This window comes from Apodemus sylvaticus, chromosome 1 (assembly GCF_947179515.1).
Source record: "Apodemus sylvaticus chromosome 1, mApoSyl1.1, whole genome shotgun sequence".
Taxonomy (NCBI): domain Eukaryota; kingdom Metazoa; phylum Chordata; class Mammalia; order Rodentia; family Muridae; genus Apodemus; species Apodemus sylvaticus.
The window spans coordinates 6,132,242-6,276,420 of NC_067472.1; the positions used below are offsets into that span (position 1 = coordinate 6,132,242).

General features: G+C 44.7%; 2 protein-coding genes across 5 annotated transcripts; one reads left to right on the forward strand and one right to left on the reverse strand.

Annotated features, from left to right (window-relative positions):
• Window positions 1-2,106: 2,106 nt before the first annotated feature.
• On the forward strand, window positions 2,107-72,377 carry Gpam (glycerol-3-phosphate acyltransferase, mitochondrial). Of its 4 annotated transcripts, none has more exons than XM_052183556.1 (21): window positions 2,107-2,288; window positions 42,707-42,837; window positions 44,063-44,185; window positions 45,968-46,041; window positions 48,613-48,726; window positions 50,843-50,989; window positions 51,845-51,941; window positions 52,536-52,672; window positions 56,923-57,022; window positions 57,306-57,518; window positions 59,688-59,801; window positions 59,928-60,013; window positions 60,895-61,010; window positions 62,010-62,080; window positions 62,676-62,940; window positions 63,292-63,434; window positions 64,997-65,074; window positions 65,660-65,800; window positions 66,549-66,738; window positions 68,314-68,372; window positions 69,040-72,377. In XM_052183556.1, the coding sequence occupies exons 2-21, from the start codon at window positions 42,736-42,738 to the stop codon at window positions 69,154-69,156; spliced, it is 2,487 nt and encodes an 828-aa protein (XP_052039516.1). In that variant the 5' UTR covers window positions 2,107-2,288; window positions 42,707-42,735; the 3' UTR covers window positions 69,157-72,377. The 4 variants fall into 4 exon arrangements, with proteins under 4 accessions (XP_052039516.1, XP_052039525.1, XP_052039507.1 ...); XM_052183565.1 differs by lacking the exon at window positions 2,107-2,288 and adding an exon at window positions 36,755-36,778; XM_052183547.1 differs by lacking the exon at window positions 2,107-2,288 and adding an exon at window positions 40,855-40,994.
• On the reverse strand, window positions 32,789-40,804 carry LOC127685895 (zinc finger protein 431-like). The gene is made up of 2 exons (XM_052183586.1): window positions 40,699-40,804; window positions 32,789-36,560 (listed from the first exon to the last, which is right to left on the reverse strand). Exon 2 carries the CDS (start codon window positions 35,805-35,807, stop codon window positions 35,412-35,414), a length of 396 nt encoding a protein of 131 aa, XP_052039546.1. The 5' UTR covers window positions 35,808-36,560; window positions 40,699-40,804; the 3' UTR covers window positions 32,789-35,411.
• Window positions 72,378-144,179: the final 71,802 nt, after the last annotated feature.

A 144,179-nucleotide genomic window follows, 5' to 3' on the forward strand; every position in this document is an offset into this window, starting at 1 on the left:
ACACACACACACACACACACACACACACACACACGCGTACACACATACCCTACACACATACACACATACCCATATACTCCCCACATATAGACACACACCCATACATATACACACACATACCCATATACACACACCCACACATGCATGCCCATACACATATACCCCCCACATATAGACATACATACCCATACACACACACCCATACCCACACCCATGCACACACACACACACACACACATAAACATCCATACCCCCCACATACACACACACATCATATACATACACACACCCATACACACACATACACACATATCCATGCACACAATACCCTCCACATATAGACACTCTCCCATACACCCATACCCCCCACATATACACACATCCATATACGCACACATACACATGCCCATATACACACATATACACACATCCATACACACACATACCATCACATGTAGACATATACACCTATACACACACCCATGCACACAGATATACACACACATAAATGCACATACCTCCACATATACACACACCATACACACACACATATACACATACCACATATACATAAAACCCGTACCTATATACACATACATACACACACACCCATATACACACATGCTCATATACACACATACACATTTCCATACACACAATACCTGCCACATATAGACATTCCCCCATATAGACATATACACACACACATACACACACTTACACCCCCACACATATACACACACACCATATACACACACATATACATACACACATACCCATGCATACAAACACCCACACACACATATACAACCATAAACACGCCTATACACACCCATACACACATATACACACACATGCACATACACATGTACACACGCATGCATACACACACATGACATAAATTTGATTTTAGTTTGTCTCCAGGTTTAATTCTTGTATGCAGTCCCCTGCTCTCCCCTCTGATCTCCCACGGATTTCCCATTACTCCTGTGGGATCCTTTGCTTTGCTCTCTTTAGACAAGGAAACCATCACAACAAGCCTGTCACTCGCCCTGACTTTGGCTCCCTTCCACTAAGGACCCCTTTAATGAAGTCATGTCTCCCATGATGTGCCATGTGTCGTGAGGGCAGAAAGAGCCACACCATTTCTGCCTCAGTTTTGGGCCTCCTGTGATGGCCATGCACACAGAAGACATACTCGGTGGATGAATGTCTATTGGCATGGCCAAATGTTCCTACTTGAGTTCCTTTCAATGCTCGGCTGTAACAGCAGCGTCAGCTAAAGGTTATCTTTCTATTGGGTTGGGGCAAGTTTCCCTGTATTTAGCATTTGCAGTCAGGTCACAGGGCTGGCATGATGCAAGGACATTATGCAACACCGGGCTAGCTGGTACTCCAGAACCCATCTTCTTTACCTTAAATCTCTTATCTTAAAAGATCAGCACTACCTTGGGAAAGAATTGTGGCTGAAAAGGCCGGGCAGATGGAGAGACCCCATCACTACAATCTGGAAACTTAGCACCAAGAAGAGATGGTGTGAGATCCATCTCAAAGGACTGAGTTCGCGTCACCGAGGCGTCCCTGACCCCATCAGCATCACCAGCAGGGAGCTGCATACCCAGGGTCAAACATGCTTGCTCTCTCTTGACCAATACATCGCTCAGCCCTACTCAAGTCTCCTTCCCAGCTCCTGAGCGGCAGTGAGAGTTACCTCTTGGCAGAGTAGACCCAGCCAGGCCACAAGCCGAGCGCTCCGCTCTGCTCCATGTGACCCCTGGGATGCTCAGCACAGCCACCCTCACAGAGAATAGGGCTATTGAGCTTATGGCCGCCCCCACCACACCCCACCTCGGTAGAAAATCCCCACCAGGCGAAGCCAAGAAGACACCCATCCCCCACTCACCCCGGCGCAGCATCATTAAATTATAACGAGCCCTAAAACTGGCTCCAGAGCCTGGGTCTGCCTCTTCTCATGCTCCGAAGCTTGCGATTGGCTGACCAAGCTCAGCCTAGCGGGCCTTATCTCGGGCTGGTTATTATTTGATGAAAGAGCCTTCCTCCTCCTCCGCTGTTGCAAAACCCATCCTGGACTGTTTGCTGCTGTCCGTGTCGCTTTTCTGGGGTTACTGCCGTGTACCCGAAGGCCTCCAGCTTCCAGCCACTCAAATAGGCCTCTGGAGGAGCTTCTAAATAACCCACGCCGAGGCTGTCTTCTTCTGAAGCTGTCTGGGACAGCTTTGCTACTCAACTGACTGGACATAATTCCAGAGACCACGTCAAGGATACAGGTACTTGAGCAACTGGGACACGGGGACCAGTGTCTCGGGGTATCATGGCTTTAGACGTGGGAGTGGGATGACACAGGAAAGATGCAAAGTGGGACCAAGGGCAGGTAGAGGAAGGTACAGGAAGCCTCCGAAGAAAGAGCTGAGAATCGCGGCCACCCTCTCTTGGGAAGAAGTGGTTAGCGGCTTGGGTGACGTGCGGGGGATGTCTGTAATGTAGCTGTTGCATGATACCGTTTGTGCTATAAGTTTGCTTGTACCCCAAGTCATTTTTCTTGAAGTCTACCCACTCCTTAGACATCTGCCATCTTTCACCGTGGCTCAGAGGAAACCCCAATGACTTTCACTTGAAACACCAGTAAATGTGATTTGCAGATGGGACACAACCTTCAAATGCTTTGCTGACTGCTAAGAATCCCCGATCCTTTCATCCACACTCAGGCAAAATAAAAGACCAGAGGACAGGTGCTGGGCTGAGCACTCCGTGTCCAAGTTAGTTTCCGAGTTTGCCTGTGCCCTGGCTGTTCCTATGCCATTGGATCCCCAACACAGTGGTGTTTTCTGAGCTAGGGTCTGGTAGGGGGTTCTGTGATTGACAGCTTCTACAGATGAGAGCTGGGCTCCAGGGTGGTGATTGTTAGCTCAGACCTGGAGGTGGCTGAGGAAGAGAAGACACAATGTTAAAACAAGAAAGCCATTTTGTTTTAGTGGGCGAACAGGAAAGTATTCTTCGGTGCTACTTTGTGGTTTTGTTTAAGACAGGGTCTTACTGTGCTTTCCTGACTGGCCTGGAACTCTTTATGTAGACCAGGCTGGCCTCACCAGACTCACAGAGAACCACTTGCCTCTGCCTCCCAAGTGCTGGGATTCAAAGCCTGTGCCACTATGTCTAGCTACTTTGAATGTCTTAAGTCCCCCTTTCCCAAGAACACCATAGGTGAAGGAATAGCCTTTCTCCATCACCATGTTATCCATAGGTGCACCTCTCCTGTTGTCGCAGATTATCTCTACTTTGATGTCTGTGGTAGAGTTGGCTCATTGCATGTGGCTCTACACAGATGGGGGTCTTTTCTTGCTCTCTACTCCATGGGCTCCCCAGGAACTTCTTTTGTGGGGCCCCACTGACCTTCCTGGGAGCAAAAGTCACAGGTCTGAGGAGCTCATCATAGTTTATCCTGCTCCTCTTCATCTGTAAGGGGTGTTGGAGGGCAAGGCACTGAAGAGCTTGTAGCCCCTTGCCTGACTCTTCTTGGCTGTTTGGGAACATTTCCTCCCTCCCCGTGGCCTGGCTGGACCGGGTTCTGCTTGCTCTGCTGGCCCCCTCCTTCACACCCTTTCTTCTCTGTCTTGCTGAGTGGATAGTACTTGAGCCCCATGGCCCTCCATACACATACCGCATCACATTTAATACTATCCGCTTACAAGCACCCCCACTCTGCCCCAATCCTGGCTTGGTCAAGTCGAATGGTTAGGTAAGTTAATCTCTGATGGGTGTATTGACTCTCTCTGTAAGCAAGTCCAGACTTATGAACTTCCTGGACTACTCCACGCTGTCTTGAGAATGTTTCTGATCCATTGCCAATGCCGGACTGATTGAGCCGTCAGGGCAGGGAACAGGTGTGGTGTGGCAGCCAGGCCCTGGGGCAACCCAATTTCTGATGTGCAGTATTCTTACTGTTCAATGTCTAAACTTTCTGCTACCTGCTGATACTCCTCCATGTGCCTTTCAATCACTGACTTTCGGACAAGCTTGGGAAGAAACGGGTCAACTCGGTTAGGGAAGGAGCAGATATAGTGGTGGGTTTAGCTACCCTGCCTTGTGCTCCCAGCGGGTTGCGTGTGAGTATCTGCCCAGGAGCTGTCTGAATTCATGAATGGAAGACAGACAGACAGACAGACAGACACATACACACACACACACACACACACACACACACAACCAGTTATCTTTTAAAATGCCTTGTCTAGCTCAAAGACTGGGCACTCCTAAACCTTCCCCTGCTACCCCAGGCTCAATTGGAGAAGTGGCCAGTGGCCACCCACCCAAATTCTCACATGGCTGGTTCTCTCCTGAAGCTCCTACATCCCACCCTTATCCCCCTACTCATGGCGATTTTCTGTCTCCTTTTTCCCAATTCCTAGCCCGAGCTTATCCAAAGGTCCTGTCCAGTCTCCCTAAGTCCAACCATTAGCCACCAGCATATTTATTGATCGATTAAAAGCCAATTGGGCATGAGGACCTTCAGCGTTTGGACAGGCAGATTCCCAATTAAATCAAAGCATTAGAACCAGTTCCCAACAAGCAGACTGTAAGTGGAGGGATAGTTATAAGAGAGTGCAGTAAATGGAGATTTCAGAGCCCCACAATTTCCCAGCATGGTGCTATGATGGAGCAGAGCGAGTCAAGAAACTGCACATGAATGGCGGCAGGCTAAGAGCAGGAGCATTGCCCTGTCTCTCAGGTTCTGTTACCCTTTCATGTCTGTGAGCTGTGAGCGCTGACTCTGTGCCAGCTTGTGAACTTGGCTGTGAGACCTCCAAGTGAGGTGCTTTGGGGTCTAAGCTCCACCCTCTGTCAAGGTCTTCCTTCCCCGTAGAGGACCTTACCCACCTCAGTCCCTGTACAGACAGAGGGAGATTTCACACCCAGCGTCGAAGTAAACTAGCGAGAATTGTGGAATGCTCAACCTCTCACATGCTGTGCTTCGCTCTGGTGGTTCTCATCGGTCTCCTGCACAGATTGACGGGTTAGCATCACTGTGTGCTCCAGAGGGCGGTCCTCACCGGTTACAGCTGGGGCTGGGACTACATACGCATCGGGCAGATCTAGCCTCAGCCTCGAGCTTTCTCACCAAACAGGCTTTGGGTCATTGCACCCTGCTGCCTGGCCCTTGGAATATTCCTGTCAGGCCGATAATCTTGCCCTCTCTGCCTCCTCTGTCACTGGAGGATCCTCCATGTTAAAGGCCATCAGCCTCCACTTTCCTCCTCAAATCCAGCATGTGCTTAAGCCACTAGTGTTTGTGCCCCCATACTATTACCTGGAGATGCCTACTCTAAGTTGTTCTCCATCTATTCCCAGAAAATAGTCCTGATATATGTGCTTCTACGCTAGGGGCCTCAAATTAAGGGACTGTGCTTGTCTGCTTAATCTTATTAGAATCACAGTAGGTCATGGAAGGAAAAGGGTTATTTATATCTGTAACTGAATCCTATCTTTCTCATTATTTAAACCTTGTTTTTTCTCCATCTGTAAAGTGGGCACAGCACTTCTTTTATGAATTGACTTTGAGAAAAGAGATCCTGTGGTGGACTTACTGTGCTTTCAGCACAGGGAACAGGGTGAACAGGGAGGCAGAGAAAACCAGTTGCCCTCGGACAAGCTAAGTATGAATGGTGCACCAGGCATTAAAAGCAGTACAGAAATAAATAGGCCATTTGCGTCTTTGGAGAGGACAAAGGACTTAGAAGGGAGTGGGATCCAGTCATGAAAGGGTTATTTGGTGAACTACAGTGTTTTAAAGCTCCACTTCAGCTGGCCTGCAGCAGTGGCCCTGCATGGGCCAAGGACCTGCTTACTTTGGGGCTCAGAATCTGTGAACAAGAGAAGAAAGCTGGACCAGGTGGTCCCTGAGACTGAGTTGTTCATGCTGACATCTAAGATGCTCTTGAACAATGTCCGAGCACATGGCTAGAGAGAGCCGTGTGACTTTCTTTCTGGTGCCTTTCTGTCCTATTTGCTATGGAGAGAGGCTGCTCCAGGAGGAGGCACCGGTCCACCTCATCTTTGAAGACCCTCACCAGCAATCACTCCCTATTTCCTCCTGCTGGCAGTGACAGCTATCTTCTCTTTTGCTTTGTCTTGGGAATTATTTCGCTCCTGCAGCCAGCATCCCGCATCCCCTCCCTTCAAACCCCACAGGTATAGCTTGGGTGATAAACCCATCCAGAATGCTGTTCTCTGCTGGGAAAGTTCTGAGAACAGGAGCCTTGGAGGCGAGCTGGGAACTGAAGCTTTGGAGATGGGTTCATGGTCTCTCATGGGTGTCCACTTGGCCTGCCCTGGGAGTACCAAGCGCCTTTGTCTACCATCTTTTATGAATTCTCAGGCCGGTTTCCCTGTCCAATTACATTAGTGCAGAGATGGTCTGTGATTGGACAGGGAAAAGGAGGCGGAGCTAGGAGTTGGATTGACAAGAGTGAGTCAGAGGAGCGGGGAGAAGATTCTTGGCTGCTTGTGGCTGGTAGATGCCACACAGGTATACCTTAGAAGCCATCTTTTTTCTTCTGCCCGCTCCTCTGACTCACTCTCTGTCTCCCCAATTCCTGGGCACAAGGGGTAAGGGACCTCGCAGGGGCCTGGATGTTTTAGCCAAAGAGTCTGGAAGGAAACAGTTACTGGCAGGATGGATCAGCACTGTGAATTCAGGGCCCAGAACACTCGGCGCTTGTATTCTGGATTTTAAACTCCTCGTTGGATGAGCACTCAGAGGATCAAATGTTGAGAAAGGAACAAAGATGCCGTGCAGAGGAAGGCTATGCCAGGAGATTTCCAAAGGCGGTTCAGATGGCCCATTATTTTCCAAGGCAACCGCACGCCCTCCTCTCCCTCCACTCCGGAGAAGAACTTGACAGTGCCATTGCAGGGGGGAGGGTTGGTCCACTGTCAACATTCAGTTCCCAGAACCCGATCCACCCCACTTCAGTGCCATCCAATTCTTCAGTTGCACTTCAGATGTGGACTGCGGTTCTGGGGTGTCTTGCTGGGTGTGATAACGGGAGCACTCAGTCCCTGTTCCGCCTTCCCTGTCTGGCTGTCTCACTACACTGACCTCACTTCAAAGCTTTGCTTTGTGTCTACCGGGAATGAGGGTGTGGCTGTGTTTTGGACTTCAAGTGTCCTGTCACAAACCAACTCCCCCACTCCCCAAAACAACAAACACAAATGTAAACCAAGCTAAACACCCCACCACCACCACCACCACCAATCACATAGGCTGCTCCACCGGAGGCCAGGACTTCCCTTTCCCGGTGAACCCCGGTGAACCCTTAAGCTAGCCTTCTCTGCCGAGGAGGGGTAGTTGCCAGGGGCTACTTGAACATTGCTGGTAACTCTATGTATTTTGAGTTGATTCCAAATAGCAACGTGGAAGAACAAGGGCCTGGGAAAATGAGAGCCAGGGGACCAGGCAGCAGCAGAAGGCTGGCTCCCTGTCCCCTAGAGCTGCTCCCAGAGGGACCTTCCCTGGACTTGCAAGAGATGCTGAGATTTTGTTCACAAGTCCCCAAGCACCTTGCAGCAGTCTTAATCCCAGCCAAGTCCCCATCGAATCACATGTTATTGTCTTGTTCACCGATGCTCAGGGTGAGCTTGGCGGACAGGTGGGATTCCCCACACCTGTTCACCGATGCTCAGGCTGAGCTTGGCGGACAGGTGGGATTCCCCACACCAGGCAGCATAGCCGGCTCCCTTACGTAACAGGCTGTGCATGGGTCTGTTGAGCATCTCTCTGGGTTATTAGTACTTTATTTCCCCAGCGCCCCTTTTGTAGGTCAGCATCCCCGATGCACCTCTAGTTACACCTGGGACTCAGCAACGAGGCAGAGTCAGCCCATTTAAGGAATTCACAGCCCAGAGGAGGGACAGGTCATGAACAGGAACTGCATGTGACGTTGCAGAGTGGAGCAGTACAGTGTGTCATGGGGCAATCCTGCCCCTACTTTGACCTTCACTCCCTTATCTGCCCTTGTCATGGTTATCTTCTTTCTTAGCTGAGCCTCAATGCTATGTCTCTGGCAATCTCTAGTGGCTCCTTAGCATAGACTCACATAGGCAATGCCTTTCCCAGGGAACTAAGGATAAATGTGTAAGGTGTGTGTGTGTGTGTGTGTTCACGTGTGTCCAGTGTATGTGCAAGAATGTGAATGTGTAGACTAAGGTCACATGTTCCTCCTCAGGCCATATTCACTTAGGTTTTGAGACGTAGTCTCTCACTCGAACCCAGGGCTAGCCAATTAGACAAGACTGGCCGGAGAGTGAACTCCGGGCTTCTGTTCATCTCTGCCAGTCCAGTGGCAGAATTACACATGTGCACCACCATGTTGTGGTAAATATTATTTGGGGGTTTCTACCCCACCTTAGATCATTTAGTTCCCCCAAAAGACACAAAAGCTCTATATTTATAATAAGCCTTAAAGAATTAGAGCTGAGCAGATTTCAACCCTCTATGCTATTTTGTCTATTTCTCGGCCAATAATCTCCGAGATATCACTTGCCATATTTTACCTGGGCTGCTCCTATAACAGGCCTCTGTGCTCACAATTCACCCACCCCATGTGCGGTGCTTTCTTTCTTCTTCTTCCTCTTCCTCTTCCTCTTCCTTTTCTTCTTCTTCGTCGTGGTCTCCTCCTCCTCCTCCTCCTCCTTCTTATCCTCCTCCTTCTTATCCTCCTTCTCCTCTTTCTCCTCCTTGGTCTCCTCTTCTTCCTCCTCCTTCGCTCCTTGTGGTCTTTGCCTCAGACCCCAAGCCTAGGACCAGATGCCCTGACTACCTCTCTTCTGTCCAGCTAAAGGCTGTAGTCATCTTCACTCAACCAGTAGTTGTAAATTTCAGAGCAGGGTTTGCATAACAAAAGCTGGCATACCTGAGAATTCACCCTCTCAGGCAACTAGACCTTGGGTTAGAGTTTAGCATTACAATACACAGCAGCAGAGCAAACCTCAACACCACCACATCCAGCATTTGACTTGGGTGCTGTGAATCAAACTCAGGTCCTCAGGAGGTGGCAGGTACTCTATTGACAGCTGCCTCCCACCCTATCCTGTGGGTTTTAAATGCAGCTCACAAGTCCTAACATTGTATAGGTATCTTTCTAAGAGTCTGTCTTTCATGCTCGTTGGGATGGAAAACATTCTTCTTTTTTTTTTTATTAGATATGCTCTTTATTTACATTTCAAATGTTATACCCTTTCTGGTTTCCCCTCAGAAAACACCCTATCCCATCCCCCTTTCCCCCTCTTTACCAACCCACCCACTCCAGCTTCCCTGTCCTGGTATTCACCTATGCTGGGGCATTCAGCCTACTCTTTCGTTGGTAGGAAAACATTCTTTTTATCAGGTAATGGTGTTTACACGATGACGATATATATATATGTAGTTTTTTTTTTTTTTGAGACAGGGATTCTCTGTATAGCCCTGACTGTCCTGGAACTCACTCTGTAGACCAGGCTGGCCTCAAACTCAGAAATCTAGTTGCCTCTGTCTCCCAAATGCTGGGATTAAAGGTGTGCACCACCACTGTCCAGCAATGGTTTGTACTAATACAGTGTCTGGTACAATAAAAAACCTACGTTACCTCAAAAGTCTTGTCCAGCAGCCTGCTTCCTCGTCACTGAGGCTAATACTCACGTCCGGGAATGCATTTCATAGCATCTGATTTCCCAGACTGGCCTAGAGACAGGGATATATTCAGTTTGTATCACTTCCTATGACACTCAGCTGGCTGTGTCAATCAAACCCTTAAATAGAATCTACTGTCTTCTTGGTGTCCAAGGCTCCTGTATGTTTAATGCCTTGAGTATCTACTTTCTGGGCCAAACTCATGAAATTCTAAAAGGGAATTATCCATTTCAGACAGCAGTGGAAATAAAAGCCATTGGTACCCTCTGTTATCGGGCTGCTTAATTTTTTATTGGTATTTCAAGATAAAAGGAGTTGTGCTAACCCAGATTGTCGGCCTCCTCTTAGGTGCTGCTTAGAGAGGACTGTAAAAGCCACCGGTACCCTGGCCTGGGGGGTGGTGGTGTCTGCTGCGGTTGGGGAGTCTTGGCGTCACTAGATCTGCTCTGGGCATGTGAGATACCAGAGGCATCTGGTTGTCTCACCACTTTCAGTGTGCTTCAGAGCGCTGCCACCCCCGACTCACCAGCGTATGAGGGAAAACCAGAAAATACACACAAGGCAACTGAGATTCCAACAAGCTAAGTGGCAGTGTCAGGGTAGTTGGGGTGTAGTTGTATCTTTCTGTTTAAAATAATCAGGTCTTACTCAAGCCTGCAAGATGGGTTCAGCCATGTTCACAAGGTTGTCTGTGCTGCAGCATCCGTACAGAAAAGCTCCCACTTGGATGGAGAGCTGCGAGCAGTCAGACTTGTGGACTTATCATACCGATAGGTGCTTTTCTCTCGTTGTTGGCCCACCTCTCTCCCTCGGGACTCAACACTTCTCTTGGCACCACATACCACAGTGGGCGGAGCTGGGGATAATTCGATACATTGAACTAATCTCTTTTAGAGGTAACTATTTTCTGCAACCTTCTACCTTAATCTATGTGACCCTTGGCTGCTACTATTTTTAACTTGCCTGCTTAGTTACTAGAAGCTTTCTTTGACTTCATTACCCGGGTTGATCAGCAACCATGAAGCAGCAGCAGCCTGCAGGTGAGTGCTTGATGTTGGCCTGCTGCTGGGCTTTGGGTTACTGTCTTCTGGAACCTTCCTCAAGTGCTTGTTTCAGAGCTGGTCTAGACTGGTGAGCACTGGGTGCTGCCTATTTGAACTGGTAGAGTGGTGACTGACTTCCTCACACTGGGGAAGAGTCGGGCTGCTTCCCCAGCACTGCTCCTCCCCCCTGCACCCATCTCTGAGGTCAGTAGCTGGAGGCTTCCCACCTAGAGCACAGAGGGAGGGAGTGGCATCGGTGGTGCTTTTACTCAGGTGTCCCCATTGACCAGGTATGTGCCTGAGCTAGTATCTTTTAATTTTGATTTCTTTTTAAGGAGCTGAAGGGGCTTGCAAACTCATAAGAAGAATAACAATATCAACCAACCAAAACCCCCAGAGCTCCCAGGGACTAAGCCATCAACCAAAGGGGTACACATGACTCCACCTGCATTTGTAGCAGAGGATTGCCTTGCCAGGCATCAATGGGAGGAGAGGTCCTTGGTCCTATGAAGGCTCGATAGATACCCCAGCATAGGGAAATGGAGGGAGGGTAGGTGGGAGTGGGTTGGGTGGAGGAATATCCTCATAGAACAGGGGATTGGGGGATGGGTTAGGAGTTTTCTGGGAGGGGGGAAAATTCTAGCATCTTGATTTTTGAAAAAGCCCCAGCATATACCATTTATCTTGATCCTTCTAACTCCTGCTCCCCTCAACACATCCATCTCCCTATCAACTGCCTTTCTCTCTCTCTCTTAAAATATGATACCTCACTGAGTGTGTTAGTGCTGCCCATATAGGAGTGGTTGTGGGGTCACCGGCTGGGACTATACCCAAAGAAAAGTGATTCAACCTCCCCCAGAGTCAGCAACCTCCAGTAGCTCCTCAATCATGATTGAGGCCTTGGGGGCTCCTCCTACCTTCGTGTTGGAACTTTCTTTTCTTCTTTTTTTCTCCCTCTTCCCCACTATCATTTGTTTTTGGAGGCGTGGTCTCACTCTGCATCTCTGGTTGGCTTGGAACTCATATTAGACCAGAATGGCCTGGAATTTACTCTGCCCCTCCCCCAGTGTTGGGATTAAAGGTATATTCACTCACACCTGGCTCATGCTGGAAGCTTTTGACTGGCTTGATCTTGTGCAAGTAACTGCAGCTGCACATGTGCTGCAGCAGCAGCAGTGTGCCGTGTCCAGAGGAGAGCATTTCCAGCAGTTCCCTCCATCTTCTTGCTCTTACAGCCCCTCTTCCTTGAGCCTCATGTGTGAAGAAGTGTATTACCAGATGGCTGATCTGGGCCTTCCTTGAGGGAGTTCTTTCTTTCTTTTGAAACATCGTCTCTGATACAGACTTGCAGAAGCTTACACTGCTGCTTATGCATGCAAGTGATGAGGGACCAAGGGCGAGGGGGGGACTCCTGTGGGTGCTTCCAGATTTCTTCTCCCGCAGCACCAACTGCTACGACATCCCTGGAATTCTAAGTGTAGGCAGGGCAGAGGCCATGCTTTGGACATCGTGGTGGCTGCTGTGTTGATTCTCCTGCAGAAAGTGCCCTGGTGTTTGGAACCCTGGCAAGGGAAGATGTGGTAGCCGAGTAAGAGGGACCTTGGGGTAAGGACATGTGAAATTGTGTTTTCCTCGGCACCGAGGGCTCCAGAGACCTCTGGAGGACACAGTTCTTGACAGAACAAGTTCTCACTCTAACTTCAGTCCTGCCAACTACCTAGTGAACTCCAATTTCTCTCCAGAATCTCTGCTGCCCATCAGAGCTGAGAAGCCATCCCATGGTAGGGTCCATCCCAGCTTAGGCAATTGTGGAAAATTAAATAATATTACATGTGGAGAGCTTATAGGTAATATCATGGTCCTATTGTAGAGAGCATATAGGTAATACCACGGCCCTGTTGGTACGAAGTACTGAGAGAAAATCCACTGTCAATAATCCATACTATTTTTGTTTGTTTTATTGAAGAAAATTTCATACAATAGATTCTGACTATGTTTTCCCCTCCCCCCAACTCCTCCCAGAAATTCCGGGTGTTAATGTGGTGCTTTAAATGAGAAGGGCCCCCTAGGCTTGGTCCCAGGTGGTGGAACTGTTTGGAGAAGGATTAGGAGGTGTGGTGTGCTCTTGTTGGAGGAGGTGTGTTACTGGGACCTCCTCAGGCTTTGAGTTTTAAAAGATCCTTTCAATTCTTGGTCCTTTCTTCTGCCTGTGGATGTGAGTCAAGATGTGGTCCTCGACTGTCCCTTTGCTCCATCATCATAGGCTCTAGGCCTTTGAAACCATAAGCCAAATCAAATACTCTCCTGTACAAGTGGCCTTGGCTTTGGTGTTTTATCACAGCAATAGAAAAGTAACTAAGACACTGAAGTGGCAACTCTCTGCAGTAATAAAGATATGGTAAACACACAGTTAAAAGCTCAGGACTTTGGTGGGTGAAAAGGTAAGAGGCTGACTCATTTCCTATAAGAAAGGGAGCCTGGAAAAAGGACAGTTAGGGAAGGGTCAACATGCCCTGCGTGCTGATTAACAACAGAGCTGGCACAGGTCACAGCTCTCTCAGACACTGGGTCCCCTGTCCTGAGCTGCTTTCTTGCTTAAACATTGGCGGTCCATGTCTGGAAAACTGTATGAAAGTTAAAGAAAGTGCAGCTAAGACCTATCTGTAGTGTGCACGGGAGCTTGCTTCTGAGCTGTTACTAGTAGGATAACTTCTTCAGGGTCAGGGAAATCATTGCTCTCTGTACTATGTCTCTAATTACATAGGACTACATTGGGAAGGGATCTAATTCTCCATCTGACCAGGAAGAAGAGAGTAAGTATTATATGTCACTGCTTACACACAAACTGACACACATGCAAACACACACAGGCATATATTCATACACACATATACACACATGTAAGTGTACACAGATACATATTCATACACATACATATGTACACACATACATACAGGAAATATACACCCCACATAAAAATCACACATACATGCCACACAGATATACCCCATACATACTCTATACATGCCATGCACATATATCGCACATGCATTACAGATACATATACCTCATATACATATAGACTACACATACCATGCACAAGTCACACCATGAACCCCACATACACACCACACATACACACCATATACACTACATTGTAGCCGCCAGCAGCTACATGTAAACTGGGTTACCTGTTGAGAGAATTTTGGGGTCATAGGGAAGAGAAGCGAAAAGAACGTACGGCTAAGTCAATGTTCACTGATCAAAGCCGTAAACTTTAATGGCGCCGGACCTTTTAACAGTTCGGGCAAACCCTCCCCCCAGACTCCAGGCTGAGTTCCGGTGGAAGTTGTCTAGCTTCTCTTGGAGGTCTTCGTCTTGACTGCTCCGGCAGCTGGGTGGGTCACCTGTTTAATTCAGGAATCCCTATACACGGAGGAACAATGAGCTTGACCTTTACTACGTGCACTCCACCCTAGGTGGAGCAGGATCCTGGCTAACTGGGAGAAGTTAACCTTGACCAAAGTCAAACTCTGACCAAGTGCAAGACTGCCCCAATATGGCTCTGTACATGTTCTCCCTTTTTTTATTAATTTGAACACGAGGAGGTAGAAAACAAGTGGATAAATATCCTTCATAAGAAGGCGGGCCTTAACCAGGAGGGGAAGCATTGACCGTAATTCCTCTTAAATATTGTATAACGTCTTTTTCAGAGGAGGGGTAATAGGCTCCCTTATTATTTTAAGGACAGCCTCTCGACGTTAACCCCTATGCAATTAGGTGTACTTCCTGGGGACTCAGAAGCAGAAATTCACCTCCCCATGCAGTGCTTTGCCTCGCACGTCTCGCTGGTACCCATGTTTGTTCAAAAACAAACACACATAGATCTGAGTTCTATGTGGCTCCCTCTTTGGAGATCCACTTGTGTAAGTTTTGAAGCCAGGGGGGTCTGCAAGTGTCTTTAACAGACATGTAATCTCTCCATCCAGGTGAGCCTGGGTGGAGACAGCCAGTCTGCTTAACAGACAAGGTCAAGAGTTAAAGGTGGAATAGGATTAACTTGTCCCAGAAGTATCCAATTCAGTTGTAAATTAACAACTTTAAGGATCCAAAGCTTGGCCTCTGAGGTGGGAGAGGTAGCCTTGTGAATCAAGAATTAAGCTGTTACTTCTCAGGAAAAGTGGAGACTATATGTTAAATTAACACAGCTGGCTGAAGATTGTTAGCCATCTTCAAAATTGGAGTCTTCAATATTGGAATTATTTCTAGACTAGTCTATGGTTAAGTCAGCTGAACACAATAAGGAGAAGAGTCATTTTAACTCTTCTTTAGATTAATTTTTCCTAAGCTAGCTTAACAGTCTCTATGTTCTGTCCCACAAAGTCTAAAAGCTTGAAGCTAGGCAATTTATCTAACCTGGGACATTTAACAATTGAGGTAAGTCAAGAACATATATCCAATATAACTCTTATGTTACCATGGTCTGGGCATTCAGCAAGCACAGTCAGCATATCTTCTGCAGCATTCTGTGGAAAAAACAGAGGACATGCCTTCTCCCCCAATATTAAATCAGGATCATGGCATATGTTAGTAAGTGAATTCCTTCATTTCACCTAGACATCAATATGTCTAATTACAAGATGTCATATACATTTAGCAAGGAGTTTCTTGGCATCCAAATTTTAAAATTTTTTTTTTTTTTTTTAAAAACATGTAAGCATAATTTAAATTATATGCACAGGGACACAATTTCCCCTCTCTTCTTTCTTCCAAGAAGATATTGTTTTATTAATTTAAGTTGGAACACAAAGTATAAACCATAACATAGGCAATAACTATGTAATTATATAAAATATAGTTGCTTTTTCTGTTAGAGCAGTTGCAACTAGACAGCCTAAAAATGAATCATTAGTCACATGTACATATTTTTTAATCTTCTAAATTAGAAATATGAATATCATTTATCTGTAATAACTAAGTCCTCTAGGATTAACACCATTACGTGGTAGAGGTAGAAATTGAGGACATCAAGAACAAATCTTTATAATTTGATGTGCACAAAATATAAAATTATTTCAAATACCTAAAGGACAGTCATTTAGAGAATATATCCTTTGTTCTTAGAAATTTGAATCACATTTGTATAAACTGTAAATATTAAGAATTAGCAGTATTAAAAATGGACCAATTTTAAGCAATTATAAACCATGAGCTATGTATATCTACTATTATTAAAAGCTTGACCTTTAACATCTTAAAAATAGCTGCTATAGCACCCAATTCAGGTATCTGTGTTGAAGCAGGGAGAAACTTAAAGGAATAAACATGTGATCTGATAGTACAAATTATCTTTTGGATAACAATTATTAATTTTGCCTAAAAATGCTTGCCATGTAATAGACCAACCATTAATAATAAATTTGATTGTTGCTTGAAGCAAGGAACAAACGTTTCCTACCTTGAAAACAGAGGTTTAAGACCTTCTGTGGCAAGCTTAAAATGAGGTAAATAAGATAAAGCCAATTAATATATCTTAACAACCTTTGAAAGCCATTTACCTAAAAATTCTAAAAGTCTATAGGAGCAAGGGCCTGTAACAAACATTCTATGATTATAGACTGAAAAATGTAAGATCCTAACTCTTGTATTGAAAGAGAGACAAACATTTTTTTCTCACAGGACATAAGGCTGTTAGCCATTCCTTGAGGCAAAAACTTTCTAATGAAATTGCTTTGTTGTTTCTTTAAAATTAGAAGCAAATGCTTTTATAATTATCAGAATGTAAAGTAAAAAACCAACCCTTTAAATTTACAATAATTTTGTAGGGAGTAGACAGGCCAAATGTTAATGCTTTTATAGCCTCCTTGACCTTTCATAGATTTGAACTGCATTTTAACCCACACCTGGATAAGTCAAAAACCTTTTTTTTTTTTTTTTTTTTTTTTAAAGCCAAACACTCCCTAGGTGGGGCCTGTAAGGCAGAAACAATTTCTCAAAACTTCCTCACTAGCTTCCCCTGAGGCAGCTCTAAGCTTTGCATTAACTCAAATGTAAATTTTTTTATCTGCCCTAGGATCCACCTTGAGTCCTTGGCAAGGACATTGTATGAGATTCCTCAAATGTAAATATCTTCTAATCTGAGCCTTTTATCTAAGACCAGACCCAAACTATCTGTCCTGCAAGGACATTTTGAGGATTAAACAAAAGAAACCTGTAATTTCATGGTCAAAGGAACCTACTTGATATCAAATACATTTTCACTGAGATCTCCTTTTTAATTTTGGAGACAGCAGTATCACTCTTAAAATTATCTTAATTACAAAATGTTAACAATTACGAGCCTGCAAACTGAAAACTGTAGCCAATGACACACTGATTTTTATTGTAACTCAATGTTTTCTTGCAATATTAGAGCACAATTGTAATTTTGGAAGCAAATCTCAATTTTAAACAATCTATTTTCTTTAAAATTAATGGCAAACACATATTTACAGCACAAGGTTTGTATGCCAGTTCTTATGTTCAAGTGTATAACAGTGTAACTTATTAAAGAGACAATATTTTAAATCTTAATCTTCATTAAGTCTAATCTCCAGGCCAAGATTCACATGAAACACCATGCCAATTTAGGAGCGTCCCAAAGGCCTGTATTTCCTGGATTGCGTCATGCCACGTGTTCAAAATGGCGACTACCCTAAACTACCAGCCTTAACCATCATGCCACGTGTTCAAAATGGCGACTACCCTAAACTACCAGCCTTAACCATCATGCCACGTGTTCAAAATGGCGACTACCCTAAACTACCAGCCTTAACCTAACTTTTGTTAATAACATTATACCTTTTAAATCATGTGCAGTGACTTAAGCCAATACTCTATAGTCAAGACATGCAAAATATACCTTTAAATCCAATTATAAACAAGAACAAAGCATGAGTGGCGTTAGGCCACGTGTAGTTAGTTAAGATAGCTCTAACACTGAATCACCAGTTTTTAAACTAACCTTTTCTTAATAACACTATACCTTTTACATAATAACCAATTAATTTATAACTCTTTAGTCAAGAAATGTAAAGCCTTATATCATTAAAACCAATTAGAAACATGTATAAAGCGACTACATGAATTTCACAAGCCAAACCAAGGTCTTCCCAAATCTCGAGGTTTCTGGGCTTTTAAGAGCGGCTTTTTCCCCAGCCATGTTTCTGTCTTGGGTGAGTGAGCTACGCTGCTGCAGCGTGGCTTTGAATCAATCCCCACACAAACTGTGGCTAGCTCAAGAGGTTACCAGCAGATGTAATCTTTACCAATTTTTTCTTTTTAACATGAAACAGTCATTCACACAAAGACACAGAGAGGACATAAACATACACATAGACAGTCGGTGCACCGGGACAAACACGGAAAGATACACAGAAAGTTAAGCGTGCTTGTTAAGCAATTGCATCCATTTTCCTCTTTAAACAGCTCTTAGAAGCTGTGGACATATGCCTATTTTTAAAAACCCCTTTCTTTTCGCCGAAATCAGCTCTTACGAGCTTTGGGCAAATGCCTACCAAATTCCTTCCCCATATTTCCCTATCTTATCAACCCAAGCAGTCCTGCGCTGGGTCCACGCAGTATGCTTGAAAAACTGTATCCATTCCTGCACTCACAACCATAGACACGAATTCACTAGCGCTAGTTTTGCCCTCTATGTTGCTTACCGTGCGGACACCATTAATTTTCACCTTTTCCACGAAGCTTCGCTGGATAGGGCTACCTCAAGAATTCTCTCGTGCCAGGTCTTCCCACGTTCAGGCGCCACTATGTAGCCGCCAGCAGCTACATGTAAACTGGGTTACCTGTTGAGAGAATTTTGGGGTCATAGGGAAGAGAAGCGAAAAGAACGTACGGCTAAGTCAATGTTCACTGATCAAAGCCGTAAACTTTAATGGCGCCGGACCTTTTAACAGTTCGGGCAAACCCTTCCCCCCAGACTCCAGGCTGAGTTCCGGTGGAAGTTGTCTAGCTTCTCTTGGAGGTCTTCGTCTTGACTGCTCCGGCAGCTGGGTGGGTCACCTGTTTAATTCAGGAATCCCTATACACGGAGGAACAATGAGCTTAACCTTTACTACGTGCACTCCACCCTAGGTGGAGCAGGATCCTGGCTAACTGGGAGAAGTTAACCTTGACCAAAGTCAAACTCTGACCAAGTGCAAGACTGCCCCAATATGGCTCTGTACATGTCCTCCCTTTTTTTATTAATTTGAACACGAGGAGGTAGAAAACAAGTGGATAAATATCCTTCATAAGAAGGCGGGCCTTAACCAGGAGGGGAAGCATTGACCGTAATTCCTCTTAAATATTGTATAACGTCTTTTTCAGAGGAGGGGTAATAGGCTCCCTTATTATTTTAAGGACAGCCTCTCGACGTTAACCCCTATGCAATTAGGTGTACTTCCTGGGGACTCAGAAGCAGAAATTCACCTCCCCATGCAGTGCTTTGCCTCGCACGTCTCGCTGGTACCCATGTTTGTTCAAAAACAAACACACATAGATCTGAGTTCTATGTGGCTCCCTCTTTGGAGATCCACTTGTGTAAGTTTTGAAGCCAGGGGGGTCTGCAAGTGTCTTTAACAGACATGTAATCTCTCCATCCAGGTGAGCCTGGGTGGAGACAGCCAGTCTGCTTAACAGACAAGGTCAAGAGTTAAAGGTGGAATAGGATTAACTTGTCCCAGAAGTATCCAATTCAGTTGTAAATTAACAACTTTAAGGATCCAAAGCTTGGCCTCTGAGGTGGGAGAGGTAGCCTTGTGAATCAAGAATTAAGCTGTTACTTCTCAGGAAAAGTGGAGACTATATGTTAAATTAACACAGCTGGCTGAAGATTGTTAGCCATCTTCAAAATTGGAGTCTTCAATATTGGAATTATTTCTAGACTAGTCTATGGTTAAGTCAGCTGAACACAATAAGGAGAAGAGTCATTTTAACTCTTCTTTAGATTAATTTTTCCTAAGCTAGCTTAACAGTCTCTATGTTCTGTCCCACAAAGTCTAAAAGCTTGAAGCTAGGCAATTTATCTAACCTGGGACATTTAACAATTGAGGTAAGTCAAGAACATATATCCAATATAACTCTTATGTTACCATGGTCTGGGCATTCAGCAAGCACAGTCAGCATATCTTCTGCAGCATTCTGTGGAAAAAACAGAGGACATGCCTTCTCCCCCAATATTAAATCAGGATCATGGCATATGTTAGTAAGTGAATTCCTTCATTTCACCTAGACATCAATATGTCTAATTACAAGATGTCATATACATTTAGCAAGGAGTTTCTTGGCATCCAAATTTTAAAATTTTTTTTTTTTTTTTTAAAAACATGTAAGCATAATTTAAATTATATGCACAGGGACACAATTTCCCCTCTCTTCTTTCTTCCAAGAAGATATTGTTTTATTAATTTAAGTTGGAACACAAAGTATAAACCATAACATAGGCAATAACTATGTAATTATATAAAATATAGTTGCTTTTTCTGTTAGAGCAGTTGCAACTAGACAGCCTAAAAATGAATCATTAGTCACATGTACATATTTTTTAATCTTCTAAATTAGAAATATGAATATCATTTATCTGTAATAACTAAGTCCTCTAGGATTAACACCATTACGTGGTAGAGGTAGAAATTGAGGACATCAAGAACAAATCTTTATAATTTGATGTGCACAAAATATAAAATTATTTCAAATACCTAAAGGACAGTCATTTAGAGAATATATCCTTTGTTCTTAGAAATTTGAATCACATTTGTATAAACTGTAAATATTAAGAATTAGCAGTATTAAAAATGGACCAATTTTAAGCAATTATAAACCATGAGCTATGTATATCTACTATTATTAAAAGCTTGACCTTTAACATCTTAAAAATAGCTGCTATAGCTGGCGTGGGAATGGCATATGTTAGTAAGTGAATTCCTTCATTTCACCTAGACATCAATATGTCTAATTACAAGATGTCATATACATTTAGCAAGGAGTTTCTTGGCATCCAAATTTTAAAATTTTTTTTTTTTTTTTAAAAACATGTAAGCATAATTTAAATTATATGCACAGGGACACAATTCTACATATATACCACACATGCATACCATTCATACACACCATATATACTACATGCACATCACACATACACACCATATTCACTCTATACACAACACACACATATACCACATACACCACATACATAACATGTGTGTATGAATATATGCCTGTGTGTGTTTGCATGTGTGTCAGTTTGTGTGTAAGCAGTGACATACAATACTTACTCTCTTCTTCCTGGTCAGATGGAGAATTAGATCCCTTCCCAATGTAGTCCTATGTAATTAGAGACATAGTACAGAGAGCAATGATCTCCCTGACCCTGAAGAAGTTATCCTACTAGTAACAGCTCAGAAGCAAGCTCCCGTGCACACTACAGATAGGTCTTAGCTGCACTTTCTTTAAATTTCATACAGTTTTCTAGACATGGACCGCCAATGTTTAAGCAAGAAAGCAGCCTCAGGACAGGGGACCCAGTGTCTGAGAGAGCTGTGACCTGTGCCAGCTCTGTTGTTAATCAGCACATATCACACATGTGTACCAAACATATATTACAGATGCATCTCATACATTTCACATACATATAGATCCCACACACACATTCCACACATGCCATACACATAACACACATATACCACACACCAGACACACAGACACATATATCACACAGATATACACATTCCTCCCCAGGACCACCCACTCCCTTTCTGCATGCCACATATACTCCATACATACATGTGCATGCACATGCTCAAACATCAGTTCACCGCCTCCCTGAGCAGAGTGCCCAAGGAAGATGAGCCCTTCAAGATGCAGCCCACAGTTGAGTTGCTGATGCACACCGTCACTACAGAAACACACTTTGTCCCTTGGGCTCTCTCTCCATCTAACAGTCCAGCCCAGGTCCAAGGGACTGGCGGACTGCTCTTTTGCTCCAACACTGATGCTCAGGGTACCACTCTGAAGTTCCAGGCTACTGCATACAAACTGCTCAGCATCTCGGTGAGATGGCAGGAGATTCCTCTGGGCTGCTTCAGAGCTATGGACCCCATTTTTCTCGTGACCTGTGATCTATCACTCCTCACTTTGCTTGCTTGGAAAAGTGTCCAGGCTCAGTGGCTGGGAGAGGCAGTAGTTAGCGTAACTGCTATGTGTTACTATGTGTTCTGTCCTCCAGTCGTGCTCCTGCTGAAGAGGCAGGTCTTTGAGGGTGTTGTGAGATCACGTCTAATTACAATATGAATGAAACCTTGGCCAAAGGAAGCAAATTGAGTTCATCTCCACTGTGATCCTAAAGGAAGCTTATACTAGACCATAGTACAGTCAGCTCAGCCCCGGTTCCTGTCAGAACCCTCACAGTTACCTCCCCAGCTGAACAGTTTACCTGCCTGCTGCCTTCATTATTTGAAGAGACTCACCTCGCACAGATCACGTGCCCAATGATTTTCTTATATTCTACATGCTCTGTGTGTGTACATCCGTGCATGTATTCTCTGTGTTCACATGTACGTACGTGTGTGAGCATGTGCAGTGTGTGGGAGCTAAATGCTGAGGTCAAGTGGTTTTCTCTACTGTTTTTACCTTGTTGTTTGAGACAAGACCCTTTGCTAGACTCTACGCTTACTAACTCAGCTAGGCCGGCTGCCTTGCACACCTGGGAGTCCTCGCGAAGGTGTGCGCTGCTGGGCCAAGCTTTTTATGTGAACACTGGGCTCGAACTTAGATGATCATGTTCCATGATGCTGAGGCGGCAGATTGCCGGCTGTGCCGTTGTCCAAGCTTCTTCCCCTTACCTCGCTTTCATTCTTCTCCAGTATAATATAGAGTAAGGGCTTCCACAGGGAATGGCGAGTTGCAGCCATGGGCCAGTCCCTGCCCACCACCTGCTTGGTAAATGAAGTCGGTGCCGGCACACCGCCCATTGTTTTCTTATATATTATCTGTGACCTCTTTCATACTGCAGATTTGGGCAGTTGTCACAGAGTTAGCAACGCCCAAAATATTGACTATCTGGCTCTGAATTCTGACAGTCAGCTCAGCCCTGGTTTCTGTCAGAACCCTCACAGTTACCTCCCCAGCTGAACAGTTTACCTGCCTGCTGCCTTTATTATTTGAAGAGACTCACCTCGCACAGATCACGTGCCCAGTGATTTTCTTATACTCTACATGCTCTCTCTGTGTGTGTACATCCGTGCATGTATTCTCTGTGTTCACATGTACGTACGTACATTTAGAATGCACCGATATTAGTATTGGAGCCAAGCCATTAATAAAGCTTGGGTTCAAATAAGGTTTTGCTTTCTTGTTAGCGGTAACACTGGGGAAGTTGCATAACCCCTCTATGAGACCACATCTACTCAATGTGGGTGATAAATGCCCACTTTGGAGGGCTTGGAAGGGAGATCAGTTGAGTGAGACTCTATTTATAGAAACCTACACCCTGGGCCCGGCACCATGCAAGTGGCTGGTTAACAGTGCCCATTCACGCCTACATCAAGCAAGCTCGAGTGTGGGTGAGCGCCCACCCTTCTGCAGAGCATACGCCTGTCAGCCGTCTGCCCTCGCTGAGCTTGCTTTCTCTGAGGAGCAGAGAGTGTGGTCAAGAATAGAAGACGAAGGGTTAATTTTAGATAGTGGTAAGTGCTGTAAACAAAACAGAACTGTACGGGATAAGAGGACGAGCTGGGCACAGAGAGTTGCAAATGGAGCTGAGAGCTAAAAATAAGGATGAATCAGGCACACAAATACTCGAGAAGGCATGTTCCTGGCGGGAGGAACCAGAAACGCAGAGGCCCTGAGCCAGAGCTGGGGTTAGACTGGCCCGGAAGCAAGAGGTGGCCTGGGGACTGTGGTACTGAGGGAGAGGGCGTGTTGCACGATGGATGAGGAACAGCAGAGAGGGGTGAGAGCAGTGAGAGCTAGCACCCTGGGGAAGGGGTGCAGCTCAGATGAGGGGGAAATCTGAGACAGAGATGGGCCACAAGTGAAAGCACTGTGGTCTCATTCTTCCTTCTCTGTAGGAAGCAGTGTTCCTCCTCGCTGCTGCCTGTTAGCCCCTGTTGGACTCAGGAATGAGCAGGGGCCTCGTAATCCCCGGCCTCTGTTGTGGAAATCTCACCAGAGTACCCTATTGAGCGACGCTGTCTCCTGGGGCTTTTCTTCACACACTGCCCCTAACTCACCTGACAAATCTTTAGGACAACACTGGTAACTCTTTGAAATCTCTATGAGAATCTCAGTGCTCTCCCCAGGCAGAGCACTTAAGGGGCATATCAGTTAATGTGATCTCAGAGACTCCGGTGTGTTTCCAGCCACAGAAGACCACCAGATAAGCGTTTCGTCCCTGAGGCTGCTCAGAATTCATGGCTCTGGTTCCCACAATTAGCATTTCTATTTTGTCTGAATCACCCAACACTGGTGAAGGGACTTCATGATAATATTTTACCTGTTTTGAGGCTTGAAAGAAACCATTAGATACCATCAGTTACCCAAACTGCCCCCACAGTTGCTAAGAATAGCTGCACAGTAGCCACAGTCACGGAGTGCCACTGTATGCGTAGCTTGGCAGTGAGAGCGGACGTTTAGATGCCCTCTGTATTACTTTCCTTATTGCCATGACAAAACACCTGGCAGAAGCAACTGAGGAGACAGGGGCTGGTCAGGCTCAGGATGGAGGTGCCACCCATCCTGGAGGAGAAGGTGGAGGGGCTCAGGCCAGCAGGGCAGGAGCTGGTGGTACAGGTCATTCACATCTCAGCAGATCAGAAAGCAGCATTCTCAGTGGTAGACTGACACTGGGCTAAAATCTGAAGGCTCTTCCAGGGGCTTACATCTAACAACAGGCCCCATGGGCCTTTGGTTCCAGAACATCTCCCAAAGTGCCACAAGCTAAGGATTAAGTGTTTAAACACACACAGCCCAGTGGGGGGAACAATTCACATTCAAACCACACTCAGCCGTTTTTGTTTTCTGATTTAGATGACTTCTCTCCTTTCTATCTTCCCTCTCCCTCTCCCTCACTTCCACCATCCTCAAAACAACCCTTTATAGAAGGCTGTATATATCAGCCTTTTGTCACTATACCAAAGTACCCAAGGCAGGCTAACTTTATAAAGAAAAGGAGTCTATATAGTTCAAAGGTCTGGAGGTTCAAGGTTCAGGGGCCACATGTGATGGCGTTCTTGCTGGCAGAGTCTGCTGTGTGTGTATCTGTAATCCAACCATGGGCCATCCTTTCTTATTGCCTCAGATAACCCTTTTCACTTCCCAAGGGGGCCCTACTTGTAAATATCATTCTTGGACTAAGTTTCTACTTGCATTACCATTCACATGTGACTGTGCTGATTAAGTTTCTGGGTATGGGCCAAGATGAAGATAGCTCAGAGGTAGAACGCTTGCCCAGTGTGTACAAGGGTCTAGGCTCAAGCCCAGTCTCTCTCACTCACTCACACACACCCTGTACACTACATAGCGTGAAGTATCATGTGAATGCGGGTTTTTCAAGAGAACACAGCTTTCCCTCACATATATGCAGCCTGCTTGTTTATTTGATTGTTTATTTATTTGCTTATTTCTAATTTTGAGGCAGATCCCCATGTAGTGCATCTCAGGCTGGCTTCGAGCTGAGATGAGCCTGGAACCGTTGCCCCTCCTCACCTCACCTCCTAAGTGCTGGTGTTCCGGTAATGCACCACCATGCACAACCATGTAGCATTTTTTGCTGGTGAGAATATTTAGAGATCTGCCCTCTCAGCAACTTCCAAATACATCATCTCCCATTGCTTGCCTGTTCTGCAGCCCGGGGTTGCTACTGCTCCACCCTGTGCTCCTTGGCCCCAACACTTTCATAGTTGTTCTAAAATTGAGTTTGAATTTTCAGTGCTGGCCCACAATGCCTGGTATAATGCGATCCAGTGAAGCCACTGTCTTTGCAAATCATGAGATTTCCTTTTCTTTTTTTTCTTTTTTCTTTTTCCTCTTTAAAAACAAAAGCTGACTGCTTTTCTCTTTGTATGTGCATTTTACATAGTCGTCCATCAGTGGACATTTAGGTTGATTGTATACTTTGGCTGTTATAAACAATGCTTCCGTGAACATGAGAGTTCAACTGTGTCTTCAATATACTTTGGATTTACAGCTGGAGTGAGGTGGATCATGTAGTAGTTCTATTTTTAAAATCTGTAAAGGAAACTACATATTACTTTTTTATGGTGGTCATAATGCTGTAGATTCATATTCTTGAGAACAGAGCCCATGGATGAGCCCAGAAGGGCTTTGAACTATCTAAGAAGGAATGAAAACATTTACACACTTAGTTTTCCAGGGGGCAATCCTGGAATCCCACATGATCAGGCTCCTTACTTTGGTGTTACAAAGTTATGGATTATTCCTTCATAAATACTGTCAATAGTGCGGGTATGGTGCCCACAAACCAGCTGTTTAAGTTTATAATCGGAAAAGGAGAATTACCCATGGTTGAAGAGAGGGAACTTGTAGTTTTAAACACCCCCCTTTAAAATTATCTGGTACTGATTCCTAGATCAATTTTCTAGTTCTTTTAAAAGTACCGCCCAGTATCTATCATATTCCAGGACCGTCTTTGAGACTCACATTTTTTCTTTGTTTTCCTTTTTGACCCAAGGTCTTGTCATAGAGCTCTTAATAATTCTCCTGAGTCCTGGGATTATATGCTTGGCAAATTTTTTAACTTCAACCCCTTATTATAGCATAAAGCATTGTTATTAATTATTATTATTATTAGCTTTGTTGTACATATGCAGAAAAGGGGAATGAGTGGGAGGGGGAGGAAGGGAGGAGAGACAGACAGATGACAGGCAGAATTAAAAAAAAAACTCAAATTGCATAAATTGCATTTTCATCAACATTCCCTCACAAATACAGAGATATGGTTGTCAGGCTGTAAGTATGAGTTCAGAATAATTATTCTCTGGGACATGTCTGGGCAGCAGCTACCCCTAGCTGTAATGCCAAATCACATTCCAAATTAATAACAGGATATGTATGCATGCCACCATGATGGTTTTAGAATAACTCAAGTTTGCCAATAATATGTTGAGGCTAGCCAATTAATTGTTCAGCTTAATTACAATTTGTCTGAGAGTCACTCTGGTTAAATACATAGGGTTAATTTGTTAAATAGGCAATTTTATTTTAGGTACTATTATCATTATTTAAAATTCACTCTATGTACATGGACTTGTTCCAACTCTGGAGAGCTGAGGGAAGATTTATCTCTGAGAAGCTGAAATTCCATTCATTCCAGGATTTGATCAATTACTAAGGCTTTAGATAATTATTAATTATTGGTCCTGATTGTATTTGCTCAATAGTTAATGAGCAAAGTGACCCAGAGATTCAGATGGACTACTCGAAGGACTTCACTTACAAACAACCCAGAGAAAATCCAACCTCCCTAGTATTGACATTTATTTGCCTATCTGTTGACTGAAGTTAGGAGGATTTCTACATCCTGTGTGTAATTTATGCATGACTCATGGAAATGTAGCAGGGGCACAGGAACAGAACTGGGGAGAGCCTTTCCTTGTAGTAATTGTAGTGTCATTGTATCATCACGGACAGAAATGAATGTGGGTTGAGGTGGGCGTATTCTTCGCCCTGAGTGACAAGTTGGGAGCATGGCAAGAGCAAATAGAGAGGGAGCTGCAGCTGGACCTCGCCTGTGGTGTTGGATAAGGGAAAACCCATTCCCCAGTCTCTGCTTCTGAGTTGGGACTTTTGAATGCTGATGGACAGCTGGGCTGATCTGCCTAGAGCCACACTCACTGTGTTTTTACTATGTATTCACATTTTCCTATATATCAGATTTGTGTAATGAGATGGGCATATGCTTCACCTTGAGTGACAAGTTGGTTGATGACTAACTTATTACTTTGGGAACTATTTCTTTGGGAATTTGTAACTTAAAAGCCAAAGACAGTTACACAGAATGTGTTTTTAATGGCAAAGTGAATACATTTCCTAAAAGAAAAGTCTCTGAACTTTTCTGTGTCTTTGAAAGTAATAAAACCATATTTACTCAAAAGTATCATTTTCTCAAAAGTATCATTCAAACAAACACTAGAGGCCAGGGCAGCTAATTTCAGAGAAAGGATGGGAAGATACTGTGGATAGGGAGTTAGGGAGTTAGGTACAGGCAAGCATTGACAGGCAGTGGAGACATTAATGTTTAAGACAGTGTAGAGGCGATAATTGAATACGTTTTAGTCAGTTGGAATGGGGATAGCCTGTGTGGCCTCTTTAAATGGTTGTTCTGGGTGATATGAGCAGAGAATGCTTGGGAAGGCAGAGAGTGGCAGAACTAGCTGTGAGGATTCATGCTTAAGCTGTTGGCCTCCCAGATGACAGATGCTTGGCGATTAGCAGGAGGAAGGGGAGATGAGTGAATATTATGCTCTTGGCATGTCAGGAGGCATCACTGATGGGATTTCAAGTTGGATTGGTTATGGGAAGAAACCTAGGACAGTGCCTAAGTTCCTGATCTGATAAGTAAGAGTGTATGGGGTAGAATTAAAGAACTGAGCTGACAGAAGGAGACTCTGACAGGGGTAGAGAAGAGGTTTGGAAGGTCTCGGTTGTCAAGTCAAGCTGAGCCTTTACACTGGTCTCCAAGTTGTTCCATAAACCATCATAACTAATGCCAGAGTGGAACGGTTCCTTCGAAGGTGTGCTAGTCTACTAGGATCTGTTCTGTCTGGGGGATAGAATGCTTTCTTCTCTTTCTTTCCCACAAGACTTTCACCAGACAGCTTACCAACCATCTTTCAAGAAAAATGGCAAGTTTCAGAGATCCATTCTTAAGCAATATTTAGGAACAAAAGAATTTTTCCTAAGGAACATGTTATCTTCAGAGCTCTGAGCCCAGCAAAGATGAAGTAGCACCCCGTGTTAGCGTGTACAATGGCCTGGCTTCTTAGGGGTTCTGGCATTGCTTCATCCATATTAAGGTCTTTTGCATTATCTCAGCCCTACCACAATTGTCCCTGGTTGTTCTGGAGGTCATTCGGGCTGCTCCTGTCCCCCCACATGCTTCGTGGGACTGTTGTAGCTAGCAAAATGTGGACAGAACTGATAAGTGAATGAAGAGGTCAGAGTTCACCGCCATATCTTTCCCCAGTCTTGACAATCTGCGAGGTATTTGCCAGGACATGGCTTCCTTCTGCTTGGCTTGCTCGGTGATCTGCACCAGCACAGCCCTGTAAGAACCCTTTGCTGACAAGCATGCGACATGTGGCCAAACTAATCTCTGTTATCCTAAAATCCGGAGTCGCTTATTGCTGCCCGGTGAACTAGCCCATCCTGACCAACCCAGAGAAAACAAATGGAAGGGTTTGTGTGTCAGAGAAAAAAATCTTTTCTGAGATTTAAGCTCAGGTACACCTGAGATCTTTTGAGACAGTCAAAGAACTATGAGTATATCCCTACATCCTTACATATCTCAGCTAGACATAACAATGGCTGCCGCTGAGGGAGTCCCACTGGTGCTAATGATTTTGTATGCATTACTTCACTCCCATTCTCAAATGATATATTCAGTAAATGAATCTCAGCTAATCAACATTCCATGTGGGTGAACTGGGTCAGAGAGGGTTAAAGCAGAGGCAGATGCAGAAGAGGCTCCACACTCCTCACAGAGTTCTGAGACATTCTGCTACAAAGGTGTGCATGTGTGTGCGTGTGCGTGTGTCTGTGTGCGTGTGTGCATGTGTGTGTCTGTGTGCATGTGTGTGTCTGTGTGCATGTGTGTGCATATGTGAGTGTATATGTGTGTTGAGGGTGGGGAGCTCTGATCTCCCAATGAACCACTCAGTTCTTCAGTTAATTCAGTCTGAGTGACAGTGCTCTGTACTCTTCAGACGGAGGGCCTTTGTAAAAAAAAAAAAAAAATCTGTGTCTCAGGCTAAGGAGATGGCATCTCAGCCCTCATTACCAGGCTATGTAAGACGTAGGGGCATGTGTTATGGAGTCAGAAGGATCTGAATTCACATAAGGATCCTGCCACATAACTACATTCACCTGAATGTCAACTCCGTGCCTCAGTTTCCCCATCTGGAAGATAGACTTATTAGTTTCTAGCCTGTGGGGCTGTGGGAAGGATGGGTGCCTCGTTTCCATCTTTGGGATCAGCTCCTTTCTGCCTCCTTCCCTGCTGTCCACTGGATATTGGGGAAAGGATGGGCCAGGCCCCCTGCAGCTTATTTTTGGCTCCCAGGAAGGCTGGATGGGGTTTAGAATGTTGAGGGCTCTGCTCCTCTTGTTGGGTGGTGGCTCTGCAGTTTAGGTTCCTCTTGGCAGCTTTCTGTCACAGTTCACTCTGTCTGCCCAGACCTTGGGAGCATGGTTTGTGTTCTTGCTAATCTCTGGTTGCCTCATAAGCCTTTTGTTGTTTCGACAGTCCCTGGACCTGTCTTAGTGTTTCTCTGTGTGAAAGTCCTATCTCAAGCTTTCTGGCATGAGTTGGTTTCCCTCCTGGTCCATGGCTGAGAGGCTAGCCTGTCGTGTGCTCAGAGCTGTGCTTGGCATGTAGCAAGTGCTGGATAAAGGGAGCTTACACAATAACCATCCTGCCCACAAGCTCCTGCACTGCCAACGTGGCACAGGTCTGCTCCTGGGAACACCGAAGCTCCTAGGACGCTGCCCACCCCTCCTTCCAGATTGCTCACATCTGTAGCCCTACCTGTCTGTTGGCTCTTACATAATCTACCAAGGTAAGAGGGATGCAGACTCCACCACACTATTCATATCATATGTAACAATTTTTAAGATGTCAAACTTCTTACTGTGGCTTATTTATCTGGACTTTCTAATCCTCCTCTGCAACTCCCTATCCCAGACTGACCTTGGCACAGCTCTCTGCTCTGTCTTCCCTCTGGGTCTGCCCTGCCCCTTTGATTCCGGGTCAGGTGCTCTCTGTGCTCCTTTCAAGTGGAGGTAGTTTTCACCATGGGTAAGTGTGTAGTCCTCCACCTAGAAAACCTGATTGCTACTGAGACCAAGTGTGGTGTAGAAGGTGAACAGAAGAGACTACAAGAGGTGCTCTCAGGGCATAGTGACCAGAGATGGCACAGAGGAAGGCAAGGCTCTCCTGGGGTTAGGGCAGACAAGGTCGGAGAGATGATCATACAGGAAAATACTTCGGTTCCATGGAGCAGACAACATCCAGATTAACTCTATGCTGACCTACCTATCTGTTTAAATAGGCTTCTCCATTCTTGAAGTTTCAGGAATGGATATCTCCCCAAAGGGCTTTTTCATCCAGGACACTGACAGGCATGTTTTTGTATGATCGATCTAACTAACTATCTAACTAACTAGCTTTATTTATATTTATTTTGAGATAGGGGTTAGGCAGCCCAGGTGAGTCCTGAGCTCACTATGTAGCTAAGGGTAACTTTGAGTTTCCAATCCTTCTGCCTCTACCTCCTAAAGGCTGAGATTACATAATGTGCCATGATGTCTAACTTGGATTATCTCTTAATAGAGGAGAAAATAATGATGCATCTGTTCTCTATCAGAAAGCTAGATAGTTGAGCCGGGTGTGGTGGCGCACGCATGTAATCCCAGCACTTGGGAGGCAGAGGCAGGTGGATTTCTGAGTTTGAGGCCAGCCTGGACTACAGAGTGAGTTCCAGGACAGCCAGGACTACACAGAGAAACCTTGTCTCGAAAAACCAAAAAAAACCAAAACAAACAAACAAACAAACAAAAACAAAAACAAAGAAAGCTAGATAGTAACGTGTGGTCTGGAAATGCCGTGTTTAGAATGTCATGCCTCTATCCAGGGCCAGAGGAATGATTCTGATTTCATTCTTAGGACCAGTAATCAAGGCCCTGTAGCTCCATCCCCGAAGCTGCTGCTTATCAGGGAAGGAGCCACCATCAGGACCTCTCCGGCCTGGCAAGATCTAGTTAGCAATCTGACCACCGTGTGGCTGGTCTCCTTGCTGTGCTGTCATATGGACTCTGCAGTTCTTATTTTTCTTTATTTATTTTCTCTTGTCCTTCTTCCCACTCTCATGTGAAGATCCACTAGATTCTTCACTCGACAGGACCACATCCATGCCTGATGTTATCATTTTTTCTGCCACCAACACTGAGTGAGATGGCTGGTATGACTGCTAGTGGGTTGTGAATGTTGAATCAACCCATTTTTGTCTCCTCACCCTTGCCTGGGCCCCGTGTGCCCTTAAGAGCTCTATTTCTTCTGTGACAAGCTCTAAAATGTGGGCCTTCCTTGGACTCCAAAGATAAACTGTATCCTGGAGGACCTGCTGCCTGCTCTGTCTTCTCTTAAGTTGAGGCCCAGCTTGCCTTACACCCAAGCCCAGAAGTTTACACTAAAATCAGCCATTCTTATGTCCACCTCAAAACTTGCAAAAAGATTATCCTTTGAAGCTGGGTAAGTGGTTTGGAGTTCTGGGCTGGGCCTAGTTTTCATGGTGCAGCTTTTTGGAGGCTCTTGAATTTTCTAGGAATTAGAATAGTCATTACTTGATGCTCAGAACTTTTCAGATTTGATATGTGATTCTTTTCTTATATATAGAAAGAAATTAATCAACATAAATAGAAAAATAAGATAGTCCATGATAAAGTGAAATTTGAACAATATCTGCATACAAATACATTAGCCGATTTATTTTGTGAACAAATGTTTGCTCAAATATTCAGTCAAAAAGACTAAGCAACAAAAGAGAATTATAGACCAATTTTCCTTAAAACCACAAAAACTTAATAAATCAATACAAAACAAAACAAATAAAATAAAGTAGAAAATTTATCATAAGATCATCTACCATGATGAATGATGTAGGCTTCATTAAAGAGATACAGGGATGGTTCAACACAATGTGCTTAAAGTAGAAAGAGTAAATAAGAATGAGTGATCATCTCATTAGGTGATGAAAATGCTCTGACAATAACCAACTCCACTTTACAGAAAAATTCTAGGAGTAAATAAGAACACAAGGGCTATACCTAAACATACTAACATCACATTACAACAAGCCTACAGCCAGCATTAAATTAAATGGAGAGATAGTCCAATCAATTCCTCTAATTCACAAACAAGGCAAATTGGTTCATTATCTATATATTCAAAGTACTATCTAAAAGTTTAACTAGAGCAACATAACTGAAGGGGATGAAAGTAATATGAATTAGAAAGGAGTAAGTGAAATTACATTTATTTGAAGATGACATGGCCCTATACATAAGTGAACCAAAATTTTGCAAAGGCAATTCCTGAGCTGATAAACGCTTTCAGAAAAGTTGTTAGATACATGACTAACTAAAAAATACAAACAAAAATAATGTAAGTAAGGCAACTCCTACAAAAGCAACCACTTAATTGGGGCTGGCTTAGAGTTTCAGAGGTTTAGTCCATTTTCATGAAAGCAGGAAACATGGCAGGCACGAAGGCAGATATGATGCTGGAGAAAAAGCAGATTCAAAGGCACCCAGGATGATTCTGTCTTCCAGCAACCTAATAGGAGGGTCTATTCAGCACTATGTAGAACTTCAAAGCCCACAGCCAAAGTGATGCACTTTCTCCAACATGGTCACACCCTGTTGGGTGCCACTCCCTTAGCCAAGCATATTTATTCTATCATTTTCCATTGCCTGGCTTACATATGATTGTTCAAACATGTGAGTGTATAGAGACCACATGTAACCAAAGCATGATGCAGAATACATGAGGTCCAACTTCAAAAGTCCCCAAAATAAAGCAGTCTCAAAAATGTTAAGAGTCCAAAGTTCAAAGACTCTTTTGAGATTAATCTTATCATGTAATAGTAATCACATATATTCACATATATTTTCAAAAACAAAAAGCACATAATGTTTTCATATAAACAGGATACACTTCACCATTCCTAAAGGTCCTTGTGAGGAAATCCTGTACCTAAAGAAGACCAAAAGCCAGCTGAGCAATCTTCAAACTCTGCATGTCCAGGTCTGATGTCAAAGCATTCTTCTGACCTATAACTCCTTTCTGCATTGTTCACTGAAGCACAATTCTTTCTTTTTGACTGGTTTTATTCCCTTAAAGCAGTTTTCCTGAGCAGGTATCCCACAGTTCTAACATCTCAAAATCTAGGTGTCTCCAAGGTAATGTCAATATTACAGCTTCTTGATTCAATCTCCGGGACCCACACATTATTTTCTCTGCTCCTCCACAGAGACTGGGTCACTTTTCCAGCTTTGCCCTCTGTATCACTCTAAGCTCTGTTTGGCTCCACTCTCCTGCCCCTGCTGTTCTTGCTGCTCACCCCATGGTACTTGCATCTTCAGGGTTCTGGGTTCCTATGCTGCAACTAGGCTAGAGAGAGAGCCTCTGTTATGATCGCCCAGTGGTGCCAAGCCTCAGCTGCTCTGCATGACAACTTCATGCATTCAAAACCAGTACCACCTGGGTGATTCTTACACATGACCAAGTCCAACTGCAACACTAGGTTTAACCTTGGCTATCTCTGGAACACACCTGCTTTGTCACTCAGAAAATGCTACCCAGAATATTTTACCTCAGTGATGCTGATTTCTTCTCCATCACCTCTAATTCTTGAACTGCAGCTATCCAGCATTAATCGTCTCAGTAGTTCCTTCTATTCTTGCCTCTAAATCCAGAGCCACATAGACAAAGCTGCTGAGTTCTGTCGCTTGATGTATCTGAAACATGGCCCCTTCCATTACATTATCACCCACTTTCTATTTTTTGAAAACTTCACTGCCTAAGCTTGGTGGTCCTGAAACTTGCTTAGTAGATTAACCTTGAACTCAGGGATCTTCAGGGCTCTGTCTCCTGAACATTGGGATAAAAATAATTTAATACCATGTCTGGATATAAGCTTTTAATTTTAGATTTTAAATTGAAATCCCAGAATAGCAAGCAATATCCATCCCTTCTAAGTTTGACACATACTTATATCTTTGTATCTCCACATGAAAACAATAACCAGGTAATAATAACTACTAACATGATACAGTTCACATTCATACAACTGCAAATCCATATGTTTAGCTGGATGGAATCTTGTCCTAATGTAAGCATTCCTTTAATACCATTGAATATCCTTGATCACAGGATTTAACTTCATTCAACTTCCTGATGATGCCTTGCATTTTGATCCTTACATTTTGTATTTTTCTGTTGTTAGTTTCTATGCTTGTTAAAAACTGTCAGGCCAAATTCTATGCCATGATTTTTGTGACTTACTTTGTCAATGCAATTAATGTAAACCTCTTTACCTTAGCCTCAAGAAACTCTTCAGACAAGGGTAAATGGCAGCAACCTTCTTTGCCAAAGCATCAAAAGAACCATCTACAGATTTGAAATAATCCCAAGTACCCATGTCTATCATATTCATACTATGATATCCCCCTAACTCCCACTTAATTCATGATTATATTAATTAGGTTTCTCTCCAGCACAGAGAATTTGGAGACTTCTCCCTTGTAAATATACTTTACCACATTGATTACACTAATAAGGTTTTGGTATGTGTTCTTTTATGGTTTTGGAGATGACTAGGTGTTGCAATGGTTTTACCACATTGATTACATTAATAAAGCTTCTCTCTACTATGTGCTTTTTTGTGACATTGGAAAGTACTGCACTGTGCAAAGGCTTTACCACATTGATTACATTCATAAGGTTTCTCTCCAGTATGTGTTGTTTTATGTCTTTGGAGATGACTGGGGCTTGTAAAGGCTTTACCACATTGATTACACTCATAGGATTTCTCTCCTCTATGACTTCTTATATGCCTTCCATGTCTTCTACTACTTTGACAATGTTCTTCAAGATGATGGTCTTCCAAATTATAGCCTATAGGTTTGAGGTTCAGGTAGGTTTCCAACATCACAGTTTTGTAGAGATTCTTCTGGGAAGGGTCCAGCAAATTCCACTCTTCCTCAGTGAAGTTCACATGCACATCATCAAAAGTCACTGCATTCATGTCTTGATTTCAGAGCTTCCCTGAGGTCCCTTCACAGCACCCAGCAGCAGAACTCAGAGCAGTACACAGAGAACCATTCAAGCCAGGGTATGTGATTCTTTAAACCAACAATGATATGATGGGTTTATCAATCCAAAGGTACGGTGCACTATAGTATTCCAAAGATATGTGTAGTGTAGTTAGTTACAGGTTTTCAGTCAACATCATACCTAATATGGGAATCCTCCTTTGACTTTATGTGGAATTTAATCTATTTATCCATTTAGCGATGAAGCAACTTTCAGTGAAAGTGAGGTTCTTGCACAGCTATGAATTTGTTCAAAGTGAGTCAGGGATGTTCAGTCCCCTATGACCTGAGGTAGCTTCTGAAAGACAACTCCTTCCACTGCCAGCCCTCAGCCTGCTAGGCTGGCAAAGCTAATTTTTAAAGTCCTTCTCTTCTATTGTTTGTTTTTTTCCAAGTGGTTGAATCATTCTAGCAGCAAGAAACTTGCCCACAATTAAAGTCAAAGCAGATGTGCCTTTGCTGGAGAGTGACAGAATCCTGTCACAGGTTAGTGGCTTCTATAGGTGGGGCCCTGATGACATTTGGACAGCTGGCGTGGGAAGCAGGGAAGCAGCAATGCCTGCTGTGTCCCTTTAACTGGGAGAGCAGAGCTGGAGCAATCCTCACAGTTGCTTTTCTTTTAGGTCACATTGCCCTGGGCTACTGGGTCACGTGATCATCTTGGCTGCAGCAACAGTTGCAATATTCTGGAATGAGATTATCATAATTGGCTTAGACAACCTTGTTTCATTCCTTTCTCAGAGCCTGGCAAAAGATCACCCTGAACAAAATCAGAGGGAAAGAAAAGATATTAAAGCAGCGGCTCTCTCAGGGAGAGAGACTAAGGGAATCTTAGAAGCCACAAGCCAAAGAGCTAGAAGCTGATTTGAATCTTTTGGGGGAACAATTATTAAACAGGAATTGAGTAAGTATACTGGATTATACACTTTAGAGAAGGAGCTGTATTGTCTTGTTAAAGCCATATTTACAGCAGAATGCCTGGCATAAAGTAGCGGCTTTATAAATATTTACTGAGTAATTGAATACCCAAAAGGATCCTGGAGAAAAGATGAGGAGAAAAAAAATCATGGGCTTCTTCATCATTCAAATGATTTCTTCTAATAGAATTTTCTAGAATAATTGTTATATTTTAGATCAAGCAATGCCATGGCTCCTGTGTGACTGGATTTTGAATTCAGTTAATACTATACTTTTGTGGATCAGTGTACAGGTGGATCAGTAGCAAACTAGAACAAATGTCCTCAGGTTCCTTAAGATCACTAAGGGAAGCCTTTTAAGAAGGGACTATTAAATAGGCAATGTAAATACTGGGAAAATGCGATCTTAGTGTGAGAAAGGCTTGAGTTTCAATCACTTCTCTTCTGCCTTCTTTCTCCGTGTGGTTAGACTCCATGCTCTGGTCACAAGTTAGTTGTACATAGTATAAACTGCACAGTATATTGTTTTTAATTTTGTTGTAAGTAGTCTGCTATTTTTAAAGGTTATTTTAATAAAAAATTACTTTGAGGGCCCTTAAGATCCTGTAACTCCTTTGTGTAGGTTCAGATTTCAATGTATAACATTTTGTTGATGTTTGCTTGGAAGTCTGTAACATTTCTTATAACCTGGGTCTTCCAGTGTTCCCTTTTCTCCTCTCTCCAGCGACACCAATCGCATGCACCCACCCAAGTCCCCTGATGCTGTCCCTGTTCATTATTTACTTTTGGTTCCCCAGTGCTGTGTTCCACATAGTTCTGAGACAATATTTTAAAGTAATTTATTTTACTTTTTGGTAACATTTAACCTGCTGCTAATTCGTCACAGGTGTGTATTATGTTTTTATATGTTTACAAAAATCTCAATGCTTTTATAAGGTCTGTGAGTTCGACTTGGATTTTTAAGATGGGAGTCTCTTGTGGCCTAGCTGGCATTAAACTTACATTAAGGCAGAGGGTGCCGTAAACTTCTGACCCTCTGCCTCTGTCCCCTCTGTGCTGGCAGTCAAGGTCTGTACCACCACACCTACTTTTATGTGGTGGTAGAGATGGAATGCATGACTTCGTGCCTGTTACCTAGGCAAGCCACCTACCAACTGAGCTACATCCTCTCAGTCTACATTTGCCCGAGTCTTTTCCCATGTTTCTCTTCTGCTCACTGTTAACTCTGTCTCTAGCATTCTCGATGTATGGGCTTCTCCATTTCTGCTGGGTACCATTCTTTCCTGATTTCTTTTTCCTTTTCTTTTTGCATGTCTGCCTGAAATTTCAATTTGATAACACTGAGAATTTCACTTTGTGAGGTACAGGATATCTTTAAATTTTATTCCCTATAAGTATTCTTATTCTTGGTTACTTTGGTGATTTTTTTTTTGTTTGTTTGCTTGTTTTTGCAATTGTCCAAGGGGTAGGGGTGGGACTGGGTTTTCAGGTCTGTTAAATATAACCATAATATGACTTTATTGTAGGGCTAATTTTGCTCTGCTACTGAGGTGAGATCATTTATATACATAATGAGGTTTCTAGAGTCTTTGAAGATCAGGTATTTTAACGGTCTTGTATGACCACTGAGAATCTTGTAACTTTGACTTGTAGGAACTTTAAATAACTTTAAAGGTTATTTTAATAAAAAATTACTTTGAGTGCCCTTAAAGTCCCTGTCTTGTGCAAGCCACAGTGAGTGTTCTTTCTTCTCTTCATGGTTCTGTGTTCTTCTTTCCTGACATGTGTCTGCAGTCCTCCATGGCTCCTTTTGCCACATAGCTTTCTCCTCTCTGGTACTCTGTTCCCCACTTTGACACCCATAGTCTCTTAATTCTATCTCCTCATTCCAGTCTACCTAAACCTCCCTGAGTTCCTTCTTTCTGTACTGAAGTCTGATAACTCTCTCTAGGTGATAACCAAAGCAATTATAGGACTCAGCTTATTGTGTTCCTCCCCTTGGACTGTCTATCTCAGGTACATGATGTCTGACTTCTGAATGTCACTATTTTATACTGCCTGATTGGTTTTTCTTGTATTAAATAAGACAGCAAATTCACCCCTGTTGCTCCATCTTGACTGGCTAGACTGGTTACTATAAATCACTCTGCTGATAAAATAGATTGCTTAGGGTGCCACCTGTTCCAAAACAATTTTCATTATGTAACCAGAACTTAGCACACCAACCCACATTTATATGCACGGCAACTCTTGTGTAAGGAGAGTCGCAATGACGTGAGTTTTATGTAAGATACACTTTCCATATGGCTTACAGCTTAGAATTTCTGTCAGTCTAATTCATTTCTCTTATCCTTTATCAATCTAAGGGCTTTCTTCATGTCTTCCTTCCTTTTGTTTTGTTAGGGCCCTGTATCCTTTGCAAAAAAAATTGCACAATGTTTTGAGATAAGAAATTACTCTTTCTAGCCAATATACACTCCTTGAGAGCCCTAGTTTAGTGTGTTTGTTTTTCTGCTAAAGTACACATGAGGCTGAATTAAGGCAGGGTCCTTGCTTATTCTGCGATGAATGCCCGTTTCTACTCTCTGGGGTTGTTTCCCAGAAGAGAATATTTGCTTTGTAGTATGGGCTTATAAAGAGAAGTGGAAAGTTGAAGTTAAGGAAATCTAGTTTTTCTTGTTGTGACTCAGCTTCAAGTATTTATTGGGTGCTTATTATAACATATTAATTAGGACCCTGATGTAAGGCACCACCACCATGGGTTTGTAACCCTCTGGCAGTCTGACACTGATAGATGAGGATCTGAGACATGGTGCTCTGGTTAATCTTTGAGATGTCACAGGAGGATGTGATAATAGAGGAACGGGGTGAATAGGGAAGGCCTGGAGAACCAGTTTAGGGACTACAGAGCTAGGATGAGAGGCAGAAGCCCAACAGGAGAGGAATAGCACCTCATGGACAACTGCTGGGGAACCGTAGGCGAGGAGAGGCCTCTCTCTTGTATGCCTGATGTACTGGGCCCAGACATTTGGATTCTAGGGAGCTATGCATGATTTTATTGGGTTATCTGTGCACAAAGATGCTGTGAGTAGAAGCTTAGGCTGATAGCATGTAAGATGGACAAGATCTGATAGCAGTGACTTAAAGACGGAGACTGTGTCTTAATCATTTCTGTGTTCCCAGATCCGCCTTCATATTTAATGTATGCTGAGTAATGTATGTTTTTCATTTTAAATTGCTAATGCTTTTTGATAACCATTAGCCTTGTCAATAACGTTGGCAAATATTGCAAAAGAGCCCCTTTCTGCCCAGGGTTGTTTCATTTAAATGGCTCGAGGGAGATAAAGCTTGTCTGGGACTTCTTCAAGCCATTTTAAAAAAAGGTATCTTAATAGTAAATTCACGACTTAGTTTGTGTGTGTGTGTGAAGTGATTCATGAATACAATACAAAGTAACCAAGTTGAGCTAATTAGCATACCATTATTTTACTTACCAGTTTTTGTGGTGAGAATATTTGAAATGTACATTTCAACACCCTTAGGAAGACAGAACACGGTCATCTAGCACAATCACCACATACACTGCTGCCCAAATATACCCCAAAAGAAACCAGTAGAGTCTTCCTGCCTCTGTGGGTGGCTTTGTATCTTTCAAGCATTACTTTGTCTATTCTACATTTTTTTCGTCGCTGCGCCTCGGTCACTCAGACATTTCCCAACGTTGCACTTTGTAATTCTTGCCTCCTAATTCTTCACAAATTTAGCTTGGTTTCACATACAAAAGGGCAAGATCACGCACAAGTACCGAAACCCATACAGCCCAAACGCACAGGACAGAGCCCGGTGCTGGTGGGGCGCCCAGGCTAGCTGAGGTAGGGCAAGGTAGATGACTGACAGAGAGACCCACCGATCGATGCATGAAGCACGCAGCTTGGGTAGTGTAGCCATCAGGCTCACTCTCCATGCTCAGCGTCGACACTGCACCCTTCATCCAAGAGCCTTATGCAAAGCCGGGCGGCAAGCAGCTCCGACGTCACTGCCTCGCGCCGCCTGCGTCATCGCGGCGCGCTGCTGCAGCAGGCGCAGAGCCGAAGCGCTGGCGGCCGTGTGCGCCCAGGCGCGAGCTGCCGGGCTGGTGGAGCAGAGCGCGGAGCGGTGCGGGCTGCGGCTGCAGGACGCCGCTGGGCTGGAGCGCGGGGACAGGTGCGTGGACGCCGCTCTCCCTGGGCCCACCCGAGGCTTTGCAAGAGTCGGGGGCCCACACCCGGGACTCCCCTGGAGTGGGCCGGGCTCCGGGAGGGGTGGGCACGGTATTGCTCCAGGGACCCGGTTGCAGTGGCAGCACCCGCAGGGCTGCCATCCCAGCACCCTCCCTTCCGGGGGGGAGGGAAACAGAGGCAGCAGGGGGCTCCAGGAGCATCAGGCTCCAAGGACGGCCCGCTGACAGCAGCCACGCGTAGTGGGGCAGAGCACCGTGCACCCCACAGTGTCCCGGGCGTGCTGTGGAGACCCCTGCCCTCCTTGCAGCCGGAGACAGCCGAGTCGGATGGCATGCTGCCCATTTTCCAGATGGGAAAAGCAAGGCGCAGCAATTAATCAACTTGTCCAAATTCACTGCGTGGTGTGCAGCCGGGGCCTTGAACTCCAGAGGGACTCATTTGCCTCTGCCTGTGGCCGACTGTCACATTTTGTGTTCTGCCTTGCTCAGCACAGCTGTTTAGAGTCTCTGGGATTTTTTCTTTTTTTCTTTTATTCTCCTCCCCTCTCCTGTAAAAAAATCTGGCTTGACCTCAAGTAAACCCTGTGAGGTGGGAGGAGTGAGGCGTGGACCTCTGTTGGCACAAGCCTCCTTTTCCTCTTCTTTTCTCAGACTGCAGCTTGCTCCCCCTGTTGTGTGGCCTTTCTGAACCGGAAATTGGTGTTTGTGTGTGTGGGGGGGCGGGGTGTCGAATCTTTATAATAAAGAAAAACTTTCCCACCAGGTGCGATGTTTTACTGGTCTCTAGTGTCAGCTGATGGTGTATATTGAACGACTAGAGACAGATGTTGTTTTGAGGCCAAACAGTTATTGGAGCAAATCCACGTGGGGATTGTAAAGAGTCCAAATGTTCCTCTTAGAGAACACTGTTCTCACACTGAAAGTGGATTTTGATTTTAAGAGAAGAATCTAATGCTAGGTGAGAAATAACCAACAGCTAAAATAATTAAGTAAAGATTATATAAGAAGGTTTTAAAAATTCAAAATAAGCTGCACTCATACATACAAATGTATTATACTAAGTAAGTTTATGCCGGAGCTGAGATGCGGCTCAGTGACTAACAGTGCTCACTGATCTTTCAGAAGATCAGAGTTTGGTTCCCAGCACTCACAGCAGGTAGCTCACAACCTAGTTGCAGGGATCTGATGCGCTGTATTAGCCTCCGGCACCCATACATATATACATATACATGCACACATATTCAGAAACAAATAATAAAAGTTTTGTCTTCATCCTCCCAGGAATACTCATGTTATTAACAAATATTGGAATAATTAAAAAAATGGAATAATTGTTTGTTGCAGGCCAGCATTATTACGAGTGCCTTATTATGAAGTGCCTTCATTTTTACAAGTTCATGGCAGTTTTGCCCAGGAAGGCTACAGATGCTGAGTCCTTGTATGTTCAGGAAATACTGGGATATGAAGGTTGACCTTTGAGGTTGGGGCAGCTTCGCAAACATGTAAACACATCAAGCCAGATAAGCACTCTACCATGAAGCTATAGTTTTTACACAGAGACTCACTACACTAGAAATCTGTCAGGTCATTGGATATCTTGTTACTAAGCAGAATTGTGAAAAAATCAGCGTTTTGAGGCCTGGTGTTGTTTCCGGATACTTCTTTGAGTATCTTTGAGTATGCTTATTTTTTACAGCACATGATTTGGGGCTTCCACGTCGTGACATGGAGGAGTCTTCAGTGACAGTTGGCACAATAGACGTTTCTTATGTGCCCAGTTCATCAGAATACAGCCTTGGCCGATGTAAACACACGGATGAAGACTGGGTAAGCTTAAGAGAGGCCTTCAGAACAGCTGTCTTCAAATGCTTGCAGTGATGTCAAGGAGAGATTAACATCCCAGAAACTGCTTCCAACTCTTAGAAGTCTAAGATTTAAAATTTTTAGTAGTATTAATTGGGAAGAAAAAAATGGATGGAAAGTTTCAGAACAGTAATTGTACTAAAAAGCAAATTCCTTGTATGGAGGCACAAACAGTAACCATTGTTTTGTGTAGCATGCTTATACATTTTTTCCTTTTACTAGCTACCACACAACTTATATTTAGGAAACTTGAATTTTATAATGAAAATGAACTCTAAAACATTAAAAACAGGAAACTTGTTTACTAAACTAATTGAAAAGCATGCATTTTCTTGTAGTGTTACTATTTCAGCATTACATGGCGTGTTTAAAATACCTCAACAAAAATTTATATTCATTGGTTGTTTTTAAGAACATTGTATCTATCAGTGAGATCAGGAAAACAATGAACCAAAGTTAAAGAATAATCTTAAACGGTAGGACAGGGCTTGACTCTGGTCAAATGATGTGCCTGTGATGTAAAGTCCAGGCTTTAAATGCTCTTGGTAATGGAATGTCATTAAACATGCTTTGTTTTTCTTCTAAACTATTGTAAGAACACCTGCTCACTGCCAGGCCTGCATGGTTTTCCTGTGGGACTGTGGGAGTGGTGTGTGCTTTGGAAGGGCATAAGGTTGGCTGAGCACAGGGATTCAGGAGTCTGAGGTCTTCATCCCATTGTCAGAAGCCCCGCTGGCCCTGGGTTACTCTTCTATCTCTGCTTCTATGAGGTCCACTTTTTAGCTTGTACCTGTGAGAAAGTCAGTAGTTGATTTTGTGTGCGGTTGTTAATATAACTAGCTCCTTTGGTTTTCATTCCTTTTTGTGGCTAAATAGTAGTCCACTGGGTAATGTGGATGCCCTATTCTCTACCCATTCATTCTGTGGCGAAGATCTCAACTCGGTTGATTAAATTAAACCCTGTGAATGCTGTATTAAACACGTAGCAGCTGTTACACACTATGATGGCTTTTAGGAAATTAACTTTTTCTTCTGTACCAAACTTTTTTCCAAGTGATGGTGGAACAAGATACCTTACATGGAAACGCTCAGGGCACACACAGTCACATTTTCTCTTCTATTTGAAGTAGGCCAAGATGATCAAACAGTACCTGCCACTTAGACACAGTTTCTGCCTTATGTTTACTAGGTTGACTGTGGCTTCAAACCTACTTTCTTCAGATCCGCAACACTGAAATGGAAGGAGAGCCTCATGAGCCGGAAGAGGCCCTTCGTGGGAAGGTGCTGCTATTCGTGCACGCCTCAGAGCTGGGTAAGGACCCTCTCACTCACCATACTTCTCTGCTGTAGAGGGTTTTCAGTTTTGTGGATTTTGTGTTTGGTCTTAATGGTCTTGAGTCCTTTAGGACTGAGACTCCAGTTTATAAGCCAAATATTTCAGGTAAAGAAATGGACTTAATTTCTGTTGCTGTTTATTTATTAACTATTATTGGTCCGTAGTTAGGGGGAAGTTGATTTTTCTTTGAGTTCATAAGTTGCTGGAGTGTTCAGCATTTGCTAGGTTCTGACTTTTGGCCCCCAAGAATATCCTTGGTTTCTGTCCTTTTGTTGAGAAATAAGTGTTGTCACACCACCTTCTGCATTCTTTGAGAAGAGCCGACTGGGTGAAAGGTGAGCTTCTCATGGCATTTGGTGGAGGGATGAGTTAGCAAACAGAATTTCCTTCCCTACTGTTCTAAGGTGAGAGTTATGTTCTGAAGGGTTATGTCAGATGATAAGGTGTTTCTGAGATGGACCAAATACTTAGGACTCAGAAACTGTCTCTTTACAGAGGTTGTTTATATATTGTGTATACCTTGTGCTAACTGTGCTGGGTAAATCCTCCCCTGGAGGCTGGCTGGGCAGGTGGTTCAGTTCTGAGCCTGGCATAAAGGCATTTGTTAACATTAGCAAGCTTTAGCAGAGCCTGAGTAGTTCTTACCCATTGTCCAGGTCTGCTTGAGAATGACTTGTAGAAATGCTAGCTTTAAACTATAAGGGCCTTGATGCAAGATTTGTTACAACTGAAGGAGCTTGACAATTGCCAGTCCAGGAGTGAGACCATTTTGGATTTAGAGGGTAGTGGAAACAAAGATTTAAATAGAAGGTCATGTGGCTTTTCCTTTTAGACTGACCTCTCACCTAGTTCTAATTTTGAATGCAAGACAATACCTTAACTATGGTTCTACACTGAACAGTATTGCAACTGCAGTGCTACAGTGTATTGTAAGCTAGAGCTGAGCAGGGAGGTACTGTCAGGTGATGCCAGGGTCTGGAGTTGGATGGCTATATTGTAACAGGCTGTTGCTGAAGCTTGGAACTACATTCTATTCAGCAGTTCCTCCATGCTTGCTTAAAGCGATTTGTTAGTAAATGTTTTCATACTTCTTGGTATTTACCTCCATTCTTTGAAACCTCAGTTTTCTGTAACGAGATTAAGTAATCTTTACACCTTATTGGGACATCTATTTTGCATTTATTTTTGGATTTTTACTATATTGCTCACAGTGAGAAAGAGATAGGCAGTGTTTTCAAGATCGCCTGTGAAGAGAGCAGCTGGTAGCTGTGCTTTCAGCATTAAATGGCTGTCATTGTAGGGAAGGGAAGCGCTGAGATAAACTCCAAGTTCTGGCAGCCTCGGTTTTCTTACTCACTCAATGATAATAATTCTCGTGTGTCCTATGGGCCAGGGGCCCACGAGTAACTGTGGTATTTAGGATGAGAGTTTGTATTTGGGGAGCACTGAAAGCTGTGACTTCTGTGATGGAAGCTGATTGTGGGTCCCTGCTCTGTAGGGATAGAGGGCACCGTGCTGTGGGAAGGAAAGAGATACCATTGCCTTTGGTTTTAGGGTTTCAAAGTTAAATGAGTTTGTGATTATTTTTGAAGTATAAACAGTACTATTCAATGAAAGATGTATTTTGTTCATTCTGTAAGTTTTGAAGAAGTAATTCCTACTGTTATGCTTGTATATTAAATGTCTTCTAGAGACATTAGTGGGATTATTGACTTTCACTCCAGCTGCGAATCCATGTCTATCATTTTGTTTTTATAGGAAAGGTTTTTCAACCCCAGCATCCCGTCTCTAGGCTTGCGGAATGTTATTTATATCAATGAAACTCACACAAGGTAAAAACATTACCTATACTTCTAATAAACTATAGAAGTTAAACCGTGTAGTGCTAGTTAGTGTGCTTTAATATGTACCTGTGGTTTCTAGAGTGGAGGGAATGTAAGCTTTTCATACAAGGGACTTTGTCTAAAGATCAGAGGCAGGACAGCCTCGGGAGGCCTGTCCCGGTAACTGCTGCTCTATTGTGAAGTGTCCCCATGTGGTTGGTGTAAGTGCCACCTGTGGTGTTCTTTAACATATGCAGATAATTAACTTTTGCTAAGAAGTAGGAAGTATTTCTTTGGCAAGAGATATAGGTTTGAATGTCTTATATGTTGTGATTATTTCATACTTCAAAAAAAAAAGTATAAATGTAGCCAGTGAGGTGACTTAGCTCAGTGGTTCTCAACCTGTGGTGCGTGACCCCTTTGGGGGTCAAGACCATTTAACAGTGTTCACATAACAGGTATCCTGTATATTAGATATTTACTATGATTCATAACAGCAAATTTACATTTATAAAGTAGCAACAAAATTATTGCTGGGGGGTCAGCACACCATGAAGAACTGTGTTAAGGGGTCACACACTAGGAAGGTTGAGAACCACTGGCTTAGCCTAATGACCTCCTAATTATGATTCCTGTAACCCACTGTCTACTATGTGTACTCACTCATCTGAGTGTGTGCTGTGTGTGTGTGTGTGTTTGTGTTTGCTGGCACGTGTGTATAGACACACACACAGTACTGGCACATCTCTGCACTAAGTGCTGCCCTTTTTGTTAGTGTGCACCTACTACAGAATGACGGCCTTCATTATATTCCCATGGTGTGCGTCACAGTACTGTGCTCAGACTCACCCCTCTCTCCCTTTGCCACATCTCCCTCCTGTTGGTCTGTCCCTGCACTAAATGTTCTTTGATTTACTTACTGAAGATAATTTAAAACAGTGAGTTCTGACTTCCAAGTATACAGGGATTTGGTAGGTGCCAGAGAGAAAGAGGCCTTTGTTTTTCGTTAAGTTAGAGGATAAGGAAGAGTTCATGTAGCAAGAGAAACCCCAGCCAAAACTACCGCAGGGCTTATAGTTCTCAGAGTTCTTCGAGGAGGTATTCTTGGTCATGAAAATTCTGAGAAAGGTGATGCAGGAAGCCAGTGCTTTGATTCAGTCCTCCATGGTACTGTCCTAAGTACATGAAGAGGGCTTGTCTGAGAGTGGTGAGGCTTGCTTATTGCATTAGAGCTTGCTTTTGTCGGAGATCCTCAGGCCACGGCACGGATCTTCTGTTCATTCTCAAGTTCCTCTGCGGCTCCTTTCCTTCAGTGCAGAGAGGAGAGACTGCTCTATGAAGTCAGGTTTTATCCCCTGAGTTTTAGTTGACATGACTGATTCTAGGCAAAGAAACAGTTTCTTCTTTATGTAAATAGACATTTTATACATGAAGCTAACCATTTTGTCAGTTAACTCCCATTCAGAACGGTTTCTAAGACAGTTTAAAAAGCATTGACTGTATTGACTTGCAATGGATGGCCCACACTAGTTACTGAAACACGTAGCCTTTCCGGCTACTTGTGTGTTAGATGACAAAGCCTAAACGTGTTTACAAGCAGGCCAGGCGCTGCTCAGGCTTGTTGCACACCTGTTCACGCACGCGTGCGCGCATGCGCGCGTGCTGTGCTGTTCCTGCCTGCCGCTCTCAGGTGCTCGCTCGCTCGCTCTCTCAGGCACACTCCCATCCACACACACTCCATGATTCAGCAGACTGCAAAGGGGTGCACCTGGGCACATATAATAACCATCTGGAAATGTTCACTGAACACAGAGTTTAGCTTGAATGCAACAGTGAGCTATCAGTGAGGGAGGTGGAATCAGAAGACATTCGAACAAATTAGTCACAGTTCCAGAGTTATTGACCTCAGAGTTCAGAGTCATTGACCTCACATCTGCAGTGTGATGTCAGTGTCACTGTGGAGGAAACAAGAGTGTCACATTATGCCATTGTCATACATGGTTTCAGATCACCACGTAGTGAGATTCACGGCCTAATTGCATCTCTGTACCTCAGCTAATCACCACACAGTCATCATCACCTGCGAGAGAATGAACATTCCCTAAGATAGATCTGCTGTGTGTTTACCTTGGGAAAATGTAGATATTTAGAAGCCAGATGTCTTTGATCTGATTAGCTTTTAATGCACTTTGAGACTCAGTGCTTTTCTTGGAAAAATGCTTTAATACAAAAATTGCCTTTCCTGTTGGGAGGAGACCTCCAAGTTTACTTTACGTCACCTTTAGCTGTGGCTCTGCCCTGTGTGTCACCTCTGTCTGTCTTGCCCACACACAGCTAATGGGTAACATCCCACTTACTTGTCTTTGTAGTGCTATTGATGAAGTCAGACTTTCTTTTGGGTTACTATTCAGTTTTACCTGAGAATATATGAAAGCAATTATGAGTCAAGATGGCTACTTAGCATCCTGACCTCTAGGGCCATTGACTGGACTCAGTGACCTGAAGCTCTTCCTGTGGGCGGGAGAGCACTGTGTAGTGGAGTGTGCTGGAGCGCTTGTTGAGAAGATTTGTGTGTTACAGGCACCGGGGATGGCTGGCACGGCGTCTTTCTTACATCCTTTTTGTTCAAGAGCGAGATGTCCATAAGGGCATGTTTGCCACCAGTATTACTGACAACGTCCTGAGCAGCAGCAGGTGAGTGTGGAGCCACAGTTGACAAAGTGGGGACAGGGCGGATGTGGCCATGGGAGGGCAGTGGGAATTTAGCCTCTTCTGTTGGTTTCTCTGCTGCTCTCTCTAGGGCAATGCTTGGATTTCCGAACATTAAGTATTGAGTCACAAAGGTCGGGAGATTGGAGGGTGTGGCAAAGACCGCCACTGCGGTGCATGGTCCTGGGTTGTGGACACGTAATGACCAGGCTTCCAGAATGTGGAAGCAGTCATGAGCCAGTGTTATAGCACACATGCGCCTAGGGTTCCCCATTCAATTTTCTGTAATACAATATTGGAGGCAACCCACTTTCTGTTTTGATAGCCCAAAGGAAGTATTTGGAATTCTATCTGATGGGGTTTAGGTACTTAGGCCCTTGCAGTAGGAAGCCATTGCTAGAGTCTTTGGAATTTTGCTCTTGGAGGAATTTGTTTATCTGTGAGAGGGCCTGACATCAGCAGACTATCCAGGGAGTGTCACACCTTCATCAGTGTGCACCAACCCCAGGAAAGCAACTAACAAGGTGGTGAGAGACTGGAATGGCCTCCGAGCAAAGGGAACCAGGAGCTTTCGGTGATTCTGAGGGGCAGTCAGTACATTCAGGGGGTCATGAGTGAGTAGGGGAGAGAGAGCTAGCAGCCAGGACAGTGTTCTCTCAGGGAGAAAATGAGCAGTGGCGCCTCACTGGGGACAGTGATTAGGTTGCCCACGCAGCTGCGAGCCTCCCTCAGATGACTGGATGAAGGCAGCTGTTGAGCCTTCCCTCCCTGCTTATCAGGACTCTAGGAGTTTCAGATAATCTTGTCTCTCAGGGGAGTAGTTTTCTGTCAGATAAGGGGATTCCAGAGCAAGGCCCTTCCAGTGTCTCAGGTCAGGAGAGCTCACGGAGCCACCGAGGCGTTCTGGTTACTTTTAACTTAAAGAGGTCACCTTGTCCATGCGTGAGGGGTGGTGTGCTGAACCACACAGTATGGAGTTTGAGTGAGAGTTTCTGTTCTCTGCCTCCTGTGAATGGCCCATCTTGGAGGGGTAGCTGGAGTTAGAGGCCAGAGATGGGTGACTCAGATTTCATAATGTTTATAGCTTTGTGGGGAGTTGAGGCTCTAACCCCAACACTGTTGGCCACTGTAAGAACTCAGGAAAACATGTTAAATGAACTATCGAATAGTTGACAATCACATTAGATACCTAGAGAAGCATCCTAAGCCTGAGCCCTGAATGCTTAAAGCCGTCAGGTAACTGCGGTGGTGGGGTGAGCCTTTCCTGCACACGTTCTTACAGCTCAGTAAAATGACTGGTTCAGAAGAAGAAAAAGTAAATACTATGTCTGTTTAGTGCTTCTCAGAGTTTTACATGCAGTTCTAGTGAGGCAGCAGTATAAACTAGCAGCAAGTTATGATGGCTGAAGAGAAGCCAGGTGGTACTTTGACTTTTTTTGGTGTCAGTTTGTTTTACTGTTTATACTGGGTTACATACTAGATTACACAATCCATTTTCATGAAGTCTGCGTGTACTTTGAGTCCGTCTCTATTGTGGGTTAAGTACACAGGGCGGCCTTCCCTTCTCTTGCTTTGCTAAAGTCTAATGTGACGGGGACATTCAGTTCCACAGCCGTCACTCAGATCCGAGTCAATTCTCAGATCTGTCCAGATTTCTAAGGGAGCCTTTGGCTCAGGAATAGGATACCCACCATTTTAAAGGTATTATTACTGTTATTTATGTGTGTATATATGTAGGAGTATGCCTCTCTATAGGAGGAGGCTATAGGAATGTCCATTCCCTTGGAGCCGTTGTGAGCTGCCTGAAGTAGGTTCTGGGAATCAAACACGAGTCTTCTGCAAGAACATATTCTGCACCACTGAACCATCTCTCCCGGCCCTGCCCGTCGGCTTTGATAGACAACCCTGGCTGATGTTCCCAGCTTGTGTTTTCTCTCACTGCTATACTATATATTAAAGAGAACATGCATTTCCTGCATATTACAGACAGCACTTTTTTCTGTTTTTCCATCATATTCATTTATAGCTATAGTTTGGGAAATATTAATATGCCCTGTTACGTAGAATCCGTTTCACTGTCTGACTTTTACTTTCAAATCAGAGTCCAGGAGGCAATTGCAGAAGTGGCTGCAGAGTTGAGCCCGGACGGATCTGCCCAGCAGCAGTCCAAAGCCATCCAGAAGGTGAAACGGAAAGCCAGGAAGATCCTCCAGGAAATGGTTGCTACTGTCTCCCCAGGGATGATCAGGTATTAGAGGGCTAGGCTTGCGTGAGGCCAGAGCCAGCCTGGCTCCTTCCAGTAGACTGGAGTTGTTGGATCTTCCTCTCCTCAATCCAGGAAGGAAGGGTACTGAACAAAGGGTGCTGATGTGTTCCATTGATACATCTACCTGCTCCCTGTGAACAAGCACACGGAGGCTCCGGGCTGATTTTACCCATGCCATGGGTGGCAGCTGCTTTCTTCTGGGTGTCCTCTGTCTTCTCAGATGACTGAGTCAAGCCTCACAAGTCTTGCCTTACACGGAGGGTTGAGTGTTAGAAGGATCCTTCGGTCACCCTACGAGCCTGGCCATTTGCCTTTGAAGTGCTTCAGTGCTACTGGAGAAAAATGTGCTCACAGTCCAGAGCCAGGGATTCCTGTGCATGGTGTCCGCTTGAAGTGTGTGCCTTTCCTTCAGTTCACATACCTAAGTGCACACAGATACCTAAGTGCACACACAGATACCTAAGTGCATACACACATACCTAAGTGCACACACACATACCTAAGTGCACACACATACCTAAGTGCACACACACATACCTAAGTGCACACACATACCTAAGTACACACACACACCTAAGTGCACACATATACCTAAGTGCACACACACATACCTAAGTGCACACACATACCTGAGTGCACACACACACATGTATTTTTAAATTTGTAATACCTTTTGCAACTACTTTTACAAATTTCAATTTAAAATTAAATTTACAAGTACTTGTAGGTTGTAGATCCAGAAACTGAGAGAGGCAAACGTAAACTGTATGTCGATTTATAACATACATGTTTGTCTATGTACATACATACAGGGTCACATGTTTTTATTTCTGTCAGGCTGACTGGCTGGGTGTTACTAAAGCTCTTCAATAGCTTCTTCTGGAACATTCAGATTCACAAGGGTCAACTGGAGATGGTAAAAGCTGCAACTGAGGTAGGATTTCTGTGCTCTGTCACTCCATCTCCCCATGTGTTGATCCGGTGTGCTATCATGCCATGTCTCCTATGTGTGTGGAGCATGTTCTAGGTGTGCTGGAGCTTGTTCAGAACGTCTCCTCTGTGCTGTTAGCCTGTGAACCCCATTTGGAAATTCCACCCTCACACACCCTTTGTGGAAACAAGTAGGGCCTATCAAAAATGTGTAGAATTCCTTTTGTAATTTACCTCACAACAACCCTGAGCACCACGTCACACAATCCTGTTTCATAGGGACATAGGGACATAGCGGCACAGGTCGAGGGAAACATCAGCCTTCCTGGCTCTACAACCTTCTGCTCATTTCCATGATGCTTTCTTCCTCTCTGCAAAGGTGTGGGCCAGCAGAATGTTGTATGGTCTTGCCTGAGGTTGCTTTGCTGTAGCAGTGGACCTTGTGTGTATTATGCAGGCACTGAAGAATTACTGAAGCATGTTTGGAGAGAGTGAGCCATTGATTGGCCAGTGGAGGGTGACTGTAACCAAACACTGTGGGAAAGCAGGACTGAACGTTATCTCCTGGGCCTTAACACTGTCGCTTCCTCTGCCCTAGACGAACCTGCCGCTCTTGTTTCTGCCGGTGCACAGGTCACACATCGACTACCTGCTGCTCACCTTCATCCTCTTCTGCCACAACATCAAAGCCCCGTACATTGCCTCGGGCAACAATCTCAACATCCCCATTTTCAGGTGAGGCCCGCCTAGTGGAAGTTAAAGGCGGTAAGAAGACAGTTTCATGCAATATATCGGCACACCGTTAGTCTTGGTATTTGGGTGGCTGAGACAGTTGCATCTATGTGAATTCTAGGCCATCTTGGTTCATACTGCGTTTCCAGCCTGCCAGGATGTAGAGTGAGTCTGTGTCTCAAAAATCAAAACAAGAAACAAAAAAACTCCAAACCAAACCAAATTGTTTTGAATGTGAGTTTGTTGTTATATTTTGGTATTTGTTATCAAATGACATTAGCCTTTTTAGTGTAGGAGTAATGTTTCTTTGTGTAACCTTTGCATAATCCACAAACCCAAGCACTGCCCTTCACTGCTGCTTCGTTGTTTGATATTAGTGATGTTAGGGAGCATGTGCAGGTGGACTTGAAGGACGGTCTCAGGCAGCGAGAGGCCATGGAAGGCAGTGGACCAGACCCTTCTAGGGAGTCTGAGGGGTGCCATGGCACCATGGTATCTAAGGTCAGCAAGGGTCACAGGGCATTTCCAGAGGATGCTGTGGTTGTCACTCAAAGGGAACAGTGTGTTGAAAGGCAGAGACCCAAGAGCACGGTTGTAGGAAAGTGAGAGCAGGTGGCTGTGTTGGAGTGTATCCTAGGAAGCAAAGGCCAGAGGCGGGAGGGCAGCTGCATACAGAGGGGGCTGGATCAGAAGCACTAAGGATGGGAAGCTCCTGACTGAACACATGCCCGGACCCGTATGCTGGTCGCTCATTCTGGACTTGAGAAATGGATTCTGATTCTGCTGTGAGAGTTCAGGCAAATGATGGGGCTTATGTCAGTGTAGTTGTGTTCTAGGAGAGGAGATCAGAGACAGACGAGAAGGAATTAGTAAACTGAGTTCCTAAGAGTCAGGGCCTGTCCACATTTGGAGCTCAGCAGAGGGTGTAGGTAGACTAGATCTGCTATCTATCATGTCTGGTCACTGAGGAGGAGCTGGTGAAGAACTGCACTCTTAACTTCCAAGCAGGACACAGCACTGAGGTCAGCTCTGGGACCTGACAGGTGTGTTACAATGTGACAAATGCAGAGAGACACTGCAGGGAGGGGCCAGTCACTGGGCAGGCAGGGCCTCCCACAGTGGCATTCAGCCTAGGCCTCAGCCTCACCATGTGGAATGTATAGGCAGGGAAAAGGCTGGAAGCTTCTCAGCAGAATCAGTTCAGTTGCTCTGCAGATGGCTAGTGTTTCTCAGGAAACTGCAAGTCCTTGAACAATGGGCTTCACCTTTGAGCACTCTACCCTAGGAGGAGGGGATTATGGCTAACACAGGAGTTCACACTCAAAGGCTGGGAGAGGAACTCCACACTGGTCGAAGTCAAGTTCCTGCCAGGTGGCTTGGCACCTCAGTAAGGCTCTCTACATTATCCTGATGAGCTTTAAGCAAAGGCAGACAGGACAGGTTTAGCCCTTGCTGTCAAATAGCTTATCATGTAATGGGGAGCCTAGACCAACAGTCAGCATAATAACACTGACGGGAACCTACAAGACATGTTTGCACAGGGGCGAGATACCCATGGCACTCTCCACAGCATCTTTTCCCAGCACCAGGGAACCAAGAAACTAAACTAGAAAATCACCGGGTAGCTTGGCTGAGGAGATGGTACAGTTGGTAATCTGCTTGTCAGACTTGAGGCCCTCAGGTCTGTCTCTAGAACTGTGCAGAAAAAGTCCGGGAGTTGTGATGTCTGCTTGTGGACCCCATGCTAGGGAGGCAGAGGCAAGGCAGGTGGTACCCTGGGCTCTCTGGCAGCCAGCCTAACCTGTTTGTCAAGCTCCAGGTCTGCCGGAGACCCTCTCTCAGAATGTAGATAGATCTTGATTAAGGGCACTTGCAGTTGTGGGTTGTGTGCCGGCCTCACATGTGCCTGCACGCGTGCGCGCGCGCACACACACACACACACACACACACACGCATGCACGCGTGTGCACACACACACACACACGCATGCACGCGTGCACACACACACACACACACGCATGCACGCGAGCACACACACACATACACGCATGCACGCGTGCACACACACACACGCATGCACGCGTGCGCACACACACACACACACGCATGCACGCGTGCACACACACACATGCACGCGTGCACACACACACACACACGCACGCATGCACGCGTGCACACACACACACATACACGCACGCGCACACACACGCACGCACGCACGCGAGCGCGCACATGTGCACAGGCAGGAAGTCCTGGTCTCAGCACTAGGGTGGCCTGTCTGCTGGTCTCTCATGTGGTCAGCATTGCTCACGCTCACTCTGCAGACCTGGTTTTCTGTGAAGCCTTTGTGAGTGCTCATGATTCAGGAGCGGGAGCCATGGCTCTGCTTTCCGACATGGTGGAGATGGGCGTTCTCGGTTGTCTCATTGAAGTCTCCACAGTGACAAGATCATCTCAGGCTACACTGTTCACTCGCTGGATTTAGTCTGAAGAATTTCAGAGTGATTTCAAAGTTCACCAACATCTTACCTTGGTTTCCATAAACAGACTCACAGGAGACCCCATGTTAACATTTAATATTGTTATTTATACCATTTCAAATCCTAGTATTTTTTTGAAAACAATTTCTCCTTTTGAAAAGACTAGGACGAGGCTGTAAATTCAGTAAAGCTAACAGCAGACTCAGCTTCATATCCAAGCTTGTCAGCGCTGCAGAAAGAGACCTGGAGCTGGGAACAGAATTGCTTATTCCTGTATGGGCAAGTGAACCTAGTTCTTGTTTTGTAAATACAGAGGCCAGAAAAAGAGGTTGATCCTCTGGAACTAGAGTTACAGAGGGTTCTGAGCTGCCATGTGGGTGCTGGGAGTTGAATTCAGATCCTCTGGAAGAGTAGTCTGGTCTTCACTGCTGAGCTGTCTCTCCAGCTCCTGTTTGTAAAGATGGTTACACTTGATTCCAGTCTGGTAAAATTACCCTTGTCTCATAGGAAACCTCTTTTAAGCATAAGTTATTTGAGAATATTTTCCCCAAGGAATATTTGTCCATTTTACAAATTTGCCATGGCTCAGTGTCTCTGTGTCTCAGACTCCCTCTGGAGTCTGGGTGGAGTTTTTTTTTTTTTTTTTTTTTGAGACAGGGTTTTTACTCTGTAGCTCTGGCTATGCTGGAACCAGCAATGTAGACCAGTTTGAACTTGGAAATCCTACTGGCTCTGCCTCTTGAGTGCTGAGATTAAACGCATGCACCCCCATGCTGCAGGCATTGGTTAGCTTTGTTTTTGACAGTCTCATAGATGTACTTAGTGCACTCTGGTCATTCTTTTCCTCAGCCCCTCGCTTATCTTCATCTCTGTTAAGCCCCACTCCAGCCCCGCCAGTCATCCCATCCCGAGGTTCCTGAAGCCCCACTCCATCCCCACCAGTCATCCCATCCCGAGGTTCCTGAAGCCCCACTCCATCCCCACCAGTCATCCCATCCCGAGGTTCCTGAAGCCTCACTCCATCCCCACCAGTCATCCCATCCCGAGGTTCCTGAAGCCCCACTCCATCCCCACCAGTCATCCCATCCCGAGGTTCCTGAAGCCCCACTCCAGCCCCGCCAGTCATCCCATCCCGAGGTTCCTGATGTTTAGTTTTGTTTTGTGACTCATTTATATTTCTTTTAAAAAATTAAAGATTTCTTTCTTTTTTGTGCATGAATGTTTTGCTTGCATATATGTTTATGCACCACTTGTGTGTCTGGTGCCCAAGTAGTTCAAAAGATGGTGTCAGAATCCCTTGCTATTGAATTTACAGATGGCAGTGATTGACTGTGTGGGTACTGGGAATCAAACCTGGGTCCTCAGCCAGAGCATCTAGTGTTCTTACTCCTGTCCAGCCTGTGACCCATTTGGATTAGCCAGGCTGAGTGTCTGTGTGACGGGATGAAACTGCTCAGTAGAGCCTAGAGAAATCACCAGTGTACACACAGAGAAGGCAGGGACTCAGTCTCCCTCAAATCCCTGTCCTTTCCTCTGCGGATCAGCTTGTTACTTTCCTTTTTGACTCACAAGTTTTGATGCTGTGATGCTCAAGTCTGAGGACCGGGTGAAACACATCTGCAACATGGAAAAGGAACCCCTGTGTTTCTGTTGTCAACATTCAAATGACATGCGTGCTTCTATCTGGATGTCAATGCTTTGGACTGTCTTGACATTTGAATCTTCTTTTTACACTTTTCCTTATAAATAATTTGTGCATTCTTGAATTTGCAGTACCTTGATTCACAAGCTTGGAGGCTTTTTCATAAGACGGAGGCTCGATGAAACCCCAGACGGACGCAAAGACATTCTGTACCGAGCGTTGCTCCATGGGGTGCGTATGGCCTCTAATTGCCCTCAGCCTCACAGTGTTAGCTGTCACAGGAGAGCGACAGATGGGGACATGTTGGGTTTGGGAGATTATTGAATCGATGTGATTGTTGTGTTTGATCACCCTAGTGCATCCTTGCTGGAGTCCTTGTCGGGAATGGATGTGGGGAAATGTTAGGTCCGTGGCGAAGCTCTAATTTTTTTCTGTGCTCTGTCTTTGGCTGTAAGGCCCTGTGCTCATCTGAGTCGTTCAGTCTGATGCTCATGTCTGATTCTCTGTATCTCAGCACATAGTTGAACTCCTCAGACAGCAGCAGTTCCTAGAGATCTTCCTGGAAGGCACCCGCTCCCGCAGTGGCAAGACCTCCTGTGCCCGGGCAGGGCTCCTGTCAGTGGTCGTGGACACTCTGTCGTCCAACACCATCCCTGACATACTCGTCATACCCGTGGGCATCTCGTATGATCGGATAATTGAAGGTCACTACAATGGTGAACAGTTGGTAAGGAGCCAGCCTGCACAAGGTCGGCTTGTCCTCTCAAGCTTTTATTTATTTAATAATACCGTTTGCTAATCATTTTATGATGGCACTTTGCTGAACATGGTTTTTGTTCCTTATCTGAAACCTGCCTGGGTGGGTATGATGAGCTGTCTTCATCTCATCTGTCAGCTTGTGAGAGTCTCCTGTGGTGTCTCCTTAGCTGGAGAAGTGTGGGGATTCGTGTGTCAGTGCTGGCCTTGACCATGGGGTCTGAGGTGGAGAGCTGCCTCTCACTGAGTTGTGGTCTCTGTTGAGAACCTGGGAGTCTTAGTGAAGCCTGAAGACTGGCTATGCCGTGTAGGCAGAGCAACGGCAAGTCAGTCTGAGAAATGGGAGGATACACTAGTCATAAGAACTTAGATTAGATCAAAATGGACTCACCTACGTGACTAGGACCCAGATTAAGGATTGATATTATCAGGCTCCCCCCTGTTAGCCCTCTTCAGGAGAGTCACTTGTCTAACCTCTTATAAGGTGATTGGTTTTCCCCATGGTTGAATGTTAGATAATAATAAAGATAATGTGTGCATTTCTTTGGCATCTGGTCACCCTGTGAGCACAGGTGTCTGTGAGGGTTGGCTGTGTTGCTGCATCAGTTTAGACTTGAGTGGGGAGAAGTCCCACTGTGTGAGGAAATCACACACAGCTTGGAGTCTATCTTTGCAGCTTTGTGGGTTCTTCCTTCCACCATTTCCACCCTTTCCTTTCATCCTTTCAACCCCATCTCTCACAGGAGAGAGATAAAGGATAGAAGGGGGTGGGGCATTATCCTTCAACTTCTTCTTCCTGATTAGGACTATCAACTTCCTTGGGGCAAATTTGCTCTTTGATGTCAGAATATGTCATTTCTTCTTTCTCTTTCTTCTTCTTGCATGACTATTTAACAACTATGACCAATAACACCCAGCAGCAACCAACCAGCGACCCCCATGCCTCTTGGAGTCCTAGCCTTTAGATACTCTCTGAGAAAGTCCCCAGGATCTCAAATGTCACATAGTTACAGAAACTACCTGCAGCTGGCGAACTCACACCCCAGCTAGAGCACAAGACAAATCAGTCAACTGCTGTGGACAGTCCAAAGCAGCCACATAGCCCACACTTGGGATTAAAATGAAAACATATTCTTATAGTATTTCTGGTTTTTTTTTTTTTTTTTTAAGAAACCAAAATTCTCAAATTGTCTCTAGACTAGCTCTTCAAAAGAAGTGTCAACAAGCTTCCCTTAGAGCCTTTTGGGTTCATTCACTTGTGTGCATACTGAGGAAGGGGGTGATAGTTTAAGCCTGAGGACTCAGTTTGTACGTACTGTCCCCACATGAGCCCACACGTGAGGCACATCACCCAGACGGCCTCGCCAAGAGTGGGTGAGAGCCAGGGTAGCTCAGTTTTGTTTACATAAAAGGGAAACGTTGGGCAAAGTAGGTGCTTGACAGCTGAGGCTTTGAAAAGCAAGGCATACACCTGGGATTTTAGCTGCTAAGGCTTTCAACAGTCCATGCACTTGTGGGCAGACATGTAAAGCCAATACTTAATACATGTCATGGTGGAGAGGCCACCCTGAGGCTGACTGGGGCTCAGCTGCTCAGTGTGTCTTAGATTCCAGTGCCTCCCCTCCTCAGGTCAGTCGTCTCTGTCCTCCTGTGTCCTCCTCAGTCCTTGGAGAGCCTCATCCAGGACAGTAGGACATTTGTTCTTTGTTCTCTTCTTGCACCTCTGTGAGTGTGTGTTACATGTACTGGTATAAATACTCCCTCTGTTCAGTGTCCTTCTGTCAGCGACATGATGTGTCTTGTGAGCATCTTTCAACACTAGACATTTTCTGCCAGGTTTCAGTTGAAGCAGTCAGACATGTGCAGTTTGAGCCTGTGGGCCACATGATCCCAGTGAGCTGTGAACGAGGCCCGGTCCGCTGGCTCCCACTCACTCACTCTTCTTTCCTTACTTATCTTTTTTTTTTCCAAGTTGGAACTCAAGTTTTTACTAAAAATTATCCTAGCAAAGCATGGTATCTGCTGGCTGTCTCTCAGCAGTTGGGAGGCTTCAGGAGAACTGGTTTGGATAGCACAGTGATACCCTGTCTCAAAAGCAGCAGCAACAGCAGAACACCTCCCTCCTCACTCTTATGTTTAGGGCAAGCCCAAGAAGAACGAGAGTCTCTGGAGCGTGGCGAGAGGCGTTATCAGGATGCTGCGGAAAAACTACGGCTATGTCCGAGTGGACTTTGCACAGCCGTTTTCCTTGAAGGTGAGAGTGTGCTAAGGCCCAGGCCTGAAGCTTGCATTTTAATCAGTTCCTTTTAACTTTTGAAGATCGAAATATCGTTTATATGTTTTTATAAGGGATTTTTTTTCCTTTCTTTTAATTTTCCAGGAATATTTAGAAGGCCAAAGTCAGAAGCCTGTATCTGCCCCCCTTTCTCTGGAGCAAGCACTGTTACCAGCGATCCTTCCTTCAAGGTAGGCGGTGGGGCCCTGTGGTCACTCGGCTGTCCCACAACTTTCCCAGCATTGCATAGGACAGCGGGTTAGCCTTAGGAAGAAATCTTTCTCAGTCTCATTGCAGTAATGTTCTTCTTGATTTGATAAAAGATATAGAGATGTGTGCTCTCTCGCTCTGTCTCTGTTTTTCCCTGTCTCTCTGTCTCTGTCTTTTGCGCATGTGTGTATGTGTGTGTGTGTGTGTGTGTGTGTGTGTAGGCTTTGTTTTTAATTATGTGTAAAACCTTTTTGATTTTTTTGACTCTTGTTGGATTAGTTGATGCTTGGAATGTGTGAACTGGATTTTTATTTTATTTCTTGGTGAGTGCTTGGTTTATGCATATTCTAAGTAAGATACATAGAAAATGTTTGATAGTAATTGAATTTTCCAGAACTGAAGGTGCATTGTAATTTAGAGTCCTAAATTTAGAGTTTTCAGCTGTTTTAAAACATCTTTTGCTTTCTGCATTCATTCTGCCAGTGAGTTTGGAAGTGGTATATTAATAGACTATTCAGTAACTAAAAAATGAAGTATTCTGTCTGAAAACAATATATTAGGCTCTACATTGTAGAGGAAAATAACCCAGAGAAATGATCTATTCATCATTTAAATTTAAAATGTGTGGTGATCAGAGCTATTCACAATTTAGAAATTAGTTCTGTATTGTGTGCCTTACGAAGCTTAAGGCTAGGCCTAGCCTTGTGTGCTAGCCCAGCGTGGAGAGGGGTGGTGGTTCCTGAAGCTGGAGGTGACCGTCCACGCAGTGAGCGTTAGCTAGTCTAGGTGACAGAAATAGATGCCACCTCACAAATAAAAGTGCAGTGCAGTGCAGGACTGAGAGGGCCGACTGTCTTTTCAGACCTAATGACGCTGTTGGCGAGCATGAAGACATGCCCTCCAACGAGCCCAGAAGCACGGCGGACGAAGCCTTCCGGAGAAGGCTGATTGCAAACCTGGCCGAGCACATTCTCTTCAGTAAGTACAGCTCCACACTGTCTGCTCTTGCAGCCCGTGGAGCAGAGCAGGCTGCCCGCATTTGGAGCTCCGCCAGGGTGGTTCCTCTTCAGGGTCCATCACCTATTGCATAGGCTGTGACAGGAAAGTGACAGCAAGGGGTGGGTGGGGCTCCAAATAAAGCAGACACCCCAAGACATCTGATAGAGCCTGTGCTTGTCACTGAGGCCCCTGCTTCTTAGAACGTGCTGGATCGAGATGATTGGGTCTTGCTTCTGACTGCCTGAACTATTTTATGGGCTGACATCTGGGCTTATAGCAGATGTCTCTTCACCTCTGACCGCACGCGGACTTAGGACTTTTACTCAGTCCTGAGTGGCCACCCATGTAAGGCTGTTTTAGTTGTGGATGTTGGTGGAGCCCTGAGTGGCTCTGCACTCTCAGAGCTTCTGTTTTGTCCTGTGGTTTCTGAGCAGAAAAATGTCAGCAGGACTAACAGCGGTGGGTGGGGCGGCCGCCAGCAAGCCGTCCTGAAATGCCAGGCTGTAGCACTGCGGTGCTCCTGAGGACCTGAACATGGCACTGATCATGAGATTAATGGGTGTAGAGTTAGGATTGGAGCCTAATGCTGTGACTTCAGAGCTGCTGTTTCCCTGCTCTGGTTCATTGGCTTTTCACCATGGCGGCCACAGGGACAGGAAAGTAAGACTGCGGCCCATGACGTGCCACGGCACACGGTCCAGGCCCCTTTAGCACTCCAGTGGTCCTGCATGTTGGGTCTTGGTATTTTATTAGAGACATTTCATTTATTGACCTAGCCCACTTGCTCAGGTGGATCTGCCTTAGACTGTGGCCTCATGGCTAGTGGTTGCTCTGAAGTCATTATACCAGGACACTGGCAAATTGAGTTGTATTCCCACATTTCCACATGTAGCTCCACATGCTTCTGTTTAAAGCTAAGCACCTTCAGGGCCTCATGTAAGTTAGGGCAAGGCCGGCTAACACTCTGTTTCTTTCCAGCCGCTAGCAAGTCCTGCGCTATCATGTCCACCCACATTGTGGCCTGCCTGCTCCTCTACAGACACAGGCAGGTACGTCTTAATGCTCCTTAATGCTCTTGTAGGAAGCCTGTTCTGGGCTGAGGCTATGAGATGAATAGAGAAAGAAGGTAAGCATCCTGCCCTGAGCCCGCCAGTCCAGTGAGGGAAAGAGCCACAGTGTAAATATAGCAGTGGGAGGATACCGGTTGCTGTAGTTAATAGAGATAAGGCATAGTATGCACTGCACTGGAGAAGAGTTAGTTCCTCAGCGGTTTGCTCTGTATGGTAGAGCCCCACACCCCCACCTCCGTCTGTCCTCCCACAAAGGCTTGTGTAGCTCGGCCATGAACAGACCATGTCTTCTGTGTTCATTGTCTTGCTCTTAAATGAGTGCTTGTGACATGTGCTTAAAGCAAAGGGACTCCTCACGAACTCCCTCCCGGCACTACAGACTTCAGTCAGGCTGCTTCTCCTCCCCTCTGTGCTTAGGTTTGTGAGGTGACATCTGCCCGTGACATTCCTGGGAGCAGCTTCTCAGTGCTGTTCCTACTTGTTCCTGTGGCTGGTCTCGGCCTGTCTCTTGGTGGAAGATCTGGGGAAATCAGGCTTTCCTTTCTGATGCCACAATCCATTTTTGTCTCTCTAGGGAATCCACCTCTCTACGCTGGTGGAAGACTTCTTTGTGATGAAGGAGGAGGTCCTAGCTCGAGATTTTGACCTAGGTTTCTCCGGGAATTCAGAAGATGTCGTCATGCACGCTATTCAGCTCCTGGGGAACTGTGTCACAATCACCCACACAAGCAGGAAAGATGAGTTTTTTATTACTCCCAGCACAACTGTCCCATCAGTCTTTGAACTCAACTTCTACAGCAATGGCGTGCTTCATGTCTTCATCATGGAAGCCATCATAGGTACGTGAGGGCCTGGGTCCCAGGGTGATGCCTGATTGGCTTAGCTGCTAGCCCCTTGCTCTAGAGAATGCAGCACTGGAGCTTACTCTAGTGAAAAGGTTGCCAACTGAATGAATTCTGTGTAGTACTGAGTTTCTTACCGTGGGGGTGAAGTAAGAGAGTTGTGGGGAAAACAGGAGACAGCTTTCATCAGCTGCGCCCTCACGGAATAGGATTCTTTGGGGCTCTAGTTAAATTTCTCCAGCAACTTCAGACTTTTTATTTGTTAATAGGTTCTATTGGTAATTTAAGAGTCAAAGTTTCTCTTTGAGACCCAGATCTGGTGACTTCAGATTTCCTGTATCTCCTCAGCTTGCAGCATTTATGCAGTCCTGAATAAGAGGGGCTCCGGAGGGTCTGCTGGAGGCCTCGGCAACCTCATCAGCCAGGAGCAGCTGGTGCGGAAGGCCGCCAGCCTGTGCTACCTTCTCTCTAATGAAGGTACCATTTCTCTGGTGAGTAGAGGCAGCCTGGGGGGGGGGGGCTGTTCTACCCAGCTTTTGGTTATTGAGTTCCTGGATGAAAGGCACACCCACAGCCTTAATATTTACAATAAGCCCTAAACAGCCCTAAGTAGCTGGAGAGCTGCTCTTCTCCATGCTGTTAGACTCTTCTTTACATCTGGCACACGCCTGTAATCCCAGCACTCTGGGAGGCAGAGGCAGGCGGATTTCTGAGTTCAAGGCCAGCCTGGTCTACAGAGTGAGTTCCAGGACAGCCAGGTCTACACAGAGAAACCCTGTCTCAAACATCCATAACCTAGAGTTCCTGACATTTACTGTGTTCCATCTGGGCTGCTGTTGGCTCCACTTGGGCAGCCCTCAGGCCATGCTTTCTTGACCCCTGGCAGCTTCTTCCTCCTTGGGGTCCTCCTCTCCCTGCAAGCCTGAGGAACCCAACCCCCTGTTTCTCTTCTGCCCAGCTATTGGCTGTTGACATCTTTTTTTTTAACCAATCAGAAATAACTTGGGGGGGGGCAGGGTCACTCTTTCTCTAACCAGCTTCTGGCCAGTCTTAGGGGCCCCAAATTAGCATTAGAATACAAGCAGCGTCAGGCCAGCTCCCTACAGAGGCACCCCCCTGCTTCCTGATCCTTTCTTAATTGTCTGTCTGCAAGTGTGAGATGCCTTTAGTTTTCAGTGCCAACATTTCCCCATCTTTGCTGCTTTCTGTTCCACTTCTGAGTTTCAGTGACACTAAGCTAGTCTGCCCTTGACTGTCCTGGCCTTTGTTTGGCTCTGCAGCTTGAGATACTGTTGTGAGTTCTCAGACCTTGTAGAAGGTCCTGTGTCAGTTGTCAGTAACCAGCACACCTACTTGTGGGTGTTAGAACCCCAAAGGATAAGTGGGTGTAGCCCCAGAAATTTGATACCTTCTCAGCTTATACATTCAGAGCTTTAGAAGTGTGAGTTTGCCACAGCCCTGCTCTTGGTGACTTTTAAAATGCAGCTACACACTGAGCAGATTCGGGATACCTGAACCATAGAATCGATATTTGCACTCTACTGTTCTTTTTCTCTTGGGAAATTCACGTGTGACCAAGTGTGGTCTTCTTGAAGATGCTCTTTGTGTGTGGTTGACACTTGGTTTGCAGGGTCAGGAGGGTATGGGTAGTGGGGCTCCTAAGTGGGCCTCATGTTTCTTATGGGTCTATTTTGAATCATTGGACTGTTGTGCTTCTTCTTTTGTGACTTGTGTGAACTATCTTCATTGTAAGATAGCTCTTGCATGGAGGTTATCTTAAAACAGAAGAAACAAAATGTCCCAGAAAATCCAAGGAGTTGGTCCTTCCAGGGTTCATGCCACTGGTGGCATTGATCTCAGTAGCTTTCTCTATAGTTGGGGACACACTAAGTGTACTGCCACTCATGGGAAGGGTCTTTTCTTTGGCCTTGTCACGACCATTTATCAAGACAGTGAACATCAGAGATCAAAGGACTTTTTCAGGGGTGAATAAGGTGGAGTCTTTAAGAAAAGTATGGCGCCAGCTCACCATTAAATGGCTTTTCCTTTTTAGCCTTGCCAGACTTATTACCAAGTTTGTCACGAGACAGTCGGAAAGTTCATCCAGTACGGCATTCTCACAGTGGCAGAGGTAAGAAAGATGGCCTGGCCTTATTGTATTTTCATTTTCTACCAGTTATTTATTTAAATAGCATTTCTGCCAGTTGTTTTAACAGGTAAATAAACTTGCTGTATGTTTATGTCCACAGGGTAGCAGGGACACTGAGAATGGGGGCAGATGTCTGGGGACTGTTTGATATTGTGATTTGCCAGTGGTATTTTCTAGATTAAAGCATATCATAGTTTGACCTCTGGCGTGCAGAGGTTGACTCTTGGATGCAGCGTGAAGCCTATCAGGTGCTCTTCGCTTGTGCACCATCCATTTTTCTCTCGTGAGATTCCGGGTCGTTCTAATAGATTTAGTGTGGTTCAGAGGGACTGGAAAGCAACTCTCCCCTCAGACATGCGGAAGCTCCATTTTGTAACTTCCCCAACCTCCCTCTGTCCTCCTGCTGCTTCCCAGGGGGTTTTGAGTTTGGCAGAAGTTTGGAAATATGCATGAGGGATGCACAGCTGAGAGGGCCAGGCAGGCGCTGAGGAGGGGAGGTTTCGTGGGAGTCGGCCGGTCCGGTGTGTCTAGGAATCTTATTTACCATCAGTTATCTTTTTGGCATAGCAAGACGACCAGGAAGATGTCAGTCCTGGCCTTGCAGAGCAGCAGTGGGACAAGAAGCTTCCGGAACCTCTGAACTGGAGAAGTGATGAGGAAGATGAAGACAGTGACTTTGGTGAGGAGCAGCGAGATTGCTATCTGAAGGTACTTTGTGAGGGATTCTGGGTAGACAGCAGTGAGACGCTGGGTTTATATTGTAGCTAGGTAATGGGGCTTGTAGTTTCCTCACATCCAAAGTCCTATGAACCAGTTCCAACCAGCTCTGGTACCTTTCACTGAGTGAAGTCACTACAAATCAGTCCCTTAAATTGTGTAGCGTGGGAGCGGGTAAGTGGAAAGAGAATAGGATCAGAACAGTGTAGATGAAGAAATGAGGCGACTTTCAGCACCCCAGGAAAGTACAGGCCTCACCTGACAGCCACCCCTGCACCCACTCTCCACAGCACAGTGGTTTTGTTTCCAAATGACACTTAGAAACTCTCTCTCTTTCCATTTGGGTTTTACCAGTTTCACCAATGGACAGTGCTCTATGCACTTGAATACATAATTCCTGTTCCTGCTTCTTACATGCATGAGTGTCTGTTATGCTTGGATTGCATCAGTCAACTAGGACGATTCATTCCAGATGACTATGGAATGGACGTGCCCCTCCAGTCCTCTGGGAGGGAGGGAGTGCCCTGCAGAGCACTCTGGTCCCAGTGATCCTTCCTAGTTAGTCAGGCTGCTTCCCTGCAGTGCTGGTGGGAGGGGCATCTTCAGTACTGGGCTCTCCCAGAGTTCCCTAGCCCTGGCTCTGCTTTCCCTCCCTCCCTCCCTCCCTCCCTCCCTCCCTCCCTCCCTCCCTCCCTCCCTCCCTCCCTCGCTGTGACCTCACCTCTGCTCATGCTCTCAGGTGAGCCAGTCCAAGGAGCACCAGCAGTTCATCACCTTTCTCCAGAGGCTTCTGGGGCCCCTGCTTGAAGCCTACAGCTCTGCTGCCATCTTTGTCCACAACTTCAGTGGTCCAGTCCCCGAGTCTGAGTACCTGCAGAAACTGCACAGATACCTTATCACCAGGACAGAAAGGAACATTGCGGTGTACGGTATGTGCAGTCTCATTTTGGCATTTTTTGAAACTATTTCCCTAAACAAAAGTCAAGGTAAATAAACAAACCAAAAGCTGGGTGGTGGTGCACGCTTTTAATCCCAGCACTTAGGTGGCAGAGGCAGGTGGATCTCTTGAGTTTGAGGCCAGCGTAATCTGCTGATTGAACAAAACTAAACAAAACAAAAGCTAAACTGTTAGGGATTGGTTCTGATACTATTTGTGTTAATTTGGCTCCCAAAATCACACAGGAACTGCATGTCAGTGCTGAGGGTCCCTGCCCACAATTGGCTATGATTGGGATATAAAGTTGCCAGTGGCCAATGACTGGGCAGGGAGACAGAGGCGAAGACTCTTAGGATTCCTGGGAAGGGGCGGAGGAAGAGGAAGAGGAAAAGGGCATTCCACCTTGAGAAGGGTGTAGGAGATGGACCACGCGGGGAAGATGCAGGAGGGAGAGTCAGCCAAAATGTAGACGCAGGGAAAGCTGTCCCAGGAGGGCTGCCCTGAAGGGCTGCAAGGATAAATACTGATTGATAACTCAAGAATATTGGAGGGGAGTGTGCTAGCCTAGTTAGCCCAGCCATTGAGCTAACTAGGAATATTAAATATAAAGACTATGTGTTTATATCTTTCATTTTTGAACTAATAAAACATTTGGGTGCATGACGAGAAGTATTTGCACACCCGCTGGGAGCATAGAGCAGATTTATTAAATTACTTCTATACCAATCAAACCAAAACCCCTCACTCCCTGAAACAACAAACCTGTTTTCCTATTATTATCTAATGCTGTTAATTTTGGGAAATTGGGGAAAAGGTACAATCTTGCTGACCTCTGCTTGCATAGATCTGCTGTGGTATGCCGTACAAACTGAGTGGTCCAGTTATGTGCAGTGTGTCTGCCATTTGCCAGTTAGCATGCTGACTGAGGCTCATACATGCTGCCTGTGGCTCCGTCTGCTGTGTAGTCTTTCGCTGTACGCATGCCACCGCCTTCAGTCTGCTGCTGGGTATTTGAGCCGTTGGCAGTGAGGAGCTCTCTTGCACAGTGCTGCCCTGTATCTGTCTGAGTCCTGGTGGTCGGCCAGCATAGCTGGGCGCATGCCAGTCAGCATTCAGAGCCAAAAGAGGTGTAGAGAGTTAATCCCTTTGTGCCACTTTGGGACACCTGTCACAGGCGACTAGTCAGTGGCAAACGTGGGTTAGAAATCTTGTTTCCTGACCTCTAGACTTGAGCTTTGTATGGCCATAGACCTGACAATCATCACTGTGTCCTGTGAGCAAGCCATTAGGTACCACTGTGTTTGGTTCTCTCCAGACTGCAAGATGCATGCTTGGTGCATCTGTCTTCCTCCTCTCCTCGCTGCGTCTCCTCTCCGCTCTGCTGTCTTTATAGATGGCAGGGTGGGGTTAAGGAGATGGCAGGTCACCGGAAGAAGGCTGTGGTAGTTGCCATTGGCAGCGGGCAGTTTGCTTCAGTCTGGACTCTGCTTCCATGTTCTCTGTAGCCTCCCATGTGGAGACCGTGTGCTAAGCCTGAACACTGACAGGCCTTGTTGTCTCTCTGCAGCCGAGAGTGCCACGTACTGTCTTGTGAAGAACGCTGTGAAAATGTTTAAGGACATCGGGGTATGTCCACAACCATGCTGCCTTCTGTTTGCGTAACTCCGATCTGTCGCTCTGCTTCTGTGGGACCCAGAAGAAGCAGTTTGTGCTGGGCTGATTGGGAATGTATTTCCTAGTGTGAGGGTTGGGGGCAGGGCAGGCTGAAGGCTTGTTTGAATGCTCCAGGATTTCACTGGTTTCACCTTCATTCCCAAACTCTATCAAACATTAGGCAAGTTCAGTGTTAACAATTCCACATTCTGTTATTTTTTTGTGTGTTTACTAGTATTGTTAGAATTAGCCTTAGGTTTCTTTACCTTCATGTATGAGGAGTTCCACAGAGCTGCATGTGGCCTTTTATAAGGGACTGTTTCTGACTACATTCCAATGTAAGTTGTGAAACCCAAGGCACTGGCTGGACTTCCCCTTTACACCTTGTCACAAGCCTCCATGCTCGCATCCGACCCACCTCCACGCTCGCATCCGACCCACCTCCACGCTCGCATCCGACCCACACCTCCACGCTCGAATCCGACCCACACCTCCACGTTCGCATTCGACCCACACACCTACAGCTTTGTATGTTTCCAGACTTTTTGGGTTATGGACATAGGTCAAGGGCTGGCCTGGTACCAAAACTACTCCCTTTGCGCAGTTTCTTTGACTTAATTTCTCTTCTCTTTCTCTTCAGGTTTTCAAAGAGACCAAGCAGAAGCGAGTGTCTATTTTAGAACTGAGCAGTACTTTCCTACCTCAGTGCAACCGGCAGAAACTCCTAGAGTATATTCTGAGTTTTGTGGTGCTGTAGGGATCTCTCAGCACCTATCTTGAGCAAGGAGCTGATGAGTCCCTTGCAGACTCGTCTGACCCAGAGTGGCAGGTGTCCTGGCATGGCCCAGCCTGCCCTACCCCAAGGAGACTTCCAGGAAGACACGTGCCTTCTGCCCCGCTAGACCCACGCTCCTCCCAATGCAGACGCAGTGGCCTGCGCTGAGCGCTTGGAGCCAGTGCTATCTGCGATTCATGATCGCTAGGTTACTAGGTGAAATCTCAGTAAGTTATTTTGGAGTTTATTAAAGGTTCACATTTTAAGTATAACTTTTCAGGTTAGTTGCTGTGATGGACATTGAGGTGTTTGTAAAATGGACTCTTATATAATAAGTAACAATGTTTCCTTTAAAATAGTTGGGTCATCCATTCTGTCTCCAGTATCTGTCAACAGGAGTTGTGGTTTGTACGAGAGCCCTTTGCTCTCCAGATTTACTAAGGAGCAATGTTGTCCTGGGCGGGCAGACTCCGGATGTGTTCAAGGCTGCCTGAAAGCAGACAAGACTGTAGGTCAGGATGTGGGGACTGAGGAAAGAGCGTCAGGAAGGGAGTCTGCTTCGCAAGAGTGAGCCGTGCTTGGCCAAGAACGTGGCGTCCAAGGCTTTGTGCACGTGACAAGAGTGCCATTGAGCTGTAATGACCAGTGTTTAGAGTCCTTGCTGCCGATGCCTGTACCCTCCTTGCCCTTTGAGTGACAGGCACCTGCTGCTTTTGAGGAGCTCGCTGCAGCGATAGCTGGCTTGTGGCACTCTGGCTACACACTGCTGACCCAGGGGTTCCAGACATGCTCACGCACTGGGTGAGGCAGCCTCGCCCGGATGGCTGGTACCCAGATGGCGCACTGTGCAGCCTGTGTGGCATGCACCGTGACCCAGCTGAGTGGCAGACATTTATATGGGCTACGCACACAAACTCCATTGCCACGGAAAGGAGAGTAATTATGAAAAACATTCTGTTAGAGTGGGCGGGTGCCTTTTTGTGAGCAAGGAGCATAATTGTTAGTTATTTGTGATAATTATGGAAGTTTCTTAATGATCACGTGACAATATAGTCTCTAACTCTCTACTGTTTATATCTATGATTTTATGGAATTATGAATTCTTCTGATGAGTGTTGTATAGGTGATTTGAATTTATAAAAGTATTAGGGATGAAGTTTGTACTTTCCTAAACTTGAATTTCAAACACTAATTGTATCCTGTGAGTGACGTGTGTGTTAGGTGAGGTGGGGGCCCGCCTGGCGTTACACAGTGCATGCCGTAGCTGGTCTGGAGCTCATAGCAATAACGCTGTGCTGTGGTGACCTCTGCCCTTGCCTTGTGCACGTCACATCTCCTTTTTCTTTGCATCAATAACAGGCTGACATGTCCCTTGGCTGTACTGGGGACACCCAGAGAGTCTGCTTTACTCCCTTGGGTTTACCTCATCTGGGGACTCAAGCATTTTGTTGGTCTCTGTTCTTTTTCTTTACCCTCTAAATGGGAACTAAAGGTGGCTCCCTCTGACCTGCCAGTGGGTGTGGCCGCCCTGGCTGTCAGCCCTGCAGATGGCCACTGCTCCCCAGCTTATGTAGAGACGGCCTTGTCCCTTGTCCCTTGTCCCTTGTAGTGCTCTCCCTTTTGGTAGGTGTTACTTTAAGAACTGCAGTTTACTTGGTGTTGCCTGATAATTAACTCACTGTGAGGATAGGTACACACGCTTTTCATAATTAACTGGTGCTTTGAAACCTTTCTTAAGGAAGAAAAGTCTCAACCAAAGTATGCTCTTCCTGACAAGCTGACCCTTGAGTTAATTTTAGCACAACTCATTCTTCAGTGCCTCATTATGAAAGAAAAAAGCATCACAGTAAGGCATCAAGGTAGCCCCAGTCCCTAATAGAAACATTCCCCTTGTCTCCCAGCAGTGGGCGGCTTCCTCAACCGAGTAAACAAACCAGGTGCTTGTATATAATTTATTACAGTTTACTCCACTGCATTTCTGTCAAATTGAAATGCATGCCCTTCAGGGGAGGACTGTGAGTCAAGTTTAATAAATAAAAACCTATTACTAAGCAATATGAAGCTGCAGTCTGCTTTTAAGTGAGGCTAAGCCAAGTAAGCCTGAGGCAGGAGGGGTATCCGCTCTCCAGATCCTAAGGAGAATGAAGGCAAAAACAGTGTATGTCAGTTTAGCCAGGCACTCCTGCACCCTTCGTGACCCTGTTAGACTGAGGAAGCCAGGGGGCGAATGCAGAGAGTGGACCTGGGCTGGCAGGGAACGGAAGCCTGGGGGCGAATGCAGAGAGTGGACCTGGGCTGGCAGGGAACGGAAGCCTGGACAGAGTTCTGTCCTGCTGCCTCTTTTTATGCACTGTTCGTATCATGTGATGCCCCGAGATGGGGATCTGTGGGATACACAGCGCCCAACAGTACAGAAAGGACTGCATCTGCCAGCACGCAGACCTGCTACACATAGCATTTCCCTAGCTGTTTGGACCTCAGGACCTTTCCCCTCTGGGACACTGCATGCCGTGGAAATATTTTCAGAAACTACATTAACTGTTCTTTAGGCAGACCAAAAATCACAACAGCAACAGGCAGCCTCCTGCATGCTTTGTGTATGGTTTGCGAAGCACCGCTCGCTTGGGTATCTTTTCTCACTGGACGCGGGCTGCAGCGCCTTCCTGTGGAAGACCCACCGATACCCTGGCCTTTTAAACTGGGAGTAGCAGAATTAATAGAGAAATTAATTGGGGTAAATAATAAAGGTTTTAATTCAGATCTCGAAGAAAACTGCACAGTTGAATGCAGATTTTTATCCATAGATAACTGTAGTGTTTTGAAATGATAGGCCCTATCTTTGAAGTTTCTAAGACTTACTATGGGATGTAAATCTGTTTTTTAAAACCACTTTTTAGGGGCTTGAGAGCTGCCACCTGGCATTTAGTTTAGTACGACCAATGACTGCTTCAAGAGACTTTCGACCTTGCTTCCCAACAGCTAAAGGGCTAACTGTCTTTATGGAAGGCATTTGTTACAGTATTTGCCCATTGTACAAAGCCATGCTGGATTGTTGTAAAAAGAATCACTACTGTAAAATAGCGCTGTATGATTGTGGCGACACCGCCTTGGGAATGCTGACTGATTTTTATGCCTGATGACGGTGCAACCTGAGAAGCATGGAAATGGAGTTTGTTTTAATAAACCAGAAAAAAACAAACAAACTTGTTTTTAGTGTCTTGGATTTGTTGTTAAGACTTTTGCGTTACTCAGTTTGCCGTTTGTTTAACTTCATTGGACATTGTTAAAACTTAACAGGACATAGTTAAAATGTTAGGATGAAACCAAAAATCTCCCAGCCCTGATTTTATCACATTCCTTCAACCTTGGTGACACATTTGGCGATGGGGATGCCCGCTCACGTCACAGAGACCCTCTGGGTGGCCACAGACCCTTGTAGTGTGCTTTAACTTTACAAAAAGTACAACGAAGTCTCAGATTTCCCCACTAGTTTATAATAGTTGTTCAAAACATATTAGTGTATTTTTTAAGCATAGAGAATTTACCTTATGAAAGCACAGATATTTGTGCTTTCCTTTTAGTGTACCCAGATGTAGCCTGCCCCAGGATTGAGTCTAGGTGGTGGCAGACACAGGCATGATGACCATGCACCTACCCTCTGAGTCCCAGGCAGCGTCCAGCAGTGGATGCGGGAGTGTTTGTCAGCACTGCAGTCAGCCAGTCCTAGTCATGGCCTGTGTGGGCATTCTCTCCTGTTGAAGGCCTGAGGTTGACTCGATTTGGGAAAGTACATTTAAAATGGTGGGATTCAGCTTTTACTGCTGGATGTTTCTCTATAAAGGTGTATTTTGCTTTTCTCATCTGTCTACTTAGGAGGGTCAGTTTCAGTTTCAGATTTCTAGTTGCTGTTTTCGTGATAAAAACCTTAGCACCCAGAAGATAACTTTACACGATAGTAAAATGTCGAGGCTGAAAGTGGTAGAAATGTCATTTGGGGCGCCAGATCAATCTCTGGGTAACAGTCAGTCCTGTTTAGCTTCTATTGTCAACTTGATACAACTTGGGAAGAGGGATCATCGACTAAAGACTTACCTCCATCATATTAGCCTGTGGCTAGGTCTGAGGAATTGTCTAGAATGTTGGCTGAGGTGTGAGAGGGCCCATCTCACTGTGAGTGGCACTCTCGGTGGTCCTGGGCTCAGTAAGAAAGCTAGCATAGCATGAGCCGGTGGGAGAGCCAGGAAGCAGGTGTCCACTCCAGGTTTCTGCCTTCAGTTCCTGCCCCGACTTCCCTCAGCGATGGGCTGTGACCTGGAGGTATAAACTGAAGCAAACCCTTTCTTCTCCAAGCTGCTTTTGGTCAGAGTATTTATCACACAGACAGAAGACTGGAACAGTGTGCTTGCTCTCAATCATGGGATCTGGGTTTGGGTCTCAGCACTGATGTAAAAAGCAAATGCATGTGACCCCAGTGCTGTGCAGATGGTGGGGCAGGAAGATCACTGGGCCTTGCTGGCTTCCAGCCATGCTCTCAGTTCAGCGAAGATCCCACCTCAAGGGAACGAGGGGGAAGCTGATGAGCAGGTCACCCAGTGTCTTTCCCTGGCCTCCACATGGGCTCATCTGTACATATGTACAAGCACCATACATGTACACCACACATACAAAGACAGACATACAAAGCGTGGGAGGGGGTGTTAGGGGCTGCGAAGGACTAGAACAATGGTGGGCACTGATCATGGGGTGTCGGGCCAAGCCAAACCTTAGACAGGATGCCACTTATATGATGTGTTCTGGAATACTGTTAAATGACAAAATGCAACGTTTGAATGCTTTGCTATGTAAGGTAATTCCTTGGCAAGATCTTTAGTGATAAGTTGAACAAATATGCAAATTAGCATTAGTGACTGCTTACATGACTTTGGGTACAAGATTGAATTCTCCCTTTTATAAGTTGGAGCTAATAAAAGTAACTGGCAGGTGACTCTTCAAAGTGTCCCACAAGTAGGGTTTATTCTCAGCATGCAGATGAGCTGCTTTTCTTACCTGGGTTTTCTTCAGGCAGGTTTTGACAATGGTGGATTCAGAAGGTCCCTTACCTATTTCTGCTTGTTTACTGTGATATAGGACCATGAAAGGCAGCCTGGTTTCTGGTTGAGCTAGGTTGGAAACCCCAGGAGCCCTGCAAGGAATGGTAGGTGTTTTGCTATGCTCCTGGACACCAGGCTCCTGGCAGGAGGCCACAGCTCTCCATAGGTCTGTGGCCATCCGTCACGTAAGGGTAGTGCTCCAAGTCCCTCCACAAGTAGAGGATATGACCTGTGGTCACGTAGCCTTAAGATAAATCTCCATTTTAATGAGATACCTAAAGGCCTGGAGGCTTAGCCAATAGACTCCCCTTGCCAGACACTCTACGTTGCAAAAGGTATTTAATAACCTCAGTCCCACCCTGAGAAAATGGGGTGCGGTTTTACTCACTGCCTCTTCCCACTCTCCTCAGCTCTTCTGCGGCACCCAGCGGTGTCTGGAGTACCCAAGGGCCTGAGAACCAAAAGGCACCGGTCTCCTTGCAGGCCTGGGGACACTGAGCCAGCTCTGGCTGTCCCCAGGACTTCAGACTGCGCTCCCGACCACCTCTGGAGCAGTGTCCAGTGGCTTCACAAAGCCTCACACCCACCTGGCACCGGCCTAGGATAAGCACAGTTAAAACTTCCCGGGTCCCGCCTCCTGAGCAGCCCGAGCCCTGAGCGGACGTGGGACACCCTACTAACCCCACACTGTGACAGTCACCTGTGGGAGCTTCTGGACCCATCTCTTTCTGAATCTTCCTGCAGAGGTGGTCTTAGCCCCTTCCACAGTGCTGGTGAGCCTTCAGCTTGCACGCTGGAACTGACCAGTGACACACACGCAGTCTTGCTTCTTTGCTCTCGGGGATGTTCTGGGGGTCCCGGTGCTGCTAGGCTTCTGTTGCCCACAGCAAGTGACTCATTCATTAGCTCCTTCCTTGTCTCCCCAGTCTCTCTCCTTTGGTCATCCCTACTTCTCCTTCCTGCCATCTGCTTGCACCTAGATGCCTTGTTGCTGAGCTCTCTGTCTTGACTGGTTCTAGGAACGCCAAGCAAAGATGGCTTTTAGTCTTCACTGAACTACCCTTAGCTGATCCGCCATTTTGGGTGAGCATCAGGAGCGCCCCATGAGAGGAGAGTGATGGAGAGGTCTCCTCTGTTGTTTCGTTGGGAAAGGTCTGCCTACAATGGTTGGAGATATCAAAATTGAGGTTAAATGTCCAAAGCCAACCTTCAGAGCACCGGAAGATCATGAGTGCTACATCCTCTCCTCACCCTGGAGCAGCACTGTGTCTCCTAGGGAACAAAGACCACACCCAAGGAAAGTTCCCTGCACTTGGATGAGTTGATTCCAGAACCTGCTGGGCTGCTGTGGAGATGGGGGTACAACTGTGGGGTTCTTGTCCAAGACACACTCCATCTTGAAGACACACTCCATCTTGAAGGAAGGAGAACAGATAGTTTAAATGGGAAGTCTCAAAAGTTCCCCTAATTGAATCTGACAGACCATTAAATGGTTCTCTACAGGGTCTGTATGTAGTCAGGTCACTGCTGACGCGGGGGCTCCAGGCTGGTCAGTTAGCCCTTGGCGTTTCAAGCAAATGCAACATCATTTCTAAGCTCTTAGATCTTCTTTCCCTGTAAACTTTTGGCTGTGGCTGAAGTTGCTAGATCTAAGCTCCTGCCTGGAGTCGGAGGTTGGTGGAACGGAGGTGTCTATCTTTCTATTCCTGTGTCTGTCTGTGCCCTGTGCCAAGGGTCATTTGATCACAGGGCTTGTGCACTTGTTTTGTTTTCTGAAAACAGCCAGTGGTGGCTCTGGATGCACTTGCTTTTAAAAATGGAGGGCAGCAGCCCTTTGAGTTTGTAGATGGAGCAGTTTGTTCTTTGCTATTTGCTTTTTATAACACTGAGCACAAACGAACAGGCAGCCACAGACCTGCCAGCTGTGCAGGCAGGCCCAGCCACTTCCAGTCATACAGACGAAGTGGAGGAGAGGTTTGAGGAAACTCTTGAACTTCTTCAGGGGAGCTAACGGCTAGGAGGCCGAGCCACTGATTTCTTCAACTTTGCCTCCTGCCGTGTGTGTGTGTGTGTGTGTGTGTGTGTGTGTGTGTGTGTGTGTGTATTTGGATTTTAGGACTAGTATGCTAAGTCTCATCTGAGGTGCGGCAGGAGGAGGGAGTAAGGATGGAAATGCACTAGGAAGAAGAAAGTTATTATTTTTTTCCAAAACATGACACCCATGCCAGGACCCAGCCAGGGCAAAGGGAGCTGTGGCCATGTGAGGGGGGACCCCCAGCCTCACCGCTGCAGTGAGAAGAGCCAGTCTCACAATGGGATCGCAGGGAGAAGAAAAGATGGCCGCCGAGGAAGGCGCACCAGCGAGTGCCATTTTAGTGTTTTCTTCTGGCACAGAGCCTAAAGTGTCGACACAAAGTTGGACCCAAAGAAATTAGTGCTAGAACCTGGAGACACCACCCATCTGCAGTAGCTTCTGCTTTAACTGTCTTTGTTTGCATGATATACTACTGCCCAGGTGACCAAAGCATTGCTCTTCAGTCACAGAACCTGATTAAGACTTCCTGGGTTCAAGTCCCAGCTCCATACTCAGCAGCTACTAGATCTTGAATCTGTTTTCTGATGATCCATCTTCACCTACCAGGTGACAACATGTCAGTGGCTTATTGTGCTGGCAGTGTTTATAAATGTTAGCTCAGGATGCTGTCTCTGAAGAAAACACCTGGCAAACCCAGTTTTCTTCGGCCTGCCCACTCCTTCCTCCACCAGCATTTGACAGACACTCGTCCAGCCTTTGCATAAACAGGCTTTGGGAATCCCCAGCCTCTTACTGTCTTAAAGGCATACATTAATTTTCATTTCCTTTAACCAGGCCGGTCCTGTACCAGGATGCTGGGTGTGGCCATGCCGCGCCTTTTGGATCTGACCACTAGGTGGTGATAGAACTTCATTAATGGATTCTAAGCCACGATCTAGGTAATTAAGAAAAGGGGAAGAAAAAGAAGAAAAAAGAAAAGAAAAGACACTAAAAGAAAAGAGTGGCCAAGGTCGCCCAGACAACTAGGGCCGAACGTGTTGCTTGTCACATACTGCCAGACCTTAGGATGACTTCTGATGAAGTCTGGACAGGGAAAGAAAAGAGACAGGGCAGAGGCATGGGGCGTGGCAGAGGGCGTTGCTCGGCAGCTAGAAATCCACAGGAAGCTGGAGACCTCTGTGGCCGCGGGGCGCCTGCTGTCTAGGGACCCTGGGGAATGAATGCCTGCAAGAGCTGCAGAAAGCGAGGCGCGGGTCGGATCCATTCCCTAGTGCCCTGGGGACTCCAAGCCCTATCACTGAGCTCAGGGTCTGTCTTACTCCCCACTCTGGTCCACCCTTGTACTATCAGAAAATGGAATGCAAATGATTCCCGAAGTCTATGATGAGGACGTAAGTGCCTCGGGGCCACCTGGAAATCCCTCTTTGGTGCCCACCGCTTGGGAACTTGACTCTGAGCCCAGGCTTTGCCAGCTGAAACCGAGTTTCTCCGGATGAGGCTCCCATTTTAATCTCCTTTATTCATTCATAGCGTGAGTCTTACGTGGGAGCAAACGAGCAAGCTGGGAGAGGGTGGATGTTTGATCGGTGGGGAAATGGGGGAGCGCTGAGGAGGAACGAGGGAAGGGAACAGGGACCGGAGACAATGGTCCACAGTCTTATTCTTGCTTGTCCTTTCGTGGGTCCTCTCCCTCACACTGAAGGAAGAGGGCCTCTGGAGCCACCAGGACTGTGGCCATTCTGTCCACTAGAGGGCGCAAGCGTTATTCAGTTTAGCTTGGTGTTGGGGCCGGCTTGGAAAAGTGAAATTTGGGGAGTCTCAGGGACTGCGGTCTGCAGACTATTTTCTAGCACCTCCCTTAAGTCCTTACCTGCTCAAATGTGGCTGTCGTTTCCTAGGACATTTTACACCCAGATCTGGCCCCACCATTGCCAGGGTGAACTCTGGGGAGGGTGGATTTTGGCCGGAGCCTAGGGACTTGGGCTGCTGTGGGGAATGCTAGGGTCAGCCCTCATAGGTGTTGCCTTTCCCAGGAGCCTGCACCTCACTGTGGCCTTTTTCTCTAGAGCACGAACTTCCTGGACATGATAAGACATATTTAGCATGTTGTTTAATTTTTTCTCTCAAATTAGATTTTTATTTAGGGGGGCGTGGGGCTGTGGGTGGGCATGGAGGTGAGGGGCAAGTTATTGAGTCAGTAACAGTGGGTCTCAGGCTATGGTGTTGGCTTTTGTTCCTTCTTTAATCTCTCCAGGTCTAGCTTGATTTACCCATCGGGCTCAGCACCTCCACTGTCCCCCCCCCTCCCCCCCACCATGTTCTGGAACCAGGCTATGAGGGGGTAATGATGGCTCTCCCCAGATTTCTGAGCCCTTTCCTTCTGCTAGGCTGTTCTAGGCCAGGAAACTGGGCTGTGCCTGGACTTCAGTTGTCCTCTGCTAAGCTTTTTGGAAGAGCCAGGGACACCAGTGACCGGCAGCTGTGAGCCTGCCTGTTCAGAGGCTATTGAGCCACAGGCTTTCCGCTGGATCCTAATGTAGATTTGGAAGCGTTGTCAGTGGCAGGCACAGACAGGTGTCACACATTGCAGAGACTGAGGTTGGCGGGGCTCTTGAGGACTGCCTCTACATGGGCTGTCCAGTACTCACGGCTGTACCATGGCCTTGTGTAAGGATTCAGCTGGCATACTTGCTTGTCAAAGCTGCAACAGCCAGCTGGACTTTCTTTCTTCAGCAGACGAAGCTTCTGTCTACTGTGATCAGGAACCCTGCTTCCTGCAGTAGCCGGGTGTCCCCAATACCCCTCCCTGGTTTGGTTGTGTAGTGGGTTAGCCTGAAATGCTAACATTTGCTTTATAGTGACATTGACTGATGTTTTCTACTACGAGAACCTTGGAGATGAAACTTGCCCAGGACCTGAAGTCTTTGTGCGAAACTACGAGGGAACTCCAGGAAGTCAACCAAGGTTGACTTCGCTGGCACCTCTGGAGCTGAGGGCCACTGGGGACACCCAGGGAGCTGCCTGGTGTGGGGACATGGCAGTTGCACATGGGGTATGACAGAGCATATCCCCGCTCTTCCTAAGGAACAGCAACAGAAGCTATGAGGGGAGCCAGCAGGCAGGAGGAGATTTGCCAGCGTGATTTATAAGAGAGGAGAGTCAGAGAGGTTAAGATTCTTGCTCTGAGCCACACAGTGAGGAAGTGACAGAGGCAGACTTTTGTATTATAACTTGCAGAATTCTGTTTGCAAATGGGACCCAAAGGCTAGGAGTTCACTGTTCATTTATCTAGCCAGGCAAACAATATTTGCTGAACTCTAAGTGTAGGCTAGAGGCTGGGGAGAGAACTCAAGGGGATGCCCAGGCCACATGACAAATCCACACAGCTTCAGGGTAACCCAAATGGGAAGCCTCCACCTTGGGAAGTGTACGAATAGTAGGCTGCGTTCTCGGTGACCTTATCAGCTGCGCGTCCTGGGAAGCAGGAGGCAATGCTCCTCACTTCTGAGTTAGATCTTGGGGAGAGTTGGAATGTTTCAGTCTGGAGTTTCCTGGGCTGAGACTTTATACTTCTTCCCTTTAAAAAAACAATCCTGTTCATCATGGGAAATTCCAAACATGTGTCAGGTAAGAAAAATGTCTCGTCACCAGTCGAGATAGGGTGCCTCTATCCAGTCATGGGCGCAGCTATTGCCAACCCAGGGTCAGTTTCCCCCAGCTATACCCTGCCTCTCTCCCGCCTCCGGACTGTGTCTAAGAGAATCTCCCACATCCTATCATTTCATCCATAAATGTTTCAAGCTGTGGAGGACAATGAGGCTTTTAAAGAAAGAGTCATAATCCCACAATCACACCTAAAACATGCACATTAATTCCAGCCAATATTCAATGCTCAATTACCTTTTCCCTTTTTAAAAAGTTGGTCCAAGTTAGTATCCAGACAAATGCCACATGTGGTTCAGTCTTTGATTTTCTTCCGAGCTGTCATTTCCCTCTTCCCTTTTCTTCCCCTTATAATAATTTGTTTGGGAGATCTGGTTGTGTCTTGGGTAGCTTCCCACACCCAGCGCTTGGGTTTTGCAGTCTGAGGTCCTGCCTAGCAAGCTCCTGTGCCCCTGCATTCCCTGTAACCTGAGGCTTGGCCATGTTCTGGTTTGAGGTTTTGGAGTGTGGTATGTGGAAGCACAAATCAAAGGGCAGCCTGCTGAAAATAGTGTGTGTGTGTGTGTGTGTGTCTGTCTGTCTGTCTGTCTGGGAGTGAGTCTCTACAGCTTTTGTCACTTCCAGAAGCCTTTGCTCTGTGCCGTTAGGCTTCTCTTCTAGGCTTCTTGTCCAAGCAAGGACTAAGTCAAACGTGTTCCCTGAGGCCTCTGGAGAACCTTAGGGAAACAGAAGGTGGCCTCACTTAGGAGGTAGACTCCTACCCCTCTCCCCTTACCCCTAATACACAAAACAGGATATTCCAGTCTTGAATTGTGTATATGACAGGCAGAGCAAAAGAGGTTAGGCTTAAAAACAATCATAAAAGACCATGAAGTTTTGAATGGATGAGGTTTGAAATGGAAATGCAGAGGTAGGGAGGGGTGTACTGTTAACCTCCGTTACTAACCTAGGGGGCACCTGGTCAGGATGTTCCACAGAGCTCTAACTAAGAAAGAAAGACGTACACTGAATGTAGATGCCACCATCTTGCGAACTGGGGACTGAAAATTAATAAAAAACAGACAGAGAACACACACAGGCGTAGCATTCACTTCCCTCTTCTTCCTGACTACAGACAGCATGTGGTCACACTCCAACCTTCCTTCAGTGATGGACCATAATCTTCTAGACTGAGCCAGAACAAATCCTTCCTTCATTAAGGTTTGTTCAGGACACAGACTGGGGGTGGGGGGAAGAAGAAGAAGAAGAAGAAGAAGAAGAAGAAGAAGAAGAAGAAGAAGAAGGAGGAGGAGGAGGAGGAGGAGGAGGAGGAGGAGGAGGAGGAGGAGGAGGAGGAGGAGGAGGAGGAGGAGGAGGAGGAGGAGGAGGAGGAGGAGGAGGAGGAGGAGGAGAGAGAGAGAGAGAGAGAGAGAGAGAGAGAGAGAGAGAGAGAGAGAGAGAGAGAGAGAGAGAGAATCTGTTCCTAACTACTACAGTCCAGCTGGTGGGTACCAGAGGGGAAAATGGTGACCTATATATCATGTCCTATTGCCAAGACAGATGGCAACCAGGAGAATTCACCTGCAGCTGCAAAATCTGGCACCAGACTGACAGTAATTCATCTAGGGAATCGCTGAACTGTGAGCTTGCTACACTGTGTCTGAACTGTGAGCTTGCTACACTGTGTCTGAACTGTGAGCTTGCTACACTGTGTCTGAACTGTGAGCTTGCTACACTGTGTCTGAACTGTGAGCTTGCTACACTGTGTCTGAACTGTGAGCTTGCTACACTGTGTCTGCTGGAGGCCCCGTGCTTGGCGGACATGGCAGTGCAATAGGCACCTGAGCCAGACGGTGCAAAAGCAGCTATGGATCTGGGGTCTCCTTGTAGTGGGCCACAGCACCACAGGCAGATGCCTGGCTCTGAAGCATCTGGGACGGCTGACCTCACTCTGAGCGCATCCCTAGCTGCAGAGAGGGTCGTGTGGTTAGCATGGCGCAGCCTTCATTCCAGTGCTCACTCTGCTTTGTCCAGCATCCGTTCTGACAGACTGGGGCTTCTGCCACCGTCGCCTGCCAGGATGAGGCTGGTCCTCTTCAGGAGCGAAGGTTACTGCTGTGGAAAGACGTAGATGGTGTGGTATAGGGGATGCTAGAACTCTGGTTCCAGATGGGCGTGGCTCTTTGTCTTGGCCTCACTCCTGCCTGTGGGATATGGGTGCAGACAGGTGATAACTTGGTCATTCTGAACCTCAGTGACCTCTCTTGCAAATGGGGGCATGTGCCGTATAGAGCAACTTCAAGGATTATAAAGGATAATGTAAAGACTTGGTCCTACTCGTGGAAGCAAGCTTTGCATAGCCCTTGTCATGCCCGGCTGGATGTCGCTTGACTCTGAGCTGGCACTCCCTATCCAGAATGGGCGGTGATACTCAGACCTCGGGGTTTGTCTCTAAACTGCCTTTCCTGATCGTGGAATATGCCTCCTTCTACTTCCCTCAGGCCAGACCAGGAATCCCGGCCGCTTGCCACAGTGGACGCTGACCCTTCCACACAGAATTGTATTACAGGTTTCCATTTCCTGCATCCCTGCCTGTTTCTAATTACTGTACCTCCCCATAATCAGATGAAACAGACTGAAAGAATGGGGGCCACCTGGCCTCGCTGGGTCGGCATGGAAACTTTCAACCTCCCGAACAATGAGCGTTCTGGTGATGAACTTTTGACCACAGATGCATCGTTTCCCCCACGAACAGCCTTCGCTCAAAGGCAGCACGTGGCACCAGAGAGATGGCACTCAGGCTCTCCGGCAGGATTGAAGATGCTTCTCAGTGCCGTGCCTCAGTTTCCTCATCTGTAGAATGAGAGGTTCAGACCCCAGGACCACTGGAGTTTGTTCATTACTTTAGTGAATTTCCATGCTAGTAGAAAACATCTAAATTGCTGTGGTCTAGGGTTAGTTGCCAGGCACAGTGTCAGGCTTTTAGTGCCTGAGCTTTTGAAGTTTGCTTCTCCAAGGTTGAATCCAAGGTTTGGACCCCTCAGGGAGGACATATTTCCCTTATGAAGATGTTTTGATTGGGTTTCATTCCATCCTTTTAAGTTGACCTCCTTATCTGGAGAGCATTTCAACATTTGATGTTCAGGCTGTGCCTTGGAACTGATGCAAGGGGATTTGGGGTGGCAGGGGAGAGGTATCAGTGTCCTGTAAAGATCACCCATGGGATCCAGTGTGAGTAAAACATGGGGGATCAGCTGTAGAACAGTGTGACCCAAATGTGTCGGCAAGGCTAGGGATCCCTGGGAACCTGCGGACTCAGCAAGAATTGACAATCAAGTCAACCGCAAGTCTCATCCTAAACCATGACTTTTAACTCTTTAAGTCTTGGGTTCTCAGCGCTTCTGAGCTAATATCCGCTCATCAGTGACTGCATTCCATGTGTGTTCTTCTGTGATTGGGTTATCTCATTTAGGATGATATTTTCCAGATCCAACCATTTGCCTAAAAATTTTATGAATTCATTGTTTTTAATAGCTGAGTAGTATTCCATTGTATAAATATACCACATTTTCTGTATCACAATTCACATATCAAATGACTCCCAAGAAGAGGGAAGGAAAGTACCCTGGTCCTGGAAAGGATTGATGCAGCATTGTAGGGGAGTACCAGGACAGAGAAGTAGGAGGGGGTAGATCAGAGAATGGACAGAGGGAAGAAGAGGGCTTATGGGACTTTCGGTGAGGGGGAAACTGGGAAAGGGAAAATCATTTGGAATGTAAACAAAGAGTATAGGAGAAAAGTCTTGGGTTTAATGATAAAGATCACATATAAATAAAAACCACAGAGTTGAGCATTAGGTAGCAGTCTTTAAAACGTGTGCGTTTCAGCGCCTTCTCTAAGCACGCTGCCATGGGGCAGGTGGCCTCTGTAATTTCTTACAATGCACGGGGGAGAACACCAACCTCAGTGACAGGGAGGCTGTCTGAAAGCCGAGAGAAGATGTCACAAGGTGTTGTGCCCTGGAACAGAAGTCAGGTTCACACCCGTGGTGACACCTGATTTGCAGCCTCCTCAGCTTCAGGTTGGACATGTTCAGCATCCATGTTTGCTTTTGGTTTTACAACCTCAGAGATTCTCCTGTGATCTCATCTCCAGTTTAGCGTGCCCGGTCCTCTGAAACACCAGTCTGCATCTTCCCTGGGACTACTCACAATATTATATTTTGTTCTCAATTCCCATTTTCTTGTTGTTTAGAAAAATGGGTACCTGCTTTAATGGGGTCTCTCTAAATGATAGAACTTTAAGGGTCCTTTTTGTTTCTTTCTTCCTGGAATCCTAAGAATATGAGAATATTCCATATACAAACTTCTATCGACTGCATCATTAATGATCCCCTCGCCTCCCTGATATCAAAGGTGCCCAATAGATCCTACAGTTTCATATTGATAAATTCTAAGGAGACAGTTTTTTTTTTTTTAAATTTCAGTGTAGGAAACAAATAAAGTATGAAACACACCTCATACTTTTAACTTCCCAAGGCCATGGGGTCATTAGCCAACAGGGAAATTTACATCAACACCACAGTGAGATTCCACTTCATTCCGACTGGGATAGTTACAGCAGAAAGATGGACAATCACTAGTGTTGAAGGGTAAAGAGAAAAGACAAACCCCACACATTTCTTGGAGGAATTACAAAGAGTCCTGTGTTTTTGAAAACAGTCTTGTAGTTCCCCAAAAGGTTAAATAATAATAGCCTGGTGCTGGCATAAGAACAGACAAGCAGATGGGATAGAAGAGTCTAGCAATAAATTCGAGATATGGCCAGTTGATCTTTATGGATATCAAGAACAGGCACGGAGAAGGGACTGGTGCACCAAAAAGTACTGTTGGAAAACTGGGTCAGAGGCGACCTATGGGGTGTGAGAAAATGTCCACAATCCGTGTATCAGATATAGGGTTAATAGTCAAACCGATGTCCTCAAGGGTCTTCCTCAGTTTCTACTCTATTAGTTTCAGTGTGTCTGGTTTTATGTGGAGGTCCTTGGAGTTGAGCTTAGTACAAGGAGATAAGGACGGATCAATTCACATTCTTCTGCATGCTGACTTCCAATTGAACCAGCACCATTTGTTGAAAAGGCTATCTTTTTTTCCACTGGATGTTTCCAGCTCCTTTGTCAAAGATCAAGTGGCCATAGGGGTGTGGGTTCATTTCTGGACCTTTAATCCTATTCCATTGATCCGCCTGCCTGTCACTGTACCAATACCATGCAGTTTTTAACACTATTGCTCTGTAGTATTGCTTGAGGTCCGGGATACTGATTCCCCCAGAATTTCTTTTGTTGTTGAGAATAGTTTTAGCTATCCTGGGTTTTTTGTTAGGGAAATGCAAATCAAAACAACCCTGAGATTTCACCTGACACCAGTCAGAATGGATAAGATTAAAAACTCAGGAGACAGCAGGTGTTGGCGAGGATGTGGAGAAAGAGGAACACTCCTCTGCTGCTGGTGGGGTTGCAAATTGGTACAACCACTCTGGAAATCAGTCTGGTGGTTTCTCAGAAAACTGGGCACGTCAGTTCCAGAGGACCCTGCTTTACCACTCCTGGGCATATACCCAGAGGATTCCCCAGCATGTAATAAAGATACATGCTCCACTATGTTCATAGCAGCCCTATTTATAATAGCCAGAAGCTGGAAAGAACCCAGATGTCCTTCAACGGAGGAATGGATACAAAAAAATGTGGTATATTTACACAATTCAGCCATTAGAAACAATGAATTCATGAAATTCTTAGACAAATGGATGGAGCTGGAGAACATCATCCTAAGAGAGGTAACCCAGTCTCAAAAGATCTATCACGGTATGCACTCACTGATAAGCAGATATTAGCCTAGAAACTTGGAATACCCAAGACATAATCCACATATCAAATGATGTCCAAGAAGAATGGAGGAATGGCCCCTGGTTCTGGAAAGACTCAATGCAACAGTATAGGGCAATCCCAGAATAGGGAAGTGGGAAGGGGTGGATGGGGGAATGGGGGAGGGAAGAGGGTTTATGGGACTTTTGGGGAGTGGGGAGCCAGGAAAGGGGAAATCATTTGAAATGTAAATAAAAATATATTGAATAAAAAAATCCCACAATAAAAAAAAGAATTTAAATGGATATCATCCATAATCACCTGTAAGATCAATTTAAAGTGCCTACCTTGTGTGAAGCTGTTGCTAATGCCCCACTGCCCTGGGGGAAATGTGAACATCTATCTGTTCCTCCGAGGTCATAATGACAAGCCAAAATTCAGCTCCACTGATCCCTTTATTGGGAACACTCACAAGGAGCAGGGGAAGAGGTTAAGGACAGGTGTATGCTGATCCCAAGGTAGTCACTGTGGAAAGCTCACGCAGGGTGGGCTTTGGCTTCCTCACAGCCAAAGAGATGAAGTGGGTCTCCTCTCTCTTAGCCTTCCCAGCATGTACTGTGGTGCCTTCTGGAGATCCTGAGAGCACATGTAATTAGGGCAGAATTACATCAAAAAACAGGGAAGCCTGTCTGGAAGCTGAAGTGGGGATCCAATGACCCCACCCACGTGCTCCTTCTGTGAGGAATGGCAACACTCCACATCATGCCAACATGCCAACAGTCATGACAGACTCTAAAATAGACACAGCTGCTCTCATGAAGATGGTGGCGGGGTGGCTCGGTCTACAGCAGGAATCTTGAGGGAGCTTCCTCTCCCTGGCTTGTCTTTGGCTTTAGAGTGGGACTCTTTGGGGGGTGGTGCCGAGAGACCGAGGAAGTTTCTTTGAAACAAAGTTAGGATCAGAATCAATGTCCTTAGTTAGCCAAGAAGATAAACACTGAGCCATCACTGGCTATAAACAACCTGACGGCAGGAACCAGGTCCTGGCAGCTCGCATTCCTAGGACTCAGCCTGAGACACAGTGGGTGCCTGACACAGTGGGTGTTGGAAAAGCTTTTACTAAATTTTAAATGTCAGTTAGGATGCTGTAGTTACACAAATAGGCTTGAGCAGAACAGGAAGTCAAATGCCATGAAAACAATCACATGTGTGACTGTAAACAGTGTATTTTGACAAAAAAAAATCTGAAGGGATGAATGGAGTTATCAGTGACCAAATGGCCACAGGAACACCCTGTGACCTTTACCTAGGTTCATACTTAGAATCCTGTTTGCAGATACACACACACACACACACACACACACACATCCACACACACACACCTCTATCTGTCTATGTCTCTATGTCTGTCTTAGAATTAGGTTACCCTGTTTCCACTTGCTTCAGATGGTCAGGACCAATACAATAAAATTATTTATCCTACTGGCCTTTTCTGTTGAAGGAGCAAAGACCAAATGGACAGGGCATCCTCTGCGGCTGTCTTGCAGGTTGATTATCATCCATTTGGGAGAGCAAAGTGTGGCCAGGAAGGGACTGTTTGTAGCTCCCATGGGGACGATTCTGAGAATGTTCACCTCCCTTTGCTCCTGGGGCGTCAAGGTTTCTCGGCCAGGGACTCAGCACAGGTTCCCCACCACAGGCACACGGGGAAGCTCGGGTAGTGTGTCCACGGCTTTTCCCCACTACTGTGTGTGGTGTGTGCTGCCTCTTCCTCCATCAGCCTGCTGGGTGTGCCTCCACTTAGGCGCTCACAGGAGCGTGACACTCCAGGAATTCAAAGTTCTCATGGCCGTCCGCCTCCTCCTGCTGTCCCTGTCTCTATGCTCTTTCTAGAGTCTGACATCACATCACGCAGGCTCCGGCATCAAAAGACCTGGTCCCTCCCATGTCACCATCCCTCTCTTCAGGGTGGCTCAGTCACGGTCTGTGGAGTGCATCAGGTAGATCTGTCTTTTCTTTCGCTCCCTCAGCACTGTAAGATGGAGACTTTACCCCACAGGCACGCCACAGCCTAGTCTTTGGCTTCTTTTATCACCCATTTCTCTGATTCATCTTCCATTCTGTGACCAGATTATTATTTTTGTGTGTGTGTGCATATGTGTGCATGTGTGTGTATGTGTGTGTGTTTGCATGCATGTGTGTGTATGTGTGTGCATGCATGTGTATGTGTGTTCCTTTGTATTTGTGTGTGTGCATGTGTTCATGTATGTGTATGTGTGTATGTATATGTGTGTATGAGTGTGCATGTATGTGTATGTATGTGAGTGTTTGTGTGTGTGTGTGAGCATATGAGTGTTTGTGTGTGAGTGAGTGTGTGTAGAGACCAGAGGATAACCTTGGGTACCATTCTTAAGGAGCTGCTCACCATTTCAGTGGGGCACGCTGCTTACCAAGTAGGCTGGACTGGCTGCCTTTGAGCCTCAGGGTCACCCGTGTCCACTCTCCAGTGCAGGGATCACAAGCATGTGACGCCATAGCCAGCATTTTCACATGTGTTCTGGACACCGGACATGTTATAAGACCAAGTGTCTTACTGCTGAGCTGTCTCCCCTGCACACCAGATAGTTCTAGGGTGTTAAGTTGGTTCTCTGTTCCCTGGCTCAGTGGACGAGTGCAACACATGATCCCAGCCTTTGTCCAGAAGATTCACTGGTGGGCTCGGGTCCTACTGCTCATTCTGTGCACACATCTCCACTGGACTTGATTTGGTTTCCTGTCTGAAACACTGTAGTGAGAGTTTTGGTTTCTTTAAATAAAATCAGTTATGTTACCTTAATCCAAGGTGTGGGATATGGGGCTGCTCCAGTTTGTCCATAGCTGTTAACTATGGCTGTCTCCTGTTCTAGGAGGATGTTATTTTTGTCAATTGCAGATAGTTTAATGCCGGGAACTCTGGAGAGGAAATAAATCTCAGAGCCCAGAGAAGGGTGGGAGGCATTCCAAAGAAGAAAGAGGCTGCTGGTCCTTGCTTGTCCTTGCTGGTTCTTGCTGGTCTTTGCTGGTTCTTGCTGGTTCTTGATGGTTCTTGCTGGTCTTTGCTGGTTCTTGCTGGTCCTTGCTGGTCTTTGCTGGTCCTTGCTGGGTCCTTGCTGGTCCTTGCTGGTTCTTTCTGGTCCTTGGTGGTCCTTGCTGGTTCTTGCTGCTCCTGGTTGCAAGATGAGAAGGAGTTGGAGAGATCCTGACTGTGAAGATTGGACTTGCTCTAAAAAATATGATGCCCCCTTTCCCCTTTAACCTTCTTTCTCTCCTACCTTAGTGATGGGGACAAGAGGGATTAGCATGGAATAGGGTTGGAAGAGGAGAAAAAGGTTTAAAAACCCAATAAAATATTTAAAAAATATGCCAACTAAACACCTTCTGCGTTCTTTATCTAGTCTCTATCCTCCCCCTTGTAGAACTCTGTTGCATCAAAGCCAAAGCAGAGTGTTCCTGAGGATAACCTCCCCCCCCATGTACACCGCCCACTCCCATGTATTCTCTGTGTGATCTATGGTGTCTGGTGAGCTTCGGGCCCCCACCTCTGTCTTTAAAGTGTTGAAGTCACAGTGCCTGCTTCACAGGCTACTCTCAGAATTAAGCAAAGTGTTCTGTATAAACTACCCGGGACACGGGGGCCATTGGTACATTCACACTGTGCTTTGAACGCACAGGAGACTCTACCCAAGTCTTCATTCTGGGCCAGTGATGCTGTAGTGTGTCCTTGCTTGTGTTTATGCAATAGGACGAAGCCTGGTGAAGATGAGTGGGTTTTACAGTTTTACTCTTCAGTTTCTAGAACAGCAGAACAGGGGTGTGCAGAGCCTTATTGGGGTGCCATGCCACCTGGCAGGAACTTGACATTGGCCAAGGTTAAGTTTCTCTCCCAGCCTCTGAGCAGGAATTCCTGTGTTAGCCATAATCCAGCTCCACTTAGGGTGGAGCGCTCAGACCAAGGTAAAGTCCATTGTTCTTCCAATTCCAAATCTATGATTTCCTGAATTAAGCTGAATTAAGCTCAGCTGCCTGAGCAGTGGAGCCAATGCCCAGTGAACAGTCAGACAAGTTCCCCTGAACACATCCTGAAATTTGGGGGAGGGGGTCTTGCCTGAAACTTTAAATTTCTGAGTCCTCCATTAAACCTTGAGACTTTGAACCGCAGCTGTTGTCTTGGTCTCATGTTCTCTCTCACAGGCCTATTCTATTTCATCCTCAGCTTTCCTTCCAGGTAACCTGTTCAATGTAACTGGGGCAGTTACACAGGGGAACAGAGATGGAGAGATAGCAGAGTTCTAATTGGTCCACCATTTACCACTGTGTCTCATTGAATCTTTGGAGACTAATAGAACTATTGCCCATGGATGGGGTGATTGGGAATGAGTGGAGAGCGCTCTGAACCTCAGTGCAGAGGAGGATGCAGTCCAGGATATACCTACAAAGGAGGCAGGAAACAGAGTCCTGGACACACCTACAAAGGAGCTGGAGGTGTTGAGTCCCAGGGACACCTAGGTTCTCTTCCTTAACATCATATTCTAGAACAAATTGTGATTTTGCTTATTGATGGGAAACCATCTTGTGCTTTTAAAAAAAATGTATTTATCTATTTTATGTGAGTACACTACCACTGTCTTCAGACACACCAGAAGAGGCCATCAGATCCTATTACAGATGGTTGTGAGCCACCATGTGGTTGCTGAGAATTGAAAACTCAGGACCTATGGAAGAACTGTCTGTGCTCTTAAGCGCTGAGCCATCGCTCCAGTGGGAAGCCATCTTGAATAATTGTATTATATTTTTTATGTTTATTTTTTTAATTCACTTGACCTCCTGATCACAGCCTCCCTCCCTTCCTCCTCTCCTCCCAGTCCTCCACTTACAAATCTGAAGTGGAAACTTAAGGGTTCTTTGGAAAGTCAGCTGTGTCAGCTGTGTTTTGCTGGTGCAAACAGATGAAGGAGTTGTCCTGAAGCAGACACAGGTGAAAGGATGTTTTGCTAAAGCAAGCACATGAAAGAACATATGCTAAAGGATTCTTTCTAATGACAGACATGTATTGATCTGCCTTACACGAAATAGTTGAGTTGCACTTGTCAGGACTCCATAGAGAGAAATGCACCAAAAAACTTTTGGTGGTGTACTGTGCCTTTTTGCAGCTTCCTTGGACTCCAGCTGATTGGCAGAGTGATATCAGCTGATACAGGCTCAAGAGGAGTTTTGCTAAGATAGTTTCATGTGCTGAGGCAAGATACGTGGAGGACACATGATGTTTGGAGGGAGTATAAATAGGACTCCAGGGCAAGTGACAGGGGCTGGCTTGTATAACCAGCTTTGCAATGCTTTATTGGTCTTCAGTCTTTGCTGAGAGAGGCCCTGCAGAGAACCTCTCCTGGTGTCCATGTTGGTCCTGGTCTCTCCTGCTGACTGACTTGTGCCAATTTGGCTGAGGCCTGGCTGTTCCTCATAGATTCTGCCACCACTGCTGCTATCCTGACACCACTGAACTAAACTGCTGGTGTATTCATGAAGTATTTGTGAGTGGATCTACCTGCTGACTTGTGAGCTGAACTGCTGATTTCCTGACAACAGAGACGGGATTTGCTCCAAAGAACCATTTCTAAACAGGTTCACTTTCCCCATATCATAATATCCTTTCTTTTATATTACCTCTGGTGGGTGGTGGGCTAGAAGAGAGGTTAAAGTGTTTAAGAACCATCATTAAAAGTAGGCTTTGAAAAAAAATTAAAGTTATACAAATACCTCCACCCATTGTTCCCTTCCCTCTCCTCAGAGAAGGGGGACCCCCCCTTTGGGTACCACCCCACCTTGGGATGTCTACTCCAGCAGGACTAAGCATATCCTCTTTCACAGAGGCCCAAGCAGGCAGGCCAAGTCGGGGGAAGGGGATCTAATGGCAGGGGACAGAGGCCGAGACAGCTCTGGCTCCACTTGTTAGGGGACCCACATGAAGACCAAGTTGCACATTTGCTACAAATGTGTAGAGGGCTTAAGTCAAGGTTCTGCATGCTCCCTGGCTGGTTACCCAAATCTTTCAAACATTGAAATAACTACTCAAGAAATGTGTGTACAACAAAGTGCATAGCCTCTTGCCTTATTGAAAGTTCTTGGTTTAAGTCTCTGAGTGTAGTGGTGTATATTTGTAACTTCAGCACTTGGGCGACTGAGGCAAGAGGACTGTAAGATTTAGGCAACTCTGGACTACATAGCAAGATCTTGTCTCAAATAAAAGAGAAAGTGTCACCGCCTATTTTGTTGTTAGCTATGGCAATCATTGATGATCGCAGCAGTGACTTCTCTAAAGTAACGGTGATGGGCCTCTTGGAAATGAGCTCGTTCTCAGCAACGCTAGCCTTACCTTCATCGCTTAGCTGTGAGCGAAATAGAAGCACTGTGGCCCAACTATGGCTTTATTTCAATTCAGTGATTAAACCTAATTAGAGAAAGACAAATATTTCCTTGTCTGGAAATTGCAACATCTTTCTTCTTTAAATGTCACCTATGTCTGACTTTGAGTTTGGAGAATTATGTGTTAAGAGCAGACTCGAGCCATGTAGAAAGCTGTCCTTCAGTGGAGTTTTCCTGATTTTGGTTTTTAAGCTGCAGGTTATCATAGAGATCCACAGGGCTTTGTCTAGCACTCAGCATCAATTGATCGACTGATTAACACCATGTGCGGTATTTATGTAGTATTTACTGTGCTTTCTGTTTCATTGGTAGAAGACTTTCCTCATTTAGCTCTTGGCACCATAATCTATCACCCCAGTTGTGTCCCGATCCTTCCCAAGTCTTAGGAGTAGCTACTGGAATGACATTTATTTCTCTGGAGTGGCTTAGCTTGCAACCGGCTGGAGGGCTGGAGAACACAGGATTAAGAAAAGGGTTCCCACTGTTTGGATTTCATGCAGAATTACAACCATAGCACCCTTAGAAGTAATTTTTTCTCTTCATTAAAACACTCCCAATTTTCCAATACCTCTATTATGTGACTTTGCTCTATTCTTCTTCGTCTTAGATATCCACTGTTGCAGAATCATGGGATGCTCTGTGTAGAATTTTGATATCCCCAAGTAGACACTTTCAGAAAGATTCTATGTGCAATGCTGGAGGCAGTTGGACCTAACAGACTCCCCTTGTCTTAAAAAACCCACTGAATTCTTACTCTTTGCCTCTTTCTTACTTTCTCTGAACAAGCAAGACTGTAGAAATTATTGTTCATTGCTCATTCAATTTTGTCAGTGAGCCTTGACCAGGAGCTTTGGTCACGAATCCTACTGAGGCGCCCTATTTCCCAGGTGTCTATAATAAGCTCTGCTCTGTTGTAGGTGGCAGACTGAAGCAAATGGATTCTCCGATGCTGTATACAGCAAGCACATGGAGCTAGTTTTATTGAGTTATCCATGCTGTTTGGCATAAAAAGTTGTGTTGAAATGCTTACTGCTTCTCTGCTTGTCTTTATTAGTTTAAAATTTAGATCTTTTTTATTGGTGGTGGCGATTGTAGCATGTTTTAAATATGATATGCAATTATCTTTCTGTCATGTTCATTTTGGTTTAATTGCCTATTCTATATCATAATGGGCTAAGTCAGCAGAAGACGATGTCCCTTTGCCTGAGCGAGTTAAGGTCTCCTCCATACCCTTGTAAAGTTCTCGAGGTAATTCCAGGCAACACTGAAACCACCACTTTGGAAACACATCCATCCCTCTTCTTCTTAAAGTCACTTAACAATCCAGCACTTTTCTGTGTGCCCAGATAGAATTTGATTCAATCCTTCCTTTGTTTTAGTCTTTGTTGATTGCACTGTGTAATTTTGGTTGCTGACGCATCCCTGTCTTTTAAATACATTCACTCTTTGCTGCCTGCAAATTTCCAACCCAAGTCAAGTTTGTGTTTTCTAGAGGCACTGTATTTGGAGTTTTGTAGAGACAAAGAATAGAATTGAATTTATTATCCACATCTAGACGAGGGACTAATGAGAGACTGTTTGGATTAAAGGCGTCCAACTAATCCAGCCCTTGTGGGATCATTCTTTCATCCATAGAAAGTTTTGGATTGATCTGCATAACACATTTTAAACTACGTTTTAGATTTTGTTTTTAGATTTATGTATTTTATCTTATGTGTATGACTCTTTGCTTGCATATGTGTATGCCCTGGGAGGACAGAAGAGGGCATCAGAGCCCAGGGAAGTGGGGTTACAAATGGGATGTTTTTGAGTGACCATGTGGATGCTGAGAACTGATCTCAGGTCCTCCTTTAGAGCGACAAGTACTCTTAATCCTCGAGCCATCTCTCCAGCCTCCCGAATTAGACTTTGAGGCTATATATTGATTGGCATTGGCTTTGATCTATTTTCAAACAGTTTATTGAGCCTTTAAAAAACAATTGGTGCTGGAAAGCATTTCCTAGAAAGCCTAATTCATTTGTAGCAGTGTAGTACACTGAATATGTGTACTTAAAATTTAATCTTCTTATAGTTATTTATTTATGTGTGTGCATGTGTTTGACAAGGTGTGTGCTTGGAGCTGAGGACAACTGCTTCTCCCTTTCTACCATGAGGGTCCCTGACATCAGAGTCAAGTAGTTGGGATTGGCATTGAGCACATCACCCTCTGAGCCAGCTCATCAGCCCCAACACGCGCATTTTCAACTACGTACAGATTTGTGGCGTTGTGCTAGGTTGTTTTCCCCTCTGTCCACAAAGTAGAGTCACTTAAGAATGAACCTTAAGGGCTGGAGAGATGGCTCAGTGGTTAAGAGCACTGACTGCTCTTCCAAAGGTCCTGAGTTCTAATCCCAGCAACCACATGGTGGCTCAAAACCATCTGTAATGAGATCTGGTGTCTTCTTCTGGGGTGATTGAAAAACAGCAAAGTGTTCTAACATATAATAAATGAATAAATCTTTAAAAAAAAAAAGAATGAACCTTAATTGAGGAATTGCCTCTAGCAGATTGGACTGTTGATATCTTTGGGGGAATTTTCTTGAACAATGATTGATGTGGGTAGGCTCAGCCCACTGTAGGCAGTGTCACTGCTGAGCGAGTGGTCCGGGGTTGTACAAAAAAGCAAGCTGAGCAAGCCATGAGAAAGCAAGCCACTAAACAGCTTTCCTCCATTGGTTTCTGCTTCAATTCCTGCCTTGGTTTCCTTCAGGTAGTGAACATTAAGGCAACATAATCCTCTTCCTCCCTAGGTTGCTTTTGATAACAGTGCTTATCACCGCAATAGAGAGTAACAGAGGAGGCAATATCTAAACTCCTCACTGCCTGTCTCCCAGCTCAAAGAAGGATTTAGTGTTGCTACTAAGACAATGATCAATCCCATCAGCATTCACTAAGGAGGTCCTCAACCTCCCTAATGCTGCAACCCTTTAATACAGTTCCTCATGTCGTGATGACTCCCAGCCATGAAATTATTTCATTGCTACTTCATAACTAATTTTGCTATTGTTATGAATTGTAATGTAAATATCTGCATTGTCTGGTAGTCTTTGAGGGGGGTCTAGATTTACAGGTTGAGAACCTCAGCATTAAAGCAAAGCCTTCTCTGATGCAACTCTTGTTTTCTTTTCCTGCGTCTCAGCATATTATATGCACTGTGCTCCTTTCTTTCTTCCAAGACTTTGTTTACAATCTCCCATCCAAGGATTGATGCAGTACAGCTCTGCTTACCTTTGAGATCAGATGAGATCATGCATGGTATCATGGCGATGCCTTTGCTTGTTGTTTTACCTGGCATGACTTTGGATGTGTTCTTCCCTTTGTCTGGAAGGTTCTTCTCTCCTGTACTTTCCTAGTAAAACCCAATGGTTTGCAACTACTCAAGGTCTCAAAATGTCATCTTCAGGCATCAGTACATGCATGGGAAAAATGGTTTCTTTTGACTTCCTGCTTTCCACAAAGAACCTGATATTACCAAATATAGTTTCTGGTGTACTGGTGATGCCTGATTTTTAAGGTTTCCTGCTCAACTTCTTGACAAGCTTGGCTAATCATCAAAATGCCGAGGAGAGATTCAAGCAATTGGAGATGCTCAGCTATCGTCTATCGAGGTTTTGGAGGGTTAGGATGGGGTTACGGGACCACAGGGGGCTCTCTTGAGCATAGCCCCTAAGTACTTTCATAGTGAACAGTGACTTTCACCATAGAGTGGTGACCAGTGTGAGGGGCTGGAGAGATGGCTCAGTGGTTAACATGACATACTGCTCTTACAGAGGACACACATTCATTCCTCTAACTCATGCTGATGGCTCTGAAGTAACTCCAGATGCAGGAGATCCAATGCCTTCTTCTGGACTTCAGAGGAACTACACACAAGTGTTCTCTCTCTCTCTCTCTCTGTCATACACACACACACAAATAAATCTTTAAAAATATCTATTATATATTTAACAACTACTAAAGCAATTTAAAATGAATTCTGAACAAAAGGGTAAGTGGCTGAAGTTAAACATTTTTGTTTTTGTTTTTGTTTTTGTTTTTGTTTTTTGAAACAGGGTTTCTCTGTGTAGCCCTGGCTGTCCTGGAATTCACTCTGTAAACCAGGCTGGCCTTGAACTCAGAAATTTGCCAGCCTCTGCCTCCCAAGTGCTGGGATTAAAGGCGTGTGCCTCAAGTTAAACATTTGTTAATTCTTTTGATTTAGTCATTATACATTGCGAACACAAACCAAAACATCGTATTGGGCCCCCAAAATAAATAGAATGCACACGTGTATATAAATTATTTGTCAAGTAAAATTTAGATAAGCAGATTAGAGGTCAGATGCATGCTAAGTCACTGTTCACTATGAAAGTACTTAGGGGCTACCCTCAAGAGAGCATTATGCTGAAAAGGGAGTTGCAGGGGTGGGGTAGGGGTGGGGAAGATCAGTTCAGTGAATCAATGGGCAGTGATTTGAACAACTAGAGCTGCGTGCTTGGCTGACCAAGGACAGAGTGATTTATATTGGAGACAAGGCTTAAGACACCAGATAACTCACTTCCTTTATCCACTAATCTACTTGAACATTTTGGCTGCCAAGTGGGGATTTTATCCTTAATCCCTCTTTTGCTTACCCTTTCCCTCAACAAAATAGTGAGTGTTTCTGGGCTGGGATGTGTCTGTTGGTAAACTGCTTGCTACGAGTCTTACTTATAGGGTTTTACTGCTGTGAACAGACACCATGACCAAGACAAGTGTTACAAAGGACAACATTTAATTGGGCTGGCTTACAGGTTCAATGGTTCAGTCCATCATCATCAAGGTGGCAGCATCCATGCAGGCAGATCTGAGAGTGCTACATCTTCATCTGAAGGCTGCCTAACTTCTAGACAGCTAGGGTAAGAGTCTTATAGCCCACCCCCATGGTGACACACCTACTCCAACAGGCCACACCTCCTAATAGTGCCACTCCCTGGGCCAAGCATATGCAAACATAAGATATGAGTTTGGGCTCTCAGCATCCACGGAAAAGTTTGTGAGGCAATGCTGGTCTGTAATCCTACAATGGACGCCAGCTAGTCTAGCCAACTTGATGGACTACAGGTTTGTCAGAGACAGTGTCTTAACAATTGAGGAGGAGAGTGACTGAGGAGCGTACCAGAAGCTGACCCCTTGCCTCTTGCACAACACATAAATACTTCCGATAATTTTATTCGGAAGAAAATAGAAAGCCTATATGAAAAAGATAACTGAGTTACTTTTTATAGGAAAAATACCCCTTTATGTTGAAAACCCTAAAAGCCTAGGTAACACCTGGTGGCTTTGTTTCAGAAGTAGTGGAACCTTAGGAGGTGAAACCTAGCTGGTGGCAGTAGGTCTCTAGGGTGCGCCCTTGAAGATTATACAGACAGCTCCCTAGTCCAGTCTCCCTTTCTCTCCTTCCTTTGCTGTGCAGTGAAGAGCCTTGGCCAGACACTCCCTCTGCTGTGAACTCCCACATCCCTTTTCCACAGTACTCGACTTAAACCTGAAGTCATGAGTCAAACTAAATCTTTCCTCCCTCATTTTGTTGTTGTTGTTGTTGTTGTTGTTGTTGTTTGTTGTTGTTTTTACAAAGTATTGTGGCTCAGGTATAATAAAAGTAATGAATATCGCATGTCACAGGTCTTTGGGACACTCGAGGTGTTGTGGTGACAGCAGAGATGTGCAGAAGTACTGTGGGCATGTTCTATTTGCCTAGGAACTTCAACATGGCAGCCAAAAAGGAGATGGTGAGGGAGTACATGCTGCTGGCTGAACTCCGCTTCATGCAGCAAAGATGGCTCCTTACATCAGGAGCGGCACTTGACGTACTCCGTGAGAAGTTCAATTTGTAAGAATTTGTTTCGAAGATGTCGCCACACACACCAGGCAAAAATATTCACCCAGGGAAGGAGTTAGTCATGTTTCACATTACAGACAATTTGGAGGACTGGGTTTCAGATCACTGGACATGAGCGCAATACGAATGTAATTGTTTGGAGGTAATTTGAAGAAAAATGAAGTGTGCTTGTCTTGGGAGTTCAAGGTCACGGAGCAGGCTTTATGAGATGGAGTTTGGGGAGGAAGCTCTCTTGAAAATTATCGTGCGAGCTTTGAGTTGCCGCTCTAGGACTGGGTTTTTCATTTTGGGTAAGCTTTCAGCTCTCCAAAGGGAAAGTGGCTGTACTGAAAAGTCTTTCAGTTCAACAGTTACTTCCTGCAGTTTCACACAAAGACACCTCATTTCTTAACACTTTCTGGTGCTGTAGCACAGAGCTCTGTAGACTTTGGGAGTCAAGAGTTGTGCTGGTCAGTTCTTAACTGTCAGCTAGCTATTCTTAACTATAACCTAGACTTGCCTGAGAAGAGAGTCTCAGTTGTTTCGATAAAGTTGGTCTGTGGGAGGGTCTTTGGAGCATGTCTGGATTGTTAGTTGATACAAGAACACCCAATCCACTGTAGGTGGAATCTCTGGATGTCAGGTCCTGAATTTTACAAGACAGGAGAAGATTATATGAGAGCAGAAGCAAGCAGATAGCGTGGGTATCTTTGTTTCCCTCTGCTCTCGACTACAGATATGATGTGATCAGAGGTTTGAGTCCCTTGGTGAGGGATCCTCACCTGAAATTGTGAGACAAAGCAACCCTTCTTCTCCTACGTTGCTATGGGTCAGGGTTTTTATTATAGCAGCAGAAATGAAGTGAGGATTATAGTGTTGGCAAGTGAGCATTCAGCAAGGATGGTATCTAGTGGTATGATATTCAAATACAAAATATTCCCTCCAACCCTGTTTCCACTGTTACATACCCTGGCTTCTTTCACTTACAACGAGAGCCTCTGTCTTGTTGCATGAGGCACACTGCTTCTGTCCTTCGAATATAGCCAGAGCTCGCTTGGTAGACCGTGAAAGCCCACGTGCACTCATGCGCACTCAGAGAGAAAAGGCCAGTGTCAGCAGCGCCATTACCCAGCAGCGGGGGCTTGCCAGCCTATGGTTATTAGGTGAGAACCATTGCTGTTAGTCAGCTTTTGGGGATTATGTTAAAATGCCCACGAACATCAACCTATAGGATGAAGGGTTTATTTTGGCTCATGTTTGTAGTCCATGATTACTTGGCTGCAAATTTTTTGGGCTGGAAGTGAGGAAGCTCATTGTGGCAGAGAGGTAGGATATTTTAAGTACAAACTATAACATGGGCAGGGCTGTAAAAAATGCACGACTGAATTTAGATTAAAATCTCAAGAAGTGTGGAGTAGTGTCAAACTCAGCGGTCAGTCATGTGATCCTGCACAACCTGCTTCACCCTTCCAAGCACGTTCTCTACCCTCTATGACGTGTGTACCATGATACCCCAAGCCATGCTTGGGAAGCGGGGACCTAGCGCTTTGTGATAGATAGGAAGTACTGATGGATAGCTTTGTGGCTTCAGGGTGACTCAGAGTGAGGCTCCAGTTAAGCCTCATCTGGAGTCGGCGGCTAAAGGGCCTGCAACAGACGAGCTTCCTACCGTCTCTTATTGTCTTGTTCTATAAGGGAGAGAGAGGAATGTGGGGAAGTTGGTGGAAGGAGTCAGGTGTTTCTTCTGGTCCAAGGGAAGAAAGAGTAGGGAAAGGGCAGCTGGTATTTAGGAGGAGTTGTCTGCACAGTTTGCAGAGGTCAAGGCCCCAAGTAGCCACAGAGGGAGTGAAGAGGTGGCCCATGCAAAAACCTCTGCAGCACAGGGTTTGCTTTCTTTTGCATGGTCTGAGCTTCTGGCAGCGGTAAAGTCCGGCTTTGCAGAGTTATCGCTTGGCAATTTCGAGGGTGCCCACTTGCAGACAACGTCCTTTGGCTGGTCCTTACCAGGCACAGCCTATCAGAAAGATATGTACTCTGCCCCTGTGTTTGCAGTGATCTTTCCTCTGTAGCTGCTGTCTGGACTCCAGAGCGGTTGGATTAACACGGAACCTCGGGCTCTCCTCAGATCTGATGTGCAGCTGGATTGAAACTGCTGACATTCGTGGCAGGCACTTCTCAGACTCCAAACAGTGCTGGAGTGCTTGGCTGGCTTGTGGCTCCTAAGTTATTTCAAGAACGCTCTTCCTTTCCTTCTGTCTTCCCTGTCATTGTCACCACGTGGATTTTGTCTTTGGCCTACAGGTCCTAGATGCGTACAGGATCCTGTTGAAGAGATAAAGCATTTCCTGAAATTATTAAGGAAATACCTTTTATCTCCCCATGTTCAGAGGTAGGTACCCTGCTAGAGCCTAAACCAGACTGGCAAGGACTGTGATTGGTTGACATCAATTCAGGATCACTTTCTTAGTGCAGAAGAGGAAGAAGCAACTCTAGCCATGTGCGCAGATGGAGAGTGAATTGGGACTTTGCCAGTAATAGCTTTGAGGCAACAGTGGCTGACAGATTGTATATGGAAGAACCCATCGAGCTGTGCTGAGACAAGTAAACCCTGCTACCCCTGATGCTTAGCACAGCACACGTTTATTCCACACACAGAGTCTGAGAGTGCTAGGTGGAGTCTGTCCCCCATCTGGTAACCTGGGCTCTTGCTCCTCTGTTTTTACATCTTGCGAGTGTCCCAGGTCTCCATGTGACCGGTCACATCTCCATGTGAGCTCCCAGGTTTCCATACCAATGGGAACATATTTAGTTTATCAAAAAATTATTTACCTTTACATTTTAAATGTTGTGTCTGACTCTGGGTCTGTGTGTGCGGTATGTCCACATTGGTGCAGGCACCCATGGAGGACAGAAGAGTGTGTAGGATCTGCTGGAGCTGGGATAGTCAGAGGGTATGACCTGGGTGCTGAGAACAGAACTTGGGTCTTTTGCAAGAGCAGAATTTGCTCTTAACTACTGAGCTATCTTTCTAGCTGGGAACCATTTATTATAACTGCCTCAGCCCAGGAGTGATCCAATTCACATTTGTCATTGTGCGTTCATTAGATCCAGTCCAGTGACCTAATACAACTGGGCTGATTGTGTGGTATTAGTGTCCACTTGAGAATCTCTTGAATGTTGGCTGTTTTTTCATAGCAATCAATCAAGAAACAGAGTCAGAAAAAAAAAAAAAAGGAACTTCGGAATCCAGAGGACGTAAAGGGTATTGGGGGGCAAACACACATGTTGGGTGCTGAAGCCAGAAGTGAGGAACGCTGGGTGCCAACAAACACGCATGTTGGGTGCTGGAGCAGAGGGAGTGAGGGGTGCTGGGTGCCATGCCCATGCTGGCCATGTGGCCTTTGCCGGCCATGTGGCCTTTGCTTCTGGTGTTGCTGGACTCTCGTTATGTGTGTATGGAGACAGGCACACTGAGGATTAAGGAGATTCCTGTTTATAGCTTACACCTTAGTAAGGAGCCTCTGAGCACACCAGGGGACAGGGAGTATGTGAATATTTGGTGTAGTTTTCATGCTGTTTGATACTCCCAAACTCCAGTTATTACTCAGTTATATGTCTATATCCCAATACAGCAGTAAATGATACTTAAATTTGGAGAGAAAAAGGACTCTACAGACTTGCCTAGTTCCCGCATGCCTTGGCTTGATAGCTCTGAAGACCTGCTGGTCTCGGTGAGACTAGTCACTTCCCTCCGAGCCCTCAAATTGTCTTCATAGTGTCATTGCAGTGACTCATCTGACTTTCCAGACGGTAGGTCAAGTTTATTGATTGACGTAGGCATGTTTGGATCTCCTTGGGGCTGTAGGTTGAGTTTGGGATCCAGAGCTTTGGGTATGAATATCTTGTCAGTACGAAAATATATGCTGTCCTAAAGCAAGAAGTATGATTTGCTGTCTTCACATGGCCTAGTGCAGTCCCAGGGGGTAGGAGTATCACAGCCCCACAGACCTGATTTGATGAGAGACATGTAGGCTGTCTCACCTCTGGGGAGAGAACACTCTGTTTCTAGAGAACTCGGTATAGCTGAGGTCAGTATGTGGGTTCTGTATTTCAGGGTGTTTTCTGGGTAAAGTAAATGCCATTGGAAGTGTCTCGCCCCTGGGCTGGCACCACCGGGCTCTAGTGTCCCAGTGTTCAGTAATTAACTGTAAAACAGCTCACTCTGTAGCTGAAGGCTATTATGTGACGATACCAACCATCAAACATCTAGTTCCCATGAGCCAGTCTGTTACTTTTCTGTCGGTGTTATTAAATACCATGACTAAAAGCAACCTAAGGAGGGTAGTTGATTTGGCTTATCTCTGTGCGAGAGAGCTACATACCATAATCCTGGTGAGGTTATAGCATGTGGCAGATAAGAGGTAAGTTTGTCTGCACATAGGAAATGAAGAGAGAGGGAGAGAAAGGGAGGGACGGAGGAAGAGAGAGAGAGAACACAAGAAGTATGACCAGACTATAAATCTCCAAGGTCCACCTCCAGTGACATCTCTCCAGCAAGAATGTACCTCCTAAGGGTTCCAGAGCCTCCCCAAAGATCACCACCATCTGGTGACCAAGGGTCCAAATACACAAGCCTACAGGGTACAATTCTCATTCAGCCATACTCTACACACTGTACAAGGAGACAGTAGACAAGTGCTTGTTGTTTAAGCATGAAGATCCAAGTCTGATCCCAGGAACTCACATGAAAAGCTGGTTGTCATGACACGTGCCTGTAACCTCAGTTCTGGGGAAGTGGAGGCAGGAGGATCCCTGACACTCACTGGCTCCCTACACTAGACAAGTCAGTGAGCTCCAGAGTCAGTGAAAGAACCTATCTCAAAAGATAAGCTGAGATTAGAGACTGACCTCTGGTCTCCACATGTACACACAGGTGCACATGTGTGCGTGTGCACATGCACACAGACAGACACAGACACATCTATGGATACAGACACATGCACACAGACACCCCCCCTACAGACATAGACACACACACAGATGCTCAGCACACATATGGACACATTCACACATACACACATACACATACATGCATAGAAACAGACATACACAGACACATGCACATACACATATACACATAACATACATGCATAGACACATTGACACACACACACAGACACACATACACATACATGCATAGAAATAGACATACACAGACACATACACATATACACATAACATACATGAATAGACACATTGACACACACATACACACACACACACACACACACACTGAGGGAGTGGATCAGGATAAAGTGGACAGAAATCAAGGTTCCTTTTGTAAATATAGCAGGATCCTGGTCATGAAGAGTCAGCTCTACCTTTGAATTATAAAGTGACATCAGGACCCCTGGAATTCATCTTTCTGCCAAGCTCTGACCCAAGGCTGAGTGAGAAATTGCTTCTTACACAGATAGGGATATTCAAACAATCAGATGTACTTGACATATGCCACGCACATTACTTTCTAAATGAAATGAATTCAGAGAAACTCTGTTTGTGGGTTTTCTCAATCCAGCAACACAAAAAGAGTTATTGCCTACAAATGGGACTCTGAAAAGTGTTTTATGAATAAAAATATTCACTAGGCATAAGGTTAAGAAACCCATTATTGCAAGGACACATAAGACATAGCTTCAGTCTTGGGTCATAGCACCTGGCCCCGCCTAATGACCTGTACACACCAAACTGCTGGTGTTAAGTGGACAACTATGCAGTCAGAGACACAGTGGGTGGGCGAGTGGGTGGACTTAATGGCTCAGATGCCAGGCCCCTGGATTCTGCTGGTTCTTTCTCTTTTCAGTAGCTCTGCTCTTTCCTCCAGATAGCAGATGGGGCTTTGCCTGAGTAGGCCCTCAGCAAGCGTGGCAGACATCCAGAGAGTTTTACAGCAAGCCCATAAAACCTTCTGATTTGGTTTGATGATGATACCAACAGCCATAACTAAAACGAGAATAATGTGAGTAACAAAGGCTTGACATTTAAGGAGCCTTGGAAAATGAGATGGTGACTGTGTCAGGCTGGCCAGTCTGTCTGTCTGCACGGGCTGGCTATGCAAATCAAAAGCAGAAGGAGCTGCTGTGTGCAGAGACGTAGGATGGGTAGAGAAACAGTGAGCACAGCTTTGTGCTGGAAAAACTTCCGGACCCGTGAATCCCATGTTTCTCTGACAGTAGCTGACTGTAGGTTTACCTTGAGACCTAGGCAGTCTCCTCCTTCCATTCTTCTTATTTTAATCATTTATATATGTAATATAATATATAATGGCTATTATATTACATATTGTAACATGATATATAATTATATCTATTATTTTCATAATTATATACTATATAATATATTATATAACTACATAATACCATATGATTAGACAAAGGGATCTGCTTGAGAGCCCAGTGACATTAAGCACAGAGACAGCTTATTTTGGTCTGTAGTGTTGCCAAAATAAAACGCCAGTAATTTGGAATATGTTATCTATTATATCATTATTATATATAGAAAATATGTAATCATATACTATATTACAATCTCACACACAAATACAAAATCTTGATTGTATGCCCCCATTATCCTCTCATATTTCCCTCATGCCAAACCCCTTCTTCACAAAAATTCCCTTTCCTACTTTAACCTCTTCCGTGTGGGTATAAAGCTCACTAGTGACTACAGCACTAAGGCTGTGACTCTGTCTCCTGGTAGCCGACTGTTCCTCAGGGAGGATGAGACATGTTGGTGGGCCTGCCTTCTGAGGGCCTCAAGCAGGTGACCACTGCTGCTGGGCGCCCATGGGACCAGCAGCCATGTCACGTCCAGAAGAGTATTTCATGGCACTCTTGTCCTGTAGCCTTTACATTTTCTCCACCCTTCTCCTTGGTTCCTGTGTTGTGTGAGCATTGGACTGTGTGATGTAGATGTCCCAGTTCAGGCTGAACACGCACTCAGCAGTCACTTCTTCTTGAATCAGTTGTGAGTGTCTGCATTAATCCTCATCCAGTACAAATGGAGGCATCTCTGATCAGGACTGAGAGCAGCATTCAGTCTATTGTTCAACTCTCTACTGTTCTTTACCCTTTGTTGGGAAGTCCTCTGCCCTCCCTCCACTGTCTGGGTGCTTTTTTCTTTTTCTTTTTCTTTTTTTCTTTTTCTTTTTCTTTTTCCTTTCCTTTTTTTTTTTTTTTTTTTTTTGAGTCAGAGTCTTACTACATATCCCATGGTGACTGTGACTTGTGGCAATTCTCTTGCTTCTGCCTCCCAAGTACTAAGATTGTAAGTGTGTGCAAACACACCTGGCTTATGCTGGGATTTCTTAAATATGATCTAATCAGAATTTCAGGAAGGGGGAGTGAATATCCAAACTGTTTTAACACCGCCCAGGATGGTCTCCTTACTAGAGGTGTTAAAAATCCATGGAAAGCTCGTTAAGAAAGATGGAGCCTCGCCCACATCCCCCACTGGAGCATCTGACTCAATGGGGCTGTGCACTATCTGTGAGTATGCATATGTAATGGGTTCCTAGTTGACTCTGTTCAAGGGGGGCACTGCTTTAAGCTCCTAGGCTTAGAATCTCTCTCTTTGGAGAGTGGGGAGGGCATAGTTCTTTACTTCCACTGTACCTGTTCAAACTCAAAGATAAGTTAGTAGTGTCTTTTCCTTGATAGTCTACAACCAAGTTCATGGCAGAACAAATAGATTGGGCCAGTTTCTTCATTGCTTACATTAGCTGGCGTAGGAAGGTGGCTATAATCATTTTCCTATATGAACTCCATCTATTAGAGTTGAATAAATTAATATTGCCAAGTTATATGGCAAAGAATTGTGTACCTACTGTGGAGGGACAGCTTTTGCCAGTGGGTGTTTCCTGTCCTTCCATCTCATATGGGTGTACTGGCTGAGGTGGAACAAGATTTTGATGTAGTAGGGCTGTCATCATACATGTTGGTTTATGTTGTACTGTATATCTGGGTGTGTCAGGCTAGAGCCAGGTGAGATTTGCCCCCTGGGGTGTTGCAAGATATTTTTTATCTATTCACATTGAGGTAGTGATTGGCCAGTGATTGGAGGGGATAGAGGAGGGGGAGAAACTAGGGGGAGATAGAGGGAGAGAGGACCCACAAGTGTATCCAGATAGAATTAGATATAAATCTAACATAAGGTTGGAAATTGGGATAAGACTTTTATCATTGTAAATTGACAAAATGTAATTGCGAGTTTCATGTACATAAATATAATTGGTTAACTATTTGAGAGTCATGTTTTACTAGGTATTTGGAAGGAGTGGGTGTGCACGGCAGGAGAGCGGGACTCCTGTTGCTTATTGAGTCTATGGTGGAGAAGAAACATAGCTGGGATGCTTTGAGAGCTAGCTGGGAGAGATTAGCTCAGTGAGAATCGCACTGAGGAGGACCCACTGAGACTCTGTGCAAAGGCCTGGTGGGTGGTACTATTTTATTATTAACCACTACACTTGGGGAGGAATACAGACCACTGAAACTTTCTGGATGATATCTCAGTGAAGTGAACTCTTAAATGGCCACCATCAAGGCTAGTCCTTTCAAAGTTTTGGGACCAAGTAGGAGCTGAGTTTGGAAGGAGTCAGAAGATTTGGAGATGTTGCCAGATGGTCCCAATGAAAGTCCAAGGGTCTCTCATTGGGATGAAATCTGTCAGAACTTTAGCAGAGGGCTGATTAGAGCAGGATAAGGTGCCAGTTCCCCAGACATGGGGTACAGAGATAGGGGTTGAGATGGGAACATGTAATAAGGTTCTATGTTTAGACAAGAGCGAGAGACCCTGTTATTTCAACAAGGGCTTAAGGGGGTCATCTAACATTTTCAGAAAGTGTGTGTGTAAGGACCTCTTAACCTGAAAGCTGCTTTGCTTCACAGGTACGCTGGAACCTGCAGACACTAGCGTTGCACACATCACCTTTGGAAAGAGGTGTTCAATGGAGGTTCTTCTATAGGCACCCAGCCTGATAAACAGTGAGTAAACTTTCCCGTGATGGAACATAATAAACATTTCTTTTACAAGTGCTAGTGCTCATTCATAAATGAGGCACCAATATCACACACTCTATTCCAAAGGTTAGGAAACACCATGGAAGAGGAGGCAGGAAGAATTTTAAGAGCCAGTTGTCAGAGGACTGAGGTGAAACATTGTCCTCTGACTATGACAAGACTCTTGTAGTCATGGCGTCATGGTGGCTGCGGTTGCTCCACAAGACCTAGACAAGACCAACAAAAGTCAACATTTCAGCACAGATGGGGGAAGGGCACATGATCTCCGTCCCTGACTGAGGAGATGTTGGCAGTTGATGGGTACTAGGTGAGGGAGAGACAGTTTTCTTTAGGGGTATGGTACCTCGTAGGCTGAACGGGCTGTAATGATGGCTCTATACACAAGCATAGATGGGCAGCACTAGTTGAACATCATAGGTTAAAAAAATGATGAAATTGAGAGCAGCATGTGAGAACAGGTCTGGAGGGGAAAGGCAATAAATACGATTGGCTCATAGTCTATATACACATGTATGAAATTCTTTAAGAAAAATAAAAATATTATGTTAAAATATACATTTCTTTTCTCTAAGCTACATACTCAACTTTGTTTATATGAAATATTGGGGGTAAATATCAGGTCACTGCCTAAATGTTCTTCAGTGGCTCATGGCTTGAAGAGGCTCTTACTGCACAGTTTCCATCTCATGCCTCACAATCCAGTGTGTTTGCTGAGACTCAGAGGATTGTGGCAATTTCCCAAGGATTTTGCCACAGAGAGAATTGAACAGATTAAGGCAGTTCCTTTGTTCATATGAAATGTGTTTCTAGGTTCCCATTTGTGGAAACAGACTTGGATCTTCTGTCTACAAGGGTGTTCTTGTAATCCAGGCAAAGCTGATAGGCATAAATATGACACATGTATTTCTCCATGTTTTGTTTTTCTTAAAATTCTGTTTTGGAAAATGGAAGATGCTAGAGAAGTTTAAAGGATACATTTTCCCCCATGGATTCATTTTTCTTGAGCTGACTGATAATAGATCAGTTACCTACCATGTGTAGAGCTGGCTGTGACCTCCAACACTGAATACCACCATTATTTTTGGGTCTTTCTCTAATAAAAATGTTTAATGACTAACTGACTCTTAGTTCATTCTGTCTTATCTAAACATATGGGCTGAAACATTATAAGTGTGGTCTGACATAAAGACTCCATATGTCTTCCCACCCACCCAACATCCACACACCCATCAATTTAGCCATCCACTCATTCATTTACCCACCTACTCATCCATCCATCCATCCATCCATCCATCCATCCATCCATCAACCTACATATCCATCTACCCACCCATACACTCATCCATCCATCATCTATTTCTCCATCAACTTACATATCTATCCACCCACCCACCAACTCATCTACTTATACACCCATTCATCTACCTATATACCCATTCATTTATTCATTCATTCCTCCATTAATCCATCCATCTATTCATTCACCTATATACCCATCTATCCATCCATCTACCCATCTGCCTATCCACCTATCCACCCAATCACCCATTCATCCATCTATCCATCTATCTACCCATCCACATGTTCATCCACCCACCCATCTATCCACCCACCCATCCATGTATTTATTCACCTACCCATCCATCTTGTCATCCACCCATTCAAGCTTCAGCTATCCATCTATCTTTCCATCCATCCATCCATCTTTCCATCTATCTATCTATCCATCCACCCACTTACATATCCACTGACTGACCCATGATCTATCCAACTATCAACCCACCTATCCACCCACCCACCACCCATCATTCAATCCACTCACCCATTCATTCATTATTACCTTTTTTTTAGTGGGTTTTTTTTTTTTTTTTTTTTTTAGTCAACACTTGCTGAGCCTGAGTTTGCCCCATGGCTGATTTAGCTTCAGTGCTATAGACCCAGTAGCAAACAGCTCAGGGATAATTCCTTATACATTGGAAGAGATGGAGCTCTACAAAGGAGTCACAAAATGATGTCAACCACTTCTGTGATAAACAGAAGGAAGACCAGTTAGATCTTCTGGGCCAATGACATAGAATCCCCTTGAAGGATGCATGATCCGTGAGACTGAATAAGAGATCTGAAATGCAGAGCCCTAGGCCTGCTCTGCCCTCAGAAGGTTACATGAGGTTCAGTCTCTATGCCTGTAAAGTGCAAAGGTTAAAGGTTGGAGTTGTCACTGTCTAGATTCTACATAGAGCACACAAAGCAGGCTTCTATCTCTTTAACCTGGACAGGTCGAGTTTGCTTTCCTCTAGGACATGACTCGGAGTCTGGACACCATAAATTTTTCTGTGCCTGTTTTCCTGCTTGACTTCATTGATACACTTTATCTCTTCTGTTGCCATCATCTTAAGCAGGCATGTCTCATAATCACTCATGTTGCCAACATGGAGACTCTCCCATGGACCTTAGAGAGAATCTCCCAGGACTCACAGCAGTGCTGAAGAATCTCCCATTCACACTCAGCTACTAATTACAAAAGAGTAGAAATCTTAGCTCTTTTTGCCTAGTTTCTTTACCCCAATGGAAAACTGAAGCCTAGAGAGGCCATGACTTATGGAAGCCTTTGCCTCTGTGATCTGCATATGGCCTGAGTGACCCATTGCAGAGAGGCCCCTGGAGTTCATACCCACCACCGTTCCAGCTTTTATTCTTTCCTCCACCTGGTGCATTCCATTTTTTTCATCCAAGCCTTTGGAAGCTGAACTTTTACCTAAGCTCATTGGAAGGGCAGTGTCTGTCACAAAGTGACAAGAGCAACTGTGTTCTTTTTATCTCTTCGTGTGAGCTCAGTTCTGTCCCGAGAATCACCCCAATAGTTATCTTTGGTTTACAGGATGTTTTCTTTCCCAGCACGGGGAGCACCTTCGTGGACAGTTATCTAGTACAGCATACCTACTAAGTCAGGTGTGGTGGTGGGTGGAGCTCATAGATGCTCCCAAGGTGCTCCCTGTCAAAGCACCCCAGTACCTACTCCATGTCTTCCACATGAGTTCTCTTTGAATGTTGTGTGCTTGAAGTGAATTCTAAGAATGCTATTTTGGCTTATTTAGTACAGGTCAATAACACTTTTGAAGCCCATTGAACCCTGGAAAGTACAAAGTATTGAACTTGGGTGATTTAATTAACCTGTACAGACTAATGAAATGTATTCTGAGGACACAAAGTCCATCTATGGGTAAGGCAGCTATATGCTGGTGTGGAGTGGGATGAAGGAGGATTTGTGTCACATCTTAGGTACTCTGATGGTGACATCAAAGACACTAGGAAGTAGGCATGGTTGTAGGGTGTTTGTATGAGTTATTAGCATGTTGGAAGACAGAGGCAAGAGGCATAGCTTGCCACCCTCACCTGCAGCGTCTTGAGGAATTGCCTGCTCTTTCTGGACCTGGATCCATGGCTTTTTGCAGAAGAGAATTTTAGAATTAGTATATAAAGCAGAGGTGGGGTTTAGTAAGGATACTCTGACCTAGACTGAGCCCAAGGGTCAATTGAAAGGCAGGAAAGAGCTCAGGAGAAAGTAAGACATGTGAGAGCATGGGTATGGGCTTGTCAAAGAGGTGTTCCAGAGTGGAAGACCTACTCAGTGTGGGCAAGAAGACCTACTCAGTGCAGTCAAAACCTCCACAAGGAGTGGGGTACAGCCCATTGCTTTTCAACATGATCATAGAAAGTACTCTTATAGGGATGGAAGTGACATATTTGAGGGGCGACTAAGGCATCTAGATGAGATCATGAAGTGATTCTAGAGGGACACATGATAGGACCACAGATGGTAAGATCCCTGGGATGCAGAAAGATACACTGTCTCTCCATAAGCAAAGTTAAAAGTCTTGTTTGAGATTCTCAGACAATGTTTGGGGAAAGCAATGTAGCTGTACTTACATGCAGGCCTCACCCTGGTTTATTGTGTGCTTACCATACAATATTATATGTGGAAGGGATATTATTTCTAAGTTTGTACCTTCACAGAAATACAGTGGATTGTGCTACAATTCTTACTTTCAGTCAGTGAAGGCTTTAATCAAACTCTGGGATGAGGGGCTGCTTTCTTTCCTTTGTCTCTCAGATCTCCTCTCTGTCCTTCCTCAGGGCTTTTCCTTCCATGTCAACTGGGATTGTGCTAGTAGTAAATATGCTTACCTTGATGTTGGGTGCTAGGATTGTGTGAAATCGAAGGCTTGGTTTTCCTAAAAGACCATGACATAGACTGTGTAGGTTTAGGTTTAGGGCTGAAACAGTGTGTGTCAGCCTCCATGGCTCTGCTGAGACTCCCTCTTCAGATCAGTCCATGATCCTGGTTCCTCTGTATTTGAGATTGGTGTTGTGAGCACATTCCCTCACTACAAAGAGGAACATACACAAGGCACACATCTTCCTGCCTACTGCCGACTTCATAAGCTGGGAGCCATGTCTTCCCTGTGCCTCCCTGCAAAGCCAGTTTGCAACTAAACCAAGCAACCTGCTCCCTAATGGGGATATTCCAAGAATCCAATTTTAACTTTCCATTTTGGGACTCCTTTCAGTGATCAGAGCAGCAGGGCCATGCTGGAGACATGCTGTGAGATGAAGGATTTCCCGTGGAGGCCCAAGAACTGGGACATCAGAGAGTGAGGACTAGGAAGAGCCTATGGGTGTGGAGTTTAGGCCTTGGGAAGGTGGGCACTGCTATTTCTCCTTTCAGATTTATTCACTGACAAATAACTGAGGGTCCCAAGTGGTGGATTCATCCCTCTCTATATGTATTATAGGGAGACTCTGGCTGATTAACATATCCTTGGCACAATTTATCATTCTTTTGTTTTGAAAATGTTAACACCTCATACAGGCAGAGCCTGAGAACATCAAGAAACAGTCCACCCCAGAGAAATTCCCATTTGAAATGAAATTAGCCAGGACGTGACCTATTTGGTTCCTGAAATTGCTTCCTAAATCGCTAGTCATGAGGCTTGTTGTCACCAAGTCCCTCTGATATAGAGGGCTGAGATGCAAAAGGCTTTTGTGAGCATCGAAAATGGGTCTTGGAGCCAATCTCAGAGCCTTTCCAGGGGCAGTATAGACTCTTAACCACTGAGCCATCTCTCCAGTCCTGATTTCTCCTCTTGAAACAATTGCTTTAACTCTTAATTATTCCAGATCCACCCTGACCAACTTGCTTTACATAGGGTGCAAGCCTACTCAAGCCTCTGCTTGCACAGGAATTCTAAAAGCTGAACAGTGTGTGTGGATGGGTAGGAAGTGGGCTAACCTCTGACCTGACACTGAGGTCAAGGAAGGAGAAGTCTCTTCCCTGAGATTCTAGCAAGAATGATTCATGTAAGCTTTTTGGAATTCAAATTGAACTCATTTATCAAAATAGATGTCTTGAAAATTCAATTAGAAACCCGGGGAGCTGCCAATCGGCTAATCCAATCTTCTATATAATATTTATAACAAGAAGGAACAGTCCCTTGTCATTCTTCACTTGCGACACGCGTTCTCAGAGGCACTTGGTGTCCTCAGCTCTTCACCAGTCTCCCCTGGATTTCACTGCTTATCTCTAAACTCTGAAAATACATCTTTCTCTCTCTCTCTCTCTCTCTCTCTCTCTCTCTCTCTCTCTCTCTCTCTCTCTCTCTTTGGCATCAGATAAACTATCGATTTCCTCCCATAGCCATTGATGATTGAAACCTCTCACAGTGTCATTCCCCCACACCTCCATGGTTGTTTTAGAAATTCGGTAGCCAGCATCAAACTAAATGGAGGGAAGCTTGAAGCAATCCCACTAAAATCAGGGACTAGACAGGGCTGCCCCCTTTCTCCTTATCTTTTCAATATTGTACTTGAGGTACTAGCTCGGGCAATTCGACAACATAAGGAGGTCAAAGGGATACAAATTGGAAAGGAAGAAGTCAAACTATCATTATTTGCAGACGACATGATAGTCTACCTAAGTGACCCAAAAAACTCCACTAGAGAGCTCCTACAGCTGATAAACAACTTCAGCAAAGTGGCAGGTTATAAAATCAACTCAAGCAAATCAGTGGCCTTCCTATACTCAAAGGATAAGCAGGCTGAGAAAGAAATTAGGGAAATGACCCCCTTCACAATAGCCACAAACAGTATAAAGTACCTTGGGGTGACTCTTACCAAACATGTGAAAGATCTGTATGACAAGAACTTCAAGACTCTGAAGAAGGAAATGGAAGAAGACCTCAAAAAATGGGAAAACCTCCCATGCTCATGGATCAGCAGGATCAATATAGTTAAAATGGCCATTTTGCCAAAAGCAATATACAGATTCAATGCAATACCCATCAAAATCCCAACTCAATTCTTCACAGAGTTAGAAAGAGCAATTATCAAATTCATCTGGAATAACAAAAAACCCAGGATAGCTAAAACTATTCTCAGCAACAAAAGAAATTCTGGGGGAATCAGTATCCCTGACCTCAAGCAATACTACAGAGCAATAGTGTTAAAAACTGCATGGTATTGGTACAGTGACCGGCAGGCAGATCAATGGAACAGGATTGAAGATCCAGAAATGAACCCACACACCTATGGCCACTTGATCCTCGACAAAGAGGCTGAAAACATCCAATGGAAAAAAGATAGCCTTTTCAACAAATGGTGCTGGTTCAACTGGAGGTCAGCATGCAGAAGAATGAGAATTGATCCATTCTTGTCTCCTTGTACTAAGCTCAAATCCAAATGGATCAAGGACCTCCACATAAAGCCAGACACTCTGAAGCTAATAGAAAAGAAACTGGGGAAGACCCTTGAGAACATCGGTATAGGGAGAAAGTTTCTGAACAGAACACCAATAGCATATGCTCTAAGATCAAGAATTGACAAATGGGACCTCATAAAATTACAAAGTTTCTGTAAGGCAGAGGACACCATCAAAAGGACAAATTGGCCACCAACAAATTGGGAAAAGATCTTCACCAATCCTACATCAGATAGAGGGCTAATATCCAATATATATAAAGAACTCAAGAAGTTAGACTCCAGAAAACCAAACAACCCTATTAAAAAATGGGGTACAGAGTTAAGCAAAGAATTCTCACCTGAAGAACTTCGGATGGCAGAGAAACACCTTAAAAAATGCTCAACTTCATTAGTCATTAGGGAAATGCAAATCAAAACAACCCTGAGATGTCACCTTACACCAGTCAGAATGGCTAAGATTAAAAATTCAGGAGACAGCAGGTGTTGGAGAGGATGTGGAGAAAGAGGACCACTCCTCCACTGCTGGTGGGGTTGCAAATTGGTACAACCACTCTGGAAATCAGTCTGGCGGTTCCTCTGAAAACTGGGCACCTCACTTCCAGAAGATCCTGCTATACCACTCCTGGGCATATACCCAGAGGATTCCCCAGCATGTAATAAGGATACATGCTCCACTATGTTCATAGCAGCCCTATTTATAATTGCCAGAAGTTGGAAAGAACCCAGGTATCCCTCAACAGAAGAGTGGATGCAAAAAATGTGGTATATCTACACAATGGAGTACTTTTTAGCCATTAGAAACAATGAATTCATGAAATTCTTAGGCAAATGGATGGAGCTGGAGAATATCATACTAAGTGAGGTAACCCAGACTCAAAAGATGAATCATGGTATGCACTCACTAATAAGTGGATATTAACCTAGAAAACTGGAATAACCAAAACATAATCCACACATCAAATGAGGTACAAGAAGAACGGAGGAGTGGCCCCTTGTTCTGTAAAGACTCAGTGAAGCAGTATAGAGCAAAATCAGAACAGGGAAGTGGGAACGGTTGGGTGGGAAAACAGTGTGAGGGAAAGGGCCTGATGGGACTTTCAGGGAGTGGGGGTCCAGAAAAGGGGAAATCATTTGAAATGTAAATAAATATATCAATAAGTTAAAAAAAATAGAAAAAAAAGAAATTCAACACCCAGTATTTATACCAAGGCAACAATATGACATATAGATCTTAATTATGGCTCTATTGATGTGAAGAGACAACATAACCAGGACAACTTAGGCAAAAGAAAGCGTTTGATTTGTTCCTGGTGGTTCCAGGGGTTTCAGAGGGTAGTAGAGACCATGGCCACCACAGCACGAAGCAGGCGGGAAGGGCACTGTAACAGAAGCTGAGAGCTTTACATCCTGATTTGTAGGCAGCAGAGAGAGGAAGAAGGGGGAGGGAGAAGGGGGAGGGAGAAGGAGAGAGAGGGAGAAAAAGGGAGGGAGAGAAAGAGAGATTGGGGCTGGCACAGGCTTTTGAAACTGCAAAGCCCACTCCCAGTGACACAGTTCCTCCAACGGGGCCAGACTTCCTAATCTTTCCTAAACAGTTCACCAACTGGGGACTAGACTTTCAAAATATGGGAGCCTATGGGAGCCATTTTCATTCAATCAATCACATATATGTTTGACTGAGCATACACACATACATCACCACTACCGCCACACACGTCCATCCCCCATACACATATACACGTACACATATACCACCCACTTACCCCTACACACACACACACACACACACACACACACACACACACGTGCATATGTGATGCTCTGTCTACCATTTACTACATTCCTCTCCCTGTCTCTTGGATTAGGCTCCGCTCACTGGGTCTGCTTATTGTTTTGCAGTTTGGGTGAAGATTGTCCTGGTGTACATTTCTGAATTCTGGTGAAACCCTGGTGGTACATGCACCTTTGGAATGGTTTGGCTGTGTTCTTCCTGATGTTAAACCCTTTATACCTGATCAATGGCTAGACCAGGTATGAGAATCTGCCTGGTAAAGGACTCTTCCCCAGGTGCAGGAGATGGAATCCTAGAACTTTCCTCGGGACCTTACAGTCATTTCCCATTTCCTGTTATCCTTTCTGTTCTCTCCACAAGAAATGTGCTGTGCTTTCTCGTTAGAATCTGACTTCCCAGTCTGGGGTGTTTAGGGTCCAGGCTCATTCCTACTGTTTAAAACATGACATGGGTTCCTGTGGCTCCTGTATCATTCTCTGGACTAGGTGCAGTCAGTCTTAAATCTATAACAGGCTTATTCAGGGAGTGCCCTGCAAAGTTGAACTGTGTTCTGGTAATTTCTCCTTAGGCTGCTGTCATTATCTCCTGAGGCTCCTGGCAGTTGATCTTCTTTGTTCCACATGCTGATAAACCTTTTTGTGTGACTTGCTTTTTGAAAACTTCCTTAACTTGGCTTATTTTGTGTGTGTGTGCGTGTGTGTGTGTGTGTGTGTGTGTGTGTGTCATTTATTGCATTTTCCATTTCTTCTCTAATTTTAAAATTCTTAATATTTTATCACATTTATGTGTTCTTTTCAGAAAATAGCACCACTTTCCTGTGTCGCCGCTCAGATGTAAATCCTAGCATCCATTAGATGTTTGTCTCTGCTCCCCACACACTGTTCTCCCTGCCACCCCCAGTTCTTTTTTTCCTGTTTGTTACTTTTAATTCTATCTTTCACACTGGATGCTTTTCTCAAGGGTTGAAAGATCCTGAGATTTCTGCTGGTTTTCTTTAACTGATGGGTAAGAAAGTTACCAGGGGGGCTTGGCGATGCAGGCTTCACTCTGTGGGTAGGTGGGAGGGCTCCTGCCTCACAGAATTTCCAGCTCTCTTGATACCAGGTCATGTTTCTTAATTTTTGATTTTCTCTAGAGAAAAAAAATCATTTTCTACCTGGATAATGCAAACTCAACTACTGGCAGTTTACGAATCCTGTTATAAAGGGAAATTGGAAAGGTGGGAAGGGGTAGGGTGGGGAAAGTCAGAGGGTGGGGAGGGGCAGGGGTAGGGGTAGGGGTAGGGGTAGGGGTAGGGGTAGGGAGGGACAGAGCTCTCAGTATGATTCCATTGCCTCACAGCCTTCTGAGTTCAACATGGTGTTCTTACAGTCACCCCTGAGCTTCTAGTCCTGTTGGCTGAGAATAGAAGTTTTCCTCACCAGTGTGTTCTAGGGTGCCGTGGGGGTCCTGCGCCTACTTACCCTCAGATTTTCCACTTACCCTATCCAATGCCTTTACACTGGGGTCTTCACCTTACAGCAGACTCCTCACTTATGTTTGTTTTGGTTTTGTTTTAGTTTTCTATCCTCAGATAGACCATGGCTTCTTCCTTCTGGTTTCTAAATCTTGTTATCTTTGGCTTGCTCATCTTGTTAGATTTCAAAGTGCTCCTTTAAATCTATTTACTGAGATTGTAGAGAGGTTTAGTTTTTTCCTCCTTTTTAGACAGGACAGTAAGTGCTTTCTCTACCACATTTAATGGGGCCTTCCCATTCTTACCGCTTTGTTACTGAGAAAGGAGATGGAGGGAGAATGAGGTTCAGTTTAGGTCATGCAGGGTGGGGGGCATTAGGATGAAGAGTCCTCGCCTGTCTCTCAGCCTCCTATGTTCCTGAGGTGTTTTGTTGCATTCATATTTCACCTCCATAAGTCCTGTTTTCAAATTCTCCTTGTTACCTATGCCAACATTGCTGCCAATAAAAAATCTGTATTTTTTTGAGTAGAGTTTCTTTGTTCCTCCATTTTATTCAAGAAAATTTTGATCCAGTCACTTTGTTCGTTGACAGTTCCATACATTGTGGGAAGCCGTCCTGAGCTATTTGGACTTACTCATGGCCCTAAGGTGGTGGCTGCTAAAATATGAGAACAATTAACTAGCGACTTCCCTGTGAGCTAAAGGTGCAAGAAGATTCCCGAGAATACCACAAGATATTCCTGCCTCAACTGTGGAATGCACTTGCCGGCGTTAACTCCGGGTGTTCCCTCCAGATGACCAGATGACCTCCTTGCTTGCTTCCTGCTTCAACCCTTAGGGGTGTCTCTGCCTTTCCCTCCTTTGTCTGGTGTGAAGGTTATTTCCCTCTCTGTAAACCTTAAAACCCACTTACCTCCCCGACATTAAACAAAGTCTTGACATATCCCAGACTGACTTGTCTTTCTTAGCATGCTTGGCTTCCCTTTTCTCTTCCCCCCATTTTTGACCCTCAGGTAGTGCCCCTTCGGGACCCGGGAATAACTGGACCTGCTGGACGGGTCAATACATGGGTGTCGTGTATCCTGGTTACTCTCACCCACCAACCTCTGTAACTTCCTCTTCCCACATTCATGCCTTGTTGTTTTCTTTTGAGATCCACAGAGTTTAAACAGGGCTTTCTCAGTGACCCCGGGTTTGGAACTATCCATTGGCACCACATGGGCCACAAATGCCCACAGGAGTGAAAACAATGTCTACACTTCTCCCACAATCCATCAGTAACCAGTAGTTTAACTGCGAAGGGCTAATGTCAATGAGCCTCTCCTTTTTCCTAATTGACTGTTAATGGTCTCACCTTGTGCAGGCCATTAACTGGCAGCATATCTGCTGTGAGATCGTGATTACCATGGTTGGGGCATGCCCTGGAGAGAAGAGCCTGTGGTAGGTTTTCTTGGTTGTCAACTTGACTACATCTGTAATTAACTAAAATCCAACTGACTGGGCACACCCATGAGGGATTAAATCAGTTGAAATGTGAAGACTCACTTTTAATCTGGATCTCAGGGGTAGGTAGATATACCTTTAATCTGGTTCTTTTAAGGTGAGAAGATCTACTTTTAATCTGAGCCACAGCTTCTGTTGTCAGCCTGTATAAAGAACATGCAAGAAAGAAGCTGGATTTGCCTGCTTATTTTCTCTGACTAGCAAGTCCATTCCTTCAGCTTACTTCTTTGGCATTTAGGTGTATATATGTGTATACATATGCATATATGTATATATATGTATGTATATGTATATATATGTGTATATATATGTCAACATTCTCTAGAGAAGAACCATATATATGTGTGTGTATGTATGTATTTATATACATATATGTATACCCACACATACACACACACACACACACAAATTGTCCCTTTCTCTAAACCTTGGGCAGCCACAAGTCTGCATTCATCAGTTGACTATGGACAGAAGCTTCTCTCATTAACATTAGAGTAGCATCTTTCTATTGGTTCAAACATAGATACTATGAGGACAGCTGAGTGCTATGACAATTTAAACAACACTGGTAGGTTTTCCCTTAGGGACACGTGGCCTCATCAAATATAGTTTTGACTTCTCCAAATCTAATCAGAGCAATTGGTTACTACCATAACATCTATGCCATAATTGCCCATATAGACCCTTCTTTCCTGCCTGGATGGTAGATTTGTAATTTGGATAAGATGATTGACATCTTTTCTTTCCCAGAAACCTGCATGGCACCTTCTGGTACCATGAAAATTAGCCAACATCGAGGAAATTTCCATTTAAGTTCCAGTTCAAATTCTCTATGGTAGTGAGAATTCTGGATTCTTTAAAAAAAAAAAAACAGAAATGTTATAAGGAATGTTTTGTTTTAATCCCAGGTGTGAGGGTATGGGGCTATTTCACAGCAGCTGACTATGATTTTCCTCATGCTCTAGTAGAGGCATGTTTTTGTCAGCTGCAAATAGTTTCTGTGATTGTGTGATGATTGGAATTCTGGGATTTTTTTCAGAGGGTATATTGAGAGACCAAACCTACTCCACCTTCAGACTGGCCTCCATTTTAAAAGAAAAGGGTCTAAGAACTTGACCTGCAGTTGAACCCAAGCCGTACCCAAGTTCCAGGAAGAACCACATAGTTTGTCTCTGCCCCAGACCTCAGAGTTACTCCTTAGCAACAGCAAATTATCTTATAGTTACAGATGCACTTTCAGACCATTTGTAATTGTTTATGGTTTTGTTTCAGAGCGCCTACCTGTGGGCTTACAATAGTCATCCAGTTAGTTGCTTGCCGGGCTAGAAACCCCTGGCTTGCTATTGCCTATAAGCCTTGCCCTGATGAGGGCTCAGGGGTTCATCCTCCTGGTCCTGCTACATCAGGGTTGGTAGTAAGCCTGAGCTTGAGCCTGAATAAACACCCTAGTATGATTGCTTTAGAACTGGCTCCTTGGTGATCTTTTGGGGTCCACGAATGCCTTTTGAACAGGCACAATATAAATGCTAGAATACCAATTGGAGGGGTGGGTGATTGTTGATCATTCAAGGGGGCTGATTAGTCATGCTCAAAGAAGAAATAAGAAGGAAATTAGAGTCAGTCTAATTTCTAGTCTGTCTCTCTTTCTCTCTCCTCCCTCTCTCCCTCTCTTTCCTTCTTTCTCTTCTATCTAGTAATAGGGGTTAAAATGGGGAGGGGGATAAAGAATGGGAAAAATAGCACCCACAAAATAGCAAAGTGTGGGAAGCCATCCTGAGCTATTCGGACTATTGCTTACTCATGGCCCTAAGGTGGTGGCTGCTAAAATACAAGAACAATTAACTGGAGCCTCTCCCGTGGGCATTGGTTTAGCCATTGTCTCGAGATAACTGCAGAATGGTCCTGCCTGCATCATCACCTGCTGACTCCGGTAATTGCGATGGAAGGAAGTCCTGAGATAACTGCGGCAGGCTCCGGCCTGTGCAAACACCTGTTGTCTCCACCGGAGGACCCTTATCTCTTCCTGCTGAAACTGCTAGGATTGCCTTTCCTTTCTTTGTCCTTGCCTTGGGGTACGCCCCTCCTGAAAGCCTTAAAACCTGTGTACCCCAGAACATTAAACGAGGCTTTGACACAACTCAGATTGGCTCGTCATTCTTGGTGCTTGGCCTCCCTCCTTCTCTCCCCCCTTTTTGACCCGCAGGTAGCACCCCTTCGGAACCCTGGAATAACTGACCCGCTGGATGGGTTACAGCAAAGACTAGCTATACTCTATATCTTGCAACCAAAACTTGGTATCTTTCACTATAGGATGGGCAACCAAAGGGAGTGACAATAGTCTATACTGTTTTGAGGTTTCTGGAGATTTCCCAAATATTCATTTTAAAATTATTATTATTTTTCGATTCTTTGGATTGAACTCAAGGCCTCATGCAAGTGCGCACACTACCACTTACATTTTTCAAAACTTAGTTTAATAAGAGTACTTAAATGCTTTAACCTCCCTTCTAGCCCACCATACATTAGAAGTAGTAGAAAGGAAAGGGCAAAAGAGGATGTGGACCTGTTTAGAAATATTTTGGGGTGATCCCAATCTTTGTTGTTAGGATAGCAGCAGTTCAGTTCACATGAATCACCGGGAGTAACTACACTTACAAACATCATTCATGATTCAGGAATAGCAATTCAGTCCAGAAGAATCTGCAAGGCTCTGCTAATCAACTCAAGTCTGTGGAAGCAATAAGAAGCTACCAGAAGTTCTTTGGTGTTACAGCCCAAACTCTACCATGGGATAACCAGGATTCTTTGGTCCAGGAAGTACAGGTCCCGCGGGCAATACAGGGTGTTTACCCAAAGTCCAGAGCACATGCGGTTAAATGGTTTCTTCATTGTGGCTCCACTGTCTCGCTAGCTGAGGAGCTGAGGAAGGATGGTTTCCATGCCTAGCTTCCTGGCGTAGATGGTGGCATTGTAGAACTTGGGAAGCTGCCTGGCTGGCACTGTCTTCCAAGAGCACTTCCACCTAGTCTACCTGTTGCATTCTTTTCTGTGCCATGCCTGGGACCACCATAGGCCCCCGGAGATCAGCTTTGGAAGCAGCCTCTAGTCCCCAGCCTGGTTAACTAACTTGATGCTGCCCTTAGGCCCAGCTCAGTGAGCTAACTAATTACTACTCTAAGTGTCTCTCTGAGTACAAAGTATCTACTGCCTCTTGAATCACACCTGAATAAGCTAAAAATGTTGTTTTGCCCAAGACTCCCTAGGTGGGGTCGGCAAAAAACAAAAAAACTTAGTTCCTCCATTGCTATCCAGGTGAGCCTGGGTAAAGAGAGCCTGTCTGCATAACAAGCAAAAGTCAAGAGATGTCTCTGAGGTGTTTAATTCAGCTGCAAATTAGCAACTCAAAAAACAGAAAGCCTGGCCTCTGGGATGGGGGAAGGTAGCTATGAGCTATGTATCAACTCAAATGTAAACTCTTACTACCTGGCCCAACAGTCACTTGTATTGTAAGGTTCTTCAGATGTAAATATCCTTAGTTTGGGCCTATTGTTTCACAATCCACCTGCCCTCAACTGCCCGATAAAAATGCTTTTTCTACCCTATTTGGAATCATAATATATCCTGTTGGGAGGTAAATGCAATTACACAAACTATTAGAGCAAAACGTGGCAGAATTTTTTGGCTACAAGATGGATTCTTTTACATCTTAATATGCTCGGTATATCTTAGTTCTGACCACCAGGAAGGAGAGTTTTCAGAAGTATAGTAAATTGCCAAGTAAGATTTTCAGCTTCTGAATATACAGGGAGTTCCGCTTTTCCCAGGAGACATTTCTCACCTGTCTGTAAAATATCATTTTACAGGCTTCACTGGGCCACCACGGCACTTTGGTGCATTTCTCTCTATGAAGTCATGGCAAACAATGATTAGCAAAGAAGGTAAGGCAAACCAGTGCCACAGTGTCTGCACAGCCCAAAGACACCAGCAAGGAGTGGCAAGGTGAACCAATGCCACACAGCACCATGCACTGTCTGTGGGTTATGCTTATACCCCTCACATGCTCTGCCGTGTGTCTGCGGTAGCAGAACACCACATGCCCTTTTCTAGGCAGCCTCCAGAAAACACCATATGTCTGTTTTCAGCCAGACATCCTCCCATATGCCTACTTCAGCAGGAACATCCTCTCATAAGGCAGGTTCCAGAAAAACATCATATGACACAACTTATTCTCTAAAGAAACCAGAAACCTCCACCTCAACTGAGCCTCAAAATATTTCTCAATTTAATCAACTTGGCTGGCATTTATTGAATATCTGATAATTTATTAATGGAGTAAACAATCACATTTAGTGGACTATCACCTACCAGCTGCATGGACTGCATTCAGGCTACTTAGTGTCTCTAATCTTAAAATTATCACCTCTGAAATAATATTAATAAGGTGTAAAAATTAAATTCTGTATGGAAGGGCTTATTACCATAAGTTATGGGTTAGTTATCATCATGCTCATTACTAGTGTGGAGAAAAACCCGAAAGCATTATGAAAGACTTCAACATGTGCCAGTGTGTGCATGTGCCTATAGGCAAGAGGGACTTAGTCTCAGTCACCTACTGTGCTAGGGACCTCCCAGCTGCTGGTCAATTATTTAAAATAAATCAGCCCCAAATTTTCCCACAGAGAACAAGTTTTCTTCGATTTATTGCTTGCAGAACTTGTGATTTATCAGGGGACACACTTGTTTTTATCTGAATTTGGAAGTTGAGCTGAAGTCTCTGATGGCCATGAGACATTGTGGAATGTCGAAAGAGATGTAGAATGGAATAATGGAATGTTATGGGTTAAAGCTGTGCAGCTCTTAGAAGAAATTTGAAGACTGCAGGAGAGGAAAGCAGAAGAGGTGGTAGTCATGGTTTGTGTGAGCAAAACCCATAGGTAACTTACTGCTAAGTGCTTGAGAGCAAGAGGACAGAGATCAGTCATTCAGCAAAAGGAACTGTTTGACTTGAATCCATTACAAAGAAAACACTGCTGAGGTTCCTGACTACGCATACCAAGAGTAAGCCAAGCATTGGCATTAATAAAGCAAACAATACCGAGATCAAGTCAGGCTCATGGGGATCAGGATTCCTGGGCACCAGAAGGATAGAACCTGATTATCATGAGAAGAGGAAGGAGGAGGGATGGAGGGGAAGACAGAAATGCACTGTGGGATTCTGTTTTGTCTGCAGGACATGGAGACATGGATAATTCTAGCTTGTAGAGATGTCTGTGGTTCGTTAGGGAAAGAATTATGAATATGTAAACATGGAAATATCTCTTAGCAAATGTAAAGTGACCCTGGGTCATAGGTGTCTTCTCTCTAAATTTCCATAGAAGGAGAAAAGCATGAAGTAATAAAAGATCAGAAGGAACTCGCTAGAAAGGCATGAAGAAGGGAGGCCATCACCCTTTCACCGGCTGGCTCCATCTCTCTTCTGTGGCTGGTGGTTTATGTATTTTAACTGTGGTGATTGTAGCTTTCTCTTCTCAACCCTGTTCATTTTGAATAAACATTGGCATTATTTCAATCAGCTTAATCAAGGTGGAGATTTCTTGGCAAATCTAAGCAGCGCATTCGAAGAGAATAGCAAGGCGATGATTGACGCTCAGTGTGGAACAGCGGCTCGTTCTGGGAAGAGAAGGAAGGAAACAGGGAGGGAGGTGGCAATGTGGGGCAGGGAAAGGGGTGTCCAGGTAAGCTCTACAGAGATGCTTCACTCTCGGAAGAGGTTTGTTTCCTACTTAGTACAGAAAATGACTTGGGTTTGCTCCACAGGTCAATGGCTTTCTCAGGAGAGCTGCTTTCTGTGTTATCCATCTCCCCCCATGAAATGAAGGCTGTTCATCTCTGATCTGGACAATTTGATCTGCAACTATGGATCCCAAGGCAAGGCTCTTTTGTCTCAGACTTTTCTGGAGAAAAGCTGTGATGTCTCCTGTACCAGTTCCCTCCTCTACTGGGAGCAAGGCTGGGTGTGTGCTGAGATTAGAGCTTTGGAGTCTCAGAGTCTGGGGATAAGATCCTTCTTGGGATACTTCCCAAGTGGTCAGTTTAAGTGCTTAGTTCTTGGCTTCTGACTAAATTCATTTGCACAGTAGGCACAACACCAGTCTGGAAGGATGCTGTCATTGTTAGAGATAAGAGCTCTTGATGATTGCCATGGCTAAGAGTTGTAATAGTTGACTCAAAAGGCTGGCTCTTCTTCAGAACCATTAGCCATCATTAAATAATTTATTCTGATAAAATTCAGCAAGATGTACACATAACATTGCTTTGGTGAGAAGCAACTCACTTGTAAATCAACACCTATAGATTTGGTCTGTCTTCCAAAGAAAAATGCATGCTTTAGGCATTTCTTTTCCTGTGGCAATTTAACACCTCTGGCTTGTATTTTATGATGGACCAGGCTTTCATTGAATATTAGTTTTGGCTGTGAGAGTGAGAGTGAATTTCTTATATATATATGTAGACTGTTCCAAACATACCCTTCAAATTTGGAGGGAAATCAGGCCAGAAGATTCTGTTTTGTTTTTTGTTTGTTTTTGTTTTTTGTTTTTTTGTTCTTTTAAAGAATTTGAATATTATTCCTCTGGGCCAGATAGCATTCATCTATGTCATTCCTGGGACTGGAAGAGTCCTTTAATGTCAAAGAATACTATTTTACACTTTTTATGTCCCAAGTGCCCAACAAGGGAGTCCTTTGAATTTAATTACATTGTCATTTATGCAGGGAGGCATTTTCAGGATGCTCAATACATACATATTGCTAGATGCTGGAATAAAGTTCTGACTCAGACAGGATGTAATTTTACAGTAAGAGAGAGAAGTTGGACCAGGAGGAGGAGGAGAGATAATTAAATAAGTAGTTTTTTTGTTTTGTTTTGTTTTTTGAGACAGGGTTTCTCTGTGTAGCCCTGGCTGTTCTGGGACTCAGTATGTAGACCAGGCTGGCCTGGAACTCAGAAATCTGCCTGCCTCTGCCTCCCAAGTGCTGGGATTAAAGTAGTTTTATATAGAATTAATGGCTGTTGATAATAATGAAGGAGAAAGAGAGTGCTATGTGAAATTGGGATTTAACAGCAGCAGGATGTTGTGTTGTGTTTGGGCACCTGCTCATAATAGTGAGCCAGATGCTTAAAGGTTCCTCTCTAGTCTAGATCCAGAGGAGTTAAGTGTTTGAGTTAATGTTCCCCTTCTGGCAAAGATGAGGATGTCTCTTGTAGAGTAGCATAGGTTAGGTGCTTACTCTATACATGGTCACTGTTAACTCTGGTGTGGCTGGAGCTATTACGGTCAGAGCCTGAACTCTGGCAGCCCTAACAAGCAAGGTCCTGTCTACAAGTACTCAGTAGGCCAGTTAAAGAGACAGTCAATAGTAAAGAACAGAAAAAGAAAAATTATCCATTGAGGCCACATTGGGGACAGGAGCAAAGTGATCCAGTGACTTCCTGCCAGCCACCTGACATTAGCTTGTTTAAACAGAGAGTGGTAAACACATCATCCTACATCAAGACCTGACCCCAGCCATAACTCACCCAGTCTTCCTTCTCTGGCTGGGACCAAGTTGCAGCCTTTTCCTCCTCCCTCTGTGAAATTCCTGCAGAAATTCTGAGTTCTTGGGGTCCAGTGCTTCGATAGTGTGATAGCTAAAGTGGGGTGGGGACAGGTGGAAGGTCTGCATTCTTCCAGGATAGTTACAGTGCCAGTCATTCTTACTGCAGACAAGGGGAAACCCTAGCTGCACAGAGATCCCCATGTGCCTAGTTTCCCTGAACCTGCAAAATGCCTTGCCTTCTGATTCTAAGCAGTCCTCTGTCTACAGTGGCTTGCTTTTCTTTTTAATATTTTTAGTAACAACATTTTTTCTTCTTCTTGAGATCATAAGCCCAACATAAAAGCTGTCATGGAGGATGAGCTGCCTGAATAGCTGGTGGAGGATTAGTTCGATAGCTGTAAGCTTCTCCTTTGCCATCCCCTCCTACCTCCAAATTACTTTGGAAGGACCTAAGAGCTATGCACCACTTTGATTTAAACCACAGTGCCACACTTTATTATTGCAAGTCTCAGCTCACCTCCTTCCCCGTGGCTTCGTTGCTATTGGATGAGCACAATTAAATGCCAGCAGTCATTATAGCTCAGTGACTGCAAGGGAGACCTTACTGCACCAGCTAATGAGCAAGCCCTGCTAAATATTCATGAGCGTTAATATCAGTCGAGCCTCCCTAATCTCTGGCTCATTTAGATTTGTACCTGTGAGGCTCTTGTGTAAACAAGGAAGCACGCCTAGAAGCCAGCAGGTGTGCTTGCATCAAGTGTTTGTTGATTTGATTCCCTAGGGTGGCCTCAGGCAGAAAAAAAAAAAACATTTCATCAGCCTAAAATGAAGACTGCACCTTCCTCCCTGGGACCCAGCACAGTCGTAGGTTGTCTGACCTTGTCCTTGAAGACTTTACAAGTCACTTGAAGCCAGAGCATGCACATTGAAACAGTTAAATAGTCCTTTAAGCCATCAAAAGCCAAATCCTGTGCCACTGACTGGTGCTGGAGAGATCAGAGAATAAAGAGTAACAGGAGAAAAGTGGGATAGCAGGGGTTAACAGTAGAGCTAAGGAACACTTTTCTCCAGGTCTCCATATTGATAGGGATTATAGGGTTTGAGAGAAAGGATTTGCTGCAAGGGCAGTCATGAAAGTAAGAAGAAAACAATCAGGGTAAGTGTGCAGAGGAGGGAAGAGGGAGGAAGCAAGTGATCACAGGAGCCCTGAGAAGAACAGAGGAATGTACCCCGATTCAGGGCACAGCCCCAGGAAGATGCAGCATGAGCAGAACATAGGAAGGGGCAGTGCCATGTATGTGAAACCCGACAGAGGGACTCGTGCTTGATGTTGCCACCAGTAGGGAGCTAATAGCTATAGCTATTAGCTATAGGTTCTGGTGCAGAGGTGTCATATTTTGGAAATATTACTTTCCCAGCATGTTTTTGAAAGTTGAAAAGATTCTGCTCCTCTTCTGAGCATTTCCTAAGCTGGCCCTTCCCACACTTGCAAACTTGCAGTCTTTATGTTACTTAGGTCCTAGAGCTGGAGGGCTCCAATCTGGTGGCCCCAAACTTCATGGTGATGATGACTTCATGGTGACAAAGACCTGAGCTGGAGCAGAAATTCACATGGCATGATACTCCTTTGCCTGTCTGCTTTCTCTCCCATCACAGTCTTGTCATGGAGGCCCTCGCACGGTCACAAACATACAATCTTGGATGTTAAGCAAGAGTTTGGGGTAAGCCTATAGCATAATCTCAGGACGCTGACATACTGTGCATTTGGTTAAATGAAGATGCTGGTGCTGCTCTCTCATGACTTAATGGTGATCCTCATCTAGATAAACAGCGAAATCCCTCTAACAATGTCCCACAGCAATATTTTCGCAAGCAACGGGTGTTAAATTCAACACATTAAACTTTTCTGTGGGTCACATATCACATCTGACATCTGTAATGATGACTGCGATTTCTGTGGCTAAGGAGCTGATAGATAGATGGCTTTTCTTCACTTCAGATTTATTTTCTGATCTACAGGCTTGTTTTTCACAGTCTAGAGGGAAGACAAGGCTGGGTCCCTCAAATCAAAGTTTGAAGAGAGGCTGGAAGTTGACTGATTTGGAGTGCCAGTCAGTAGTCTAAATGGTAATGGCAAACCTGATGTACTCATATATAATGTGTATGTGTTTTATTAAATATACAACATCTTGAAAAATTTAAAAAATAAGAATAAAATTCAGTTTAAAATGGAAAAAAAATCATACTCAAGATTCTATCTCCAGCAGATTTTCCATTGAGGAACTTGAGTGACTTGTTTTTGTAGAAACCACTGGCTGCCAGCTGCGTGGATTCCTGCTTTACTCACTAACTGTCTGATGAGGTTTTACAGTGGGACAAGGCAAGCTCCTGGCAAACATTATAACATTTTCCTCTTTGCTCATTTGAAAAAGATTTGAAAAATACTGCCCAATGGTTCAACAGGTGATTCACAGACCCGAGGTGTTCTGAACATGCGGATGCCATTGTTTGTTTGTTTTTTTTAATAGTTGGAATGTTTCCTCTTCTAAAAAAATTACACACTGGTGTGAACTGTAGTTGGGGGTTGGAAGGAAGAATCGTACCTGTGTTAAAGGTTCCACAAGGCTAAAGGGTGGAAATATGCAATTATGAAGAATTAAAATGTTATGGACCAGAGCCAAATTTCCTTGAGCTAATTTTAGTTTCTTTGGGGATTCTTCTTTGCTGAGTTCTATGTTTGGCCTAACATCCTGGTTCTTGATAAGCCACTAGCTTCCATCAACCTGGAAGCTAAGATTAAGTCAGGAACTGTAACAGGATTTCCCCACTTTGATAGAAACCTGCCTACCTGTGGTTCTCACTAGCGCATTTAATAAATTCCTTGACTTAAGACTTTCTTTGTTCTGTAACCACATGTAGGGTGTAACATTGTATCTGAAGCAAGCTGAAGATGTTTTTCAGGTCTTGGTCACTCATATCTGGTACCAGAATAAACAACTATGCAACTTCCTGTGTGTTGAGAATTGAAACTTACCCTCATTTTCTTTCTCCCCTTATGGGAATCTCATTTTCACCCAAACCCCTGGGGAAGTCAAAAAAGAAAGCTTAGAAGATGCCATTTTAAAAATTTGTTCTTTGTAGACCGACTCATTTCCTCTGTTGGTGACCTTCAGGAAGCACCAGGCACATGCTGAGGCAGGAACTCTCATGATGAGAAGTTTCCTGTTTTCTGGGTCTGTTTCTTACTTTGTAAAACTGGAGTAAGGCCACATTCTTTTCAAGTTCTCGTGAGACCCAGATGTTGAACACAGGGAATATCCAGATGTCTGATGTACAAGTAATTGTTAGATTGAGAAGCAATTAATTGAGCCCATTGGGAGGTGGTGAGGGGCAGGAATGGGTGTGGGTGTGAGGGTAGGGGTGGGGGAGGGGCTTGGGTGGGTGTGACAGTAGGGGTGGGGGAAGAAATAGAGTAGGGGTAGGGATGACAGTAGAGGTGGAGGTGGGAATGGGGGTGGTGTCTTAGGGTTTCTATTCCTGCACAATCATCATGACCAAGAAGCAAGTTGGGGAGGAAAGGGTTTGTTCAGCTTACAGTTCTGCATTGTTGTTCATCCCAAAAGGAAGTGAGGACTGGAACTCAAGCAGGTCAGGAAGCAGGAGCTGATGCAGAAGCCATGGAGGGATGTTCCTTGCTTGCTTGCTTCCCCTGGCTTGCTCAGCCTGCTCTCTTATAGAACCCAAGACTACCAGCCCAGGGATGGCACCACCCACAAGGGCCCTCCACCCTTGATCACTAATTGAGAAAATGCCTTACAGCTGGATCTCAAGGAGGTACTTCCCCAACTGAAACTCGTTTCTCTGAGATAACTCCAACCTGTGTCAAGTTGACACACAAAACCAGCCAGTACAGGTGAGGATGGGAGTGGGTCTTCTGAGGGAAATTCCACAGCAGAGTGTAGCTCTCCAGGACAGACTCATGGGCACACTAGCAATGCCTGATGTGATCGGAGACTACTGTTTTTATTCACAGAAGTGAAGACGAGGTTACAAATCTCCAGCTTGTTAAATTCACTGGGCAGCCGCGCCTTTCTCCTCAGTGAAAGGACTTTCAGCACCAGGATGAAAGGGCTTAAAAGGGGGGAGTATAGGGGGTTAGGTGAGTAGGGGGTTAGGTGAGTGTGGCTAGGCGGCATGGGGGAAGGTGTCCAGGCGGGCCCTTGCCTGGGCACCTCTGCCCCTGAGGGACCACACACACACACATACATGGTATAGAATAGAGTTTATTCAGAGTAGGGGATGGGAGTTAGTGGTAGAGAGAGAGGTAGAGAGAGAGTGAGAGAGAGGGGGAGGAGGCCGGCCATGACCACGTGGAGGGGGGCTCCACAAACCCCCTCCTCCTCCTCCTCCTCCTCCTCCTCCTCCTTCTTCTTCTTCTCTCTCTCTCTCTCTCTCCCTCTCTCTACCACTAACTCCCATCCCCTACTCTGAATAAACTCTATTCTATACCATGTATGTGTGTGTGTGGTCCATCAGGGGCAGAGGTGCCCGCCTGGACACCTTCCCCCATGCCGCCTAGCCACACTCACCTAACCCCCTATACTCCCCCCCTTTTAAGCCCTTTCATCCTGGTGCTGAAAGTCCTTTCACTCAGGACAGATCCTAATTCTTCCCAGGGGACCTTTAGTTGTATGGTAAACCTATGTGGTAAAGGCAGACCTGCTCCTAGAGAGGAGCCACTGCCTTTATTTTATTATTTTATATTTTATTTTATTTTATACTTGTGTGTGTGTGTGTGCACACGCGCGCGCATGCGCGCGTATGTGCACACATTAGCACATATATGTAGAGGCCATAGCTCAAGGTTAGGTGTCTTTTTCATTTACTCTCCACCTTCTCTTTTGAGTCCAAGTCTCTCATTGAACCTAGAACACACTGATATGTCTAGACTGGCAGCCCAACAGTTCCCAGGGATGCTTCTGTCTCCAAATCCCCAGTGCTGCACACTTGGCTTTTTAAAATAGAATTTGGGAATCAAACTCAGGCCCTCATGTTGTGAAATGACTATTTTATCAACTGAGCTCTCTCTCGGCCTCCACTGCCTTTCTGTTCATGGAATCTCCAGTGTCTACACAAGAGCTCTGCATTTTCCATTGCTCAATGAACTTTCGTAAGCAATATATGAATGCACCCAGGGGCAGAATTACCTGAGCTTGAATCAATGAGAAGGCTTGTAAAATGTGGTATTTGAGAAAGACCTTGTAGCAGGAATAGGTTTTGTATGAAAAAAAAAAACTTGGAATGCTAACAATGGTAGAAGCATTTATTTGTGTAAGGTAAGACTAGAAGAGAGATGTCCATCCCATAGAGGCTTTGAACCACAGCATGATATGTTCAGCACTGGAATTTATACATTGTAGGATGGTGGCAGAGATAGTAGGGTGTCCCCGAAGCCTGTTCACTGGCCATCCAAAATGATGTTCTGCATTTGGGGTTTTCCAGGTTGCTGGTGGCAACAATATTTCTGAAGAGCTTGCAATGTAGAGTTATTTCTTCCTTGCTGAGATAGCTGGTGGGCGCACGTGGGAGGAAAAATGGCAAAATAAATGACATGCTTTGATGCATAGACAGGCCCTCCCACAAATGCATCCGAGTCATAACCGAGCAGTCACGATGCGCTCCATTAATTTAATGAAATTAATTTTTCCGTACCCCACTTTCTGTGCTACAAAGCACTTTACAATGAGAGGCAAAAGGAGATAATGAGATAATGCTTTATGGAACCACGCGGCAGTGAGTTTCCTATCATTAGCAAGACAGGATAATATGTCAGAAACGGTGTGGATCAACGAAAACTCTTAATAGCATCCAGAGAGACAGCCTGAAGCAAAACTAGGATCCCCAAACCCTGTTCCCTGCTACAAATGTAGCTTAGGTGCCAGTGGGATTTGGAATGCGACTGGGGCCAAATGCCTTCCTCCTACACCGTGCCATCCACAAACAACTGTCTCCATCATCTCTTGGTCATAAGGGTCCTGGTAGAGGAGAGAGATTAAGACTACGGTGGCTTCAATAAGAATGTCCCACATAGGCTTCTGTATTTCAATGCTCAGTCATCAAGGAGTAGAACTCAAAAGATTTCGAAGGATTGTACTGGCAGAGGAGGAAATGTGTCAAGGTTGGTTGGGTTTGAGGTTTTAAGACTGTCAGGCAGTCTCAGTCTCTCTCTCTCTCTCTCTCTCTCTCTCTCTCTCTCTCTTTCTCTCTCTCTCTCTGCCTTTGGATCAGGATGTGGAACTCTCATCTGCTTCTCCAGAACTATGTCTGCCTGTGTGCTGACATGCTCCCTGCCGTGATGATAAAGCACTAAGCCTTTGAGACTATCAGCCACCCCCCAGTTAAGTGCTTTCTTTTGTAAGAATTCCTTTGCTCATGGTATCCCTTCCCAGCAATAGGACGCTGGAGACAATGATGTTAAGAGCCAACAAAAACTGAGTTAAGATGTGTTTCTGGCAACCAATAGCCGCTTGACTTGCTGCCTTGCCTCTTGTGAGGCCTGGTTTCCTAATCTTTAAGATTGGTGTGGAAACCCATCCTATGAGCCGGATAACCTGGAACATGTACCACATTTGCAAATAAAGAGGGTCTCAGATAAGGTGGAAGGCAAGAGTCTGACCTCCAAGATTGTCCTCCATTCTCTACATGTGTGCAACATTTATATGCATAAACATGTGCACATACTGTGTACATACAGAAAAAGAAAAAAAAGTATAATCTGTTTTGTAGAGTTATTGTAATGCTCAGGTCTACAAAACTGTTTTAGCATACTATCTAGCACATAGTAGGTATTCAACACACACTATCTTTACCTCTGCCTTTGTTAGTAACAAAATTATCAGGTCAGTTTATCTCATGATTAGATCTTTTGTGCTGCAGCTGTGGGTACACAGGGAAGAGTGTTGTATGGGTAGCACATTGAGAGGGAGGTCTGCCTGTGTGTATATCTTCCCACCTCCTTTAATTTCCTGTATATGTACTCTGCCCTATGTGACTAATTACAAGAAAGTAAAAATTTCAATAAATCTTCATAAAGCACATCAGATTCTCTGTTAGCAACAAAAGGAGTTCACGTTTAATAAGATAAGCTATCAATACCTCACACCCACCACTCTCATTCCGTGTTGGGAAAAGTTCAGCTTTTCTCCCATCTCCCCCTGAGTGACCTGGCCACTAAGCCTGGAATGTTCCCTTCCCTCCACAACTACTGGCTTCAGTGTGTTCACTGCATCTTTCCTCAGCCCCTGTGACTTAAGGGAAATTTTATGAGGAGATCATTGGGGAGGTTTCTTTTTTGTTCTTTAATAGAGATGCAGACAGAAGTTGTATGTTTCCTCATACTAGTGTATAGCATCTATATATGGTATAGCATCTATATAGGATTAATGGACTGATAGCTACAGCGAAATCAGCACCAACAGAAAAGTTTATAAAGAAACAAAGAATCCAGGTCTTAGTGGCACTGTCTTCAAGACAGTCACCTCTGCTTTGGCCCATCACCAGGTATCTGTCCTCATGGCTGGGCCTGTACTCTGCTGGGCTTTCCCTTACTGTGGTGAAGACATCCTCACAGATACAAGCTGTCAGGTGGGATCCAGTTTGACTCTAAGTTTGTCTTTAAGTTTAGAGGAAGGTCCTCACACTTCTTTATGTCTGCTGTTTGCCTGAAGAGAAGCAAGAGTAGTGGTTTCCATACCAGCATGCTCTAAGCCACCTTCTGAGGAGATACCTGGAATCCAGCACCTGTCCAGTTTTCAGGTAAAAGATGGGAAATATCCCAGTCTCCAGAGTAGTCAGGACCTATCCTGCTGGTCCTGAAAAAGGATGCAACCTGTCCTTCATGGTGCACCCATTCACTGCCAAAGCACTTACGTATATTTTGACCCTCTCCCCATAAAGTGTGTTAGCTTCCTGTAGAGATGGAGACGACACTTACCTCAAAGGTTAAACAACTGACCAAATTTGGTGTGAGGATGCTGCAACCCAGTTGTTCTTTTCTTGATGGAGAGACAGAAGCCCAAGACTTATAAAGCAGATGATTTCCAAGAGCGGCCTAGAACCCAAGTTTAGTTCATCTTCTTGAGCTTTGTTTTATTTCATGTGTGTGAGGGTTTGCCTGCATGTATACATGTGTTCTGTATGCATGGCTGGCACCCACAGAGGGCAGAAGAGGCCATCAGACCCCTGGACTTGCAGTCACAGATGGTTGTGAACTGCCATGTAGGTCCCCTGTGAGAGCAGCCAGTACTTTAACTGAACACTCATCTCTCCAGCACCAATCAAGTTTCTTGATGTCATGTCCCAAATTTCTTAAATTATCTACTGTAGCTGCCAGTCTCTGATAACTCTGATAACATCAATGAAGAGATTAGCCATGCTTGGCTTATTGAATTCATTTAAAATTTACTGTACACTTACGGTAGGAACTATACTATACTAGGCTCTGGGTAGTCAGTGGTGTATAGTAAAGATTGTACCCTGTAGTTTCCTTTGGAGTGGCTACTATACTGTGAAGTGTTGGGACTGAAGCATCTGGCAAGAGGTCATAGGAGGTCTGCTGTCAGAGGCAGCAGAAAAACAGACCCTGGGATGTGAGGCCTGGGAGAATTACCTCAAAGGTGAGGTTAGTGATATTTCCGGGTTTTAGAGCATACTGCTTCCATTGGGACTCAATGCTTTGTGTTTCAGATCTAGGCAGAGGAGTAGAGAGGCTCTGAGAGTGAACCCATCAGGATTCAGGTGGGGTGAGTTTATCCCACCTGTTCCAGAAATCATTATACATTGCCCTGTTGCTTATATAGCCCCATGTCTCAGTGAGCAGAAGGTTTAGGAAGATGGTATTTGCTTTTTTTCTTTCACTGTGGATGTTTATAATGAGAATTTTGGTTTCTTAAAAAACCCAGACTGGGCAGTGGTGGCACACGCCTTTAATCCCAGCACTTGGGAGGCAGAGGCAGGCAGATTTCAGAGGCCAGCGTGGTCTACAGAGTGAGTTCCAGGAAGCCAGGACTACACAAAAAAACGCTGTCTCGAATAAACAAAAACAAACAAACAAAAAATGTTACAAGAATGTTTTTGTTTTAACTCCAGGTGTGGGATAAGAGGCTGCTTCACAGCAGGTGATTATGATTTGTCTTGTGCACTAGCAGGGCTGTGATGTTTACAGCTGCAGATAGTTTAATTCTGGGGACTGTGGAGGGGGTATGAATGTGAGAACCCAGAAGGGCCTGTGGGGGCTGCCCCCTACTAATGCTGGCCCCTGCTGGCCCCTGCTAGTCCTTGCTGGTCCCTGCAGCTGCATTTGCTGTTGTGTTTGCTATTGCTAAATTGCTGGCTTGCTGGAGTACTGGATAGTCTAATGATGAAGATTGGACTTGCCCCAAAGAACTCAATGCCCCTAATCAGAAGGAAATAGTCTATAGATGTCTACGCTTTTTCCTCTCTCTAACCTTTCTTTCCTAACTAGCTTTGGAGGGTTGGAAGGGGATTAGGGTTGAATAAGAGTTGGGAGGGAGGTAGAGGTATAAGAACCCAATAAAATAGCAAAAAGATATAACAGATGTTCTATGCCAGTACTTTCCACCCAGAGACCAATGGGAAACCCCAAGAAGTCCAGAAATGACTCCCTACAGATGAACAGTAGCTTCTTCCCAGGGAAGGAGGTGGGATTCTCAGTGCTGTCTCTAATTCTGTGGTGTAAGGATTCCTACTGTGACTTAAGTTAAGCTACTGAGTCTACCAACTCCTATAATTAAAGAAACAAAGCAGAATAAAACAGTGAGTGCTCAGGAGTCAGCTGATTCCAGCTCACACTGGAGAGAGGCAGTCTGTCCAAAGAAGAAGTGGTTAGCTTCCTGGTATACCAGGAAGGGAGGTTAAGAGCCACAGATGATTTCCTGGGGAGGGTAATGAGAGTACTATCAGTGTGGACACATGCCCTGGGCTTGCACTCACTTTCTCTGCCTTTAAATATAGACTGCTTCCCCAGCCATCTCTTTTCTTCCTGCCTCTGTCTCTGCAGGATGTTTTTCTTTTACCATTGACTGGAAAAAAAATATTTAAGAAGGTTAGAGCAAAAGTCTTGCTTTCTGTTTAAACAAGAATAGTTTCTCAGGCTTGTTATTGATTTTTTTCCCCTCACAATGCATCAAGTTAGAAAAAAAAATCATTGGCTTTGTTTTCCCACCAAGGGAAAGAAAGACCCTCTGGGTTTCTTTCACTGCAAACCCGTTCTTTCTCAAACACATTGAGAAAATCCATAGGCCAGCATCCCTGGTGGCCTGACATCCCGGGGAAGCCTGAGAGGGTCCCTTTCCACAGACTTGGAGTTCTCAACGCTGCTCTTTCCTCAGCATGATTAAGACTTTTATTTATTCAGTCTGGAAAGGGGGATCTATTAATAAAAGAGCATTTAGAAATGAGAACACCCCAGTCTCAGCTACTCCATCAGCTGTAGATTAGTTATAATGTTCAGAGCATCCTGTCTGATCAGAGGCTTTTTTAAATAGCAAATCTCGTGTGACTAGAGAGAACAATTATTAGTTGCTGCTTTCAGTGGACAGTTTTAGAGCAGATTAAAAAGATGACTTAGAAAAAGCAATTAAAGAGGTGGGAGACCAACTTTGGAGATGGAAGAAGGCAAAAAAAAAAATTGGAAATAGAAAGGGATTTGGAAATTAAACAGAAGCTAATTAGTCATTTTTGTATAGAAATCTCCCAGTAGCAATTACCTGTCCTGAATTACAAGGGTTTTAAGCTCATGCCCTGGAGATGAGTGACTTTTACTGTTGTCCTGTCTTGAAGAGGAATCATTAATTGAAACAATATAAAGTATCTTGTCTAACCAAACAAGTGAAAGATCTTTATGACAAGAACTTCAGGTCTCTGAAGAAGGAAATGGAAGAAGACCTCAGAAAATGGAAAAATCTGCCATGCTCATGGTTTGGCAGGATTAATATAGTTAAAATGGCCATCTTGCCAAAAGAAATATACAGATTCAATGCAATCCCCATCAAAATCCCAACTCAGTTCTTCACAGAGTTAAAAAAAAAAGCGATTTTCAAATTTATTTGGAATAACAAAAAACCCAGGATAGCTAAAACTATTCTCAACAGTAAAAGAACTTCTGGGGCTATTACTATCCCAGACCTCAAGCAATACTACAGAGCAATAGTGTTGAAAACTGCATGGTATTGGCACAGGGACAGGCAAGTGGACCAATGGAATAGAATTGAAGACCCAGAAATGAACCCACACACCTATGGTCACTTGATCTTTGTCAAAGGAGCTGAAAACATTCAGTGGAAAAAAGATAGCCTTTTCAACAAATGGTGCTGGCTCAACTGGAGGTCAGCATATAGGAGAATGTGGAATTGATCCATTCTTATCTCCTTATACTAAGCTCAACTCCAAGTGGATCAAGGACCTCCACATAAAACCAGACACACTGAAACTAATAGAAAAGAACCTGGGGAAAACCCTTGAGGACATAGGCACAGGGGAAAAGTTCCTGAACAGAACACCAATAGCTTATGCTCTAAGATCAAGAATTGACAAATGGGATCTCATAAAATTACAAAGTTTCTGTAAGGCAAAGGACACCGTCAAAAGGACAAAATGGCAACCAACAAATTGGGAAAAGATCTTCACCAACCCTACATCCGATAGAGGGCTAATATCCAATATATACAAAGAACTCAAGAAGTTAGACCCCAGGGAACCAAATAACTCTATTAAAAAATGGGGTACAAGCATCCTTTCATGCTAAAAGTATTGGAAAGAACAGGAATTCAAGGCCCACACCTAAACATCGTTAAAGCAATATACAGCAAACCAATATATCCGGTTGGTAGCCAACCTCAAACTAAATGGAGAGAAACTTGAAGCAATCCCACTAAAATCAGGGACTAGACAAGGCTGTCCTCTCTCTCCATATCTTTTCAATATAGTACTTGAAGTTCTAGCTAGAGCAATTAGACAACATAAGGAGGTCAAGGGGATACAAATTGGAAAGGAAGAAGTCAAATTATCACTATTTGCAGATGACATGATAGTCTACTTAAGTGACCCAAAAACCTCCACCAGAGAACTCCTACAGCTGATAAACAACTTCAGCAAAGTGGCTGGTTATAAAATCAACTCAAGCAAATCAGTTGCCTTCCTATACTCAAAGGATAAGCAGGCTGAGAAAGAAGTTAGGGAAATGACACCCTTCAAAATAGCCACAAACAATATAAAGTATCTTGGTGTGACTCTAACCAAACAAGTGAAAGATCTATACGACAAGAACTTCAGGTCTCTGAAGAAGGAAACCGAAGAAGACCTCAGAAAATGGAAAAATCGGCCATGCTCGTGGATTGGCAGGATTAATATAGTTAAAATGGCCATCTTGCCAAAAGCGATCTACAGATTCAATGCAATCCCCATCAAATTCCAACTCAGTTCTTCACAGAGTTAGAAAAAGCAATTCTCAAATTCATCTGGAATAACAAAAAACCCAGGATAGCTAAAACTATTCTCAACAACAAAAGAAATTCTGGGGGAATCAGTATCCCTGACTTCAAGCAATACTACAGAGCAATAGTGTTAAAAACTGCATGGTATTGGCACAGTGACAGACAAGTGGACCAATGGAATAGAATTGAAGATCCAGAAATGAATCCACACACCTATGGTCACTTGATCTTCGACAAAGGAGCTAAAAACATCCAGTGGAAAAAAGATAGCCTTTTCTACAAATGTTGCTGGTTCAATTGGAGGTCAGCATGCAGAAGAATGGGAATTGATCCATTCTTATCTCCATGTACTAAACTTCACTCCAAGTGGATCAAGGACCTCCATGTAAAACCAGACACACTGAAACTAATAGAAAAGAAACTGGGGAAGACCCTTGAGGACATGGGCACAGGGGAAAAGTTCCTGAACAGATCACCAATAGCTTATGCTTTAAGATCAAGAATTGACAAATGGGACCTCATAAAATTACAAAGTTTCTGTAAGGCAAAGGACACTGTTAAAAGGACAAAACGGCAACCATCAAATTGGGAAAGGATATTCACCAACCCCACATCTGATAGAGGGCTAATATCCAATATATACAAAGAACTCAAGAAGTTCCTTGAAATAACCCTATTAAATTAATAAAATAACCCTATTAAAAATGGGGTACAGATCTAAACAAAGAATTTTCACCTGAAGAAATTCGGATGGCCGAGAGGCACCTTAAGAAGTGCTCAACATCATTAGTCATTAGAGAAATGCAGATCAAAACAACCCTGAGATTCCACCTCACACCAGTCAGAATGGCTAAGGTCAAAAACTCAGGAGACAGCAGGTGTTGGCGAGGATGTGGATAAAGAGGAACACTCCTTCACTGCTGGTGGGATTATAAGATGGTACAACCACTATGGAAATCAGTCTGGTGGTTCCTAAGAAAACTGGACAAGACACTTCTGGAGGACCCTGCTATACCTCTCCTGGGCATATACCCAGAGGATTCCCCAGCATGCAATAAGGACACATGCTCCACTATGTTCATAGCAGCCTTATTTATAATAGCCAGAAGCAGGAAAGAACCCAGATGCCCCTCAAAGGAGGAATGGATACAGAAAATGTGGTATATTTACACAATGGAATACTACTCAGCAATTAGAAACAATGAATTCACAAAATTTTTAGGCAAATGGTTTGATCTGGAAAATATCATCCTAAGTGAGGTAACCCAATCACAAAAGAATACACATGGAATGCTATCGCTGATAAGTGGATATTAATTAGCCCAGAAGCCCTGAATACCCAAGGCACAAATTGCATAACAAATGACTTCCATAAAGAAGTATGGAGAGGGTCCTGATCCTGGAAAGGATTGATCTAGCATTGGAAGGGAATATAAGGACAGAGAAAAAGGAGGGAGGTGATTGGAGAAGGGATGGAGAGAAGAAGGTTTATGGGACATATGGGGATGGGGGATCCGGGAAAGGGGAAATCATTTGGAATGTAAACAAAGAATATAGAAAATAAAAATATTAAAAAAAAATAAATAAAAAAAAGAAAAAAAACTTTTTCTAATGCTTTAATTTCATTATCATTCAAAATGCATGGCACATTTGGAAGCCCCCATAGCCCCTCTAAGCTAGAAGATCACTTGGATTAACAGAGGTCATAAAACAAAATGGGGTACAGACCTAAACAGAGAATTTTCGCCTGAAGAAATTTGGATGGCCGAGAAGCACCTTAAGAAATGCTCAACATCATTAGCCATTAGGGAAATGCAGATCAAAACAACCCTGAGATTTCACCTCACACCAGTCAGAATGGCTAAGGTTAAAAACTCAGGAAACAGCAGGTGTTGGCGAGGATGTGGATAAAGAGGAACACTCCTTCACTGCTGGTGGGATTATAAGATGGTACAACCACTATGAAAATCAGTCTGGTGGTTCCTAAGAAAACTGGACAAGACACTTCTGGAGGACCCTGCTATACCTCTCCTGGGCATATACCCAGAGGATTCCCCAGCATGCAATAAGGACACATGCTCCACTATGTTCATAGCAGCCTTATTTATAATAGCCAGAAGCAGGAAAGAACCCAGATGTCCCTCAATGGAGGAATGGATACAGAAAATGTGGTATATATACACAATGGAGTACTATTCAGCAATTAAAAACAATGAATTCATGAATTTTTTAGGCAAATGGATGGAACTGGAAAATATCATCCTAAGCAAAGTAATGCAATCACAAAAGAATACACATGAAATGCAATCATTGATAAGTGGATATTAATTAGCCCTGAAGCTCTGAACACTGAAGATACAATTAGCATATCAAATGATTCCCATGAAGAAGGAAGAAGAGGGCCTTAATCCTGGAAAGGCTTGATCCAGCATTGTAGGGGGAGTACCAGGACAGAGAAAAGGGAGGGCGAAAGATAGGAGAATGGATGGAGAGAAGAGGACTTATGGGACATATGGGGGAGGGACTGGGAAAAGGGAAAGCTTTTAGAATGTAAACAAAGAATATAGAAAATAAATAAAAAATAAATAAACAAAAGACAAAAAAAAAAAAAGAAAAGGCATAGCATTGTGAGAAAAGGCATTGAGAGTAAGAACATTATTGTGACATCAGAGCAGTAGGAGAGAGAAAGATTAGAAAGGCAATGCAGAGGGTAATATTTTAGAACATAAGCTAAGAGAGTAATATACAGAATGCAGGGAAAAAGTTGTAGAGAGAGCAGAAGGAGTAGGCACACTTTTCCTTACCATGGGACAGGACAGGTCTTTCTTCAAAATATTTTTAATTAATTTATTATATCTAAGTACACTGTAGCTGTCTTCAGATGCACCAGAAAAGGATGTCAGATCTCATTACGGATGGTTCTGAGCCACCATGTGGTTGCTAGGATTTGAACTCAGGATCTTCAGAAAAGCAGTTAGTGCTCTTAACCGCTGAGCCATCTCTCCAGCACCTCCAGGTCATTTTTTAATAACAAGGCAGGCTTAGTCTTATTAAAAGGAACAAAGCTTTCTTCTTACAAACTTGGGTTTAACTCATTTAGCAATAAAAGGGAGAGCCTTTTCTTTCTCTATGCAATAAAGATTGGAATCATTTTTTTCATCCAGAATGCATGAGTTCTTTCCACACTTGTGCTTGATCTTTTGCTCCAAATGAGTATGTAAGAATATGTGTGTATCACATGGAATGCAGTCACTGATAAATGGATATTAGCCCAAAAGCTCAGAATACCCAAAACACAACCCACATATCAAATCATTCCCAAGAAGAAGGAAGGAGAGGGCCCAGGTTCTGGAAAGGTTTGATGCAGCATTGTAGGGGATTGCCAGAATGGAGGAGTTGGAGGGGGTTGATTGGGGAACTGGCACAGGGAAGAGAACTTATGGGACTTATGGGGAGTGGGGAACCGGGAAAGGGGAAATCATTTGGAATGTAAACAAAGAATATAGAAAATAAAAACATAAAAGAAAAAAAAAAAAGAAAACCAGCAAGACAGGAATTCAAAGTTGACACACAGAAAGACTTTGCTAAAAACCACATTTCCCTGAAAGAACATACTATGATTGGTTTTTAATTGTCCATGTGACACAGCCTTGAGTCACCTGGGAAGAAAGAGCCACAACTGAAGAATTACCTCGATCAGACTGGCCTGTGGCCATGTCTGTGAGCTATCGCCTTGATTGCTAATAGACGTAAGAGGGTCCAGCCCACTGTGGGCACTGTCATTCCCTAGCAGGTGTGCCAGGGCTAATAGAGGTAGCTGGGAGAGCTGGTGAGAAGCTTTCTCCTTGGTTTCAGCCTCTGCTCCTGCTCGAGGTCCCGCCCTGACATCTCTCAATAATGGACAGTTACTTACAAGTGTGAGGTAAAACAAACCGTTTCCTCCTGAAGTTGCCATTCCTCACAGTGTTTATCACAACAACAGAAGGAAGCAAAGTAGAATAGAAAACCTTAGGACAAAAGGATGCTTTTTAGAATTAGGAGAAGAACTTTGAGAGGAAATTGTGTGGGAAGGGAGATAGGGTAAAATCTCCCTCATCCCTTTGGATACAGCAGAGGAGCCAAGTTCTGCAGTCAGAGGTGGCTGGGTATGGAATCTTATCTCTGGTTGATAGTGTGTCTTGCTTTTCTTAATGAGATTCAATTTCCCCATATGACCATTGGATGAGGTCACTGCTAGCACATGAGAGGATTTTATGAGAAAGTAATTGGATACCCAATACACATTTAATAACATGTCTTTCCTTCATAGGGAGTGGCTCCGATGTAGGTGCTGGTTGGCTGTATGGGAGTTTCTGCTCCAGGCTGATGGATTCTCTGCCTCAGGCTGGTGGGGACTAAGCCTCTAGGACCACTCCAGCCTTCTCAGATCCCCAAGACCCTGAGATCAGTGGGTGCCAAAACCCTGCCTAGAGATGGTCAGGAGCAAGAGTAATTCTCACATGAGTCCTGCCTGCCCCTGGACTTCTCCATGTGGATGCTGGCCTTGGTCTCTGCAAACAGGTAATATCAAGAGTGGATGGGTAGCTCATTTTACTTTTTGGATAGAATTATTACTTTATTATTTTCTCTATAAATAGAATGCTGACTCATTTCAGGAAAGAAATCAGCAAACACAAACACAGAAAAAAAATACTTAGAATTTTCCCACCTTCTTCAGTATGTGATTCTTTTCAATTTTTCATTTTTAATGAATAAAACTTTTCCCATAAGAAAGAATTCTACTTCATTATAAACCAATATTTGTTTCCATATCAACATTTTGCTTTTTTTCAACATCATGCTTTTATTTCAATAATGTAACCCCCATCCTTGAATACCATTAACTCTTTAGAGTGACTTCATAGCTCATTTCTGTTTTCCGGTACCAGTGGATAAATTATTCTTCTAGTTTAGTGTGTGCGCATTTTCCAAGTCTTTTCATCTTTTTCTGTGCTGTAGTACTAGCAGTTCTTTATTCTGGCAAAAATCATAAAAAAAATACTTAAATATTTTTCTCATTTATTTATAATAAAACATATTGCTTTATAATGAAATAAGTATATGAAACTTCATATAAAATATTTTGAAGCCTACATTTAAACTGGTTATTATTGAACATGTACTAAAGACATGTATATACTTAGACAAACACAGAGCTGTATGCATATTTTAAAATATCTAGTCATGTAGTAGTAATGTATCATGAACATATAGTCACAGTAAATACATTTTACCACATAATTTTATTGATTGTCTAGTATTTGTAGAGATAATATCTTGTGTCTGAATATATGTGGCACCTGTCA

What these genes read in the sequence shown, in the direction of transcription:
- Gpam (XM_052183556.1), top strand. Translation starts at nt 42,736, where the DNA reads ATGGAGGAGTCTTCAGTGACAGTTGGCACAATAGACGTTTCTTATGTG. An exon ending in GGCCGAGCACATTCTCTTCA is followed by an intron (nt 61,011 to 62,009) that starts GTAAGTACAGCT and finishes GTTTCTTTCCAG; the next exon opens with CCGCTAGCAAGTCCTGCGCT. An exon ending in AAGGAACATTGCGGTGTACG is followed by an intron (nt 66,739 to 68,313) that starts GTATGTGCAGTC and finishes GTCTCTCTGCAG; the next exon opens with CCGAGAGTGCCACGTACTGT.
- LOC127685895 (XM_052183586.1), bottom strand. Translation starts at nt 35,807, where the DNA reads ATGAATGCAGTGACTTTTGATGATGTGCATGTGAACTTCACTGAGGAA.